The following is a 144,179-nucleotide window of genomic DNA, read 5'->3' as shown; positions in this document are numbered from 1 at the left end:
TGCTGAGTAAATTAATGTCATGGCCTTATTGCAGGTTCTTATTCAATTTTGTATGATAGCAGGTCTGAGAGGAATCCGTCTCTGAGCAAGCAATGCAGGGCAGCAACATATCACATGGATTCCAGTTTCTTGCGGGGTAGCACATAGACAGTTTTTTCCACTGTGCCCCACTTTAATTTATGGGCAAGATTAATAGCTGTGTCATTAGTATATTCCTAAAAACTCATCTCTCCAGGGCAACTTTAACATACGGTTGTAAGTGGATGGCTTCATATGATTGGACTAAGCCTTCTGACCCATGGCTACTTTTAATTTTTCTGATATCCTGTACTCTTGATAATCGTTTGCCCTGTGATTGCCCTGTGATGTTAGTGTCCTATTTAGAGCTTCCAGTGTCTAAAGGGTGTTTTCTGTAGCAATGTATAAATATCTTGACCAGATGGATTTTTTCCTTGAAAGATGGTACACCCCATGGTATTACTTGATTATGTCTTTTTTACAGTAGATGTCCATGTGGTCCAGCACAATTTCTCGGAGAATCAAAGTATGCTGTGTCCCTTTGGGGATGCCAAAAATCTTATTATATGTGGATATGTGGCAATGTTCCAGAGTTTCAGTGAACATGCCTGGAAATGCCAGGTGGCAATAGGTAATAGTAGGTAAGATCTTAGCACGTATCACTCTCAAAATACCCTCTGCCATGGGAGACCTCAGTGGAAATGCCATCCCTAGCACAGGCTTTCGCATTGGGCATGTTTTTGAGTGCCTCCCAGACCTTTGCAACCTGACTTTTCTCTAGAAATTCACACTTTTGTTCCCTCGTAACCTGCAGTAAAGCGAGTGCTCTAAAATACTCCTCCAACCTGGATCCAGTCACTAGGACCTGATTTGGAGTGTGGCGGATGGCATACTCCGTCACAAACCATATTCTGATTCCCATATGACATAATAGGATCATAATGCAGCAGACAGGATATCTGTCACGTTTGTGACAGAGTAGCCCATCTGCCAAACTCAACATAAGGACCTCAGTCTGTTTCCTCATACAAGTTTCAATAGTAATTTACAAAGGTCTTGGTGATCTCATTCCTCTCCTTCATCAAAATGCGTGTCAGGATTCCCAATTGCACAAATTTCCTGCATGTTCATTGAGTTTTGTTGCTCATGAAAGAATTTTGTCAATTTGTTGGCTTTCTTTGTTCGTTTTTTGTTGGTAAGCTCGATGACTGCTGATTTCTTTGATTTTAGCCCATATTAAACAGAAAATTACAGCACACGAAGCAGCACCAAAATTGGCAGTGCCGCGCTATGTCATTTTCACAACACAGGGATGCACCCGTACTTAATTGAATACAGAGCACAATGTGTTGTCCCCTGCGCTGGTGCTAAATTGAGCTGCCTAGCGCCAACTCGGGCATCGTGCAAAGATGTCTGCGTTGTGGGGGAGATTGTTTACGTGTGGGAAGGGACACCTTCCAGCAGATAAACAATAATTTCTGGCATTTGATCTTTCTATGCGTGCTGCAGAATGTAGCACACATAGAAAAAGCAAAAAACAAGGAGGAATAAAAGTATTCCTCCTCGTTGCGCCTTGCTATCGCCACCCTTGGGGTGGTATTAGATTTTGGCACTGCCTCAGGTTTACAAAAGCTCATAAATCTGGGGCAATCTCAAAATGCAATGGATGTTGCTGTGGCACAGCCACAGCAACAACCATTGCAAGCCCCTTCCACGCAAAGTGCTGCATATGAAGGGGCCATATTTACAAGGTGGCGTAAGCCACAAAAAGAAGCTTAACGCCACCTTGTAAATACAGCGCCGGGCATTGCACCACTGGAGCATCACAAAAAGTCACACTCTGGTGATACTAGGGGTTCTTAAATAAGCCCCCTTGATCCACAGCCACCGCCTTGTCCTATCTCTAATCACATCCCTTACTTGCCAGTTAATAGTATTTGACAAATAGAATGCTACTCCCTTCACAGCAGCCCCAGCTGATTAACATAAGCATAAGAGTATATTCTAGGAATAAAAAGCTTTGCATTGGTAACCTTAAAGTGGGTTTCCTTAAAAAAGGTCACTTCAGGTTTAAACATTGATAGCCAATTCATTATGGCGCCATATTTGTGCTTATTTAACATTTCATTAGCGTTACATGTAATGATTTTAATCTCTTGAGCCATATGACTCAGAGAAGCTAACTGACCACCACCCACCTCATTTTTCCCCTTATTACCTGTTTGTTTACTACCAATTGGCTGCATCAAAATAAATATCGTTACGACATTTCTGGGCTCCTTTTCTCTGCTAGTGCCACCCTGAAGCACACCAAGCACAACCCCGCCCAAAAATCTGTAGCCTAGGATGCATCCCTGATCCCTTGCAACACCTGTAAGAGAGGATTGCCCACTTTGCTCCCTATCACCCCTACCCTTGTTACTGGTGCCCCGGTACCGTCTTTCTAGTTACGTTTTTATAAGGCATGAAGGTAAAATGCAACTTTGTTATGAGGACAAAACAACAAGTGAATTACTGTGTGTTGCACACAGCTGTCCTTGAATGCAATTACCTGCTAAAAGGCCAAGTGATGTGCAAATAGTCCTATTTTGAGCAACTTTACATAACAAAAGAAAAGCTTCTCTTGACAGAAAAGGGATGTCTGTACCTGTAAATAGTTCAGTAGTCTGAAGAACTGGTTTGATATTCTCCTTGGCAACAGGAGGAGAGGGTTTAATTGTTTGCTCTTGTGTTTCTCAAAGATTGTCAGTTGGAAGGGATGGACGCTGCAGAGACAAAAGGTTTATGATGGCGTGTGGGACATACACATCTTGATTATATCGATTTCTATTTGCATATTCCCTAAACATATGCCTTATTTTCAATTCGTAAGTCCTCTTTTTTGGTGTTCCCCTTAATGATTTCTGCAATCATGTCCTCAATGTTATATTCTTGACAGGAAATAATATTCCCAACTGCTGTTTCTTTTTTCCTGAGATTAATGTTTGTATCAGCGTGGGTTATTTTGTGTGTGACTTCCTTCCCCGTATCACCTGCATGGATAGTGGCAGTTAAACATTTCATGCTCAAGGTCCCAGGGGTCTACAAACTTTGCATAGTTTCCTTTCTGTTTGATTGGGTGGAATTTAGGAAAAATAAACAAAATTATGGGAAATTCAAATCTGGCATTTTGCTCCATATTTTAGTGTGAGATGTGTCCTTGTATTAATTTTGCATATGAGGACTGCACAATAAAAAAAATAAAGAATGAATCTTGCATGAATCTTGCATTCTAAAGCCTTGATGCTGCTTTTTGTTTTTAAATTTCACCGTGCTATAACTTGTCCTCAGGTTTCACACTGCTTGAATTGAAAGGTAAGCATCCTATGTTATGTGTTTTGGTTTATCAGTCTGCTCTTTCATACATTGATGTTTTCTGAGGGTTAGTTGCAGAAGCAGCTCAGGGAGGTAGAAGGGGCGGGGCAGGGCACAGGGGAGGGGGCAGGGGTATTAAAATAAAATTAAAACTAAAATTAAAACTAAGAATAAAAAAATAAAAACGTACCTTAACTGCCACGCGCTGCTCCACTCCTGCTTCTCCTCGCTCCAGGCACAGTCTCCAAGCTTGCCCTGCAGCCAGTCCTGATGTTGCTCGAAGCAGCGTCAGGATTGGCTGGGAGCACCCAGCCAGAGAACTCCCAGGCAGGCTGGGAGCTTGTGCAGCCTACAGCGCATGGGTGTTTGGCCGGCCCGAGATGGCTGACCAAACACACATGGCGCTCTGAGGGAAGTGCACTCCCCTGAAGTGCTCGTCACCCACGTGGCCTCACCCTTTTACCAAACAACAATAATAAACACAGTTTATTATCATTGTTTCGTAAATGTTTTGCAGCTATCACTGCTGACGAGGGCGGCGCTCCTCCGCCCTCATGGAGGAGCCACCCCATGATGAGAGAAGACTATGATTATTGCACTTTTTATAGGTGTATTCCTGGGGTTTAAATTGATGCAGTAAAGAAGGTCTGTGGATTAGGCAGCCGACAATCCTGTCATTGTAGCCACAATTTAGAAATCGTATCCTGGGGACACTTGTTTGGATTATAGCATGTATGGATCTAAAATATTGCCTGACCACATGTAGTGGTCTTTTCGTTCACTTAGAGCAGATACTTTGCCTCTGTTGTTAGTGATGATGATCTCTGACTTGACACTATGCGATGTATGTATTATTCTTTCCAAAATGCTGATAAAAGTGCTTAAAGTGTTATTTTTTTATTGAAGATCGTAAGAGTTCAACTGTTATAGTTCAATGGAAATTGTTAAACTTGTGAAACTGTATAAGATCATGCTCAAGAAAAAAACGTGACAAGTTGTAAGGAAGTTGCGCTCAATTTGTGCCATTAAGGATTTGAGGATCTGTTGTCTTCTTGGTTCCCATTGCTAGTGCACATTTTGGGAAGGCAGGTGTAACTGCCAAATGTGAATTAGCTATTGGTTGATTTGAATTGTTTACGTTTAGTCACTGTCCGAGTGGGTAGATCTTGTTTTTCAAAGATTTTTCATACAGTTGTCCAACTTCATCATTACACAGGATATTGATGTAAACAGATTCCACATTTGCTTCAAAAGAGCCTTCTGGAGTGCCCCCAATGTCCTGCGATTCTTGTAAGGAATTCAGTGATATGTGGAAAGGTAGTCCTTTGGCAGGAGTTTGAGTTGTTTCTTACCCAGTCAGAGATGTTTCTATTCAGAGTTCCAGAGCCTCGGAAACTGTGTCATCCCGAGGTTTCTGCAAAGATCCACAATGCATATACGAGTTAAACATCAGTATTTTATTGAGTCCAGTAAGTCACCTGCAGCTCACAGTTTTCCAGCCTTCCCCAATGATCCACTTCAAGTATTTCTTCACCACATTCTAAAATCTCACCTACACAGCTAGAATTCTACCACCTCTAAGGTTTACTCTTCATTTTGAGGAGTGTGTAAATGGTTTCAAGTCTTGAGGGTCTGGGGATCATATTAGAGAGTTGTTTAATTTTTAAATCAGGGAATTATTTGATGAGTTCCTTCATTCTTTGTGTATTTGTTTGTTGGGCCTTCCTGTAGTTCTGTGGTCATTTACATATGTGAGTGGTCCCATAAAATTTGGTTAATATGGTAGGATAACTTTCCAAATATTCTGTGGTCTTCCTTGCAAGTGGAGCTAGGTTGTATCTCTGTTTTAGCTTTTAATACAGTTTACCCAGTGTTGCTTTATTATTATGTTCCACACTTTCCCACTTTTAGTCTGGGTCGACCTATGGTTCTGTTCAATTGCCTGTCATTGTTGTTTCCATTTTCATTTAGTGATCTCTTATGGAATATGTATATGACCTGCCGTTATTAAAAAAAATAAAAAACTCTTCCAAATCCTTGCTAAGTTCTGGCTTTGTGGGGTAGAATGTGACCAGTGGTGATATGACAAAGAGTTCAGCTTCATTGGCTGCATTGTTCACAAACTACACAATTCATGTGCATTTTTTTAGATGTATGTGGTAGATACTTTGATTAAACTGTTGAAGTTCTCATGAGAGTTCCCTTTTATATGTTTGTGGAGGTTCTATTTTTGGTGGTGATTAAAAGTAGTAGATGTGTTGTGTAGATGGCTGAAATCCTTCCCATACATCCTCTATCTTTATTCCATGTTGTGTGTTCATTGGGGTAGTGATATCTTCATGACTGTATCTTTTGCGGCTCTGGATAAATCCATTTTGATGACTATACATTCATTCCAAAGTCCCAATACACTACTGTTATATAAACATGCTGTCCTGTGAATAGGTTTGTTTTATTCTCTGTGAGATGTATTTTCATTCTTGACTTTACTGACAAAAAGATTTCACATCATGTTTAGCCTGCTTCTTAATTATCAGTTGTAATAGATATGTTGTGGTATCATCCATGTTTCAAAAGGACCACCAAGACCTTTGCTTTTTCAATGAAAGGGGCTAGATTGCCCTTACACAATGATGAACGTCACGTCACCAACTCTATTGAGCTGAAACATTTCTATTTAATTCTCTGGAAGAGAAGTCGTCAGGATTCGCCAGGTAGACACTAGAATTGGTTGTGCAGTCCATTTTGCCACCCACTGAGAGAGCATATGGACCAAGTAGCACCTTTCTTTGCAAAGAATTACCCCCAAGATAAATTATACTACTCTCCTCTGTGAACTACAAGAGGGAACATAAATGAATGTTTTTGAGAGAACGTAAGGAGGTCCAGCATTATTTTTGCTAAATGACTCATACAGAAGAAGCAAGGATGTTTTTCCTCTTGTTGTTGCTCCCTTTGGCAGTGGAAGCAAAATAAATATGAAACACTTGTTATGTGGAGTGAAGATAAAGAATTAAGGTTTGCAGATGATGAACTCATTGAAGGCTTTCAACGTGTGCTCTTGGAATGTTCTCAATTAAAGTCATATCTTTTTTGTGAATTACCAGAATATGGGTTCTCATCATTAATTCTGCTCAGAAGCCAGAATAGTATCATGGCATAATGCTGGTGTAAATAATTTAATAAAGGAAAAAACAGCTCAGAGGTCTTAGAAGCTATACAATAGCTACAGATTATGCAGAAGACATAAAAACCTCCCTTGAAAGAAGTTTTTTCCAAACTGACCTGGCCTTGAAACCTCCTTGTGAACGCAGCAATTATCATTGCAGAGCTGGGGATAGTGACAAAGCCACAAGGTGTAACCTAGTTGCTGACAGCAAATAAACATTTCCCTAATGTGCAGAGTGTTTTCTCCCTTTGTGTGAATGGCATTTCCCTTCTTAGGATCATCATGCCCAACATAGCATCATTAGGAAAATAAAAAATCTGTGCCTGTTCAAGGGTTTCTGGTGGTGAAAGCAGCTGATGCTCCACCGTCAGATACCTAGTGTTTAACCTAGGTCTTGATGGGCTGGAGGAACCAGGAGTTTGGTGGGGTGGAAGCTCCATCAATAAATTACTTTCTCCCTCCAAAATCAAGATGAGTCCCTAATTGTGCTGTGCATTGAGGCCCGGCTCTATGGAGGGTCAATGATGATTTTAGTAGGCTTCCAGAATGCATTCCAACCACTGATGCGGCAGAAGAACAGTGATTGCACTATTGATCTGCAACATACATGGGGAATGAAATGTGTGATTTGCCTGAGGAGGTGAAGTTAGTAAAGATACAGTCTGGTAAGTTTTGTCTTGATGTGATTTAGAATCTATAATGAAACGTATGGATTTATCATATGGACCCATGCCAAAGATAATTTTTTCCATGGCCAGACAAGTAGTACTTTTAAAACAGGAGAACTAAGGCCCTTATTTATACTTTTTTAGCAACACATTTGCACCGCTTTTTGATGCAAAAATAGCGCAAACTTACAAAATACAATTGTATTTCGCAAGTTTGTGCCACTTTTGCGTAAAAAAATTACGCAAATGCGGCACTAAAAAAGGATAAATATGGGCCTAAGCATCTTTTATTTTCAGTTAAATTAGCAACATTGGAAAATTAATGAATACCATAATGTGAGTTGTTACATCTCTACTCCTACCTAATTGAGAGAAAGGTACATTAGAAACAATGGTTATGTAGATGTCTGTGTATAACTCATCAACCTATTCCATTTTTGAGAAACTATGGGTCTATATAACAGAATATGCACATGGGTATAATCTCTGCTGTGGCAAAGTTGGGTTTAGATGTAAAGGACCAGGCCTATTATATTTTTTCAAGTCTTGCATACAGAGATGCTGGAAGGTAGAAGGGGTTGTTAAGTCATAAATTGTGTAGAGCGTCTAACTATCTAAAAGGTATCCTGGCATTGGAAAGCTGATGCAATCACAAAACTGCAAAGTAAAGTGTCCCAAAAAGCCATAACAAGACACTGTAAAAATCCAATCAGTCCATTCTAAAATAGAGAATGATAGGCACTTTTACGAGGTATACATTTTTGCAGCAGGTGCAGAAAATGCCCTGCCCATATCATTTAGGGGGCAGTAAGAAGCAACACATCCTGGGACCGTAATGAGCGCCCAGATATGTATATGCTGAATTTCATCCTCCAGTAAGATGGACAAGAGTGATAACAGGTGCTACATACTAGGCAGAGGGATTTAAAGATGAACCTTTTCCCACAGGAAGCCAGTGTACCATATTTAAGGCAGAGGAGGCAGAGGCAGACCTAGGCTATCCGAGTGCCGATTTAGCTGCTGTATTTGTTACCGCCATGAAATCGCTGGCAGAGAACGAGGTCGTAATCCCTAGGGCAGTGCTTCCCTGGTGGATTAGGACCGCTGCAACTACCAGACTGCAGAGATCCCCGATCCTGGTGGTGCTGGCGGACCGACCATTGCACGACCGCCGTGGTCATAATGTGGCACTCGGACCAAGTGGCCACCAGATTCGTAGTGACCCCAAATTGTGTTCTAAGAAGAAGCCAAGATTCTTAATTGACTTTACTGGGCTTGCTGGACCAACCAAGAAGGAAGCCAGAAGGTTGAAGGAAAAGCTGTGGCAGGAGCCATATAGGAGATCCAGAGAATCTCAGTTTGCTTCAATTGAACCTCAGTGAGTTAGGTCAGGCAGCGGCCACAGTTATGGAATGTGTCAAAAGACGCCGACCCTGTCTTGCCAATTAAATTATCATCTCTGTATTTTCTGCAGAACTCATGCAGGAGACACCATAAGACTTGACCAAATCATCAAGGAACGACTGTAAATGTTGAACAGGGTCAGGCTAATGGCAGACACTATGCACTAATGTAATGTGCTGTAGGGTCCAAGTGCAGGGCAGCGCAATTATGGAAATGTAATACAACTGCTTCCTCCACTTCCCAGCAAAGCAATGATTTGGTATGCAACTGACAGAATAATCTAATGGAACCTCACACTAATGTCAGTACATTATATTTGGAGAATACCTCTCCAGTTGAGCCATCTTTGCCCACGTAGTACAGGTGTATGCATGACGCCTTACTATAGCGCAAACCTAGAGCACTGCAAAAGAGAACACTGATGCAATAGTAGAAGAAGATCATCAGTAGTCACATGGCCACTGTAGGAAAGTCCTCCTTTTTGCCCTGGTCACCCCCACACTTTTTGGACAGGCACTGGTGGTTACTGACTCCTGGCTGTGCCCTGGGTACTGCTCACCAGTCCCAGGGCCAGTGCTTTGTGTAAAGTGGATATGCAAATTAGGCTAATTATAATTGGCTAACTTAACCTACCTATAAGTCCCTAGTATGTGGTAGGGCATGTAGGTTTAGGGAACACAGCATAGGTAGTGCCCCCATAAGTGCACTGCTGAGGTGCCCAGTGTCATTTTAAAGACAGGCCTGCCTTGCTGGCTGCTTTTAAATTAAAGTTATATGCAAATTCGACTTTGGAATTAAAAGTAGTTCCAAAGTCTTAAACTACCTTATTTGTACATATAAGTCACCCCTAAGGTGTGCCCTATGTGCCCCTAGGGCTGGGTGTCATGTAACTACAAGCAGGGACATTATAAAATTAGTTTTATAAGCCCTGGTGAAGTAAAAACAGCCAAATTCGTCGTCCCCTCATTGTAGTAAATGGCCTTCATAGGCTAGAATGGGGAGACTTTATTTTAATTTTTAAAGTCCCCTTAAATGACAGATACGAAGAGTTTGGTATCAAATTAATTATTATAATAAATCCCACAACTTCCAGTTGTGGGATTTAAACTTTACCTGAAAAGTTGCCAATTTCAGCCCTGCATTGTTTTTGCTGCTGTGCCCTGATTGGCCAGCCTCTGGCACCCTGGCCAGGCTGCCTTGATGAGGTGTGAAGTGGCCTGGCTTCACACAAAGAGATGTGCCTCTGGGAGGGAATTTCCCCTTAGCAGATGGTGAGGCAGGAAGGGGGAGGGCTGCCAAACTGGTCTTCAAAGGCAGAGAAGGACATTTGGAGCAACCCAGCAACACCCCCACATCCTGCAACCCCAGACAACTAGGTGCCCCCTTCATTAGATTAGGATAGGGCAGGAGAGGGGTGTGTTTATGATTTTTACCCACACCAGTGGGTGGGCTCAGCCAGATGTAACCTCCAAAAATCAGATTCAGCCATGATGGATTTTTGAAGAATGTTGCCTCCTGGGATTGATTTTTGCCAGGAAGTGGTCATCACAGGGGGAAGGACCCTGCACCTGATTGGAGAATCAGGATCCCCCTGTTTTTCACCCAGGAGCAAGGATAAAACTGGCAGACATGCACCCACACCTCAGATCCCCATCAGATTCCAACAAGGAAGAACCAAAGGAGAAGAAGGACTGCCCTGCTGGACCCCTGGCCTGCACCTGGAACCTACACTCAGAAGGACTGCACCAGCTGCACACTTGGGCTTCACCACAAGAAGGACTTTGCCTGGCTTCAACTGGTTCAAGGAGGGACCCCCTGTTTGCTACAGGTGAAAAATTGCTAACTAGAGTCCCCTCTACGCCAGAAGGTAAAAATCTCCACCGGTGAAGTGTTCCTGCAGGTCGAATTGGAATGGCAGGTTCGTCTTGCTGAAGAAAATCTTCAGAAAAACGACTAAGTGCGAAGTTAAACTTTTGACCGAGGCCTCCTGCGGCCTGTAGCCGAGCTGGGCTCCATCGCGGTCGGCCTTAAACTTTGACTTTGCCCCGGTTGAGGTGCAACCAGATGACCCGATTGGCGCTTTTTGTTTCTAGGCGTTAAAAAACTATAATTCTTTAAAAATTCATATCTCCGGTTCCCCTTATCCGATTTTATTAGTTTTTGTGTCATTTTAAAGATACAAAAAACTGTTTCCTGTGTTTTATTTAATTACTGTTTTGCAATATTTGAATGCTTTACACTCTGTCTCCTAAGTTAAGCCTTGTCGCTCATTGCCAAGCTACCAAGGGTTGAGCTGGGTTTAATTTACTGAGACCTAACTGGACCTAAGTGGAAGTTAGTGGCCTATTGCTAAGTGTAGGTACCTACCTGCCCTTACCAATAACCCATTTTCCAACAGCCACCACAAACCACATGATTTCCTTCTTCTTTGTTGTTGCGGACCCAGACAGGCAACCTTTACCCTCTTTATAAGGACCTTTACCACCAGAGTAGCATAGAAGAACCTCACTATAAATGGTCAAATGTTATCCTAAAAGTGGTTTTAGAAAGGGGGAGATTGGGTTGCTTATTGGGGGATACTCAGAGGGCATTGTTATGTTTGTACTGGACAAACCAATGCTGTAGGAGAAGTTTGATTTTTCGATAGACAATGTAATGCTTGTTCGGGATGCAAGGTGACATTTGTGAAGAAATTTGATTGTTTAAGGGACTGTCTAGTGATGATTTATTGAGACAATCCCAAGTTTTTTCATACATGTGTCTGCTACGTTTTGAAAGAATCAGATTTTTGGATTCCTCTCATGATAAGTTTGTAAACAGTTATATTTCACTGATTATTTTGGGGCAATCTAATATTTATTTGTGGGAAATGTGGCAATCTAATATTTATTTGTGGAAAAATGTCAGGGTCATTTTATGTCATGCCTGTGTATGTTGGACAGTCTGAAGAGTGTAGTGGACATTTTGAAGCTTATCAATACAGGACAACTTTATGTGACTAGCAAACAATTTCATGAAGATTGTAGAAAGAAAGTTCACCTAATTGTGTAGGCCAGCGACGCATTTCAGTTTACAATTTAATCAGTCATATGAGTATTCACTGAGCTACTTTAGGAGTATCTAATGACTACACCTTTGCTAATTTAATTGGTCAAAATGCAAACACATGTTGAATTTTAAATAATCAGGGGTCACCCTGGTACGTAGATCAAATTTTTAGGTTGAGCGTAGCTGCACGCAAACAAATTTTTTCTGACGTGTTGGTATGTATCTGGGCTTTTAACCACGCCCACCGCACACCCATTACTATCACTCGTTCATGGGCTTGCCTTTCAAAAATCCTTTGTTATCATTGGTAAATGCTTTACATTTGTCCCTCCTTGGGGCGGTTTTGTTATCGCCTTGGCTATCGAACCTGTTACATGGATAATTGCACTTTTGCCAATAACTTTGACTGCAAGCAAACTTCTTTTTCCTTTAGTGTGTCTCCTTCGCGCTCACGTTCATGGCGGCTGTGGCACTTTGAATTGACTCATTTTATTTTCCAAGGGCCCAGCAACTGTAAATTTCTACCGGACTGCTTGTGTCTGCCTTCTTCTACCTGTATACTTTGTTTGTTTATTTTTACTGTACCATACTGAAATGAACAGCAGCCATTTTGCAGCAGTGAAAAAAGATAAAGAAAGTGTGTGGGAGCAACAATGCAAACGAGCATTGACAAAGGCAATAGCTTGGCACTTGTCTTAAAAGTGTGACTTTCCAACTTTGTCAGTGTTATTAAAATGCATGTATGTGCTTAAAGGTGTATGATGTCGCTTTCTGTAATGTAAACTGCATTGTGAACAATTGTCTTGCATCTTTGTACATGAATATCTGCTAGTGCAGGCTTTTCCATTTTGCTACAAGCCGTAGACTCATGTTACACTGCCTTGAGACACAGGCTGCCATTTTGTTTCTTTTCAGGCACAACGTCTCGAGTGAATGAGCAATGGCCAGCACTGAGATCATTAGGTCATGCAGCATTTGGGTGGAACACCCCTAAATGTTTTGTTTACATTCTGTTTAGTCCGCTTATTATCTTTGTTTCTTTATCAACAATGAAACTGTAAACCTATAGAGGGCTTTGAAAAACACCCTTTGACATAGGCTTATCTAAAGATCCATAATGCAACACAGGGGCTTCTGTAGAGTCAATGGGCAAATTATCTATATATTAACAATTAATGAAAATAAATCAAAAGTAATTATGTTAGGTTCAGTGAATCAGTTAGAACAAAATGCTACTGGTTGTAACCACGAAATAAAAAAGTAATCTTTTGACAGCATATTTTAGAAGAGAAAATATGATAAACCGTGCCATAGTGTGTGAATCTGCAAGCTCGATGCTCATATTTAGTGAAAAATTCCATGTACGAAACAAAGCTCCAGTATGGGCACACAATTTCAAATAATAAAAAATTAGATAAATATGTAGTAATTTGCTCCAATTAATGGTAGTACTTAGTGGTTCAAAATCAGCAGTGTTGTGCTTGTTCTTCTTGGGCACCGGTTCTCTTATTTTTGGAAATGGACTTTGCAACATAATTATGGAAATTGGGTCTTATCCCTCTGTCTTAAGTGCCTTTGCTTGTAATTAACTTCAGACTCCCCAACTTTGCCCCCTATCTTTCAGTGTCATTGATGGAATTCTTATACTTTAGGACCCACATGTTCCTGCTGTATCTTGAGAAGTCAAGTATACAAACAGTGAATGGAATGTTTGAATTAATCTCAGCTACTGGTGATTTCTCGGGGCTACAACCTATTCTATCGTTATTTTACACACCATGCCACATCAGTTTGGACTCAGCTATATGTTCAAACGAGTCTTGACCTGTTGCAATGGGAGCTGTCCAGCCTGAACTGCCAAGCGAAGTCCTCCCTGAAAAAAACGATGGATTGGCATGTGTCCCGAGTGACTGAGATTAATTCAAGCATTCCATCCATCACCTCTTTGCCACCTAAACAGCCCTAACTGGGGCAAAACCGGTCCTAGGTTGCTTGTGTTCTGGTTCAGGGAGGACCTGGCCTGGCAGTTCGGACTGGACTGGTCCATGAGGAGTAGGGTCAAGATTGACTTGCATATATGGCAGGTTGCAAACTAAGATAGCATGATGGGCAAAAAAATCAATGCATTGGGACGGGGCTTCGCGCAATTTCCAGTGAATGAGATTAATTCAAGCATCCATCCATCACCTTGTTGGCTTTGCATTTGCTGCCCTAAATACGACAGGTATGCTTAGACGTGGGTCCGATGCTCACTGTGTCACTGGATTCAAGCTAGCTTGGCTAATGAGGGTGATACCCCAAAACCGGTCCTGGGATGCTTGTTTCCAGTCCAGTGAGGATCTGGCCTGGCAATTCGTGCTTGACTGTTCCCGTGAGGAACAGGGTCAAGAATGATTTGCATGTGGCTGTTACGGAACTGGGGTGGTGAGTAAAAAAATGATGGATTAAACCCAGATCTGAGACTGACAGTGAAAGTTTAACAATGTTAAGGATTCCGTATGTTATCTTTTTGTTTTGCTACAGTTGCCCTAAGTGGGAAGGCTATGCCCAGACATAGCTCCTGTGCTCACTAGATTCAAGCTAGCCTGACAGATGGGGGATGATACCTTGAAACCGGTCCCAGGATGCTTGTTTCTGGTTCAATGAGGACCTGGCCTGGCAGTTCAGGCTGGACTCTTCCTAGGGGGAGCAGGACCAAGACGATTTTCATATAGCTGGGTCCAAACAGGTAGCTAGGTACTGCAATCTTGAACATCCCAAGTTCGAAGTACACGATGAATAGGAGACTTCAGCCACTTATTAGATTTTATGCCTCTTGCCAAGATTTCTCTTCTCAGACCTTACTATCAGCAAACTAATGCATAGAATAATGCTCATTTTCTCTAAAAAAACTGAACCTTAAATAGCGATTTCTTAAAATTCGCTATTTAAGAAATGCAAACCGGGAGCTTGATACATCTGGCACTAGATGATTTAAAGTAAGAAAATGGTAACTTTCTAAAAGTAGCCTTTTCAGAATTGCAATATAAAATCCGGCTTAACCTTAGATTGTGAATTTAAATTGTGATTTCAGAGACATCAAACTTTTCGGTCCCATCTATTCCCATTTGGAAATTATACTAATAAAATTTAATAAGGTAATCCCAATGTTAACCTATGATAGAGATAGGCCTTACATTATTGAAAAACAAACTTAGGAGTTTCTCACTAACAGGGCATATCAAACTAAAAGTACATGTCCAACTTTTTGAATACACTGAACCATGGCCTTGGGTCTGTCTACGGTCTACCTTAGTGGTGACTTATATGTATTAAAAAGGAAGGTTTGGGCTTGTCAAGAGAGTTAACTTACCAGGTTGACATGGCAGTTTAAAACTGCACAAACAGGCTCTGCAAAGGCAGGCCTGTGCCATGTTTGATGGGCTTCTGGAGCCGGTGGCACAATCAGTGCTGCAAGCCCACTAGTAGCATTTAATTTACACCCCTTGGGCACAGGTAGTGCTCTTTACTAGGGACTTATAAGTAAATTAAATATGCCAATGTTTAGGGAAAGAACTCTACACTTTAGCACTGGTCACCAATGGTACATTTCCCTGAGTCCTAAAGTCAGCAAAAATGAAGTCAGCAAAACAAGAGATCAGAGGAAACCACACCAAGGAGCCAAACTACAGAACAATATTGTTCTGGTAATGCAAATACTTTAAGGAAAGTTAATTAAGTAAAACTTGTGAAATGTACACAGGAGCTACCTCACGGACATGCATTACCGGTTTCACAGTTGTTTTTGTATCAATGTTGAGAGATCAATCACTGTTTTTTCATGTGATGGATATCAATATATGATCAGATAAGAGCCTGTTACAAAGTCAGTTTTTAATTGTCTGCTAGGTCCGAGACACGAGTGTGTGGTGCTCCAAGGCCCTTACTCAGATGAACCCACCTCACTTAAAACACTGGCAGTACCTTTGTAAAGGCCACAACTTTGAGATGAGTGGTGCTGCTTTGCTTGTTTAAAAGCTGTACCTGTATAAAGGCAGTTGGTGCATGGCTCAATGCAGCTTCACCTGAGTAAATTCTGTATCTCTGCAAAAGTTCATAGAGAAAGCTGGCATTGAGTTTAGTGCTTCTGTGCCTTCGTAAAGCATGTACCCATGTAAAGGCTTCTAATGGCTGGCACACTGCTGCTGTACCTTTGTAAAGGATGTGCCAGTGTGAAAGTATTGTAAAGGCAGCTTGCACCAGGATCCGTGTTCTATGTCAGTGTTAAAGTTGCACTTCTGTTAATGATGAGTAAACGTTGCTTGTGTCGGATATAACCCTAATAGTGGTTCCTGTGTGAAATAGCTGTAAAGATTGTTGCCATCAGGCTCAGTGCTGTTGTGCTGTTGTAAAGGCTGTGTTAAGGCTGATGTTGTGCAAAGGCTGTCCTTGCCAGGCTCGGTGCTGTTGTGCCTTTGCAAGGTCAGTGGCTAGGTAACAACAGCTCACTCTGGGTTCATGCTGTTTCTAGTGATAGTTTAATAGTTCCTCTACACTAGCCTCAGAGTGAAATGGCCGCACAGCTTCAAGACAAAGACAACATACTCCCAATCAAAAATCTTATATGGTGTAGCATACCACCCATATAGGGAAGATCTTCAGCACCCCACACAGGGATAGTAAGTGTTATAGAAATGTTGCAATACAACATAAATATAATGCAATGGCTCTCTCAATACTTGTTTTAAACAGTTGCTTGACATGCTAGAATTAGCTTCTTTTGCATTTTTATTGAACGTCACTGTGAGTGTGTAATGCTCCAAGGCACTTACCCACGCCCTGCTCAGCTTGGGTGCTCAGGCCTGTCTACCCTCACACACAAAGCACAGCAGTCCTCAGTTCTGATGTGCAGGAACTACCAGGCATGTCGGCATGGTAACAATGGTCCTAATTATGCAATATGGCTTTTGTACCTCACATCTCTCACCATAAGGATTTCAAGTGATGTTTTAACACAATTTATTTGCATTTTTAACAAACATACAGTTTATCTAAACAAGCAATCATTTGCACAGATACTTGCAGAGTCCCAATTCCCAAGCACCATCAGGGGTTGAATAGTTCTACTCAGTTCAATATGGTGATTCTTTGTCATTATTGGATCTTTGGGTTTTTTGGGTGAGACACGATCTTGTCAGTCCATAATCTCCATTGGCACGGCTACATCATTTTCTTGATTCTGAGACCAGCTAGTCACCCCAGCAACCCGGTGATGTTAGCTCTTATCGCCCCATCCTTCACAATTTTTTTCAAACTTCCCTTTCGCATACCAACTTTTCCCTTATGTGGCACATGTTTATTTCCCTTCTCCAGTTTTGCAATCATGGGTTAGTAGTGCTCCTCCATTGCAGCTCAATCTCTCTATTTGCCAGCAGGAGGCATTGGTTAACCAGCAATTTTTTAGAAGAGGTGATGTTTGAGTTTCACCTTATTCCCAGCAACACCAGGGGTGCCTGTCTGTCAATGTGTGTCCCTGAGGTGCTTTTCAGCCGTCTAGGAACTCCCTCCCAAAATGTGCAGAGCTTGGGGCTGGCCCATATGGTATGGATGAATGTACCCTCCTGGCCACACAATTGCAGGTATGTATTGTTGCTGGCCCTGCCTATTTTGTGTACGAGTGACTTTGTATAGTAAATTATATGCAATATTTTCAACTGAATCAGGTGAAAACACACTTTTATCACTACCTCAAATGGGAATTAGCATGCATTCCTCCAGTCATCATCATCTAGCTCCCCTACGTCAATTTGCCAGGTTGATCTCAAGTGATAAAGCTCCTTCTGCATGTTATTCATTGACGTGCCATAGGTGAGGGAAATTACCTTCATGGTCATGTGACCACTTAGCAATCTTCTCCCAACCAGTGTCTCCTCCTTAGTTTCCTTCCCCAGTGAGACCCTTGTTTGAAGTGCGTGGTGCAATTTAAATATTTGTGTGGGAGACATTTCATACTCCGTCTGTTGTTGTGCAAAGGGTCAACACCACTTGTATCCCACACATCTTTTAAGGTGGAGAGGCCGATATCATGACATTTATTTGCAGCCTGGTAATGTTGTTGGGTCCATCTTAGTGTCCAACCACAGTGGGGTTTTTGGAGTCAACCTCCTCTCCCACTACATTTTCCAATAGTAATTTGTGCCACATAGATATCACTGTATTGCTCGGGGCAGCAGTCAAGAGCCTGTCAGTGTCTGGAGTTAGCCTTTCCACAGTAGGTCATTTGATCTGTTCTGAAGGCAAGGTCCTCTAGTGGTACATATGCCCATTTGTTTAGGACACTGATCTGGGTGCCTTCATAATATTTACAAATATTAGGTAATACTATGCCCCCTTTATACATGGACCGTTAAAGTGTTTGGAATACTATTCATGGCAGGCCATCCACCAAAAGCAGGCCTCTCAAGAGCATATTTATTGCAAGAAAGAAATTGTACAGTAAAGCGTAAGGGCTGTTCTGCAGTACATATGTGAATCTGGGTAGCGCCATCATTTTAAAAATCGCTACCCTTCCCAGCAGTGATAACATCATTGCTGTCCTGTTTCACATCCTTTTCTATCTTACCAACCAGCAGGACCAGGTTATCTTCATAGTGGGTACCAAGTGGGTTTTGATATCCACTGATCCACGTAATGAAAGTGATGGGTGGCATAATTTAACCCATGGGGCAGCGTTCCCCAGTTTCTCAGCTGCCCATCAGCAATATCGAGGATCTCTCTAAATGTAGCCCTAGGCAGGGTAATTTCCCATAGATAGTGAAGATCTCACCTATCCTCACCAGTTGTCCGGGTCTGCAAGATACAATAGGATATCATCCCCTTAAAGTGATAACTGTTCCTTCTATTTGTGAACCCATCTCCAGATTTGGGCATCAACTCCCATCCATGCCACCAGTGCTTCAATTACTAGGGCAAAATACATTGGTGAGGGGGCCAGCTCTGTCTCATGTCCCTCATAGGAATTCCTGAGCGAGAATAACATTTACTTTTAGCCACACTCTAGGGTTAACATAGAGCAACCAGATCCATTTCATAAATTTGGGACCAAATCCCATTTTCCTCGTAATGCCAAATAAGAAGGACCATTCCACGTTGGCATTCAGGGAGACTATCACCAATGGAGTACCAACTCCTTCCACTGCAGAAATGTTGTTATATAAACACCCAAAGTTAAGTTTGGTTGATATATGCAACATGGACCCATTCTAGTTTGGGAGTTTCAAGTCAAGGATCACCCCTCTCAGTCGGTTTGCCAGTACTTTAGGCAGCACTTTTTTATCTGGGTTTAGGAGAGATATCAGCCAGTAGGAATCCTACTCTTCCACATACTTTGCTGCTTTGGGTGTGAGTACCTTAGTTGATGTGAGCATATCACCAGGGATCACCCCTTTCTGGTATGCCTCAGTGTATAGCTTGTGAAGCAGTATGATCACCATGCTTGCCAATTTCTTGAAGAATTATGTTGGGTGCCTACTTGGATCCAGGGTCTTCCCAGACTGTAGTTAGGAGAGTGCTTTTCTCACTTCTTCCTGTGTGATATCACCTTCAAGCTCCCATGCCCTACAGATGTGCCACTTTCTCTTGGTTCATTAGGCGCCATGCAGCCACCCTCCACTTCCCCCACCTCGGAGCATAGATATTTTGAATGTTATACTCAGCATTGAGTGATGGGACATCGCCCTTGCTTTGTATTCTGCCTCTAAGAATCTATGTAATGTTGTTTGGGGGTCTGAAGATGTAGTCTAGACAAGAGTGAATATAGTTTTCCTTCTGAGTAGGAAGAGTAGCATGTATGTGCCCCATGCAGTGTCTACCATATATCCCCCTTGCCTACAGCCTACATAAAGTTGTTGAGTTTCCTGGCTAAGGGCTGGGGGACCTGTCTAACCTGAGTCCTTTTATGATGGGCATCCAGCACAATGTTAAAATCACCCTGAGGATAGTCATGGCTTGTGGCAGCTCCGTAAGGATGTGCCCTAAGTAGTGTAGTGTGTCAACTTGTGGCCCTGTGGGAACGTAAACATTGATGAGTGCAATTTTTTCCCTCTCCCAGACACCTAACACCTCTGCACACCTCCCTAAATCATCCATCCATGTCCGAGACACATGTAAGGCATTTGCCTTTTTCACCAGTATTGTCACTGTTCTAGAGCCTGAGGTGTACCGTGAGTGGCTCGCTAGTGTATTTTCCTCCCTGTCCAGTATGATGCAGTTGGTGCCTTTCTTGTGTGTTTCTTGAAGAAACACCATATTTGCCATATACCTAGTTAACGCTGTAATCACCAGACCTTGTCTGATTTTGCTCCTCATGCCACTGACATTCCATGTCAACAGCTTAACATCATGCTTTGTCGCCAGCAGGTCCTTATATTCCCTCCACCCCTTCCCTTGCCCTATCAGTGTTGTGCATCTCCCTACTGGGCCCCGTGCATCGTATTATTGCTGCTAACAAAGTGACACATTACCAACTCCTCCCCTCCCTACCCTAATATGCTGTGGTCTCAAAACTGGCCACCGCCCTAATTCATCAAATGTCTGTCACCCAATTATTCTGAGGTTCTGAATTATAAACATCAACAAAGTGTGTTGTCATTGCCGCAGAATGCGGAGTGCGGCTCACAGAGATCCAATTCACCATCATCATCATCATCCTTTATTTCAATTCATTGAATCATAAAAGGTAGAATTAAGAACAGGAGCAAAAACCATCAAAAATTAAAATATAATAGTATACATTCTCCCATTCCCATGTGGTGATTAAAACTTAATAAAATGTAAATATACACATAATATGATTAAAATATGCAAGAATAAATATTCAAAAACACATTTTGAGTCACCTGATTTTAAAAAGTATTCCTTAATACTTGAGGATCCTACTCTAATGTGCCATATTGCTACTAAAAATGTTGCCACAGCACACACCACCATTCCATGAGTGCTTGTCCTGCAGATTCTGAGGGCTGAATGACCGTCTCTAATGCCCAGAAAGTTGCAGAGGGGTTTAATCCAACAGGCCCTCTGCTTGTTATATGCAGGACAATGTTGATATTTTCTTTGGTCTTACACCCCATCGGGCAACAGTCTGTTAGACTAACATTCTGCTTCCATTTAGAAGCAAAATTGCACAGCTGTAAGGATCCAGTTCTGAATCTAATGTAAAGTGCACGTGCTGAAGGCTGGAAATAGTATCAAGATAATGCTCAAATTCATAATAACACTTGACTGCTAAAAAAATATCTGTCATACTGCCAGACAGAGCTGCTGCTAATTCGACCATTTGCACACTCCCCCAATATGCGTCCTTCAGGCTCTGCGGGGCATTTTTTGGAAGATGCAAGGGGTCTAACCAATAAGAGCCCAACCCTTGTTTGAAAAAGCTGCTTTTTACATAACTATGCTATGCAATTTTCTTGCGTGGCCCCTAGAAGCTCTCTTAACCATACCCTCTATGGATCTAAAATATCTGCTTGACCAAATCCTGATCCAATACTGTAGTGGCCTCATGGCAGCGATATCTGTAATGGAATACAGATCCATGTCCTAGCAGATTGTGAGCGTGGGTGAGCTCGAGGGAATCTTTAGCAGGGCCTTTATGAAATGGTTCTCTTCTCTTACCATATCATGCAATTTACCATGGCCCCATAGCTGAGCACCATACAACACTCCCTTCTAGCTTGGCTAGTCGAAATCTGATACTCGTTCAAGAATCTCACCATCTAGCCATGTGGCTTTCTTCACTCTGTGCTTTGTGTCACCAAAAACCATATATTTGGTTTTGGAATTATTTATTTGTAAGCCATGATCCTTGCAGAACCCCAAAACTTTCTCCAAGAGCCTGGATAATCCGGACGTTGTTTGCGATAATAATAAGGTGTCATCAGCAAACAGTAAACACAGTATCTTTGACCCACCCATTTTAGGGGAATCATTTTCACAGTCGTATGAATAAGGGACACAGGCATTTATAAAAAGAAAAAAAAGTGTGGGGGCCAACACACAGCCATGTCTGAAGCCTTTCTGTATGGGAAGCTCTTCTGTAAGTTCCCCATCCATTCCTCATCCTATTCTGGTGAAACTCTCGGAACACAATTCCTGAATCAATGTTAACAAAGGGCCAGGAACTCCAATTTTGCCCAAGATCTCCCATAATTTGTGTTGGGGGACTAAATCAAAGGCGGACATAAGATCTACAAAGGCAACAAACAATCCCCAGCATCCAGGTCAACCGATTTCCTCTTTATTGTGAGTAACCGGAAGATCTGGTCCACTGTGCTCGTCTTCTGCCTAAAGCCCGCCTGTAAGTGACTTAGGGTATCATCCTCCTCTGTCCAATCGTTGATCCTACCCAAAACTTGGTAGGAGAATATTTTATGTAAGTTGTCTAGCAGACTAATCGGTCTGTAGTTGCCCAGGACCGAATTATCCCTTTTTTTGTAAATGGGTGTAATTATTGCACCTTTCCAGGAACGAGGGAAATGGCTACTCGCGTAGATGGCATTGGACACACAATTTATGTAGGAGCTCCAAAGCTTCAAGTCAGATTTGAACAGGTCAGATGGTATCCCATCTATCCCGGGCACCTTTGAGCCACAATGGCCACCTCAGTTTCTCTCATGGTAAACTGAGTGATAACTCCTTCCTGTGCATTGCCCCACTCATTTAAACTCACTTGTCCAATTGAGGAACTAGAGTCCTGTGAAGTGCAGAGTCCAATTTTCAGTGGAAATGTGGCAATCGAGTCTGAAACTCTCATTTCGCCCATTGTGAGAGACCAAGGACCAGAACCACTTAGCATTGTTTTCCTTGGCTGCTATTAATAATTCCTGCCATGTGGCCTCCTCCCACTGTGCCTTGCTAGTCTTTACAGCAGCAGCATACTCACGCCTCACCAATATTATCATTGGTCTATCATTTTGCCTTATTGCTTCTAGGAGTCCACACTTGGCCTTTTTACATTTATTATCAAACCATCTGTTGTGTTTTTTCCAATTTCAACTGCCTGCTTCGTTTGGCATCCCTAGTGAATAAAACTTTCAGGGAAGCAAACAGCTTGGTGTGTTTTGCCATGATCTGATCTGGGGTGTAGGTGTTGGATGTAAGGGCTGGCAATTGGCTGGAAACTAGGTCGTGCATTCTAGCTACTGGAGCACCTGAGTTCCTAAAATTATCCCATTTTAAAGTACATTGGCTTCTTGCTACCACTAAAGGAGGTATGATCTTTTGCTCTTGTGAGTTGTCCCCCTTGCCAGAGAACCACCTCTCCCACTCTACCATTTTGTGGGAATGGTCACTGTTTTGTTGCTCTCCCACCCTAAGATCCTTAATCTCCTGCCAGATTCTTACATCTATAAGCAAATAATAAATGAGGCTACTATAGCTCCCTCTAAAGAAAGTAGGATTAGCTGGGCTGTCTGAGGGGAAGCACCCGTTTCCTGGCCATAGGCCATGCGTCAGCATTAGGTCATGACCTGCAATGCCTTAGTACTGGTCTTGGGCTGCTTCCTCAGCATTGAAAGGGGTGGAATCCCCCATGTAGCATCCTGTGCCTGTGTTAAACCTGAAAAAAAGGAGTTAGGTTCTAAGGAAGCATTAAAATTTCTAACTAATAGTTTTCGTAGTTTGAATAGGGGTACCTGGTCTATTATAGAGATTTACACACAGGAGCAGGGGTCCCTGATTTAACCTAAATGAGACCGCCAGTATGTCAGCTGAATCAATGTAAATTTCCTTCATTGTGCCTCCCTGGGAGATTTTTATCCATGTGATGAGGTCCCCTCCTGCCCTCCCTCCAGAAGATGGACTTTCCTCCTTGCCGAACGTGATATAGCCCATGCTTATGGACATTCGTAGCGGCCCATGCTTCCTAAAATAAACTTACACTAAAACTATCAATAAACAAACCACAGTCTACATCATCAGCCTTGTTTCGTATGCCCGCTACATTCCGTGTGATTAGAGCAGGGTGAAAGGAGCCTGTTCCCACATGCATATTACATAAGTCCCTGGCACTGGGTATTATGTTCAATCTCCTGGTGTTGTCTGCCATGTTGGAACTCCCAAGTTGTCCCTGCCCCCTCAAGCTATTCAATTCAGGGTACCCTTTTGATCCCATTTGAGAGTTGCCACCCTCAGTCAGTGAGTTAGTGTTCGGGGGCTACAGCAGGGCCACCTCTTGCTCACGTGGTTTCATGCAAGCATTGTGATATGTCACCATTGGCTGCACCTAGGACAGAGTTGATTCAGTCTCTGAGACTCTCTCAGCCAATTCCCAGTGATCAGTGTGCAGTGGATTCACCTCCTGCGTCACTGTATCAATTTTGTGTTCAAGCATCGCCTTCATGTCTTTGATTGTGCAAGGATGACTGTTGTGTGTGATTAATGGATCTTATCTCCATGCAAATTATAGTGGGCTGAAGGGCCATGGGGTAGGCCTGGTCACCACTTCCTTGATAGCTCTAGTTCTTCATCCAGAGCAGGTGTTTGGGAGTATTAGGACCCATCACCCCCTTCACTTTGTCTCAACACTCTAGCCTGATTCCGACTAGGCCCCTGGTCCAATGCACTTGAGAGGTGTATGGCGTGGGCTGCTGTCTACCGGTGCCTTGGGTTCTAGTGTCTAGCACTCACCAGTAGAAATGTTAGGCAGGCTCCTCAGCAGTCCCAGTGTGTTCTCCTCCGTGGTGCCGAGCACATCATGGATGGCTCGGAGCCTCCCACTCCACCAGACTGTGGCACAATAGAGGCCCTTCTCCTTTATGTCACCAGCACCAGGCAGCCACGGTTCCCCAGTCCTCACCAAAACAACCAGTCAAATCTGTACCCTAATGCCCCATGGGCCTCCAAGACAGGGCTGATCACTTACGGGGCCCACGGGTCTTCAGTGCTAACACTGGCACTGCTCAGCGGTTCTCCCCAGCTCTCAGCATCAATCTGCTTAGCAGCGCCGCATCCACCATCTTGTGCAGCCATGTCATGGCCCGGGCCACACAGCAGCAGCAGCGTGCTGTCAGATTCCCCTTTCCGGGCTTGCCAGCTCCTGGAGACTTTCGTCTCTCCCAGGCCCTGTGCTATCACTTGCATGGCTCCTGGGCCATCGGGGAGTAGGAGAACCGCTCATGCTGGCCTCAGGTACTGGAGCTCGGCAGCTATACAGCCAACTCCATGTATGCCTAGCCTTAGGTGAACCTTGAAATTACCAGTTCAAAGCACTATACAGGATCGGGTGGTGGTTTTGCTTTTCCCCTCCCACACAGGATACCAAAACTTTACACGGAATGGTGAGTTTTTTTTCTATTCATGAAGTAAACTATTCACTTCCTCGCAATGTGCGAAGGAGGGCACTAGGTCAGTAAAAGCTTTAAAACCGGAACTGCCTATGGTTCTTTGGCTCCCTCCTTCTCTACCAGTGCCTGACCAAACTCCAAACCCAACAACTTCAAGCCACAACTAGGCATGCTCCTCTTTCAGTCTGTGTTTTGATTGGATGAGTTGTATGATTCCACTTCATACTTGAGAGGACACTCTTTTTATGTTGTATTCAGCATCCTATGGGAGTGCATTTCTTTCCTTGTTCTCTCCCTGTGGTTCTTAGTGCTTTCTTTTTAGTCACTCCATTCCTCAATGCTACCCATCCCACTCCTCATTCCATGCCTGTTTTTATTCATTATTTTTTTTAATCACTGTTTATTTGTTTTTTTATGAGAGATCTAGCAGCTGCAGAAGGCTGCCAGGCTGTGTGTTTCCACTGTTTGTTCTTTGTGCACAGTTCTTGTCATTATTTTAATATTTTAATTTACTGTTCTCACATGGCTGCCCATCATGTTAGAACTGTATATTAAAAATGGCCACCATGTGTCACAAAGCATTTGTGCACATCCACAGCCACCCTGGAATGTTTTTTGCTTATTTAAAACCCTTTCCAAGATTGTGGCCAGTGTAGGTATATGTGTCTTAAGGCATACAGTCACATGTCATTGGCAGAATGCATTGGCAAAACCAGTAAGTCTGCATTTTAGAGCCAAACCCTATTGGCTTTGTCAATGCTTGTTTAAAAAGTTGCATAAAAAGCTATACATAGCTTCATTTTACAAGATTACTGGCATCTTTCTAACCATTTTATGTTTGCATGTATAAAATATATAGCAAATAAAAGTCCCTGGAATACTCCATGTCCCCTCTCTAAACTCCAGCTTTTCCTGTGAGGAGCTAGCTGAATATCTATCACCTTATTGGTCATGGACACTTAGCTTGGATATTCATTCATAAGGAGAGGATAAGGCAGGGCCAAAAGGATTCTATCATGTGTATGGAGACACACTCACATGCAAATTAAGGAGCGCCCTGGAAGAAATGGTTAGACATTCAGAGTTCTTCTTTATTGCACACTGCAGAGGCTACTGAGGTATTTTTATCCAAGGGCATACTTGGCATAAAATAGCCCATGAGATTAGGAAGGGGAAACAGTTCTGGAGGGTCCATGGGGAGAGAAGTGAAAATGCACTTCAAGAGTCACAATGAGAGACAGAGAGAAAATTATCCCAGAACGTCATGTTCCAGAAAGTGCACATCTAAGGGTCTCTGAGAGAGGTCAGTCTCACGTGGCAGTAGATATAGAGTGACCATCAGAAAACCCCTGACGTTGCCCCTGACCCCAGTGTGCCACTAAGAGCACCACTGAGAGTGCCTCCAGTGCATGTAACTCTGGAAAGGTGATCATAGGAAGCACTGTACAAAAAGTGATGTCATGATTTGTACCAGAGTGTGTCTCTGGGAAGGAATAACCTTTGAGTGCCCCTGCTCTAAGTGAGTATCTCTTCTTTGGCTTTCGTTCTGAGGGGCTGTCTCACCAATGAAACAATGTCACTCTGTCTGAAAGTGTCCCTCCTCCAAAAGTTTATCAATTCATGAAGAGAGAGAATATTTTTTTTACTCTTCAGATTTAATATTTGCTGTAAGTCCATGACCAGTAAACTCATGCGTGTCTTCCTGCTGTATTACTTTGTATTTTAGGAGAACAAGAACAAAAAAGTGATTGTGCACACAGCTGTAAACACAATGGTCTTGATTCACACACTGCATTTTGTATTACATGTTGTCATACTACAGTACTACTACAAAACTTACTACAATGTGCTATTCACAAATTGCACTTTTGTAATAACTTACACTTTTGAGTAAGTTTACTACTTTTCGGTATTCACAAACTGCACATTTGTAGTAACTTACAGGGGCTGTGGCCAGGTGCCGATGGAGTAAGGCGTGAGGTCTGGTGCTCAGGCCCATCACCCCCATCCAGCACCATCCTAAGTAAGATGCTAGTCCTGGGGGTTCCTGGCATGCTGTGAACATCCTCTCTTGCATTCTGAATACCCTCAGGGGTGCGACTGGCACACAGCTTGGCAAGCTGCAACAAAGAGCCTCGGGCAGCTTGACTGCACAGTCCCGATCTCAAGATGGCAGTCCCTAAACGCCTTCCACAGAGCTGATGATGATGCACTTACTCCAACTGGCCCTGAGCCTGGAACACCTACTTCTTGTCCGCGAGCGGCTGTCCTGCTGCCCATGCAGAGCTGGAGTTGAGAAGTCAATATTGCAGCAGTGACTGCAAGGAGGGCCAGGAGGTAACCGGAGAAGGAGACCTACTCAGCTCTGACCCTGAGTGAGACGGCGGTGTCCATGCCACTCTGAGAGTACATCGAGGGAAGAAGAGTGCCCACACGCATAACAACGGTGCTGATTTCCCTGGTGTGACTGGGGCAGGAGTGTGCGGCTGCTAGGAGGACTGCTGGGGGATTAGATTGCCTTTCCCCTGGTTGGATAGGGGTACCTTTTGCGGGCCCGAGGTGCTGGTGCTGTGCCTGGGACCCTGAGGAGCTTCTGCATCACTCTGTGGATGAACGGAGAGAGGTGGAGCGCCGCAGCCAGGTCTTCTAATACATCATCCTGACTGTAGCAGAGCTGCAGCGGCTCACCCTTGCACTGCTACCTCAGCACCTCCCTTTGATGTGCCCAATGTGGTGCCCTCACCCACAGGGCAAGCCCTTCTGAACTTGTGACACCGGCACACCTGTAGACTGGTGAATATGATGGGCTTTGTATAATACAGGACAGTTGGCCTCCCTTTAACAATGGTAGCCTGAACAGAGCGAGCAGGCTCATTTTTCAATTTGGAGAGTTGCTCTGTGCCACTGAGGAGCATAGAGGAACATACCCCCTGAAAGAGGGATGCCTGATCTCCTCCTCCCTGCGCATTGAGCGCCCCACCACCTTGAACTCTTTGACCCCAGGGTCCCTCTGGAGCTCTATGGAGAGCTAGCCTTTGATTAGCTTGTAGGAATTATTGGATAGTTGAAACCCTACCTGCTCCTGCCCCATATGGGGTCTGTCCATAGTACCAGCGGCAACCACCTCCAATCCATGCTGGACTAAACTGTAGTGCTGGAGGCCACTTTGTTGGGTGTTGCTCACCTGCTTGGATGCTTGTTGCTCTGGGGCATTTCATGGTTTGCAGTGCCCTGAGCCACATGGTGCCCTGCTGATAAGTTCCCATCACCAGATAGCTACTCTCCTTCCCCTTTGGCTTTTCAAAGTGGTATTCCTGCACCCCCACCATAAGGGAGGCATTAACCTGACCTCACTTTAGCCAACTGTGTAGGAGAGATGGGGAAGACCACGCATAAATGAAAAGTTTTCTAGAGTCCAGACACATGGTGAATCAAGGGAGCGCACCCAAGATGAAGGAGTGCCTGCATCCCAAACAGTGATTGCTGGTGGTCCTATCCTCTAGGATATTCTTCAAGCCATCACAGCATCTAGGGTGACCCTCAAAACAAACATTGATTCTTTACTGATTGTTGTGGGGCTCTTGAGAGACAACCACAGGCGGTTGGCAGAGAGTGTCATGGTGACCGAATGTGAACTGAAAGAGGTCCCTCCAACGTTGTTGAGCATGAAAGAGAAATTTGCTGCTATCGAGACCAGACTTTGGACATTGGAGCCCAGAGTAGAAGATGTGGAAAACAGGTAATTTCACAATAACATTTGAGTTACTGTGCTCCCTGAATAGGTGAAAGGGGGCCATATGCTGAACTACCTAGAATATTGGCTACAAGAGGAGGTGGCACGGAGAGCCTCTCCCCCCAGACGCCACAGCAACCATTGGTTGCCAGACTATTGCACTATAAAGACCATGACCACATCCTCACCCAGGACAGATTGAAAGGAGAATTCACAATAGACAACAGCAAAGTTATGTTCTTTCCAGACTTTATCCGGGAGGTCCAAAAGCAATGATCTCCCTTCTTAGAGGCGAAGAGACATCTCAGTCAGCTGGGGATTCCGTAAACCATGATGTTTCCCACCAGGCGACGAGTATCTGCCCTGAATGGCATGCAGTTTTTCTGAACCTCGCAGGAGGCCTGGGACAGGCTCAACTAGCACACATAATCCCCTTTGACCCAGAGTTCACCTCAGAGGAAACCTAAGAGACTCAGGATGAGGAGGGGCATTTGAGGTGAGGGTAGAGCAGTCCCCTTTAGAGTAGAGGCCAACAGAAATTAGAACAAGTGGTGGAGGCGGTGGTAACAGTGAGCAACAACAGCATGAGTCTCCCTCCCATGACAGGTGGGATGGTACCCTTGGTGCTGACTCAGAGGATGGATCATCATCTTCCTCCTCTGAGACCTCAGATGTCAAACTTTCAGTAGTGACTCCAGGGACTGCTGATGATCTTATCTAGAGTGACTGCTTGGTTGGTATTGTACTGTGCCTTACTTGGGGGGACTCTTTCTGGGGATATTTTGAAAACCACTGGGAACACATTCTGACCTCTGGGATGCAGATATCTGTGATTTCTCCATGGCTGGGTGTGGGAGGGCGAGGCATTGGACATCCATTCAGAATTCAGACATACCCCTCCAATAGTTCTTATCAGTGGATTCACCTGCTAATGTTTGACTTTTGTGTGAGAATTTGGAGGGGCGGTTGTTAATTACTTGTCCTGAGGTGTGGGAGTTGGGTTGAATGTTGTTTGTCTCATTGTTGGGGATTATTGAGTCACGCTTCAGGGGCCAGGGATGCTGCCCCTCAATCAGCAGGTAGGCCAATTTATTCATCCTCTGTACTGCATGCCGTTTGTTACCCTATATTTGAAGCTTGTAGCCATTCATTTGATGACCTTGTAAGAAAAATAAATTGTTCATACTGTCCCTTTCAGTTAACATCAGCTCACATGAAGCTCCCAGCCTCTTGTAAATAGGCGTTAAGGTCATAGTGAAGCCAATGCCAGTATTCCATATAACCACATGAGCTTGGACAAAGAATCAGACTCTGCTTGTTGTAGATTTTTTAGCTTAAACTGTCGCTCATTTGTTAAACACCAACAGGACATGTTTAATTTTTTAATCGATCGAAACCCTGATGCCATATTTCTAACAGAAACATGGTTAAATTATACCTCGGGTCCAGATCTTGTAGCTGTTCTCCTGGCTGGCTATCAAATTTCTCATGCTGATCACTCAGATAGAAAGGGAGGTGGAATTACAATCATTCTTAAAGATAAATTTGCATGCAAGACTGAGAAGCTTAATAAGCCAGACTGTGAGGCTCCGCTTTTCTTCATTGCTCTATCGAAGAAATGTACTATGTCAAGAGCTTGAATTTACCATCCTCCTTGAACAGTGGGTAATTGGTGTTCGGCTATTGTTGAATGGCTGGCCCCAGCTATTCTTAAATATCAAACATTACCATTTGTGGAGATTTAAATATACATCTGGAGGATAAAACAAACTATGGTGAGGTCATTAATTGATGATTTTTCAGCCGTAGACATCCCTCACTCACTAACCAGACATCTGTTGGATCCAATATTTACAATTCTGAGAAATGAATAGACAGAGCTGCCTCTACCATTGACATGGTTGGACCACTTCACAGTTCCCTGTTCATTGTTGATAGATTCTAAGTTGCAGTGTCAGGAAAAGTATTCAGTCTCTTCTAGTAGAAATTGGGCAAAATTGGATGTGCCTCCGTGGGATGCTATCCTAGATACTATCCCCCCTCTGCTATGTGACTCGGTAGTGTTAAATACACCCTTGATTGACAATTGGCTTAGATCCTCCATAGACACCCTAGTACATATTACTTCTAAAAGGCACCAAAGAATACTGTCCCCAGCTCAATGTACAACAACTCTTTATACGAAGAGAAAAAACTATGTAAATAGGTAGAAAGGGTATAGCATAAAACTTCTAATACCGAAGATAATGTAAACTACAAGAATGGCTTAAAATTTTACCGAGAAATCTGTTGTGAGGTCAAAGCCATATACTTCAAAAGGAAAATCACTGCAACCCAGAACTGCCCCAAGACCCTTTTCCGGGTAGGGATTGCTTTGTCGGGTCCCACAAAAATTGTACCTGTTACCCCTCTCTCTCAAATTCAGAATGAGGAAATTGATGAATTTCTTATCAAAAAAGTGGATGATATTAAGACTGTCTTCTCCAACACAGCGGAGGTTAACTTTCAAACAAATATCCCTAGATACCATACTGAAAGGGTTCCATCCTTTATGGCCATCCTTGCTTATATTAAATCAGGCTCCCTATTGGACCCCTGCCTCCCCCAGATATAATGGAGAAGCTTTCCCATCAGAGTATGGAGCAGATTACCCAACTACTAAATCAGTCACTGACAGAGGGTGTGGTTAAAAAAAATTGGAAAACTGCTTAGGTCACCTCACTATTAAAAAACCTAATGTAGACCCCCCTTCATAGTCTAACTATAGGCCCACATCTCGGCTGCCCGCCTTTGCCAAAGTGTTAGAAAAACATGTGAATTCTTAACTCACAAGACACATTGAATTGAATGACATACTCCACCCATCACAATCTGGATTTCAAGCGGGCCATAGTACCAAATCAGCGCTCCTCAGGGCCATGGAGTTTTTGAGGCATCAATTGGATGGGGGTGGAGCTGCTCCACTGCTTTTGTTAGATCTCAGCACAGCATGTTAACCATAACATGCCCCTACTAAGTCTAAGGCGAATGGGAATACAGGACACAGTGTTAGCCTGGCTTAAATCCTTCTTGGAGGATCGCACCTTTCAGGTGCATACTAACCAATATAGGTCAAAATCACATTCTTTAGATTCAGGTGTGTTTCATCGTTCCATTTTGAGTCCTGTGCTTTTTAAGCTATATGTCAGACTTTTCGCAGATATACTGGAAAATTGTGGCCTCACACTTTTTTCATATGCAAATGACACCCAAATTGTGGCGTCTCTGTCATCTAAGGACAATCACAACATGATGGCCTTGCTTTCCTGTCTCACCCAAGTTTCAACATGGATGGGTGTAAACTCTCTAAAGTTAAACGGAGATAAGATTGAGGTCTTGTTGGTGGGTAACCCTTCCACCCCTTGGGGCTCACTCTTGTGGCCTGGGATTATGGGTAATCCCCCTAACCCAGTCCTGACCGCAAAGAATTTGGGAGCCTGTTTGGATCATAAAGTCACTATGAGTCAGTAGATTAACGGAGTAGCAGCCACTTGTTTTGTGGGGTCCACATAGCACTTTTGCAGAAAACTTACCTCACAGCCAAAGAGGGTACAGCTCTACAGAGGCGATAGTGGGGACAAGCCTATTACACTATATATTTTACCTATGCCGGGGAAGTGTTAATTTGGATACATCCAGGTGTCCCCTTCCAGCATACTGGGGTTCTGACTGATATAGCTGGCAGGTTTATAGTAGTGATGGGTCGACTTGCTGGCTGCAACATAGCTCTCTTTAATATCTATGTGAAGAATGTCGAACAAGGGGTATTTTTGGATGACCTATCTAGAATATTAGCTCCACACTTGACATATTCAACTATGATGGGTGGAAATTTCAACTGCATGACAGACCCAGTCCTCGACTATTCTCACCCTCCACTGAGGGGCTTATTAAAATGACACATGTATTTTCAACCTGGCACATGGTCCTTACGCATTCCTTGATTCAAGACTACTGCTTCTTTTCTGTTCTTCACCAACTCCATGTAGGGTTAGCCGCATTTCTTTGTATTCCTGATATCCATGGGCTAATAGATGAAAACCTTGCCAGGACTACCTCGGACCACAATCCAATCCTTCTCTATTTGTACACCTACCTGGCAATTGAAACCAGAGTCATTGGAGGATCCGGTTTCCCTGGATAATAATAATAATCCATAATAATCCAGGATTTCTAAAGTGCTGCAAATCACCTGGGAGGGTCTCAAGGCACAGAATTGGAGGCACGGGGAGATTACGTGATTTGCCCAGGATACTATTAGAGATTGTACTCAACAATATTTTCAGGAGAATGCAGGCTCTGCGTCCTCTTTACAAGTGGAGTTGGGCACCTTTAAAACAGTAATCAGAGGGAGGTGCATGGTGGAGGCTTTGGGAGTGTGGCATATGCTGGTGACCGAAGTCCTGACCTTAGAGGCGGAATTCAGGGAGATAGAGTCTCGCAGGCCAAACCACCCAGACTTACAGCATACATTCCTTGACACTAAAGAGCAACTAGATAAACTTTGATGTTATGATTATAAGGAGTATTTAGTCAGAGCACATGCAGAACATGACCAGACTGGTATGCCTTTAACTTGGTGGGCTACCATGCCGAGAAAGGTTTGGTCATTGTAGAATTAGAGAGGGAGCAGGGGCCTAGGCTGTATAGCCTTGCAGCCTAGGCAGATATCAACCAGCATTTCCAAGAGTACTACACTAAACTCTATTCAAGTGACTCTGCTGGCCCTTACCCCTGAGAAGGTGGAGGCATGGGGGGGACATAACATCTCAGGAGATGAAGGGTGCTATAAAAGGTATGCACGGAGGCATGGCAAGGAAAAAAAACACCTGGGACAGATAGTCTAGTGATGGAGTTCTATGCCACTTACGTGGACATTCTGACCCCAAAATTGGTGGATCTCAATAAGGCTGCAAGAGTTGCAGGTCACCTTCCGCCGTTCGCTGGTGAGGTGTAAGTAGGGCCATTATTGAAACCCGACAGACCAGCCCATGAGTGCACAGTGTACAGACTGCTCTACATGCTGAATATCAAATATAAAATGCTTAGTAGGATCCTAGCGACCAGGCTTCTCCCCCACATGACTTAACTTATCCATCCGGATCAGGCAGGATTTATTCCTGAATGTAGTACAGCAATAAACATCAGGAGGCTTCTATACTTACTGGATGCTGACACATATGATCATGATGAAGCAGCTGTAGCTGCTGTAGAAATATAGAAAGCCTTCACAGTTTAGCATGTACCTTCCTATATGGGGTGAGGGACCGCTTCAATTTGGGCTGTGGTTACATTGCTTCAACTGGTCTAATATATACAAATCCCACAGCATGGGTCAAAACCGGGAGAGTCATTTCCAAGAGCTATAAGGTGGGCAAAGGGACCAGGCAGGTGTGCACCTTATCATCCCTGCTTTTTGCTCTGGCGATGGAACCATTTGCCAGTTGGGCCAGATCTGGTCGGCACTGCAGAGGTGTCCCAGCAGGTGGACAACTTCACTACAATGCACTTGTTGGAAATGGACCTTTCTGCAGGGTCACCCCCAAACTTTTTGCCTTCTTTCTCCTGTTCTTCTGACTCATTTTAGCTGACTTTTCGGGTTCTGGGCATTTTACCACTGCTGGCCAGTGCTAAAGTGCAGGTGTTTTGTACTCTAAATATGGTACCATTGGCTTCTCTATAATTGGCATACTTAATTTACTTGTAAGTCCCTAGCGAAATGCGCTATATGTGGCCAGAGCCTGTAAATTAAATGCAGCTAGTGGGCCGGCAGCACTTATAGTGCCACCCACTACAGTAACCCATCAAACATGTCTCAGGCCTGCCACTGCAGAGCTTGTGTGTGCAGTTTTAAACTGCCATTTTGACCTGGAAAGTGTACCCACTTGCCTAGCCCAAACTGTCCCTTTTATTACACGTAAATTACCCCTAATGTAGGCCCTGATTAGTACCAAGGGCAGGATGCAGTGTATTTTAAAACGTTAGATATGTACTTTTAAGTTTAGCATGTTTAGATAGTGAAAAACTCTTACATTTGTTTTTCACTATTTTAAGGCCTGTCTCTCCCATAGGATAACATTAGGGATACCCAGAAACCTCTTTTAAGTGTCATTTCCAAATGGGAAAAGATAGAAATATGGAGTCTGGTGTAGCCTGGACTCATAATGTAAAATCACAACTTATGGTGAAATCAGAATTTAAATTGTATGCCTGAAAACGCCACTTTTAGAAAGTTGGCATTTTCATTTTTTAGCCATTCTGTGTCTCTACCTGTCTCTGAATATATGTCTGGGGTAGTTAGCAGCTGGGCTTTGTGCATTCCTGCTAGACAGTCAGACAATGGAAGCTTAGGTGTGACTTAATGGGCATTATTGGTCCAATAACTGGCTTCATGGGGCATGGACCTTTGCACTACCTTATTTACACCGGGAAAGGGTTCTGCCTTTCCCCCACGAAGGGCTGCATACCCACCTGCAGAGTGTCTGGAGCTAGGGAGGGCAAGGCAGGGACCTTGTGGATGCCTGGAAGTTTCTGAGCCAGGGCCCCAGAGTATAAATACTGGACTCCAAACACTACTAAATCAGATTAAATTGGAACCAAGGCCACTCTACCAGGAAGAAGGACTGCTGTGCTGCCAACAGGGACTGCCACTCTGCAACTGCACTGCTGTGTTGGACTACTGCTGTTGTTGTTGGAGGGACTGCCACTTTGCTACTTGCTGTGCTGTGCCGGCCTACTGATGCTGCTCCAGGAGGGACTGCCACTTTGATGCTTGCTCTGCTGTGTTGGGCTGCTGTTCTGTTCTGCAGTGAGAAGGACTGGATTTGTTCTCTACATTCTTGCAACCAAGAATCTCCAAGGGCTTGTTGACTTGCCTCCTGTTCTTCTGCAGTCTCAGGGACATCAAAGGCTGCTGCAGCTCACCTGCTATAGAACCTGGACTCTGCCATTTGTGAGTATACCCTGCCAAGTGGTGACACCCCAGTCCTGGACCCTTGGAAGCAGGCCTAAGGTGCTGTGCCTTCTGTGATTTTCATCGGAACCGCCACGAATCAAACCAAAGCCTTGCAAAGCAATTCTGCGCAGACCTCACACCAGGATTTAAGGTACTGTGTTCAATGTACCAAACTCTCTCCCTGTAACCAGATCCCGCTCCATCGAGGTCAGCCTGAAGTTGAGACTTTGTCCCAGTCCAGCATGACCAGATAACCACTATGGGCGCCTTGTGCTTTTATGCGCTATTTTCACCTAAATCTCTAAAATTGCATATCTCAGGATCTACTGATTTTTATCAGTTTGGTGTTGTTTTAATCAGATTAATATGTTCTATTTTCCTAATTTAGCGTTGAGTCTTTTTGTGGTATCTTTTACTGTGTTACTGTAATTTAAGTGTTGCACAAATACTTTACACATTGCCATTAAGTTAAGCCTCACTGCTCTGTGTCAAGCTACGAGGGAGTACCAGATTAATTTAGGGAGTGTAACTGGCTTATCCTGACTAGGATTGTGGTCCATACTTCAATGTGTGCAAACCTCTGATCACTAGATACCCAATTTCTAACCGCACTATTGCCAGATGACCTTCTCATGTTTCTCCTTAACTCAAAAGAGGAACTTACCCAGCCCTACGGTTGCTGGAGAACTTTGGTTCATTGTCAGGCCTAAGAGATAATTGGCAGAAATTGAGTCTGTTCCTGATGCTGGTGGCTCGTGTGCCACCTGAGGGTTTGGTGCCACTGCAATGGGAAACCCGTTGTCTGCAGTTCTTTGGGGTTAAGATATTCTATGACAGATTTACTCACTGGAAATGTAGGGAGGGCAGTTCAAGCCTTCAAGGTGTCCACTGCCGCCTGGGCCATGCTTCCAACATTAGTAGCAAGACGTATTGCCCTTCTCAAAATGATAGTGCTCCCTCGCTTATTGTAGTTCTTCTTGACTTAACCTGTGTAGATACCCTGGGCAATTTTCCGAGAACTGTTCTCCTTCATGGTGGACTTTTTATGGGGAACGGGCCACAGAGGAGTGGCTTTCGCAAAACTGTAGCACATGGTGACAAAGGGAGGCTTGGCCCCAAGTTCGAGACTTATTGAATGGCAACAAAGCTGCAGTGGCTCACTCAGTGGCTGGTGTGCAGGACAAACATTGGACTTGACTTGAGTCAATTCATACCGAAGCTCTTGCAGCTCATTTAAGTGATCCTGAAAGTAAGCCTACCCCCAGCTAGGGTCACTACCAAATTTTACGTGCTGCTGAACCAGATGTTTACAGAAGACACAAACACCAGCTCTGTACTCACCAAATATGCCAGTCGGTATATTGCACACATTGGGCCAGATGTATCATCAAGGCTATTTGCGATTCGGAAATATCGATTTTTAAGAAATCGCTATTTCCGACTCGCAAAGTGCCATGTATCACATTTGCGAATCGGTAATAGCGATTTCTTAAAAATCGCAAATGCTATTACCAATTCCCAAATTGCGATACTGGCCCCATTCGCACCTTTGGGCCTGTTGGCCCATATCTGCGAATTTTTTGTATTTCCAAAATTGCGATTTCTGAACCGTAAATCGCAATTTTGAAAATGCAAAACCCCTGGGTGCTGGGGACCTAAGGCCCCCTCTGCTGCACCCCAAAAAAAATTGCGGGACATGTAAGGTGCACACCTGCCAAAAGAGCATGTGTGCTTTACATGTACAATTTAAAAATGCATTTTAAATACATTTTCAAATTTTGCACATGGTTACCACCAAGTTCAACTTGGTGGTAATTAGCGATTCCTAAATGCCAAAATTGCATTTAGGAATTGCTTCATACATGTGCTAAGGAATCGCTAATAAGGAATCCTTATTTGCGATTTCTAATTTAGAGAGTCGCAATTTGCGACTCTCTAAACAGGGTCGCAATTTTAAGGAATCGCTATTTTAGTGATTCCTTAAAATTGCGTTCAGAATGTATTTCATACATTCTGAAATGGCATTTTGCATTCGCAAATGGGCATTCGCACCGTTTGCGAATGCAAAATCCTTTCATACATCTGGCCCATTGTCACATGGGGGGAGTGGTGGGGTCTAGATGAGTGGATAGCGGCAGACATGACATGAGTGGGAGATTTATTTCACTCGGAAGAACTTCTCCCTTTTCAGGAGTTTCACTTGAACTTTGATTTACCACAGGGCCTTTTTTTCTAACGCAGGACGGTTCATGGCAGCAATCAGAAAACACAGGCATGTGGGCTCTTCAGAACAGCTCTTCTTAGAAGCTGCCAATATCTAGTTACATCCTCAGGCATCTTTAAGGTGGTCTCATAGGGCGATGAAGGAAGACATGCTGCAATCACTGGACATATTAAGCACAAAGTGGGAGGAAGATCTGGGGAATCCGATGCCCAAGGGTAACTGGAAGACTCTATTAGACGGGGTTCCCAGGATATCTCAGAATGCCTGCTTAACGTTGGTCAACTATTATGTACTACATAGGGTGTATCTCACCCTGGAAGGGTAAATAGGTATTTTAATCTGACTGGAGTGGCTTGCCCAATATGTGGGACACTTGGAGCTGAATTTCTCAATATGTTCTGGGACCGCCCACTGCTGGAGGCCCTCTGGGAGGAAATCACTACCAACACTGCAGACATCATGCAGATGGAGGTCCATAGAACACCAGTTGACTGCCTGCTCAGCTGATTCCCACACACTGCTATGATCAAAGCGATCAGTAAATTTCAGGATTTAGCCTTTATACTCACTAAATGCGAAATCACAAGAACTGAAAGGCTACCAGGGAACCCCACACCACGATCTGGCACAGAGAGCTTGAGAGTGATAACGCGTCCAGCCCTTATAAATTACCTGTACCTGGACACGCTAGCGGTCGGTCAACCTTTTAGCCGAGTTGGGCTCTCCTCATCCTTGAATAGTCGGGTCACTTAAATCAATAATCAATAACTATTGTAATCGAAATCCAATACTCTATTTCTAGGTCAGAATAACACATTAAGAATCAATAACAGTTGGTATTTCGACATAAAATGACCTTTAAGTCATGAATAACCACACCGGTTTATTAAAAGTTAGTGAATTTATTTCCCTATATTAACAAAGCTAGCACAATGTATATAAGTCTCAAAACTAAATGATATATGTATATGAACATTACTAGCTGTCCATAGCGGCGGAAGAAACGCAATCTATGCAAAATCTGAATAATAATACATTCAGTTATAGCAATACAAATCACTAATATGAGTAATTGAATTTGACTAATTGCATACATCGGTCAGCATGACAAGATTTCAATTCAACATGGTGCGTCATGTGCATACCTCAACTAACCTCTAATTAGCATTGGCATGTGGGGCTTCATGCAAAACGAATTTAGTCAACACAAATTTGGAAAACTTCTAGCTTGGGCCCTATCAAAAATAGCAGTTGGTACCTAAAAGGAAAAACACAATGCATAACACAATTATCCTTTCATAATTAACAATTACAATCAGCATTCAAGAAAGTCTTCGTCCTTCAGGTACCGGTTCGATCCGCATGGGGCAGATTTAAAAGGGGCAAAGTTAAGGGTAAGTTTCCTTGCAGCAGCAAGGAGAATGGGGCAAAGTTACTGCATCGGCAAGACGGGGCAATTTAAAGTTAAAGTCTCTAGGGTGAGAATTCTCAAAGTCTCTTTCTCTGTGATAGAGAAAAGGGCATCAAGATGTCATCTAAGATGGCGTCGGGCATTTGGCTTCAAAGATGGCATCAAGGAAAATGGCTAACTTCTCTTTCTTCAGTGGGTTTAAGTAAGAAACATTCCAAATTCTGCAGGGTCTTCCATTAGAGGGTTCATAGGATGGCTTCAATTTAACCAATGGAAAGTGTCTTTCTCCCAGTACTCATTTATGCATACATTGTCCTTGAAGCCTTGGAACACAAGTTGCAACATGGTTTGCCAATTATTTTGATATCAGTACTCTTATTGTCCGCACCTGCAGAGACTGACCTTGCTTCACAGGGGATGAAACTTGCCTAGCACGAAACCTTGGAGATAAGTATGTCAGTCATCCCTACTGGAAAAATACAACTTTAAAGTAAAATATTCATTTTGTTAGTTCAAGGAAACGCCACACAGTTTGAATTTGAGACCAGGCAACTAGGCCAAAGCCTCTACTAAATTTAAGCTAAGCACAAACAGTTTCAGTAAGAAATCATGGCACACATTTGCAATTGTGACGGATTACTACAATTTTCAATTCTTCATGATTAATAAAGCTCGTTTATAATATTGGCGAACTACTCCGAGGGCACAATTTCCATCGTACATTATTTTCTTTTACTAAAATCACACTACATTATACGATTTTGGTTACATGATATATGAATATATGTTGGTCCTTCTTTTCTGCGTCATCAATCCCTCCTCTGATGATTAATTATGTCATCACATCAAATCTACCCACAAACTTTATTCCATTAAAATTCTGTTTTAGTAATTTGGCATTTCAGTCTACTCCCTCTTCCTTTTTGTTCCCTTTGATTTTTCTCTGTATATTTCTACTATTTTGTTTTCTATTTTCTCTTCTCTTTTCCTTTTGTTCCTTATTTTCAATATTTTAATAGCTTTCCATATTCCCCAAATACCTAATAAACAAATTAATATTATCAATATTCCCTTTACTATTTTCAGTAACAATCCGTTCCAAACGTTGCTGAGCCAATTTCCCACAGAAGCAAATCCTTTTCCAACCTTCTCCCACACTCCTGGTTCTTTCAATTCTTTCAAATCTGTACTTTCGTTAGTTAAATTTGTAAGCATTTTTCTAATTTGCCCACTGCTGTCTGGTATATAAGTACAACAGTGACGTGTACCAAGCATTTTGCAAACGCCGCCATCCTTTGCTAAAAGAATGTCTAAGGCAAGCCGATTTTGAAGAGTCATAGCTCTTTCTGCAGCAAGTTCAGCATCCATCAGGATTATAGCTTATGAGAATTTTGTCAGCATGTTATCCACAATAGTAGACAACTTTCGTATTTTAATTGAATTCAATATGACTCCCACTGAAGGAATCAAGGCTCCAAATATATCTCCTACCACACCAGAAGCTGTCTCCCTCTTCTGAACATGATGTGATTCAGACAGCTTTGGAAATTTCTTTAAGTAGTCCAGTTGATAAACTTTGGGAATATTATTCCCAAATAACATCTCCCATACCATCCTTTAGGAAGACGATAATAGGTGTTAAGTCCACAAATGTAATATACCCCTGGAATAACTGAGTCTTGTCCATTCAGCATGAACGTCCATTTAGGTTGAAACAAAAACGTATGTTTACATTCACTCGTTCTTACAAAGACTGTGTCATAATATGATTCATGTCTATGTATACAGAATCTCCCTACGTGTAATGTATCTAAAGCTATTTTTCCTTGTGTCTTTATCATGGCAAAAGCATAGTTATCTACAGATGTCCTCTTATGTAATTCCCTTTCTAATTTCTCCTTCACCTCTTTCCTCCTATCGTCAGTGTTATCTAAAAAGCTTATCTCCATTGGTGAAAGCAAGCATGTAAGGTTCTCTCTATGTGCGTGAGCTGTATGAAAATGTGACAACGGCTCAAAGAAGCCCCTCATCAATTTTATATAATAATCTCTCGCTACTTTACTCAGGTACTCGATTATGGGGATATATGCAAATGTAACATCCTGATTGGAATAAAAGTAGTGAATATACTCCTAGCCATAAAATCTGGTCATTATTAAACTACATGTAATCCCGTACGTAAGAGGCATGCTATGATATGTCACCCCTTCCACTACTGAGGTAGGTATTTGTGTGCATACATAACAATCTTTCGCATCCATGGTCTCAACATACTCACTCAGCAAGCGATAGAAAACATTGGAAGAAAGTTCCTTTTTATCATGTAGATGTCTTTCGTCTTGTTCGAGTTTCTTTAAAGGTGTTAGTTCAGTAATAGGTTTAGAAGTGGAAGCATCATTCGTCTCTTTCTCATCCTTTCCATGCATTCCAAGAACTATTGCTACAATGATTAGTACACATGCAGTTATTAGACCTATACACACGTATTTACAACACTTCATTTTATGTCCATGTGTAGTGCAGCCTGTCATGATCTATATAGAATCAGAAAGTTGAAGACACTTTATCAAATTGGGTTTGCTGATATCTACAAAGCTGAACAAGTTCAATGTTCACACGGTTTTCTTTAGCAGCTTCGTCTTTTATCGGTTTAGCAGCTTTGTCTCAAAATCGGTTTCAAAGTTAATCAAGTTTAGCAATGTCTTAGCCGGTTTTAAAAGTCAATTAGGTTATCAATGTCTTATTCGGTAAAGTTCATGGAGCTTCACTTCTCAAGTGCCAACGTGAAGTTCTGCCTCTTCGTTCTCAAGACTGAGAGATAGGAATTCGTCTGACCAATCGTTAGCGGCTATGTATGCCCACTCCGGACCAGAATACCTTCTGCTCTGTATTCTTTTCCTTTTCAATTTTGCATCTCCCTTTGATTCTCTTTCGCCGGTGCTTACTTCCTTGGCTGAGTCTTTCTCTTCACTTGATGTTGCTATCTCGACAGACGCTTCTTTTCTTTTCTCTTTCAACTTTGGTCCTTCACTTTCGTTTAATGTTTCTCTGATCCTTAACTTCACTGGCGATATGCTTTGTCTTTGTTTTGCACTATTTTTGACTGATGGACCTGCAACCGCTTCTGGAAGGGTTTGAACAGCTTCACTCTGTCCTGTCTTGTCTTCTCTCTCTAGGAGATCAATCAGATTTTCCTTTTCTTTTCCTGTATCGTCTGCTTCTGGGAAAGCCCTCCTCTGATCAGGCTCTCCTGCTCCTTCACCTGTCTCAGGCCTTTTGTCTCCTTCACTTGTCTCAGGCTCTTTGTCCCCTTCACTTGTCTCAGGCTCTTTGTCGCCTTCAGGACCTTCATCACTTCCTGAGGCTTCTCCTTGGTCTTCCTCAAATGGATTGGTTGTTCTTCCTCAGAAAATATCTCTCCTTCCTCTATTTCTACCTGTTTGCTTCCAGGTTCTTTTTGTTCTGTCTCAGTGCCTGGTACTCTCTTGTCAGACACTGGCGATTTCAGCGCCTCAACTTCCTCTTCTGTGGGGCACGTCACCCTTTTCGTGTGACTGGCGTGAATCCAATTGGGAACTCCCGCACACTTCACAGCAGTAGTAGTTGTCAGAATCACTTGGAAAGGTCCTTTCCAATGGGGTTCCAGACACGACTTCCTCACGTGCTTCTTTATCACGACCCAATCACCTGCTTTCAGGGCGTGTCCTGGACCTTGGATCAGTGGCAAGGTGGTTGCCTCCACCTCGTGAGAAAAGGAGCACACCACATCAGCTAGACCTTTGCAGTAGTCCAACACCATATCATCTGTAATATTCAAAAGAGCATTGGCAGGAACTGCTGGAAGTCTCATGGCTCTGCCCATGAGGATCTCGTGCGGGGACAGTCCAGTTTTCCTATCAGGGGTGTTTCTCATTGACATTAACACCAAGGGCAATGCGTCAGGCCATTTTAAGTTTGTTGAAGCACATATTTTCGCCATCCTTGACTTCAATGTGCCATTCATTTGCTCCACTAAGCCTGAGGCTTCAGGGTGGTAGCTACAATGCAACTTTGGCTCAATGTTCAGCGCTGCACAAAGTAATTTTATTACTTCGTTATTGAAGTGACTTCCCCTATCTGATTCTAAGAAGATCGGGAATCCGAAACGTGGTATTAGTTCTCTCAAGAGTAGTTTTGCAACTGTGAGACTGTCATTTCTCCGTGTAGGGTATGCTTCAATCCAGTGACTAAAAATATACATAATCACCAACACATACTTCAGGCCTCCATCCACAGGCATTTCAATAAAATCCATTTGCATTCTGCTGAATGGACCTCCTGCCCTCCCAATGTGGCTCAGGTTTACTACTGTTCCTTTCCCTGCGTTCATTTGTTGGCAAATGGCGCAACAATGGCAAACTGCTTCAGCAACTTGACGGAATTTGGGGTTAAACCAATCGGTTTTGAATAGTCTAACAATGGCGTCCCTTCCAAGATGGGCTTGTCCATGGTAGAATCTGGCCAATTGCATCAACAGACTGTTTGGCAGAACCAATTTCCCTTCACTTGAAACCCACAAATCATCTAGTTTCTTTAAGCATTGCAATTTGGTCCATGAGAGTTTCTCGTCTTCACTAACATCGTTCTGTAAGGACTTCAATTCATCCATTGTATCTACAACCTTTAGAGCAAAGGCTTCACTTGGTTCAAGTTCTGGCTCATTTATCAAGTTCCATTCATCTCTGAGCAATATACAGTTCAATGCGCAAAACCTTGCGACTTGATCTGCATATCCATTTCCCAAAGAAATGTAATTCTGTGATTTTGAGTGTGCACTGCATTTTACCACTGCTACTTCTCCTGGTAACTGGATGGCATGTAACAATTCTCTTATTCTCTCACCATTTTTCACTGGTGATCCTGAAGAGGTCATAAAGCCTCTCTGTGACCACAACTGTCCAAAGTCATGCACTATTCCAAATCCGTACTGACTGTCAGTGTAAATGGTGACTTTCATCAATGCGGAAAGTTGGCAAGCTCTAGTAAGTGCTACCAGTTCCGCTACCTGTGCAGAGTAAACTCCTTGAAGTCAAGATGCTTCCAGAACACCTGTTATTGTACATACAGCATATCCTGCTTTCAATATTCCCAGTGCATCTCTTAAACATGAACCATCAACAAAAATAACGTGATAATTTTCTTCCAATCGGGTGTCTTTGATATCAGGTCTTGGTTTTGTACAATATTCAGTCACCTGAAGACAGTCGTGCTCGATGTCTTCAGCGTTCTCAATATCGGCATTTTCACTGGGAAACAAGGTTGCTGGATTCAACGTAGTGCCCCTTTTCAGTTGCACATAAGGTGATCCCAGAATTATTGTCTCGTACCTTGTAAGCCTAGCACCAGTCATGTGCTGGGTTCGGGAACGTGTCAAAAGTATCTCAACTGAGTGAAGGACCATGACTGTTAAAGGATGTCCCATCACTATTCCTTCACTCTGATTTAAGCTGATACCAACTGCTGCTACGGCACGCAAGCACCCTGGCAGTGCTGCTGCAACCGGATCTAAAGCAGCTGAAAAATATGCTACTGGTCTGTTTATGCCACCATGGGCTTGAGTCAAGACAGACAAGGAACATGCATCACGTTCATGACAAAACAATGTGAAAGGCTTTGTGTAATCAGGCATACCTAAAGCTGGAGCCCTGCACATGCATTCCTTTAATTCAATAAAAGCATCCATCTCATCTCCTTTCAGCTCTATTTCATCCTGCACATCTTTCTGGGTCAGTTTCAGTGAAGGTTTTGCTAGAGTTGAGAAATTGGGAATCCATTGGCGACAATAGCTCACCATTCCCAAAAACTTTCTCACCTCTCTTCTCGTCTTTGGTGGACTCATTTGAAGTACACTTGTTATTCTTTCTTTCATAATTCTTTGTGACCCTTTCTCTATTTGGTGACCCAAATATTTCACTTTCTTCTGGCAGAATTGTAATTTCGAAGGGGACACTTTGGGGGTGATTCTAACTTTGGCGGGCGGCGGAGGCCGCCCGCCAAAGTTCCGCCGGCAGAATACCGCTACGCGGTCAGAAGACCGCCGCAGTAATTCTGAGTTTCCCGCTGGGCTGGCGGGCGACCGCCAGAAGGCCGCCCGCCAGCCAGGCGGAAAACCCCTTCCCACGAGGATGCCGGCTCCGAATGGAGCCGGCGGAGTGGGAAGGGTGTGACGGGTGCAGTTGCACCCGTCGCGATTTTCAGTGTCTGCATGGTGGGGCCCTGCAGGGTGTCCAGGGGCCCCACGACACCCGTTACCGCCAGCCAGGTTCTGGCGGTCAAAACCGCCAGAACCAGGCTGGCGGTAAGGGGGTCGGAATCCCCATGGCGGCGCTGCCAGCAGCGCTGCCATGGAGGATTCCTCAGGGCAGCGGAAAACCGGCGGGACACCGCCGGTTTTCCGTTTCTGACCGCGGCTGTACCGCCGCGGTCAGAATGCCCTGGGATGCACCGCCAGCCTGTTAGCGGTGCATCCGCAGTCCCCGGCCCTGGCGGTCCATGACCGCCAGGGTTGGAATGACCGCCTTTATGTCCGTTCCTTCCCAAATGGTTCAATAGGGCAATGGTATCAGATGTACAGTAACTTTCTGTCTTAGATGCTATTAGCAAATCATCAATGTACTGCACCAAGGTTGATTCAAATGGTAATTCCAACGATTCCAAATCTTTCTTTAGAATCTGATTGAAAATTGATGGTGACTCCGAAAACCCTTGAGGAATTCGACAGCAACTGTAGACCCTGTCCAGGAATTTGAAACAAAAGAGAAATTGGCTGTCCTCATGAAGAGGCACAGAAAAGAATGCTTGTGACAAGTCGATGACTGAGAACCACTCAGCATCACAGGGAACTTGAAACATTATCACAGCTGGATTTGGTACCACGGGACAACATTTGACTATTATATCATTTATCTTCCTCAAATCCTGAACAATCTGGACCTTTCCACTCGGTTTTATCAGTCCCATAATTGGTGAATTACATGGACTGCTTAACACTTCTTTTAGTACTCCTTGTTTTACAAACTCATCAATGAGTTGGGCGACTTTCATGAGGGTGTCTTGCCCATATGGTATTGTGGGGTCTGGGGAAAAGTTACATTGGGTTTTACAGTCGCTTTCACTGGTTCTACTCCTTTGACCAATCCTACTTCTTTCCCTGTCATATCCCACACTTCTTTTCCGACTGTTTCCTGTAACTCAGCAGGAATATCTGCTTCAGTGAGCATTGGGTAAAGAGTAATCAGGGGATACTCTTCATCAACAGTTTCCACTTCGTCCCCTCCTACACCGTCCTCTTCTTCCCCATCACTGTTTGTCTGGATTTTAATTCCATCATTTGAACACATAATCGAACACCCCAATTTGCACAATAAATCTCTCCCTAATAGTGATATCAGGCTTGAGTCACACACCACAAATTTATGTGACCCTTGATAGTTACCAATTCTGACTTGCACTGGATCTGTGATTGGGTTTGTCAAGTACCTATTTGCCACTCCCACTACCTGAACTGTTCTCCCTGAGAGTGGCAAATTTGGGGGCATATTTATACTCCGTTTGCGCCGAATTTGCGTCGTTTTTTTTTACGCAAATTCGACGCAAAACGAACTCCATATTTATACTTTGGCGTTAGACGCGTCTAGCGCCAAAGTTCATGGAGTTAGCGTCATTTTTGGGCGTGAACACCTTCCTTGCGTTAATGATATGCAAGGTAGGCGTTCCCGTCTTAAAAAATGACTCCCAGGCATGTGCGTGGTATTTATACTCCCGGGCAAAAATCACGCCCGGGAGTGGGCGGGGCAAAAAAACCCGCATTTGCGCCTCTTTTTAATGCCTGGGTCAGGGCAGGCGTTAAGGGACCTGTGGGCTCAGAATGAGCCCAGAGGTGCCCTCCCCTGCCCCCAGGGACACCCCCTGCCACCCTTGCCCACCCCAGGAGGACACCCAAGGATGGAGGGACCCATCCCAGGGAAGAAAAGGTAAGTTGTGGTAAGTATTTTTTTTAAAAATAATTGTGGCATAGGGGGGCCTGATTTGTGCCCTCCTACATGCCACTATGCCCAATGACCATGCCCAGGGGACATAAGTCACCTGGGCATGGCCATTGGGCAAGGGGGCATGACTCCTGTCTTTGCTAAGACAGGAGTCATGTTAATGGCGTCTGGGCGCCCCAAAAAAATGGCGCAAATCGGGTGAAGACGATTTTTTTGCCTCAGCCTGACTTGCCCCATTTTGGGACGCCCAAACGCCATTTTTCCCTACGCCGGTGCTGCCTGGTGTACGTCGTTTTTTTTCACGCACACCTGGCAGCGCCGGTGGGCTAACGCCGGCTAACCCCATTCAATAAATACGGCGCCCGCATGGCGCTTCAGAATGGCGTTAGCCGGCGCTAATTTTTTGGGCGCAAAACTGCGTTAGCGCAGTTTTGCGTCAAAAAGTATAAATATGGCCCTTGGTACTTCGATGCTCCTAACAGTAGAGTGTGTAGCTCCTGTGTCAACCAAGAATGAAACGCGGTGACCCATAACTCTCCCCACCACATACGGACCCTTTTGATCAACTTCCAAAGATGCTGCAAGCATACAATTTCTCTCCTCATCTGAACTTTCACTCTCCCAGACATCGTTTATTCCATTCTCACTGTGTAACGGGAACTGGTGTACTGTGTCACTTTGGTTCATTCCTTGACCTGTGACATGTTGAGGAAGCATTACTTGTTGCTGGTTCATTGGTGCTAAGGGTATTTGCATTTGTTGATTAGGTACCATAGCAAACTGCTGTTGCATTGGCTGCAACTGTGCCATTTGTGCACGGGGCATTTGCACCTTCTGCGGTTTTATGGGTTGTAAACCCTGCATCTGATTCATATTATTCAGAAAATTTGGGTTTGGACCTCTCAATTTTGGTCCTCTCATATTCTGAAATGCATTGACATCATTGTTTTGCTGACCTACACCTTCCTGCACCATCATTGGGCACTCCCGTTTCCAATGCCCGACGATTCCGCACAAGTGACATGGCATCACCTTCTTCATTGCCTGTATACCATTTGGAATCATAACAGTATTTAAGTCAGGACCATTATTCACAAAACCTCCTCGACCTCTGCCTCTCATCTGCGGCTGAAACATAGTATTTCCCTGCTGTTGCTGCTGCGGCATCTGTTGTTGAAAACCTTGCAAACCTTGCAAACCTGTCTGAGCTGCTCTAAGCTGCATCACCATCACCTTTTCTTTCAACCTTTTCTGTTTTGTCTCAATCTCATCACTGCAGTATTTTGCATAGTTCAACACTTCATCGATCGACTTTGACTGCCAACAAATCAAATGCATTTTAATCATCTGACTGACCTCGGGTCTCAACCCTTCCACAAATCTGAACACGAAATGGAGCATGTCCTTTGCTTTAATTGTTTCCGTGCCACTGTAATTTTTAAACGCTTTCAACAATCTCTCATAGTACGCATGTATCAACTCTTTAGCCTCTTGTGCTGTTCTGTCAATCCTCTGCCAATCCACATTTTTCGACGCAACCTTGGTTTTCAAGTGCTCAATCACCTTATGGTATAAACTCATTACCGTAGGCGATGGTGCACCTGTGTCCCTATCTCTTTCTGGTTCACTCGTCGGCCAACCTACAGCCCTTTTACAGTCTTCCCATAAATCTGCCGGAACCACAATTTCAAATAAGGTATTCAGGTCTTCCCAGAGACATTTTGCGAGTTTCACAAATCTATCTGTTTGTTGATACCATTCAATCGTTTTTTCTCTTAATTTAGGGAAATCGTCCGTAAAGGATTGAATATCGCACCTGTGCCATGGTACATGTACACGTTTTCCCCCTGCTGTCTCTCATTGGCAACATGGTTATCAGATCATCATTTTGTTGTGCTTTTTCGTTCCGATCTGTGGTCCTTTCCTTCTTTTTGTCCTTTTTCTTAACCCACCTGCTTTCCCACTTATCTAGACATCTCCAGACCTGCGCGCTCTGCAGTATCTCCTTAAGGTGCGTTTTCATCCCTGCCGATCTCATGTGTTCAAAATCTTTTGTCTCAAAGTCTAGCCTGTAACTTCTGCTCAAATGTTTAGTCTTACCTATATTGATCTCGTTTCTGTCTGCAATTTCTTGTAACTTTTTATGTATGCTGCTCACTTCTCTTGTAATCCTAGGGCACATGTATCTCAGCTCTTCTTCTGTGTATGATTCTAACCTGTTCAGACCCATTGTTCCCCTCACCAGTTCATCTGCCTCCATGCCCAATCTTATTTTATTCAGGTATTCTTCTCCCTTCCCGCTGCATGTACTCTGTGGGGAGTTCAGACTGTTGAACCATTGTGTTAGCTGTTGTGCATTCAGTCCCATCAATGTAGCACTTACATCAACTGCTACTGATGGTTGCTGTAACGTTCCAGTCTTTGAAGTTAACGGTACTAATAGTGGTGGATTTGACCTTACCACAGTCGATGGAGCACAAATTGGAATTGGACTAAATCCCGACAAGGACCCAGATCCATTTGGCAGTGTTGCTATCGGAGTCGTTTCTGGAGTGTTTTCTATGCATCTTCTCCCTGTCTCACTTTGTGTCATTACCCCTTGGTCACATACGTTTGAGTTTGCCTGTATATACAATGGTACTGGCGGACCCACAGTGATAGGCAGAGATATTGCGTCTGGATTCTGTCTGTTCCCCTGATTCTGTGGCATGTTAATCCCCACATTATGGTTCATCATTGCTGGCATTCCTAACTGACCCTCTGTTACTCGAGTGTACCTCGGCACTTCTGGTACCTGCTTTTGAGGCGTCAAAAATTGTGTTGGTTCGGCATGAATCAATGTCGGTCTTTGATAACTCTGTCCTCCCTGGGCCACCAAATCAGAAGTCATTCCCAGGTTATGCTCATCACAGCAGTGCCTTTGAGCCTGCGGCTGATAAGTATCGACAGGTTTCAATTTAGGCACGTCAGGATATATTCTCTGAATTTGTGGTAGTTGCGGTGAAAAAGGCATATCGGAACCGCTCTGCCTTTGTGATATTCTCAAATGAGGTGTTACATTACCCTGTGTTGGTTCTGGAGGGGCAGTACTAATGCTTGAGCCTTTTTCGCTTTCCACATATGGTGGCGGGCGATCATTCAGCAATTGTATAATGAACTCCTCATCGTCTGACTCGTCTGACCTTTTCGAGTTTCTTCTCTCTATCTCTGGACTGACTCCTGTTTGTTTTATAGGTAGCTTTCCTTCCTTCCGTCTCTGCTTCATCAGTAATTGCTGGGAACAATTTAATTCCCTGCAATACATCTGATCTCCAAACCTTTTGTGTGCTATCCCATCTAGCATCCGCTAGTGTCTTTTCTACTTTTCTTATTCTTGTCTCAAATTTCTTTTGTTGTTGGTTTCTAGCTATTAGCTCCCAGATTGCTAGTGCCTCAAACTGTGCTGGCCTTGGAGGTACTTTCATGTCGTATAGCGTGAATCTTAAATTCTCCAAGACTCTTAGATTAAACGACCCATGGATAGGGAACGCTACACTTCCATGCTTCTCTGTAAATTTGCACCATTGCATTAGCCAAAGACATGGTGCTACACCCTTTTCCTCAATCACGATGTAAGCTGGGGTACCCTCAGGCGGTGTTTATTCTCCTACATTTGCTTTAATATAAACATCTCCCATCATGGTACTCTTAAATGCTTTGAAAAATTTCATCTTTATGTCTTTTATTTTTCTAAAAAAAGGAATCAATAAGTGACTTTAATTCCCGGAATACTCTTCCCTTGCCTTTCCCCACCAATTGCGCTTCACGGACTGTGTCCAATCCGTGCGCGACCCTTCTCACCAACCAACCTATCCCAGCGCGGCTCCTAGTGACGTCACACTAACACACTGCGGCTGACAAAGTCCCGCGGCTTGTCCTCCTTCATTCAGCTTCACTCAAACTAATTTCTGCAATATATCGCAAGCACTAACCAAAAAGAAGAAAACAAATCTGTCGGTTTACTACAGGAAGGGTAATACAATCGCTTCAAAAACCTTAGGGATTTTTCACTAGCCTCAGCAGTTATTCCATCTTTCTCGGTTTCCCACTTTCGCAAGCAAAATTTGACCTGCAAACTTTACTCTCAACTGATCAATGAACTATTCTAGCACGCTTTAGAATTCGTCAAATCTCAAAGTCGAAAATTTTCTTTCATGCCTCAATATTCATACCGACTTGTTGACCACGCCCGTTCAACCTACTAAACCGAACAGATTACAACATCAATCCAGTGTCTCATACACTTTTCAACATACTCCGGAGTCTCTTGACCTCGCAGGGCCCGTCTCAACATCAACAACCACGTGGGCAATTTTTCCTGCACAAAGTGCTACACACATGTGAAGTTCGACGACTTCCCTACTCTCACACTTTGGAGTCACACTCCTCTAAAACTTCAACTGGAGTTCGTAACCCCCCCTAAAATCCTCACAAACTTCTCAATTAAACTGCTGCAATAAGCTGTGCAAGCGCAAAACCCTAACTTCACTCATACCGTCACTAGAAACGCCGAAAACATTCTCACACCTCCATGTCCTCCATTCGCAAGCTCCAAGATCCCGGGAAAGTCATTGGGGACTTAGGGCATCATCATCTCTCCAACTTGTTTTATCAAAGAAAAATTCTAACCTAATTCCGTCTATTGCTCGGATGGGGTCCCAAAGGGCGAAACCATCAATCTCTGCTACCATCTACTGATAACGCGTCCAGCCCTGAACCTTTTAGCCGAGTTGGGCTCTCCTCATCCTTGACTAGTCGGGTCACTTAAATCAATAATCAATAACTATTGTAATCGATATCCAATACTCTATTTCTAGGTCAGAATAACACATTAAGAATCAATAACAGTTGGTATTTCGACGCAACATGACCTTTCAGTCATGAATAACCACACCGATTTATTAAAAGTTAGTGAATTTATTTCCCTATATTAACAAAGCTAGCACAAGGTATATAAGTCTCAAAACCAAATGATATATGTATACGAACATTACTAGCTGTCCATAGCGGCGGAAGAAACGCAAAATACGCAAAATCTGAATTATAATACATTCAGTTATAGCAATACAAATCACTAATATGAGTAATTGAATTTGACTAATTGCATACATCGGTCAGCATGACAAGATTTCAATTCAACATGGTGCGTCAAGTGCATACTTCAACTAACCTCTAATTAGCATTGGCATGTGGGGCTTCATGCAAAACGAATTTAGTCAACACAAAATTGGAAAACTTCTAGCTTGGGCCCTATCAAAAATAGTAGTTGGTACCTAAAAGGAAAAACACAATGCATAATACAATTATCCTTTCATAATTACCAATTACAATCAGCATTCAAGAAAGTCTTCGTCCTTCAGGTACCGGTTCGATCAGCATGGGGCAGATTTAAAAGGGGCAAAGTTAAGGGTAAGTTTACTTGCAGCAGCAAGGAGAATGGGGCAAAGTTACTGCATGGGCAAGACAGGGCAATTTAAAGTTAAAGTCTCTAGGGTGAGAATTCTCAAAGTCTCTTTCTCTGTGATAGAGAAAAGGGCATCAAGATGTCGTCTAAGATGGCGTCGGGCATTTGGCTTCAAAGATGGCATCAAGGAAAATGGCTAACTTCTCTTTGTTCAGTGGGTTTAAGTAAGAAACATTCCAAATTCTGCAGGGTCTTCCATTGGAGGGTTCATAGGATGGCTTCAATTTGACCAATGGAAAGTGTCTTTCTCCTAGTGCTCATTTATGCATACATTGTCCTTGGAGCCTTGGAACACAAGTTGCAACATGGTTTGCCAATTATTTCGATATCAGTACTCTTATTGTCCGCACCTGCAGAGACTGACCTTGCTTCAAAGGGTATGAAACTTGCCTAGCACGAAACCTTGGAGATAAGTATGTCAGTCATCCCTACTGGAAAAATACAACTTTAAAGTAAAATATTCATTTTATTAGTTCAAGGAAAAGCCACGCAGTTAGAATTTGAGACCAGGCAACTAGGCAAAAGCCTCTACTAAATTTAAGCTAAGCACAAACAGTTTCAATAAGAAATCATTGCACACATTTGCAATTATGACGGATTACTACAATTTTCAATTCTTCATGATTAATAAATCTCGTTTATAATATTGGCGAACTACTCCGAGGGCACAATTTCCCACGTACATTATTTTCTTTTACTAAAATCACACTACATTATACGATTTTGGTTACATGATATATGAATATATGTTGGTCTTTCTTTTCTGCGTCATCAAGAGATGGGTGAGTTCTGAGGGTGACGTCCTGTTCAGAGAAGCCAGGAGAAGGCGGGCTCACTAGATATGGCCAGGGCCTAGGAAGCACTGGTCTACTGTAATAAAAATCCAGATACCCCTCTCTGATGATATCTGCTGATGGCCAAGAGGCGGTGTCCTGATTGAGTGACTGGCCCAATGCCCTCTTCTGCTTGCTAAGTGCACTACATGAATACCCCTGGCAAGAGGACCAGTGGGTCCCTTCCTGTACCTGGCTATAAAAGTCAATAACCACTGGGAAATGAGGATTAACCCTGCTGATGACAGAGCGCAACTAGGGGAGGGAGGAGGGAGGTTTGGGATAGTGGGTGAATCTAAAAAGGGAATTGTGAAGGTCTTTGCTGCATATTAATTGTTTGCATTATCACAACATCATATGACCTATTGTATTATGTGGCTAGATAACTCTATAAAGTCTATTTTAAAACAAAATGTCGTAACCTACACTTTTGCTGTAACTTACACTTCTGCAATACATCCATAGATCTATTATTTTCTATGGGAGAGTGCAGCAGTGCCAGTGATTTGTCATTTGTAGTGCTGGACTTACTACACAAGTGTGTTACTACAAAAGTGTACGTTATTAGAAAAGTGCAGGTCGTGAATACTGAAAACTAGTAAACGTACTCAAAAGTGTAAGCTTGTTAACAAGTGTAAGTTACCTTTGTGAATCATGGCCTATGTATAGAAAGACTACGCTAACACAATCATCTTGCAGTGTTTTTATTTGGTTTGCAATTTGGTTTGCATCAGTTGATCTTTTTTCACCCTAAAGAAGTCTATTTCATCACACATTTTATGAGCTCTTTAATGTTCTCAAAAGACAAATGTACGACTGTAATCAAATAAATTCACACAATCTTAATGATAAAAGAGGAGTCCACATTACAAAGGCAGCAGATACCTGGGGAGACCTTGCACTACACTAGAGATCCGACAGGCTGGGCACAACGAGCATGCAAATGCAAACCAACAGTCCAGTATTTCACTGAGTGAGTGAGTGCATCGAGTGAGACTAACTATGTCTGGGAGTCAGGTGGAAGAAACAAATAAACTTTTTTTTTATTTTGAATGTAGACAAATGATAATGTTTGCACATATATTTATTATAAAGTTGAAGGTTTTACAGGCATTTCTGAAAAGACAGAACTAAAGTATTCAAATATCTCAGGTTCTGACACGGTAACAATAATTGTTTGCTTTTTATGTGGTGCTTCACATCAAATTTCTGCCATTTCTAAGCACTGTTAATAGCAGGTGCTGCGTCGACCCTATTTAACAGTGCTACTTTTACCAACCTTTGAAAGAATGGAAGGGTGAGTCAGTCTCACCAACTCATAGTTTTCTACGCAAAGCTCTATGTACTACAATTTGTAGACATGGCTTTGCACCAGAAAATAGAACATATTTGTGAATAGTGTTAACTTGCTGAAATGTTTTCATTTCTAGGAACATTTCCCACTTGGCATGAGTGCTGCATTGTACAAAACACATACAAAGTGTGGAATAAAGTTAAACTTTGTCTACGCACAGTATTTTGTTCTGGAAAGAATAATTATGGTGCTCGGACATGTATGATGGCACATGGCAGTTAAAGTGCATCAGCGCAGACAGAGGAAAGAAGTGGCATATCTTAACAGATATGGCGCTGTTCTGCTTGTCCCCATCGAAGCACTGCAGAGGAGCAAATTTGGTTGCTGCGCCGAATTGTGTAAAAAGTCAGTAAATCTCCCCTGTTTTTATTCCACTGGCGAGCGTTCATCTAATTGAACCAACCAACTGGCATAGTACTACACGTAGGAGTACGTAGCAGAAAGGCAACTGAGCACAGCTACTTTCAGAGCTAAAAGGACAGCATGTTGCTGCCCTTGCAGCTTGAAAGAAATCTCTCCCCCTCTGGTTTAAAGTGGATTTTAGCTACAACCCATTAAGGCTAGTTCTGCCTTCATGTAGAACATATTTGTGCTGTTGCTGTTGTTAATGTGGAATTTAATTAACAACTCATTAGCAATGTCATTAAAACGTTTGAAGCTAGTTTGGTAGATTAGTGACTTTTGTTTCATTTCAACATCAACGGTTGAGGAAAAACACGTCCTTGAGACTGAGCACAGCATGCTACAATTTGCACGACCTACATGAGTCTGTAAAACTTTCAAAATATTAGTTTGTGCAAGCTGCATGAATCAACACGAACGGACGTCGAGCATGGACAGAAGTATATCAAACTTGATTTTGAAACAGTTCACATATAATCATCAGGGGACACCATGGACGTCATTTAGAGGATGGCAGGGGCTGCGACCCCTGGCTTGCCCTTTGCAACCCCTGGCACTGCCTTTGCGACCCCTGGCTTCAGAGGTGGCAAATTCAGTGCTAGGAACACAGGGGCAGCTTGTCCTTTGGGACTCGCTCTCTTTGTTTTCTGTCAATTTTTATTACACTAGTAGTGGATAATAACATAATATTCTGAGTGTGAGTGTGCTTGTGTGAGAGAGTGTGAATTTGTGTGCATGTGTAAGTATGTGATGTCACTTCTGCTGCCCCAGGCATTTTGGTGAATTGACGTCCATGGGGACACAGGTCTAAGACTGGAAACTCGGATCGTCCAGTTGAGATCGAATATCCCATTGCATTCTGGTAATCTGGGGTCCTCCCAGGACTGGTCTGCAGTTCCCCCCTTGACACTGGTCGGATTGCGCGCTGCCATAAGGTCATTAGAAAACAATTACATTTTCTAGCATAAATATCCCATTTGCGTTTGCAATGAAATGGAGAAACTTTCATTAACATATTCCAGTCCTCAGCACGACTGATTCCTTCTAAAGCCATTAATAAAAATGAGTTAACGTGTTTAGTCCGTGTTTTTACTTTAAAACTGAAGCATTCAGAGCATTTCAGCATATAACTCTTGCTGTTGACAATCTGATTTTGAACCTGATTTAGAGGTTGGTGGCATGGTCTCCAAGACAAGCAAAGTAAGTGGGCCACCTGACTAGGATGACATTTCTGTCTGTGAGCTTCCCCAGACACTTGTCAACCACCTTCAACAGAGTCTGCATTGACCACATCAAAACTTGTTACCATTTCCATATACACACCATTGTACTTCCACTCCCTGCACTGCATTTTTGCCAGGCAAACCCATAACCCTAAAAAGGCTTACCAAAGACAGTAGGTTTTGCTCTTGTAAAGTGAATGCAAACAATGACATCCCACGCAGGGTCCTATAATCACACACCTGCCCTCACATAGGAAATATCTCTCATACTGCACTCTTACTGGCAGAATTCTCACTCTGAACTCACACTTTACTCACACTTCAACCAGTAGAGCACTCGCCCCACACTTACCAACAACAATATTCATCTTTCATTCACTCAGACACCTCCCTCAAACGGACTCACAAAACATTAAGGCAATCCTGAACTCACACAAGTACAATGCTCACACAGGTATGCCACTCACTAGGAAGGTTTAGAGTTTGGACAGATGGTGGCATGGGAGACAGGTTGAGAATATGTTGCATCTATCTGCTAGTGTAATTCAAAACCCTTGAAGTAAACTACATGGAAGCCCGAATGTTCACTGAGATTAGTTAATCTCTCATGAGCTACTCTTCAATCATCTCTACATTGCTGCAATCTGAGTCTGATTTTTGTGGATTTTTGTTTGGAAGAGCCTTTACATCAAAGAAAAGTCCCACTTACCTTCTTAAAAATAAGGTGGTGATTTCTTTGTAGTGCAAGCATAAACTAAATAAAGAAAAAAAGAAAAACAAAAGATAAAATATGCCAACTGAATGTTGAGGGCATGTGCTTCAATAAAAAAAGAATTAGACAATAAAGCTTCTCACTTGTCTGCCATCTTGGAACAGTAAACAATTATAGAATATGCAGAATACTATTTCAAGATAGTGGCATGTTTTTGAGGTTTGCAGAAGTTATGACAGGCACTCTGCATAAGAAAGCTGTAGTTTAATAGCAATGGCAGTGGGGCTCTTTACTCAATTAGCAGTAGTCTGCATTGCAGGTGAGCTGCTAAGGTATCAACTAAAAGAAATATCATTTGAGGTCAAACTTCTCTGATGCACAGTAACACAAAGTAAGCAGACAAAAAACTGTTACTTAGATTACCTGACATTCTATGCAGAGCCAAACACTGGCAGCAAAGTCAATGGCTGAGGAGGGCTGAGACGCTGCCCAGCTATATGTATGCTGTTCTGATGAGATGAACTAATACATGAATGACACTGTCTGATGAATAACTGAAGTGGGCTTACCTAAAGCCCATTTAACTTGCAGCACAACAAGGTACCCCGGAGGAGAGATCAAGATCACTTAAAAAGTACTGGCGACCTTTATATTTTGGCAAAAACGGCAATACTGTACTTGTGGTCACTTCGAATGTAATATTATATTCCTCTGGGAGCAAAAACTATTTTTTTTTAACTTGCTTTTAAGTGTTCTTAATTGAGTTTTAACCTTTGCTATTTGCACTGTCAAGGGCATGCATGTATAGCTGCTCACACACTTCCTGGTTTGCACTAAGGGATGTCATCTTTGGAGAGGCAGTGATCTAGTGGCTGAAACCAGACAGCAGGAGCAGAAGCTCATCTCAATACGCTCTGCAGTTAAAATCACAGCCGCAGCTCAGTCGTGCTGTGGATGGTGCAGCAAGCAAACCACCAGCATGAAAAAGGAGCGCCAAAGGGAAGCCCATCTGCCCCCGTCCACGTCCCATCTGTGGCCAGCACCAGTGACTATGATGGCTTTACTCCAGACACCATCCAGTGCCTGTGCTACAAAACAGAGGCACTGAAGAAATGTAAACTCTCTCCTGTAAGTCTAACCTATCCTCAAACATAGGCCAAACCTCATTCGTCCATTGCAAACCCTGTCTAAATTTTTAACCCACTGGTGTTAAGAACATCAAAGCTATTACGGGGCACAGACTTTCATGAGAGCCACCGTTCTCAACATCCTTTCTCTACCCAAACACTCTGATGACATTTACAATCTACTTTTAGACTTATAAGTGCATTCTTCATGTTGGAGACTTGGATGAAAGAGGACTTCCCCGAAGACACAGAACATGCTTTCCCAGAAAATATTGCCTGTGTTCACAAGGACAGGATAGGGAAAGCCAGAGGTGGGATAGCTATCGCCTTTAAAAACCACATATGCTGCTCCACTTTCCACACAGAGGACATAAAGAGTGCTGAAGCGCTTGGCTTCTGTCTCTCTCTGGCTGCACAGTCCTCTTTCTCAGGCATTCTTCTCTATCGCTCCCCTGGGCAACACTGGATAATTCATCCATTTGCTATCCTCTGCCCTTGCCCTCTTAGTCATAAAGTACTGTAACTTCACCAATCTTGGTGACCTCAATCTTCACATGGACAATACGGAAGACAAAATGACCAGAACATTTCTGGACACCACCTAGCACTGATTCCCTTGGGCCCACACACAGGGCAGGGCATACCATTCATTTAATTCTGTCAAATTTACCAATTGCCCTAGAGACTCTGGCAGAAGTCACATGGTCTGGCCATTTCTTACTGAAGTTTACTGTGTTTCTCACCGATCAATGGTTGACATACACCCTAATTCCTCAGGCTCCTGCATAAGGCCATGGAAAACAGCCAACATATCTGAGCTCAAGAGAACCTCAAGTATCTTGATACCCACCCTATGGGGAGACATCAATAGGGCTGCAGCCTTACTCAATCAATGGCCCTAGCACGCAGCAGACTGTATTGCCCTCATACAAATTTCGCTCCCAAGAAGCTGAGATCTACCCCCTCAGCACCCTGGTTCTCCTCAGAATTAGGCAAAAAAAAATTAAAAAACTTGGGAGAACCTTGTAGTTCAATCCACAATTCTCTCCAGGCTGGACTAGGTGAATGCCTTGTACCTGGGTCTTCCCGCATAACTAATCTGGTGTCTGCAAGTGGTCCAAAACACAGCAGTGCAAAAGGCACCCCCCTTAACTCTTCCTCACCAAATTGCACTGGCTTCCAGTCAATGAGGATCACCTTTAAAGCACTAACCTTAGCATACCGGGCCCTGCACAATGCCAGACCGGCTATCTGAATAATAAAATCATCGAATACCAGCCAGCAGAATTATGCGTTCCTGTAATGCCCACCTCATAGCAACCCCCCATTTCAGAAAGCCTGACATGGTAGGACACCCTTCCTAGTATGTAATGCCAAAATCCGGAACTGCCTCCTTCTTCAGCTCAGAAGCGTAGAAACTGAATCTGCCTTCTGAAAATCCCTAAAAACCTAATTGTTAAGTCAATAAACCCAGTTTTCTCCTGTTTTTTTTACTCTTGCCTGTTACTTCTTGTGGCAGCACCAGGACACTCAATTTTGAGTAGCTGTTCGTGCTGTACAGATAGCATCATTCATTCATTCCTTAAAAAAATATGTAATTTTTTGAGAAAACATGAGGCTAGTGAAACATTCAAAACTGTTTTTAGTCACACTTAAAGCACACAGAATGGAGAGAGCACAGGGAGCAGGAGCGCAGGGGTTCTTACCTCACATGCATAAGACATACAGCACTGGTCGAGGGCACCACAATCTTTCTTAAAAACTACAGAACAAGTATGGTATGCAGAACTAGTGCAAGTTTTCTTTAAAGAGATGGAACACGAGTGGTACTGCAGTGCCAGCTAGTGCAAGCTTCCTTTAAACATATGGAACATATGTGCCTATGCAGAACTATTTAGTGAAAGCTTCCTTCAAAGTCATATAACAAATCTGGCACTGCAGGACCAGTGCAAGCCTCATTCAAAGACATTGAGCAAGTGTGGCACTGCAGAGTTAATTCAAGCTTGCTTCAAAGACTTAGAACAAGTGTGGCAACAGCACAATTTACCACCTCCCTTGGACACAACAAACAAGCAGCATTTCAGATTTGATACACATGTAAGGAACAGCACTGGGGTGTATGAGTGTCAGCTTGACTTACAAGCATAGTAAGATTCCTGCACACAAAACACGTACAACACCAAGGAGGAATACAACACACACCGACCTGGCCAGTAACAATGACAGCTTCTCTTGCATGCATAGAACAAGGACAGCATCTGCAGCAGCAGCAGTCCAAGCCTGTATGTAAAAACACACACAAAATGTGCAGCATTTGGCACCACTGTACCTACAGATACAAGATGGCCATTAGCAGTGCAAGCCAAGATATCCTCACATACAAAATCAGGTATCACACTGGCAGCAGCATCTAAGCTTGTTTCAGGCACAAAATAGAGGTGGGTGAGACACTGAAGGCTTGAGCCAGATGCTAGGCTCTGGTTTAATTCAAGGTCCTCTTGAGCCACAGCGGCCACAATGAGCTGAGCTTCCTTAAGGCCTCTGTCTGCTCCCTATGCTCTAACCTCATGCATCAAAAATGAACAACATAGGCCCATATTTATACTTTTTGCCGCAAAACTGTACCAATGCAATTTTGCGGCAAAAAGGTTAAAACAGGCTTGTGTCATTTCACAATGCCAACCGGACACCTTAATTATTGACTGGCCAGTGCTAAATTTGGGCCAGGGTCTTAAAAAAAGACGCTAGCCGGGTGGGGGTGGTATTAGGGAAGGAGGGGGTTGTGCGTCAGAAAATGATTCTAGCCTGGTTAGTGGTTACAAAACTGCCTCTAACCAGACTAGCACCATTTCCTGGTGCACAACCACCAAAAACATGACTCCTGTCTTAGGAAAGACAGGAGTCATGCCCCCCACCCCAATGGCCAGCTGAGAGGACAAGTGTCCCCTGGGCATGGGCATTGCACCTTGTGTTATGCAGGGGGCCCCACGTTAGGTCCCCTGATGGTAAAAGAAAATATATATAAAAATAACTTACCTAGACTCAACTGGGATGGGGTCCCCCATCCTCCGGTGTCCCTCTGGTGGGGGTGTTCCTGGGGTTGGGCAGGGCACCTGTGGACCCATTCCATGGTGTTTAACCTTGGAAATGTGTCCACAGGTCCCTTAACGCCTGGTCTGACCCAGGCGTTATATAATGGTGCTAAGCAAGTTTAGCACCATTATTTAGCCCCTCTCCCACCCGTGCATCATTTTAGCACAGGGGGATAAATATGGGGATATGGGGATAGCACCATTTTTTGAATGGGAATGCCTACGTTGCATCTCATTGACGCAAGGTAGGTTCACTTGTTCACAAAAAAGTGCGAACTCCTATATTTTGACGTTAGACGTGACACGACTGACTTGCCCCTTAGTTCACTAGTGGTATTGATATTGGAGTGGGGATTTGGCTGATTGCAGATTCTGTATGAGTTTGTGAAAGCTAACTCTGTTCTGTAGCATTATTTGATCGTTCCCATAAACTGTATAATGCATATGGCAAATTAATTTAAAAATAGCTCTTTTGCGAATTTGGAGTTAATTAAGTTGGTTACGACAGGCCAAGGCTGAACTCTTGTTAGGTTTGCTACAAATAAGTCTTGCCACTGCTTTCTGAAGAGCCTCGATCCATGGAAACAAGTATTCTGCCATGCCTACATACACTGCATTTCCATAGTCCAACCTGCTCACAATCAAGGCTTGGACAATCTTCCTTCTCCATTCCGCTGGGATACATTGAAAATGTTTCATGAGGGTCTTTAATAGATCAAAGCAAATTTTACATACCCTGTTTACTTGTTCTTGCAAGGAAAGGGCATCATCAATTAAAGGCCTAAATTGTTGACCACTTTCTCAGGTTTTGGTGCATGGCCAAGCCTTATTGGCCACCTTGCATGATTCCAGATTTTATCGATACCCTCTAACAACAAAATCTCTGTTTTATCTGCATTCATTTTTAAGCAGTGAGTTTGCAGCCAATCTGCTACCTCTTAAAGGCGGTCAAACATACATAATGATCCCAAACCCAGTTTTTTCATAATGCTTGCAAACGGGGCCAAATAAACATTAAACAAAGCTGGTTTTTCATAATGCTTGCAAATGGTGCCAAATAAACATTAAATAAAGCGGGTCTGAGGGAGGAGTCCTGAGGAACTCCACAACACAGGATTTTAGAAGTAGACCTAAAAGGAAGTAGCTGCACCGATTGGACCTATTATCTAAAAAAAGAATACAATCACTTCAATGTGAGTGTAGCCAGTTTTGTGCAGCCTTTGGATTAATTGTTGCAGACAAGCATAAAAGGATAAATGCTGCTGATTTTCCTTGGTCTGCTAATAACCTAACACTGTCCATCACTGCTAATAAGGTAGTTTTGGTACTGTTTTTTGGCCTAAATCCTGTTTGAGAAGGTTCCATTAAGTTGCTGCTTTCCAAATATTGGATTCATTGAATATTAACCAATCTTTCCAGTACTTTGGTCAAGTAAGCTGTCATCAAAATGGGACGATAGTTTGATAGTATGGAGACATCCTCCCCTTCTTTCTTTGCTAATGGCATTAACAATGCCTGCTTCCAGGCTGCTGGAAACTCTGATGCCTTCAAGGATTTGTTCAGGAGTAGTGTGCCAGTATGGAAGTTAGAAGAGAATAGACAAAGGGAGAACAAGGATCCAGTGTGGACCCAGACTTCACCTTTTCCATCATCCCTTCCACCATTTCCACAGTAAATTATGTGAACATTCCACAATTGGAGGTGGCTTCTGGGTGCAATTTAACATCCTTAAATAGTTCCTTCTCAATAGGTTGAGTAGATGGTCATGATTGTGTTGTGAAAAATGTGACATATTCCTCACTGAAGAATGGAGAAGCTTTTATTGTTTGGTTAAACACTTTTGGCTGAGCCACTTACTTAACTATTTTAAACAGTTCTCTTGATGAGTTACTGTTTTCCTACAATCTTGGCATGTGTTAGTTGTTTGTAAAAGACTTGTGCATATTTAAAATTATTCTATCCTCTAACCTTTTTGTATGCCGCCACTTATGTTCGAGCATTTTACAATTCCTTTTTATTGACCTTTACTCTACTTTACACTACTTCCCAGATCAATGCCTATTTGCCACATTGATTTTTCTTATCAAGGCACAAACATCCAAGGATGCAGATATTGCATTTTCCCATTCTGTTACTGCTTGATCCATGGAACACCATTCCCTTATTATAGGTGGAGTGAAAGAGTCAAGACTAATGGTCCTTCAAGGTCTCCAATTAACCGATGTGGAAACAAAAGGTGAAATTCACTACAAAATGGTCAGACCATGCTGTGGGCTCCACTGATTGAATTGTCACTCAATCAAGATTAGAAAATAGTAAGTTTAACATGTGTCCTGCCTTATGAGGGAGGCCTCTAATCCACTGTTTTACCTGTAGGACCTTCATCTAATTTTCCAACAGTCTGCTCAGACTCTCTGGTCTTCAAAGTGCAGAATAAAGTGCCCCACAGAAGAAAATACCTACATTTCGGTACGGAAGGGGACAGTTTATCCCCCCAAATTTTCCGCAAACAAAGGATTGAAACCAGGAGGTCCATACACAAATGCTCCCCTAAACACTGCCCTTTTAATCATTAGAATTTTAAAAAATGAATATTTAACAATCAGTCACCCTCCAAATCATCATTCACCGAAACACATTCAGGAATATCTTTCTCCACAATTGCAACACCTTCCCCCTCCACTTTTCTCACAATTCTGTTGCATATTAATATTTTATACCTACCTGGTATGACCACAGACATATCCGGCATAGTGATCACATAACCATGATTCAGTGATGAATACCAAATCAGGCTTTATATTATTGATTATGTCCCAGACCTCCAGGCAGTGTTTGGGAATTGATCTTGAATTACAATATAGGTATTTACCATTTACCTGTCACTCTCTTTCTCTTTAGGTTTCCCAAACAGCCAACTTCCCTCTGTGGCTGCTTAGGCAATAAACGTTCTTTGCTCTCTTCATTCTTTCTAATTTGCAATGGAGCACACTGGCCCATCTACAAAGTTCACTTGAAGACGGGCCATATACCTCTCCTGGCATTTGTTTGCAACAGCTAGCCACCACTTGATGTTACACCCCATTGCAAGGAGACACTCACAGGTGTACATAGGCTGACTCTTCTTACTGCTAATGAAATTGACAAGGGTTCTGGCCACCGGCCACTAGCCACGGTCAGGTGTGGATGGGTGCAGACGGGCTTGCCTTAGGTGTGCCAGCAGTGCACCCGCTGCATGTGTCTGCTGTCTGACGTGTGGCACTAGTGTTTAAATGCTTCGTAGTTATCAAAAACTAGACCATGCACTCTCCGCTACCCACAAGATGGCAGCTCCAAAAAGTACAAGCAAAGAGCCCCATGGTAGTGGACACACCACTGGTCCTCTAAAGTGCAAAAAGTGCCCCCAACAATGTTTGGTAAGATCACTGAATTATAACACAGCTTTATAGGTTAAAATTAATAGTAAAATTTAAATCTCATAGAAATCCAGATTCAGAACCAGTTACTAGTTTTAGCAAATCTGTGAATGCACCAAAAAATATGAGTGGATGCGTGGGAACACCCACGCTCCACCCATGGAACGCAGTGCAGAGTAATGCTTGGCAGCAAATTCTGCAGCCTTGCTATACTCCTCATTAACCGTGCCATGTAGAATTAGAGAAGGTGGCTCTGCACAGCATAGTAAATCTGACTGAAGTGCATGCGTCACCTTGCTTGATGCAACGGTGACACAGACCCTTGGAAAATCTGGGCCTGGGTGTCAGCAAATATTTGTCATTGTGCACCACCAGGTAAAATGTATAATTTGTTTTGACCCTATTGTTAGACCTTAGGGAGGTCTTCCTCCCAACGTTTTGCCTACCTCCTCCACTTTTCCAACTTTGTTTGTGCTGGTAATAGGAATCTGCACACTTTAACACTGCTAACTAGTACTAAAGTAATTGTGCTCTCTCCCCTAAAACATGGTAATATTGTTTCATCCCCAATTGGCAAATTTACTTAACTTCCAAGTCCCTAGCAAAGTGCACTACATGTGCCCAGGCCATGCAAATTAAATGCTACTAGTGGGCATGCAGTGCTGACTGTGTGTGCCACCTACTAAAGTAGCCCTCTAGCCGTAGCTCAGGCCCCTTATTGCAGAGCCTGTATGTGCAGTTTTACACTACCATGTTGACCTGGCAAAAAATAATTTTGCCACGCCAAAACCTTCCTTTTTATTAAACATATGTTGGCCTGGGGTAGGCCCTGGACAGCCCAGCATGTACATTTAAGTTTTACATGTCCTGGTAATGAAAAAATCTTAAATTATTTTTTCCACTACAGCAAGGCCTATCTCTACCACTGGATAACATTGGACCAGCCTTATTAAAATTTATAAGAGTAATTACCAAATAGGAAGAGATAATTCTTTCAAGGGCAGTGTCTTTTTCCCTCACTCTTCCCTCTTCCCAGAAGAAAGATAATTAGCCTCGTAAGAAGACGCTCAGAAGGAACGGGAAGGGGGTCTCAGCAGAGTCCTTCACAATTGCCCTTATTAGCAAACCTTGCAAGGAACTTGAAGATGTGGATAGAGGGGTGGAAGACAGATAGCTGGGAGGAAGACCTTTCAGCCTGGCTATTTTTGGTGACTGACATGGTAGCTCCTGTGCAGGAAACCAAACTTGCCGACTTGCCACCTGCCCCTTGGTTTACAGAGTGACTACGGCTTCTCAGACAGGCTTGTTGCTGTCAGGAATGCACCTGGGTGAAACTCTATAGGTAGCAGAAAAGGTCTTTACATAAGACAGCTCTTAGAGACTGCAAAATTGTCATTAGAGAAGAAAAGTTGCTCTACTGTAATAACAAATTTGAGTTGGCCAACTCCCAAAAAAGCACTTTAAATTCATTCATCAACTATCTGTGCCTCTGACCCTTTCAGAAATAGAGGGTTCACAAGAACTCTGTGACAAGCTAGCAAACATCTTTCAGCAAAAAATATTAGATATATCTATAAAAGGAGATTGATGTCTTTAACACAGAAGAAGAGGATTCCCTGCATCCTAGCAGGGAAGGGCAACTGAGTCAGTCAGTATTCACAGAGGATAAGGAGAATCACTGGCTGATGATTACGGGTTTCCCTCCTCTGACACCAGAACTGACAGAGCCGCATCTTCTCAGTATTAAATCAGGACCCCCTCTTGAACCTTGTGCTCCAAGAATTCTGCATCTTGTAGTTGGCATGGTATCTTGACCTCTAACTTGGGTCATGAACACAACCATTATGTCAGAGTTCGATCCTCAACTGCCGAAGTTGGCTATGATGAGGCCATTCCTGAGGAAGCCCAATCTTGATTCCAGTGACTTCAAGAACTATTGCCCTATATCTTTGCTTCCAATCCCATCAAAGATCCTGGAAAAACATCTTAACCATCACCTGATGGGATATATGGAGGAACAAGTCTCCTGGATGGATCGCAGTATGGTTTCTGAAGTAATCATGGAACAACAACAGCTTTGGTGTCTTCTACAGATAGCATTAGATGATTAGTTGATGCAGGCCAGGCCGCAGCTTTTATCCTTTCGGATCTTTCTTGGACCTTTGACATCATTTTCCCAACCATGCCGACCGAACATTTACAAAACTTTGAATTAAAGATAGAGCTCTGAAACAGGTGACCTCTTTTCTTACCGACAGATCTCATAGGTTGACCATTAATTAGCCTCAATTGACCCTTTTTTGCCACATGGGGTGCCACAGGGTTCATCCTTGAAACCTACATTATTAAATCCGTATGTCTCCCCTATCACCAAGCTCATACGCTCCTTTGGGCTGAAAGTTGTATTATACACTGAGGACTCTCAGATAATTGTATCTGTTTCTAAAGACACGGAGGATATCGCAGTCAACTTTAATCACTGTATGGAGCCAGTGGCTATATGGATTGGCAAGAATAATTTGAAGCTAAAGACAGACAAGATGGAGGTGCTTTTCTTTGGATGTCAACCCACTATCTGGAGCAGCATTGGTGGCCAGATGTGTTGGGTACTCTACCTACTCCAACAGATGCAGCAAAGAATCTAGGTGTCATTCTGGATTGTGAGTTGTCACTGGACTGGCAGGACAGTCATGCAGTGACGGCTTGCTTTTGGATTATTAGAATGGTGAGAAAAATATTCCTGTTTATGGCCCTCCAGGCACATAAGAATGTAGCTCTTGCGCTGGTCTCTTCAAGGATAGCCTACAGCAATACGATCTACCTTGAGCCCAACAAGACGACTCAAGCAAAGTTGCCACTTGTGTAGGACACAATGGCAAGGCTTACCTTCAGCATTCCTAAGAAGGAGTCGGTGTCTAACTGACTACTCGATCTGCATTGGCTTCTGTTAAGGAAGCGCATTATGTTCAAAGCACTGTGCAGTGTACATATAGCTCTCTATGTGGTTAGACCAGTTAGAATTAAAGCTCTGTTCCAATGGTATGTTCCTACAATAAATTAAGAAGAAGAGACGGGGAGGTAGTGCTTTCTCATTCACAGCGGTAAGGCTTTGGAAAGCTCTTCAACTTCACCTTACATGTCCAAAGCTGCACTCCTCCTTCAAGAAGGCCTTGAAAATCTGCCTGTTTTCTCTTTAGGGAGTTACAGAATCACTGGAGTCAACTTCTGCCAGCGTCTTGCCGATCGGTGTAGCAGCACAACAGCACCTAGACGCCCAAGGGCATTTGTTTGCTCTTTTATAAATTTTGGTTATCATGTCAAATTTGGTGTCTGTGGGACCCCAATTTAAAATCCTAAATCATAGTGAAGTCAGATTTCAACTTGGAATTCTGAAAATGCCACTTTCACAAAGTAGGCATTTTCTGGCTTTAGCCATTTGGCACCTGCTTCCTTTCTCTGATCACATGTTTAGGTTGGTAAGAGCTGGGCTTTGATTATTCCCTCTAAACAGCCACACACAAAAGGAGCTTAGGTGAGGCTTGATGGTTCTACCTTGCAGGATGGGAGGGAGGAACTGGACCCAGCCTCACTTACACCTGAATAGGCTGTGTCCTGTCCCCACACAAATAGCTGCAGACCCCCTGAGTGAATCTGGAGCCAGGGCAAAAAGGGCACTTCCTCTGTGCAATTCAAAGGCCTGTCATTGATGTTTCCCCCACATCAAAGGCACCACTAGGTATATGGACTTGACCTCAGACATCACCACTTCAGTACAGCCCGGGACCTGTGAATACTCTGCCAGGAAGAAGACTGCTGTGTTGCTGCAGGACTGCATCTCTACTCGCCTGCTCTCTGCTGGACTTCTGCTTTGCTGTGCTGACCTGCTGTCCACTGCCTCTTCCTGAGTTAAAAGGACTGCACCTTTATCACTTCATCCCAGAATCCAGAGTGACTTCAAGGGCTAGTTGGCTTCTGATCTGACATCTTACAGACATAAAACACTTCCAACCACCCTGCTTTATCACCTGTACTCTGCCAGCTGTGAATCTACCCTGCCACGTGGGGCGACCCCAGTTCTGGACCCTTGGAAGTGGGCCGAAGGTGGTTGCCAGCACATCCGATCCATCCTCTGTGCTGAGCAATGCATCCTTGAGCAGAACCAACGAATCGTTGCTCCTTCGTGGAATGGACCCAGTAAGAAAGACTCACATCGCTGTTGCCTCTCCACATCTTGGGTTTGCATGGTTTCAACTTGCTTCAATGAAATGATTCAGAGCTTGGTTCAAATAAAGAGACTGTGGCCCTCATTACAACATTGGCAGTAAGTGCCACTTACTGCCATACTGACTACCACCAACATACCGCAACTGCGGCGGTATACCACTACCCGTATTATGACCCACACATATAAATACGCCACTATACAGACACACACACAAGTCCACCAGACCAAAGGTCAGTGATAAACTGGCGGTACCAAAACCCACACTGTTACGCCAACAGAATTACGCTCACAGCATCATGACCCACGAATCACCGCAGCGGTCATTTAACCGCGGTAAACCATTGGTGGTACAGGCAGCCGCGCTCAAAATACACACACACTAACAAAACAACACCACATTGGACAATTCAAACTACACACACCTGACACACATACACACACCATACCCACACCAATATAAAACACACACACACACTACCCACAACCCTTTACGACCCAAAGATTTTGGGAGAGAGAGAGACAAGTCAGAAGCACCCACTGAATCTGAGACACAAAACACCATCACCAATACACCATCCATGCACCTAACAGCACACATCCCAACACATCACCCCACACACCCTCACACATACCACTCACACTACACCCATGGCACCACAAAGACACCCCAGATTTTCAGAGGAGGAGCTAAGGGACATGGTGGAGGAAATCATCCGGGTATTCGGATCACAGGTGCAGCAGACATCTATTGCAAGGAAGATGGAGCTGTGGCGGAGAGTCGTGGATAGGGTCAACGCCGTGGGACAGCACCCAAGAACAAGGGATGACATCAGGAAGAGGTGGAATGACCTATGGGGGAAGGTGCGTTCCGTGGTTGCAAGACACCAGATAGCTGTACAGAGGATTGGCGGTGGACCCCCTCCTCCTCCTACACAACTAACAACATGGGAGGAGCAAGTCTTGGCGATCATGCATCCTGAGGGCCTGGCAGAAGTAGCAGGAGGACTGGACTCTGGTAAGTCAAATCTTTACTACTTTATCCCCCACCCTACCTGCATGCCTTCACAAACAACACTTAGCCAAACCAATCACAACTCACACAAGCCAAAGCTGCCTTGCTAATAACAACCATAGAGGGAAACATATCCATGCACAAGATGGAACACTCAGAAACAGTAACACTGCATTTACATCCCCACAGGACCCCCACTCAACATCACTGGAGAGGAGGTGCCAGCCACATCCATTCCCCCCCCAGAAGAGGCCCGCCGCTGCAGGAGGGACAGTACCTGCGGATTAGGGAGGACCTGAGGGACATCCACACCACCCAGGTCACCATTGCAGGGGTGCTGGCAGACATGGCCAACACCATGAGGGAGGCAGTGGCACACCAACGGGCCCCTGACACTTGCTAAACCAAAGAACAGCCCTCCACCTTCGCCAACACTAGTGGACAGGAGGACCCGCCACAGGAACAGGACACCAGCACCCCACCCCCTACAGAAGGAGAACCACCACGCAAACGGTCCCTGTGATTCAGACAGAAGCCAGAGAACATTGCCAAGACCCCCGCCAGGAAATAAGATTCTCCTGATTGTCACCCTTGTGTCCCTCTCTGTCACCCTGTCCACCTTGAACTGCCATTGCTCCCCTTCCTATGCCCCCTTGGACATTGCACCTGTGATACAAATGTACTGGACTCTACCCTGGACTTTCCTCCATCAGCAACCTAGCCCATTGCAATATCCCCTCCACTTATTAGCACCTAAATAAACACCCTTGGAACAAAATCAAATATGGAGTCTGTCAACTGTGTGACAAATGTATTAGTTTCACAACTGTAAACATTGCAATTCAAATGTACTGTAACATTTACATAGGTATGTCCTGTAGTGGGCAGCAGTAAACACACAAGGAGCCAGAGTGGGGCACAGAGATCTGAAAATAGAGATGCCAAAGAGGACAGTAAGTGGCCATAGAAATAGGGAATTCAGGCTGCCATGTTCAATGTCCAACACAAAACTGCAATGGAAGGTGAGGTTACAGTGTCTTACCTGTGTGTCACTGGAAGTACTGTTGAATTAGTGTAGTTCTGTTGTCCACATCTTCTTCCTCTGCCCCCTCTTCGTCACTGTCCACAGGCTACACCGCTATCACACGGCCATCCCCAGGCTCATCCTCCTGCAGAAAAGGTACCTGGCGTCTCAAGGCAAGGTTGTGCAACATGCAGCATGCAACAATGATCTGGCACACCTTCTTGGGAGAGTAGTACAGGGATCCTCCTGTCAGATGGAGGCACCGGAATCTGGACTTCAGGAGGCCAAAGGTGTGCTCAATGATCCTTCTTGTTCACCCATGTGCCTCATTGTAACGTTCCCCTGCCCTTGTCCTGGCATTCTTCGCTGGGGTCAGTAGCCTTGAGAGGTTGGGGTAACCAGAATCACCTTCAAATATCGAGGAAACCTGTTAGCCACACACTCACCCTTAGGGCCAAACCCACACCCATATACCTACATCAACTAGGTGGGGATCATGCAAAAAGCCAGGATACTTGTCATTGACATGGGAGATGTACTGGTCCGCCAAACACACCATCTGCACATTCAGAGAGTGAAAGCTTTTTCTATTTCTGAACACTTGTTCATTTCTCTGGGGGGGACAAATGCAATATGCATACCATCAATGGCACCAATGATGTTGGGGATATGTCCCAGTGTATAGAAGTCAGCCTTCACTGTGGCTAAATCCTCCACCTGGGGGAATACGATGTAGCTGCGCATGTGTTTCAGCAGGGCAGACAACACTCTGGTCAGCACGTTCGAGAACATAGTCTGTGACATCCCTGATGCCATGGCCACTCTTGCTTGGAAGGAACCACTTGCCAGGAAATGGAGCACTGACAGGACCTGCACTAGAGGGGGGATACCTGTGGGGTGGCGGATAGTTGAGATCAGGTCTGGCTCCAATTGGGCACACATTTCTTGGATTGTGGCCCTATCAAGTCTGTAGGTCAGGATAATGTGCCTGTCCTCCGTTGTCACCAGGTCCACCAGGGGTCTGTACACAGGGGGTTGTCTCCATCTCCTAGTCATCCTCAGTGGTTGAACTCTAGGGTGAAAAACGGTGAGCAGAAGGTCATATTCACACATATTTCAACATTAATATGCAATTTTTCTTTACAGAAACAGTATGTGAACTCGTAAGTCAGTTGATGTGCCAATGTCTGCTGTGACACAGTTAGGTGCCGTGGCCTGTGCCCCCCTGAAATAGCGGCTGCCTGACCTGTGAGGAGGGACAAGTGGAAATGAGGTAATTCCTCTGGCGTTGTACACCGTTGCAGTCGGCGACCGCAGCACAACACTGCATTGGTTGTCATTGTGCCCTATAGTTTCCAGGAGCCAATGGTGATGTATGCCGGAGGTGACGGTATGTACCGCCACGGACGTGATCACCATTTTCTATCTGTGCACTCACCTGCTACCTGACCTTCAACAGGAGAGGACCTACACTGCAAGTGCTGCTGTGACCTGTGTCTGGAAGCGACAATGGCTTGAGTGTCTGGGGAAAGGTCTCCTGCCTTCACTTCGGAGGAGTTGGAGAGACTGGTGGATGGGGTCCTACCCCAGTACACTTGACTCTATGGTCCTCCAGACAAACAGGTGAGTACACTGTGAGCATGGTGCATGGGCCATGAATGTATGGATTGCTGTGTGTGTAAGCCTCGTGTAGGGGGAGGTCGGAGGGGTCCAGGGCAGAGTGCTGCATGTATGGTGGTCAATGTATGTGCCTGAGGGGATTGGGGGAATATGTTGGGCCATGAGTATAACAGTGCGGACAGTATGACTAATACCTTTTCTGCCGTTTTTTTTCCTGCAGGTCAGCGCCCATCAGAAAAAGGGTATTTGGGGTGCCATCGCCAAGGAGGTGTGGACACTGGGGGTCTTTGACAGGCAGAGCACCCACTGCCGCAAACATTGGTAAGACCTGCGCCGCTGGGCAAGGAAGACGGCGGAGGCCCAGCTGGGCTGGCCTCCCAATGAGGAAGGGGTGCCTGTTATACCCTGACACCCCCTGATGTTCCTCATCCTTGCAGTGGCCTCTCCGGAGTTGGATGGGCGCTTGAAGGCATCACAGCAGCCCAAAGGGGGTGAGTGCAGATTCAGATTCATGACTTTGAGCGCATTAAGGTATTACCTGGGTAGGGGATGTGGGCTGTGGGTGCCCCTAGGCCAGTGCCAATATGGAAGGGTACGTTCAATGATGGGCAAGCTCAGATGCACTCCAACCCCAATAATGTTAGTGGGCATCTAATACTGGGCAGGGTCCTGTCAGTTTCAGGTGTGCAGCTAATGGCATTAGGCATTGTACCCCATGGGCTGGTGACTAGCGTCTCCACTCACACCTACATGCACTACATCCTCATCCACTACCTCCATCACCAGCATGCCTATCACTACACGCCCCTCACTGGCAGTCACCACCCCCACATCCATGCACACGTCCCCTGTGTCCTCTCCCACTGTGTCTGTGACCCCTCCTCCCAAAGTACACAAACGCAAGCACTCAGATACCCAACAGCCATCCACCTCACAAAAGCATCTAGCCCATGCACCTGCATCCAAACACAGCAGACTGACACCTCCTACAACCTCTCCCTCTTTCTCCACACCCAAACCTTCACCCTCTTCCCGCCCCAATCTCCCTAAAAAGCTTTTCCTCGCCAACACTGACCTCTTCCCTACCCCTCCCCCCCGTCCTTCACCTCGGGCCAGGGTGGCCAAAACCCAGCCCAGCACCTCAGCCACCCAGTCCATGGCCACTGTGGTTTCTGCAGCAACTGCAGGTGTGAGAGGCTCCAAGGAGGCCCCCGTCAGCACAGCCAGTGGGCCAGCACCACCTGCCAAGGCCAAGAAGGGGCCGCCACCCAGCAAGGCCAAGAAGGGGACACCAGCCAGCAAGGGGAAGGATGCACCACCAGCCAGCAGGGGAAGAAAAAGACACCAGCTGGCAGAAGCAAGGAGGCACCACCATTTGCCAAGGGCAGGAAGGGGCACACAACACCAGCCATAGCACTTCAGCCGTCAAAGGCTGCAGGTGAAGGCCTGGAGGCTAACACCACCACTGCCAGCACCTGCACTGTGGCCAGCACCGCCACCTGCACCATCACCAGCACCGCCACATGCACCGCTGCCAGCAGCACTACTGGCAGCAGCAGCAGCCCCAGTGGGCAGCCGTCAGAGGCTGCAGGTGAAGGCCTGGAGGCTACCACTGCCACTGCCAGCACCGCCACCTGCACTGCAGCCAGAATTGCCACATGCACCACCGCCAGCAGCACCACTGCCAGCAGCAGCAGCCCCAGACGACAGCCGTCCGAGGCTACCACCACCACTGCCAGCACCGCCACTTGCAGCGTAACTGGTATCCACTGAGCAGCCGTCACCGCCGGCGAGCAGTGTGTAATGGTAACTACATGGGCTGCAGTGCGTCCTGGCCTCTGCAACACCTGTCGGTTTGACACACAGGTGAGAGACTGTGACCTTGCCCCATCCAGGATGAAGCTCACTGGGGACAAGGCCCCCTCCAGAACCAGTGGAAGAAGCCATCCACTCAGCCCGTCCTTGCCAGGATGAAGCACACTGGGCACAAGGCCCCATCCAGAATCAGTGGAAGAAGCCATCCACTCAGCCCCTCCTTGCCAAGCCAGGATGAAGCACACTGGGCACAAGGCCCCCTCCAGAACCAGTGGAAGAAAACATCCACTAGAGAGATTGTGGCTTTGCACTCCCCAGGACCAAGCAGTGGGTAAACCACCCACTAGAGAGACTGTGGCTGTGCACTCCCCAGGAACAAGCAGTGGGCAAACCACCCACTTGAGAGACTGTGGCTTTGCACTCCCAAGGACCAAGCAGTGGGCAAACCACCCACTTAAGAGACTGTGGCTTTGCACTCCCCAGGACCAAGCAGTGGTCAAACCACCCACTAGAGAGACTGTGGCTTTGTACTCCTCAGGACCAAGCAGTAGTCAAACCACCCACTTGAGAGACTGTGGCTTTGCACTTCCCAGGACCAAGCAGTGGGCAAACCACCCACTAGAGAGACTGTGGCTTTGCACTCCCCAGGACCAAGCAGTGGGCATGGAGCCCCACCCAGGCCAGTGGCGTTGTACCATCTTCTGGCTGAGGTGCCCCCCCATTCCCTGTCCCCCAAGGTGCCTGTGTGTTTTTGACCTGTGTCCCTGCTGTGTTCTCTCCATATTGAGGCAAGAGTCAAGTGCGGCCTTGGCCTATGTTTTATGGCCCAGTGGGCCACGGACATTTTGGAGTGGGCATTGTCCCTCCTTTTGTATATTTTGCATATATTGTACATACTGTTTATTGATTTCAGTACGTATTTTTCTAAAACAGTACTATTACACTCATTTAACTCCATTCCTTTGGTCATTGTGTTATTCCTGAGGGTTACGGGTTGTATATGTAATGTTGTTGCATCTGTTTGTGTGTATGGTGTAGGGGGTAGGGGTGGGGGTGTTACGTGTTGCGTGTTGCGTGTCACTCTCTTTTTCTTCCCCCCTCCCATGTGTTCTAGGTGCAGTACTCACCGTGGTCGTCTTCGCCGGCGTTCGTGTTCCTGGTGGATGAGAAGGTACACCAGCATTGGGAAAAAGTGCAGCTCGGGCTCCATGGCATCGTGGTTCTTCCTTGAGTTTCGAGACGTGAGTTGTTTCCCTTCAGTGTTCTGTTTCCGCCGTGCTTTTGATGGCATTGGTACCGCCCCGGAAAAGCTGGCGGATAGGTGTGTTGTAATGCAGTGGGTGGTACATTGTCTTCCGCCTGGCTAGCGGCTGCTACCGCCGCAGTGTTTGTTGCTACCACCGTGGCTGTCAGTGTGTTAAAGTGGCTGTTTGTGTTGGCGGTTTCTGCTGTCGTCATGATTCCAATTTTTTTACTGCCGGCCTGTTAGCGGTGTTACTGCCACTTTATCACCGACCGCCAGGGTTGTAATGAGGGCCTATGTTTGCAATGAGAAATGCCATGTCCTCATTTGAGTGAAGCTTTGAGACATTTTTTCCAAGTAAGATAAATCAAGCATATACAATACATAAGTTAGTACCTTTTTGAGTTGGGTTTGTGTTTTGAATTGATTTATCCCATAGAAACTAGCAACATGGCCAGCACCGTTGTGCAGTCTAGTGCTCCATAACTGATGGTATAGTTCTTTAAAGATCTGGTCCAGTGTTCTTGCTCGGCAGTACTTACCATGACAAACGCTGTTTCTTTGATTGAACCAAGATCCGAGTAATTTCATTGAAGCAAGTTGAAACCATGTAGCTACAATGCATGGTCTGGTGTCTTTTCTAAGTTGTTTACACTCTGTAATGTCAAGCAATATGTAAGAAGTTTGGATTCTTGAGACTTTGCAGGACCAAACCTATGTGAGTAGGTATTACCTCCTCTGTTCACATTGATTAATCAGCCCAAGATTTTGTTTTACTAGTGTCATGGTTTCCCTTGGGAAGAGTGCTAGAGTTAAAAGGTCCAGATTCTCGTTTATTTGGAATTGTTTGTTATTTACCTTTTCTAGTCTGAGTTGAGGTCCAGTTTTTTTGTTTCAGCCTTCATTGACTTCAAGTGAATTTTGGATTGGAAATCTGTAATTCACGTATTAAACAACATTATTAATCCAAGTTTAATCTAAAACTTTGTGAGTATTCAAGCTCTTTGTCTGAGACTAAGATGCTGTAGAAATGTTTTTATGTTTAGGCCTGTATATTAATCTGATGTTTACAGCTAAAATCAGAAGAGTCTCTGTTTAATAAGATTCTAACTTCTTTCACATTACAAAAAGCGGAGTAAGTCTTACTGCCCTTACCATGCACAATTTAATTTCATTACAGCATAGTAAGTCTTACTGCCCTTCCCATGCACAATTTCATTTGCACACTCTATTCTTAATTCACAAGGTTACATTGTTTAATGAGGTGCTTGACCGTGTGTACCATCTGTGAGTCCGCACCTGGTTCTTTCTGTTTTTTTTACTTCAGACTCTTGGTGGTGGAGACTATCTCTATGGATAACAGCCAATGCTTTTGACTAAGTATATATTTTTATTGTTGACTGCAGGTTATAGGGACTTGGTTACAATTTGAAGTTGCATTTCAACACTTATAGAGGGTTGTTTGGTTTTCTTTAACAACCTTGTCCTGAGGAAAGTCTCACTGATAAAGAAGCTTAGAGACAGAAATATTGACAAGCTACCATTCTTTCAGTGGAATCGTTTTGGAAAATTGATCTTTTGTTATGTGAACCTAACATACGATTTGTAAAGTTTCAGAAAGTGGCTATTTGGTATATCAGCATATGTTTTAAAGTGTTCTAAATCATACCTGGCATTGTGTATGTACTGGAAACTCTTCTGTTCTATAACCGCTTTTACCTTGAATTTACTTTTGTCACTTTGTGGTATTTATTGATTAAATGTTGAATTATTTGTGAAGTACAACCGGTTTGAAATATAAGACCTGCAGGCTAGATTTGTTCTGTCTCATAAGTAATTTTGAATGTAGTTGTGGAATCCATTTCAGATGTCAGTAAATTGCATCACTATTTATTTGTAATTCATTGAAATTTCAGTGCAATTAAATCCCTTCTAGGCAGGCTTACCTGTTCATTCACTCCCTATGTCACCTTTGTGAAGCTGTCTTCTCCTTTTATAAAAGAGATTCAAAATGAATAAACCTCTCCCTGTCCCCCAGCTCCCTGTTTCTTTACATGCCCAGGAGGGCTGCTGAAAGGAAGGGAGGGGTGTAAGGAATGGGACGAGTAAGAAAGAATCAGAGTAATGAAGCTCACCAGTAAATAATCCAGACACTACCTCCTTACCTTCCTGTTCTCTTCCCATTCCTCACAAATGGAGTAATGCCCAAGCACTCAAAAACTTTCAGCAGCATCCATAATTTAAAAAATAACACCAGAACAGTAGAAATAGAAGGAAGAAATGTTATTGGCATTCAATCTCATCTATTTGTAATAATGCTTAGAGATAGAAAGGGTAAATACAAGTCTTGAATGTTCATGCATTGTAGCACATTACTCATTTATAGGAACCTGAAGGATCTGAGAACTGAAAGAAAGTTCAGACCATTGAGTAACATTGAGCCTATAGTGAGAGTTAAAGGTGGTAGGGGAAGCCCATGTAGCGACTTTAAGTGAAACTCCAGATCACTCAGCCCAGGATGCCACCATACCTCAGGTAGAGTGAGCCACCCGGCATATCGACATTTGAAGTCGCATGTGCTGAAAAAATAACCGATTAGACCCATCTGGCCAATGTCAAGCAAGACGGTTTCTCTGCCCCTCTTTACAGGACCAAAGTTCATAAACATACTGTCGAACACTCAGCTGAACATTTAAGGTAAATTTTAAGGCCCCTCACAATGTCAAGGAGAGAGACTAAAGAATAAGAAGCAGACGTCTCCTGTGGGAATATGAGTAACACAATTTCCTGGTCATGATGAAAAGAAGAATTTAATTTGGAGAGAAATTGTGGATATAGAGATAACAGAAGTCTCTCATCAAAAATGCTCAAGTATGGGGAGCGGCATACCAGATGACTTAACTCCACAAGCCATCTTGCAGAGGTGATGGCTACCAAAAAGAATACTTTAAAAGTGTGAAATGTGATGGATACCTCCTGCAAAGGCTCAAAAGTTTCCCCTTGTAGGTGGGAAAGAACCAATGTCAGTTCCTAGGAAGAAAAAGCAGAGGCCAAAAGCTCAATGGAAGACACATTTTCCCAAGGAGATCTTAAAGTTTTAATGGAGAACCACTGGAGTTTGAGTGTAGAAATGGGAAAACCTTTGTCAAAACCCTCCTGGAGGAAATGACCTCCTGGAAAATGTCCTCAGTTGGAGCGGAGATAGGGTACAAAGACTCGCAGTGATGTTCATACGCTTTATTGTTGGAAGGTGTCCTAGATGGCTGAAGGAAATGAGATACTGATATTGAGAGCCCATTTTAAGGGATACTCCCTCTCAACCTCCAAACAAAAAGTTTTGATTTAGCCAGGGTCTGTACTAGAAGGACATGCTGACTCAAAGGAGAAGGGGATAGAGGGAACCAAGCATTCCTGGCCCAATGAGAGAGAACCAGAATCACATAGGCAGTTTCTCTCAGGAGTCGGGCCAAAAACCTAGGAATCAGAGTGATGGGAGGGACGGTGTCCAGGAGGCCTGGAGACCATGGATTGGTCAGAACATCAGTCACCCTTGCCCCTTCAGTCTCAAAAATTGTGTTAAAAGAGAGGGTCTTTGACATTCTGGAGAGAGGCAAACTAGCCCACTACTGGAAACCCCTACTTGCTGCAGATCTGAAGAAACACTTGGGGATCTAGGACAAACTAACTCCTCTGATGAAGGAAAGGCACAGCTTAAAAGGTCTGCCTGATAGTTGAGTGCTCTCTGGATGTGAGTCACCTTGAGACTGAGAAGATTGGACTCTGCCCAGGCTCAAGTTAAGAGAGCTAGACTGTTGAGAGAAGAGGAACCGGTGCTGAACTGGCAATTTATGTATGACTTCAATTCATGATTGTCTACCCGAACCAAAACAGCCCAATTCCTCAAATGAGGAGTAAACTGTAACAGTCACCTTCAGCTCCTTCCAATTGGAGGAGTGACTGCTTTCTTTTAGAGTCTAAAGACCCTGAGCCATCACGCTTTCCAGAACTGACCTCTAACCCAGAAACCTCACATAGGTTGTAAGTATCACTGGAGTGAAAGGCAAAAGAGGACTACCCCTCTTCTGAGACCACAACTGGAGTAATAAATGGACTAAAGGAGACACTGGAATCATAGGATCTCATTACAACCCTGGCGGTCGGTGATAAAGCGGCAGTAATATCGTCAACAGGCTGGCGGTAACAAAAATGGAATCATGACCACGGCGGAAACCGCTCAGACAGACAGCCACTTTAACAGACCAACCGCCAGGGCAGAATCAACAAGTACCAATGCGGTAACTGCCAACAGCCAGGTGGAAGACAATGTACTGCCCACTCTATTATGACCGGCCTATCCGCCACCTTTTCCGGGGCGGTGCCATCGAAATCAAAAGCCTGGCAGAAACAGAACTCAGAAGTCAAAGGACTCACCTCTGGAGACTCAGGGAAGAACCACGATGCCATGGAGCCCGAGTTGCAAATTTTTCCCATGTACGCCTACCTTTTGCTACATTATGAACACCAGTGCCGGCAAAGACAACCACGGTGAGTACTTCCGCCTAGCACACAAGGGAGGGGGGAGGAAAAAGAGAGTGACACGCACACACGCAACACACACCCCCCAACACCATAGACACAATCAGAAGCAGCAACATAACATATCTACCCCGTACCCCTCAGGAATAATGCAAGAACAAAATTATTTGAAGAAAGTGAGTGTAATAGGATAAAATACTATAAATAAGTGCATTAAAATCCAAAAGTATATGCATATTTACAAATGTAGGAATAATGCCCAGTCCTCAATGTCCGTGGGCCAGAGGGCCACAACACATAGGCCAAGGCCCAACTTCACTCCTGCAACAACATGGAGAGAACACTGCAGGGGCATCAGGTCAAAAATACACAGGTACCTCAGGGAGACAGGGAATGGGGGGGCACCTCAGCCGGAAGATGGTACAACACCACTGGTCCTGGAGGGGGCAACATCCCCTGTGCACTGTCCTGGGGAGTGCAAGGCCACAGTCTCTCAAGTGGGTGGTTTGCCCACTGCTTAGTCCTGGGGAGTGCAAGGCCACAGTCTCTCTAGTGGATGGCTACTTCCACTGGTTCTGGAAGGGCATTGTGCCCAGTGTGCTTCATCCTGTGGAGGATGGGGTGAATGGATGGCTTCTTCCACTGGTTCTGGAGAGGGCATTGTGCCCAGTGTGCTTCACCCTGTGGAGGATGGTGTGAGTGGATGGCTTCTTCCAATGGTACTGGAGGGGGCATTGTACCCAGTGAGCTTCATCATGTGGAGGATGTGGTGAGTGTATGGCTTCTCCACTGGTTCTGGAGGGGGCATTGTGTCCAGTGTGCTTCATCCTGTGGATAATGGGGTGAGTGGATGGCTTCTTCCACTGGTTCTGGAGGGGCACTGTGCCCTGTGATGCAGATCTTGGTGAGTGCAAAGTCACAGTCTCTCACCTGGGTGTCAGACCCACAGGATTTGCAGGGGCCAGGCCGCACAACAGCCCATGAATACAGGACTACACACTGTCCGCCTGCAGTGACGGCTGCTTAGTGGCGGCAGTGGTGCTGGTGGCGGTGGGGGGAGGCTCCAGCCCTTCCCCTGCAGCCACGGATGGCTGCCCACTGGGTCTGCTGCTGCTGACAGTGGAGCTGGTGGCAGTGCTGGTGACAGTGGGGGGAGACTCCACCCCTTCCCCTGCAGCCTCGGACGGCTCGCACTGGGAATGCTGCTGCTGGCAGTGGTGATGGTGGCAGTGCTGGTGGCGGTGCTGGCAGTGGTGGGGGGAGGCTCCAGCCCTTCCCCTGCAGCCTCGGCGGCTGCCCACTGAGGCTGCTGCTGCTGGCAGTGGTGCTGGTGACAGTGCTGGTTGCGGTGGGGGAGGCTCCAGCCCTTCCCCTGCAGCCTCGGACGGCTGCCCACTGGGGCTGCTGCTGCTGGCAGTGGTTCTGGTGGCAGTGCTGGTGGCGATGCTGGCAGTGGTGGGGGGAGGATGCAGCCCTTCCCCAGCAGCCTCGGACGGCTGAACCACCATGGCTGGTGGTGGGGGCTCTGAATGAGTCCCAGCACCAGGCCTCCTGTCCTTCCTGCCTGCTGGGCCAGGCCCCTTGCCCTTCCTGTCAGCAGCCGGGATTGCTCCTTGCCTTTCCCTGTAGCAGCTGGGGTGCCTCCTTGCCCTTCCCTGTAGCAGCTGGGGGTGCCTCCTTGCCCTTCCCTGTAGCAGCTGGGGGTACCTCCTTGCCCTTCCTTGAAGCAGCTGGGGGTGCCTCCTTGCCCTTCCTTGAAGCAGCTGGGGGTGCCTCCTTTCCCTTCCTTGATGCAGCTGGTGGTGCCTCCTTAGCCTTCCTTGCAGCACCTGGTGCAGGGCCCCTTTCAGTGTGGCTGCCTGGTGCCCGGGATCCTCTCCCACCTGGAGAAGCTGTCGACACTAGTGTGGCCGAAGACTGTGTGGCTGAGGTGCTCGCCTGGGTTCTGACCACCCTGGCCCAATGTGAAGGACCGGGGGAGTGGTAGGGAAGAGGTCAACAGTGGAGAGGAAAAGTTTCTTAGGGACATTGGGGTGGGAAGAGGGTGAAGGTTTGGGAGTGGAGGAAGAGGAAGTGGTTGTAGGGGGTGTCAGTCTGCTGTGTTTGGGTGCAGGTGCATGGGCTGGATGCTGTTGTGAGGTGGGTGGCTGTTGTGTGTCTGAGTGTTTGCGTTTGTGTACTTTGGGAGGAGGGGGCACAGACACTGTGGGAGAGGACACAGGGGGCTTTAATGTGGGGGTGGTGACTGCCAGTGAGGGGTGTGTAGTGATAGGCGTGAGGGTGATGGTGGGAGTGTATGAGGATGTAGTGCATGCAGGTGTGAGTGGAGACATTACTGAGAGGGAGGTGGCCAACGAGGAGGAGAGGGGCACAGTAGAGGTAGTGGATGTTGGTATGTCTGTATCTGGGTGATGTTTGTGTGAGTGCCTGTGGGATGATGTGTGGTGCTTGTGTTTGCCTTAACCACTTCTGTGTGTTGTCTTCTGTGCATGCTGGTCTGCCTGTGTGATTGGGATAGGTTGGGGTTGAGGGGAATGGGATTGGGTAGAGGAAGTTGAAGGAGGGAGGCTAGAAACAGGAACAATGGCTGCCATTAGAGAGGAGGCCAGAGCCTGGATTCATCTCTGTTGGGCCACCATGCCAGTGTGAATGCCCTCCAGGAATGCATTGATCTGTTGCATTTGGGCTGCCAGCCCCTGGATGGCATTCACAATGGTTGACTGCCCAACAGAGATGGATTGCAGGAGGTCAATAGCCTCCACACTCAGGGCAGCAGGGATAATTGGGGCAGGGCCTGAGCTGCCTGGGGCGAAGGAGATGCCTACCCTCCTGGGTGAGCGGGCATGGGAAACTCGCTGAGGGGCTGCTGGGAGGGCGGTGCTGGTATGGGGAGTGGCGGCTGTACCTGTAGTTTGGGTGGGCACAGAGGTGTCCACCACCACTAGGGAGCTTCCATCGGAGGAGGTATCACTCTCCGAACTGTCCACTTCAGTCTCTGCTGGGGTGCTCCCCTCGCCCTCCGTCCCACTGGTGCCCTCACCGTTGGTGCATTCGGCCTCCTGGCCCCTGTGAGATGCAGCTCCCTCCGTTGCCGCTGCCTCTGCTCCTCCGCCAGATGATGCTAATGCACATAAGGACAGGGTGACAAAACAAAAAGGGGGGGAGAGACAAAGAGTACACTTGGTCAATAGCGCCAACAACCCCACCGTTGGCGTACACGACACACACACACACACAGGGAACAGTCCTACGCACTAGACAATGCGCTACCAGTCACAATGCTGGTCACCAGCCCATGGGCATGGACACATATCGCCAATTGCAGCATTCCTGAGACCCACAGACCCCTGCCCAGTAGTGGATGCCTACTAGCTTGGTTGGAGGAAGTTAACATCAGACCCTGCCAAACATGGGACCTACCCTGCAATGTCCGGCCTGGCCCAGGGGGAACCACAGACCCACATCACCCACCCGGATACCACCCCACCACGCCCAAGTAGTATATTGGGGCACTGTACTCACCCCCTTGTGGCTGCTGTGATGCCCCCAATTGAGCATCCAGCTTTAGATAGGCCACTGCCAGTATGCGGGCAATCAGGGGGGTCTGGGTTCGACGGGCACCCCATCCTCATTGGGAGGCCATCCCCAGCTGGGCCTCTGTCGTCTTCCGTGCCCAGCGTCACAGGTCCTCCCACCGTTTCTGACAGTGGGTGCTCCGCCTGCCATAGATCCCCAGCGTCCGAATTTTTCACCGCCGAGACGGGGATCCCAAACATCATTGTCCTCTGAGTGGTATCAAGTGAAAGTGAAACAGAAGGAGTAGCTGATACATCTGCGCAGGTCAAATCGAATAATGGAAGTGGTTTTTTACAGGAACTTTTGAGGATGAGACAAGGTCAACGAGATATGAACAAGCGAAAGGGGGCCATAGGAGGATCAGAAGGGGGAGAAAAAGGAGCGGAGTCAATAGGAAAAATAGGCATGGTGACCACATCCAGGGTGAAGAGAACGTGATATTTAGGGATTCAGCTATTAATATAGTGAATTTATCGGATGTAACATTATCTCCAGATGGTACATCATTGCTGGAGAAGGGTTTAAGTTTTGGCCCTACTAGTAGGGGAGACATTTGTAGAGCCAAATTGGATTTATTTAAGTTTATTAGACTATTAAAATTGAAGAAATATTTTAAGTTAAACCCTACTGGTTCTAAGAGTAAGGAGGTATCAGCGTGTAATGCCGATAATATACCTTCTATTCAAGAGGTGTTTGATACAGCTATGTTGCTTTCTATTACAGAACATGAAGAAGTTCCTATTATATTTTCACAGGTACTAGAGGATTTAGACATTACCTGTAATATTGGTGGAAGGAGTGGCCTTAAGAGTAGGTCAAATGGATTCCCAAGTCATTAGACAATAGAAATTTTGATATTTTTTTTTATTTAGTATACAGGGACTTGGATTTACACAAATCTAAACAGGGTTCACCTAGATCTAAAAGCAATCTAAATCGAGGGGAATTGAGAGCACTTAAGGAGCTAAGGGCTATATGTACGAACACTTTTTCCCATAGTCACAGAATGGGGAAAAACCTTTGCTACATCTGGCCCTAAGTGAGAATGACCAGATTATGATAAGACAAGCCGACAAGGGAGGTAATGTTGTTATAATGAATAGGACAGACTATGTTCAGGAGATACGATCTCAATTGGAGGTTGAACATTGTTATGAAAAGATGTACTTTAATCCAATGCCAAAATTGTGTGGTGACATTAATAAACAATTGGAGATATGGTATCAATCTAATCTACTGAGCAGGGATGAATACTTGTACTTGAAGGTGGTGAAACCTAGATTTCCATGTTTTACACATTACCTAAAATTCACAAAAACTTACCTTTTCCCCCAGGTAGACTATTATTTCAGGTATTGGAGGTCCAACTGAAAAACAATCTGAATTTGTGGATGTATTTTTGAAACCCATTGTTCAAAATGTACCTTCATATATTAAGGATACAACGCACATCTTGAGTATTCTTAATGATGTGGAATGGGAGAAAACTATGTTACTGGTTAGTTTGGATGTGATTTCTTTATATACCTGTATTCAACATAATGTGGGCCTGGAAGCCATAGAGTATTTTTTGAATAAGCAACCTGCAAATTGGTGGCAAAACACTAGGATGTTATTAGATATGATATCTATGATTCTTGATAATAACTTCTTTATCTTTGAACATGATTGGTTCAGACAGAAACAGGTGGTGGCTATGGGCTCCAGATTCTCCCCTTCCTATGCAGGACTCTTTATGGGCCTGTATGAGGAGAGGTGTGTCTGGGGTCCAGGAGCCGCACAATGGCAGACACACATTCTTTACTGGGGTCATTATATAGACGACTGTATCATGTTATGGACAGGAGGTGTTAACCAATTATTGGATTTTGTTAATTATCTAAATTTCAACCATATGAATGTTTGGTTCACATGCCAATATAGTGCGACACGCATAGAGTTTTTGGATGTAGAACTGTATATTGATGAGGGTCGTATAGCGAGCAAATTATATCGGAAATCTACTGCATGTAACTCAGTGTTACATGCGGGAAGTGCACACCCTAGACACCAAATAATGTCAATTCCCTATGGTGAGATAATCAGAGCACGAAGAAATTGCAGTAATGATTTGGAATTTGAAAAATGTATTGAGGAAATGGGGAATCGGTTCATAGTAAGAGGATATCAGCCAGGTATAATTAAAAAGGCACAGGACAGAATAAGGCACGTTCCACAACAGATGACACTTAAATCTAAAAATAAGAATGAACGGAAGTACAATGGAGGAAAAGTGAGACTAATAACGGACTTCACAGTCTGTACTGGGATTTTGAAGAAATATGCCACTAAACATTGGCATGTTCTACTCCAAGATGAAATGATGACGGAGTTTTTGACTAAATAAACCGACTTTTACTTTCCGTAAGGGTAGATCACTAAAAGAAATTCTAAGTCCTAGCTTTCCTAAAACCATTTCCAAGGTTAACTGGCTGTCAGCACAGAGAGTAGACTTTTATAAATGTGGAGATTGTGGACTCTGTAAATGTGCCTGTCATGGGAAGAAAGAATTCTCTAATTCATTAGGTGAAATATTTAATATTAGGTCGAGTATGAATTGCAATACTTCTTTTGTGGTGTATATAATTGTTTGCAAATGTGGGCTGTATTGTGTAGGTAGTACAATTCGACCTTTAAAAGTGAGAATTGGTGAATATGCAAGAGCCCTAGGACAACAAGATACTAACTATCTTTTAGTGGTACATATGATGAACTGTGAGTCTCAGAATTCAAGAACTGGTTTTACATTTTTTGGATGTGAACAGATATTGAAAGACCCGAGAGGGGGGAATAGGGAATTGACATTACGTAGAAGAGAAGCAATGTGGATATTGCGCTTAAGGGCAGTGGAAGACGGGTTGAACTCGGATAGGGAATTGGAATACTTTTTGGGGACTTAAACACTGACACATAAATGGGTTTGACTTTTAGTGTTATGAATCTGATTTTGACACAAATTAAGTTTAAAGATACCCTGTCTTGATCAAAACAACTGTGTTATGGTTGGCATGTGTGGTACCAATGAAAGTATGTGGTGAAATGAATCTACAAGCAAATATAATGTATGTTTTCACAATGTGCTCTTTAATATGGTAAAGGAAGCTCTTGTGTATATGATAGTTCTCATGGGAGAAGAATGATATTAATATCAATACCTCTGTGGGATTTAAATTGTCCTGTATTGACACTGCTTATATGTATTTCTGTATTATATTATACATATTGGGTTGGTTGAATAATTAGGTGTTAGATCTGTTTAATTCTTTATATGGGCAGCATTGCACACATATAACTTCTTGGGTCTTAATTTTATTTTATTTATTTTCTCTATTCTATAATGGGTCTTCTTTCTTTGTTAACATTTATAGCTGTCACGTTATAATTATGGTGGATGGGGATATTCAAGAATTACACTGGGGTAACGAAGGGTAGTTTCTTTTTCTATTTTGTTTATTTATAATGAAGGACGGTGGGTAATTGGTCCATCATTTATTTTGATGATGTGAGTAACTGAGTACTCGAATGTGGGGCATAGTCCCTCTTTTATTTTTAGTGAAGAAGGTCAGGAATCTTGGTCCTTCATCTATTTCTTTGATCACGTAAGATTTAAATAGGCCAGTTACAAGGACGCGCTGCATATAGCGGGTGCGTGTCTCTCATACGGAGGTGATGTTTACTTCGGCAGTGGCCGGAGGCACAACTATTTTCACATAAGGTATTTTTTTTGGGCTGTATGGAGGAGCTACATTATGTAATATTTGGATATTACCAGGTGATGTGCTAATTATAACGTGACAGCACATAAGGGTCACATTATATTCTCATTCGTGCTACTTTACATTTTTTCTATTATACTTCATACTTTTATAAATTATTTTGCATGTACGCTGGGGATTATGGCAGCGTGTGTACGGATTGTCATTACTGTGGGAATGTGCACGGACTAATAGGGTGATTTTCTGAGCTTTTGACTGGGACGTTGGATACTAATTCACTCAACATGTTTTTGTTTTCTGGATTTCACTATGCATTGATGATATATGTCTTGAGTGATTTAATCATGATTTGATTGAAGGTAATTTTGGTTGTTGACGATTTTTGGGATTTAGATATGCAAATATAAGAAGTGACTACATTCCAGCCCTGAAGAAGTCAAACGACGAAACACGTGTCGGCTGAGAGGTCGTTGTAAGGATTATTGGATGTTATGCTTAGATTTAAAATAAATTTGGAGGAACACTCAAGATCAAATATAATGGACTTGGAAGTTAATATGGATTACGATTTGCTCGTTCAGTGAACTTGAGAGACATTGGACTTACACATACCTTTTATGTTGTTTTAGGGACTGTTTTTGGTTTTACTGCTTTTCATTGAGCCGTGTACTATAACAATATTTGCTAAAATAATCATCTGATATATACACTATTTTACCATAAGGGTGAAAGCATGCAACTTTGGAACGATTATATACTTGTTCAACGGGTGCCTCAGTATTCGCATAAGGATAATTGACTGTTCATTTAGTCAATATTTGGGGTTTTAGGGTGTATTCCCCATTGTAGTGCACCGTTGCGGATACGGGTGTAAGACCAATTCAGTATAAGCTAGTACTCCTTGGTGCACCATTTCTCCCAATAAAATACACTCCTTCTGGTAGAGATAACCTAGCTTGTCAGCATTCCATTTCAGGCAGGGCTTTGTGGGTACCAGGAGGGGTGCAGTTGGTGGTGTGTGGCCCCCATCTTGCCTTAGCATCTAGCCATATCACTGGCAGTGCAATGCATAGTGCTTAAGCCTGATCCCTGTTTGTGACGGTGCTGTGTATGACAACTGGGGTGTTGGTTTAGTCATTCACCCAGTTTTTCCTTTGTCTCTCTCCCTCCTTTTTTAGTTCTGTCATCCTGTCCTTGTGTGCATTAGCATTATCTGGTGGAGGAGCAGGGGCACCGGCGACAGAGGGCACTGCATCCCACAGGACACAGGAGGCAGCATCCACGACGCCGAGGGAACCAGTGGGACAGAGGGTGAGGGGAGCACAATGACAGAGGCAGGAGGTGACAACACAGACTCAGATACCTCCTCCGATGGGAGCTCCCTGGTGATGGCGGACACCACTGTGACCACCCCAGCTGCAGGTACAGCCACCATCCCCGTACCAGCATCGCCCTCCCAGTAGCCCCTCAGAGAATTGCCCGTGCCTGCTCACCCAGGAGAGTGGGAATCTCCTTCACCCCAGGCACCTCAGGCCCTGCCTCAGTGAGCCCGGCTGCCCTGATTGAGGAGGCTATTTACCTCCTGAGATCTATCTCTGTAAGGCAATAAACCATTGTGAATGTTATCCAGGGGCTGGCAATCTAGATGCAGCAATGCTATCCATTCCTAGAGGGCATTCACTGTGGATTGGCGGCCCAACAGAGATCGATTCACGCTCTGGCCTCCTCTCTGATGGCAGCCATTGTCCCTGTTTCTACCATCCCCCCTCCAACTACCACTTCCAAGTCCCAGTCTCCTCAACCCCAACCCATCCCATGCACACATACAGACGAGCATGCACACAAGATGACTTCCAAGAGTGGCACAGGCAAACACAGGCACCACACTTCATCCCACAAGCACTCACGCAAACACCTGACAGTTGCAAACACAACAACATCCACTGTCTCCACTGTTCCTCCCTCCTCCTCCTCCTCCTCTAGCTCCCTCCCAGTCAAGTCCTCCACACTCACACCTGCATGCACTGCACCAACATCCACCACCATCATTACCAGACCAAGCAGCACACACACCTCACTAGCAGACACCTCCACAACATCCATGCATGCGACTCCTGTGTCCTCTCCCACCCTGTCAGTCCTCCCAAAGGACACAAACGCAAGCACTCACACACCCAACAGCCAACCACCTCACATCAGCATATAGCCTGTGCACCTGCACCCAAATCCAGCAGACATACACCTCCTACAACCACTCCCTCAACCTCCACTCCCATCAGTCCTCCCTCCTCCCCCAACCGTCCGTAAGAAGCTTTTCCTTGCCCAACTTGACCTCTTCCCTCCCCCTCCCCCTGTCCTGCCCATAAGAGCAGGGTCCCAATGACCCAGCCCAGCACCTCAGCCAAACAGTCCATGCGGCCAGTGGTGGTACCACCTTGTCGTGGTGGGAAGTCAGTGAAGGATCCCACTCCATCAGCCACGAAGGAGAAGGATCCCACACTTCCAGCCAAGAAGAGGAAGGAGCCTGCACCTCCAGGCAAGAAGGTGAAGGAGCCTGCACTTCCAGCAAAGAAGGGGAAGGAGCCTGAACCTTCTGCTTTGAAGGGGAAGAAGCCCTCGACTCCTGCCCGGAAGGCTAAGGAACACGTACAACCTTCCATTAAGGGGAAGAGGACATCAACCCCTGCCAGGAAGGGTAAGGATTCCACACCCCATGTCATGGAGAGGATGAAGCCCTATACTCCGGTGGAGGCAGTCAGGGTGACACCTCTACCACCACCATCGGTCACTGGGCCCCCACCGCCAGCTGAGAAAGTGCAGCCATCAAAACCTGCAGAGGCTGCCCAGAAGGCACCTCCATCTGCCACCACACTGCAGCCATCACCACCTGCAGAGGATGGCCAGGAAGCACCTCCATCTGCCACCACACTGCAGCCATCACCACCTGCAGAGGATTCCCAGGAGGCACCTCCATCTGCCAGCACACTGCAGCCATCACCACCTGCAGGAGCTGCCCAGGAGGCACCTCCATCTGCCGCCACACTGCAGCCATCACCACCTGCAGAGGCTGCCCAGGAGGCACCTCCATCTGCCACCACACTGCAGCCATCACCATCTGCAGGAGCTGCCCAGAAGGCACCTCCATCTGCCCCCACAGTGCGGCCATCACCACCAGCGGAAGACATGTAGGCCACCCTCCAGTGGGTGCTGTACGAGGGTCCCCCTCCTGAACCAGTGGGAAAGTCACCCACTCTAGAGACTGTGGCCTTCCAATCCCCAGGACAGATAAATGGGCATGGAGCCCCCTACAGAACCAGTGGGAAAGTCACCCACTCAAGAGACTGTGGCCTTGCACTCCCCAGGACAGCGAAATGGGCATGGAGCCCCCTTCAGAACCAGTGGGCTTGTTCCCGACTTCTGCTGAGGTGCCCCCCACCCCCATTCCCCTGAGGTGCCTGCCCACTTGCAAACTGATGCCCCTGCAGAGTTCTATCCAGATGGAGTCACGATTCGAGTTGGGCCTTGGACTGTGCACTGTGGCCATGTGGGCCCTTTGAACATTGGACTGGGCAGTGTCCCTGTGTATACATTTGTACATATCTGTTTCACGGACAATTGCTTTATTTATTAGCTGTTGACATTAATACATTCACCTTGGTGCATTCCTGTTAGCCTTGCATTATTCTGCTGTGTATCGGGAGCAAATAGTTTTTTGTGTTCAGCTGGTTGTGTGTATGGTTTGTGTGTGTCGGGTGTGTGTCTTGCATGTGTGTGTCACCCTCATTTTCCTCCCTCCTTCCCTTGTGTGCTAGGCGGCTGTGCTCACCATGGTCGTCTTCATTGGTGGTGGTGTTCCAGGTGGAGCATAACATAGAAGATAATCGGAAAAACTTGCAGTTCAGGTTCCATGGCGACGTTGTTCTTCCCTGTGTCTCTGATGGTGACTCTTTTCTCTTCTGTGATGTGTTTCCGCCAGGCTTTTGATGGTGCTGGTACCACCTCAGAAAACGTGGCAGATTGTAAAGTTTTAATATACGGCACTTTGTCTCCTGCCTGGCTGTTGATGGCGACTGCCGGCGTGCGTGGTGTTAACGCCCTGGTGGATGGTGTGGGACATTGGCTGTCTATTGGAGTTCTCACCGCCATGGTCATAATTTGGCTGTAATTACCGCCAGCCTGTTGGTGGTATTACCGCCACTTTATCACTCACCGCCAGGGTCATATGAGGGCCTAAATCTCAAGGGCAATCAACCATAACTTTTAAGAAATTCAAGAATACTTAGGCCCTCATTACAACTTTTTCCCGCCAAGTTGTAACCGCTGTGCGGCTGCCAATGCGGCCATACTCCCGCGGTGGCCATTAAGACCGCCCCGCTGGGCCGGCGGGCGGAAACCGAGTTTCCGCCCTCCGGCCCAGCAGGGATGTCGGCCCCAACATGGGAGCTGGCTCCAAATGGAGCCAGCGGTGTTGCGGCTGTACGAAGGGTGCAGTTGCACCCGTCGCGCTTTTCACTGTCTGCTGTGCAGACAGTGAAAAGCTGTGTGGGGCTGTGCCAGGGGGCCCGAGACTCCCCTTTACGCCAGCCTTTCCATGGCAGTTCCTACCACCATGAAAAGGCTGGCGGAAAGGGGACTCGTAATCCCCTGGGCAGCGCTGCAAGCAGCACTGTCCTGGTGGATTAAATCCACCGGGACTACTGTGGTGGAAAACCGCTGGTCCCGGTGGTACGACTGCGGCGCTTCCGCCACGGTCGTAATACCCGAGATTGCACCGCCAGCCTGTTGGCGGTGCAACCTCCAAAACAGCCCTGGCGGTCTTTGACCGCAAGGGTTGTAATGAGGGCCTAAGTGTTCACCATATGTCCAGGAGTTCTAGCCAGCCCCATGCTGACACATCTGGTTTCTAGAGCAAGGTCTAAATGAGAGCTGTCAGCCTGGAACACCTGGTCTCTGGAAGAAACACCACCCCCAAGCATGTGTTGAACAGTGCCACAATTTAGTCTACTGTTTAAGATGGAACCAGCAGGTATTTAAGGTGATTGATAAGAAATCTGAATTGTTGCAGAGTTTCCACAGCTTTGGTTGTGCTTTCTGTTGAGAGGGAACATGGATCAACAGATAGTCCAGATAAGAATGGCTAGTGATGCCTTGAGAAAGCACATGATCAATTGCTGGAGCGAGAATCTTGTAAAAATCTGAGGAGAAGACTTGAGAGCAAAGGAAAATATTCAGAACTACCAGTGTTATGGGCCAACCACAAATGTGAGGAACCTCTGTGAAACCCGGTGGAACATGGAGATATTAATCTTGGAGATCTATTGTTGTTAAAAAATCCCCTGGTGAGACTAAAGGAATAACCTGCTGCAAAGTATTCTTTCTGAAGTGAATGGTCTGCATGTACTTGTTCAGGAAACAAAGGTCTATAATCATATGAAAATTCCCAGTGATTTTCTTGACCACAGAGATTTCAGATTAACAACCCAAGCTCCTCACCAGAGAGGGGATTTTGAATATGGCCTTTTTTCTCTAGAAAGGAAATTTTTTTCTCTTTCAGGGTTTTTTACCAACTCCCTGGGCCGCCAGGTTTGGAAACAAATTGAGGTTTGCAAAACTCTGGAGAGACTTGTAGTACAGAACCCTGTGACGCTACCTGTATTACCCAGATGTTGCTAGTCAAGGTCCTCCAATTTTCCTGAACGAAAAGGAGACAACCCCCCCACAGTACAGAGGGAGCTTAGGGTCTAGTCAAGAGGGCTGTTTAGGACTCCCCTTTGAAATCGGTGTATTAGAGGAACCAGAACTCTGAGAAGGCTTGCTCTGAATCTGAGATTTACTTTGCTGAAAATCTGTTCTATGTCTTCTGTACAGATCAGACTTTTTTTCTGCCAGATTCCAAAATCTTTTGTTTTGGTCAAACTGGTAGTACATGCTTCTGGCTCCCAAATGATTTTTTGCGCACCTCCTTTAACTCAGCACCAACTAGTCTGAGCATAGACATCATCAACAGGCAGTTCTTTAGAGCCCCCTGCACCTTCCAATTACATAAATGCAAATGCCACCTTGCCATCACTAAACTTGCTGAAGCCATTGCAGATGCCCTCAAATGATCCAAAGCAATATCTGAAAGGAACTTGACTGGATTTCCATGCGACCCAACAGTTGTGAACAATCCTTACCTTCCTGGATTGATGAACTAATGACTGTGAAGTGCACACCGCATACATTTCAGATTGCTGATTCAGAAAGCGGAGACAAGCATGTGTTGTTTAAGAACTGACTGTACCTTGCTATTAACAGGATCAATTAAGTTAACATCTTCAGTAAGCAAAAAATGCTTCCCAGTGAGACTGGAAAGGAGAGGGTCAAGTGTGGTAATTCAGCATCTCCATATGCCAAGTGATAGGTTTTCCCCATAATCCTAGGTACCAAAACCGTCCTGGGATCTCTCCACTCATGTTTCAACAAACTCTGGATGGAAGGAATTACTGGAACCTTGGGGGGCGGTGGTCTTTGGAATTGCCTGAACCAGTCTCCACTAGTACTGAGCTACTGAACATCCTGAGGAACCTGGAGATAAGATGACAGGTAGGAAATGACAGTTTCCAAGTACTCTTTTAAAATATATTTACAGTTGAAAGAAGAGTCTGAGGGAAAAACAACCTCCTCCTCATCATAATCTGAGGGAGCCCAAAACAAAACAGTTGAGGAGGAGGAGACTGACCAAAGGGATTCCTCTGAAGACTTAGGAGAAACAGGGGAAGAAATGTTGTCATGCTGTTTGTTGTAAGTGTCTGATAATTTCCTCACCATCACTTGAAGATGCATTTTAGACATAGAGGGAGAATTATGTCAATAACTATCCTCACAAATACCAGGATGGAGTAATCAGAACAGACATGTTGTGTCTTTTGTGAGTGCTTGCCCATGGTGATCCCGGCAAAGCCTTCAAGGAGACAGATACTAAGAGAAGAAAGAAGACAAATATACCACAAGGGTTTTGCAAGGGGGGACCACACTATTGTTTGAACAAAAAAATAAAGTAGACTCAGCAGATAAAGGATACTTCAGGAAGAAAGGTATCTAACAGGCAGAGGTATGCAGCCTTGTCCAAATAGGGACCACAATCCTAGTCAGGCTCAGTCACAACACAATCCAAATTATCCTGTGCTCACCCTCCGTTAGCTTGGCACAGAGCAGGCAGGCTTAACTTAGAAGGCAATGTATAATGTATTTGTGCATTAACACATACAGTACCGCAGTGAAAACACCACAAAAAGTACCCCACACCAGTTAAAGAAAATAGATAATATTTATCTGAATAAAATAAAATTAACAACAAAAATCCAGTATGCACATGTCAGGATATCACTTTTTAAAGGTTTAAAAGAGTCTCAATTCATAAGAATCAGAGGTTGTATCCTTCTAACACACAGTACCTGGGATGTGTCAAAAATAACAACGCACACAGAGGGCGCGCAGGAGGAGATGCATTGAAAACTTAGGTGCTCGATTTTCCGATGCGACACAGACAATGCATCATTTTTTTCCACGCTGCAAGGTGATGCGTTGATTTCCAGGAGCGCAGTCTTGGTTCCTCACTGGAATGCAAGGGTATTTCGACACCCAGGAACAATGCGTTCAAAATCCTTGATGGGCTGGTAAGAAGGAGCAGGCACTGCGTTGATCCAGTTGGTGATGTGACAAATTTTCAGCCGCGAGGCAGACACTGCACCGATTTCTGCAGGTGTTGTATTGATTTTCCGACGCACTGGGATTTTCTCCTCTGGGGTGAAGTCTTTATGACCTTGAGACTTCAGAACAGGAGGCAGGCTCAATCCAAGCCCTTGGAGACCACTAGTAGGGAAGGCAGAGTTCTTCCAGCAGAGTCCCAGGCCAGCAGGCAGCTGGGTAACAAGCAGGGCAGGGAAGCAGTCCAGATGAATCCTTTAGGCAGCCAGAAAGTCCCTCTGACAGAGTCTAGGTGTAGATCCTGAAGAGTCTGATTTGGTGGGTTGTCAGAGATCCAGTATATAAACCCAAAAATGCCTTTGAAGTGGGGGAAACTTCAAAGAGTGGTTTTGAAGTGCCCAAGTTCCCCTTTCTGCTCACTCCTATCTGCCAGGATCCCAGGGGGGGTTATCAGTCCTTTGCGTAAGGGCAGGCTACTGCCCTTTGAAGTGTAAGAGAGAGCCCCTCCAGCCTTCCTGCCCAGGGAGACCCACTCAGTATGCAGATGAATACAGATGTGACTGAGTGTCCTGCATTTATGGCTGTCTGGGTGGAACAAGACACAGCACAAACCAGACATAGATTGGAGATAGGCTGTAAGGCAAAGATGGCAGTAAATGCAGAGCAATGCCCACTTTCCAAAAGTGGCATTTCTAAAATAGTAATATTAAATCCAACTTCACCAGTGAGCAGGAATTACTATTACCATTCAGGCCATACTAAACATGACAGGGCTACTTCTTTCAGATCAGTATCTACCACTTAAAATATATAAGGGCAGTTCAAATTCTGGTCTTTGAGAGGAGCAGGCCTCGCAGTAGTGGAAAACTAATTTGTGAGTTTTCCCCTACCAGGACATGTAAAACACATAAGTACATGTCCTGCCTTTTACTTACATAGAGCTCTGCCCTATAGGTTACCTAGGGCCTACCTTAGGGGTGATATATATGTCCAATAAGGCTTGGCAAGTAGTTTTAAAAGCCAAGTCCACACAGGCCTTGCAATGGCAGGCCTGAGACTTGGTTAAGGGGCTACTTATCTGGAATGCACAACCAGTGCTGCAGGCTCACTAAAAGCATTTAACTTATAGGCCCTGGGCACCTGTAGTACACTTTACTGGGGACATACAAGTAAATTAAATATGCCAATTGGGTAGGAACCAATGTAACCATGTTTAGAGGAGAGAGGGCATGCACTTAACACTGGTTAGCAGTGGTAAAGTGCACAGATTCCTAAAATCAGCAAAAACAGGGTCAGGAGAATGGAGGGAGGCAGGCAAAAAGTTGGGGGGTGACCACCCTAAGGCTGTCAAGTCTAACAATAGGACCTTTTTTATGTATGGACATTAGGATGGAACCTCTCAAACTATCTGGAAGGTCATGTGTCATAATACAGTCCTTGAATATAGGGCTTAATATAATAGACCATTCATATATTACAGCTTTAAATATACTGGTAGAAAGGCTATTGGGCCCGGCGCACCAGATGATCAAAATGAAGCAGTTTATGATCTTATATTGTCTGTATTGAAGGTGTTGTCTACCCATTCTTTGGGATTTGCTGAAAGATGTCCAGATTTGGGAGCCATCAATAGCTCCTTGCTCATACCTTCAACCAATGTAACATACAGACTCGACAAGTATTCCATCCACTTCATTGCTGAAATGCAGGGAGCTATGATCTGGTCGGTTCTGTTTGACCAGTTCAGGTTCAGCACCAGCCTGCAAAACCTGATAGAATTTTTTTATTTCAAGGCTTTGTAGAGTTTGATCCACTGTTTTCTTCATCCTGTCTAGTCACTCTCCATAGCTTCACTCTGTAGGCTGTTCTTGCATTCCGAATCTCAGCTGTTTGTGTGGAGTAGTTACTATTGGAACAAGCCATTCTCAACTGCCTGTTGAATTTTTTGCTTGAGGGCTCGTAACTCCTGGGGATGATTAGCCTCCTTTCTGACTTACATGGCTTTTAAACAAATTGGTTGAGTAGCTGCTCATTAAAGATTATCCATTGCTGAGGAGTTGGGAGCTGATCCCTTAACCCTTTTATTAAGAATAACCTAAGTTCCTCTTTTCTTTGGACAGGTATTGTAAAGGACTATTTTATTCTATACAGGCCACATACACCATCCTTATCACCAATTGTTTTAACATGCAGCAGCCTGGGAGCAATCATGGAGAAAAGGCAGGTTAACTTTGTGTGGTCACTGATCACACTGGGGTGCTCTTGAAAGTCGCTCACTTGGCTAAAATTCTGCAAAGAAACCCAGATGTAATCAATTAATGAAGAGCTGGGTTTTGTAATGTACATGCAGGCAGAAGGTTGATCCTCTGCACTTCTGCCCTTTAAGCTACTGGAGTTTAGACAACATTCTCCAAACTTCTTCTGAATTCAAAACTAGGTACACATTCTCTGTTTTGACATCCAGAAGGTTTAGGATAAGAGCAAATGTTTTGCTCTTTTGAATAGACAAGTCAGCCTATACGGCTTGGAAGCTGACCTTCTGCTTTGTGGTAGAAATGAGCTACTGGACTGTTCCATGACACACTTATACAAACAAATAACTCACATAGGCCCTCATTACAACCTTGGCGGGTGGCGGAGGCCGCCCGCCAAGGTTTGACCGCCGAGCGGCCGCCTATGCGGCTGCAATCCCGCCAGCCGCATTACGACATCCCCGCTGGGCCGACGAGCGGGAACAGAGTTTCCGCCCGCCGGCCCAGCAGGGATGTCAGCCGTAACATTGGAGCCGGCTCCTAATGGAGCCGGTGGTGTTGTGGCCGTGCAACGGGTGCAGCTGGGGGCCCCGCGACTCCCCTTCCCGCCAGCCTTTCCATGGTGGTTGTAATCCCCTGGGCAGCGCTGCTTTAAAACCGCTGGGATAACCATGGCGGGAAACCGCTGGTCCCGGCGGTGCGACCGCGGCGCTACCGCCGCCGTCGTAATATGGCAGATTGTACCGCTAGCCTGATGGTGGTACAATCGCCAAAACAGCCCTGGTGGTCTTTGACCGCCAGGGTTGTTATGAGGCCTTTAATGTCTGATGAGAATTTAGGGTGATTTTTATGTGGATCACTTAAAATCCGGTTGAACTAAGAAATGTGATTATTTTCTGCCCGTCGATTAAGGCGTTGATAATCCAAGAACACAGCCCATTAAGCAAAACTTGTACAGGAGTTAATCAATTTTTCACTTATGCATTGCTTGAAAGAATCTGAATAGGCATTTAACTCAATTTGAAAGAGCAATGCAAGATAACTGCAGAAAATGTTGAGAACCCAACTTGAAGACTTGCAGTAAGAAGATTCTAATTGATTGTGTTTGTAAGAGCAGATTGTTGATGCTGAGGAAAGACACCCCCTGTGAGCATAGAGCTGCATTCTCTTAGTTGAAACAGGGACCTCTAGTATTGCCTATTCACATTTCTGTCTCTCCCCTCTATCATACCCTGGTATGAAATAGAGTTTGCCTTAGGAGAAAGTTAGGTTCTCCTTCTTGGAAATTATTACTTATGTCTGCCTGCCTCAACCATTGACTTTCTGACTATCTCTATTGCATAGTGTAAGCCAGACTTTGCACATTCTTTCCCAACTGATCAGTATGAAGCCTGATCCCCTTGCCCTAGAGTGGACATGGTCACAGAATTTCACTTCCTGTCATCATGCAAATGCAGTATGAGATTGGCGGTACCATTCCTGCATCAGCAGAAGCAGTACATGGCCAGAATCAAAGTGTCACCAGCCCTCCCTTTCATCCAGCTGAAACAACACATGGCCAAGAGGGTAGATATAACAATAGGAATTCAATATGTGTAAAATGATTCAATAGGCTGTGGGAACGACAGCTTAGGGACTGACTGCATGTGAATGTAGAGAATCATGGCAAGAGGAATGAACCAGGGTGGCACAAAAGGTCTTCAGAGGTGAAAGAGAAAGACAGGGAGAGGGGCGTTTTATGTGCATGTCTGAGATGAGATGGGGAAAAGAACAACAAAGGGGGAACTCCAGATAGACCACATGAGGGTTTCAATACAAGACATTTAAATTGTTTAAATTGCATTTGTATAGTGCTGACTACCCCTGCCGAGCAGTTGAATAGTTTACGGTGAGCAGCACACTACCTGGGAGCCTAAAGTTAGTGGTCAGTCAATTATTTATTCAAGTTAGTTTTGCATGCTCATTCCATGTATTCAATATAGTTTATTTGTGGTACATTGTTGACATAGATGGGATTATTAGAGGGGACTATGTGAGACACAATCGCTTGCTGGAATAAATAGATATTGTTTTGGTTTCCAAAAGGAGCTTTAAGACAGATAGACATGAGATTTTAGAGTAACTTGTATACAGTACAGCCAGACAGAAGGTAGAAAGAAGCAGAGGTTGATTTAAAAAACATAAGTGATGGAAGATCAATTTTTCATGCAGGATTTTAAAGAATATAACAGGTTGAAAAAATCTGCATGCAATTTGTGGATGTAAACCTGTACAGTTTCAAATTCTGCGCCAAGGGAATGTAGCTTACACAATCTTTCTAGAGGCACTTAAGAGGTGATGCAGATACTTCTCACAGTAAAAGCGGAAGCAATTGCTTGTTGAGACCCTTTTACTTCAAGCAGTGAGACAAATAAGAACCTCTTTTTATATACCCACTATAACATATGTAATACTATAAAGTATTGTTACAGTTTACGCAAATTATGTGCACCATAAACAATACCTATATCATAGCTCCTTTGTGAGTCACTCACAAATTGGAAGGCAGAATGAACAAGGGAGAATGCATGCGAGTAGATGTGAAACAGCACTTTGGTAGAACATATGGCCCTGAGGAATTGTAGTAGATGAATGTCGAGTCAGGACTTTTGACGAGTACACTAAATACAGAGGGGACGGATAAACAAGCCTTTAGGAGACAACAAACATCCTTTGTAAAAGACAACTGTGTGACCACAGTATCAGGACAGGCAGTCAGGAGAAGATAATGAAAGATAAAAACAAAAAGGTGGCATAAACTGCTGGAAATGTAAAAGAAAAAATATAGTGTAGGAATTATTTAAGCTTAAATGCATTTTATTTTAAAAAGATGTTACTATTTATCTCAAGCTATAGAGTAGCTGGTTCTTAACGTGTAAAATTACATTTCAGTGTTGCCTGCATAGTTTCTCAGATTGTCCTTTACAAAAATCTGCTTTTTAAATATGTTCCTGATGCGAAAGAATGAATTTGACGCATCTTAAGTAGCTTGCAACTTCAAAGAATGATTCTTGTTTTACAATTGCCTGAATTGCGATTTTGCCTGCCCCAGGACAACGCTTTAAGCCATTTCTGGCCTTTTGTCCGATGAAGCACTTCTCTTTGGTGCCTCCCAACACAGCTCATTAGTTGTTGTGTCTCAGGGGCGCAGCAAGCTATCCAAGAATACTTGTCTGCATTGCAGAAATAATCATGGTGTTGTAAACATTTCCTAGTTTGATCAAATATAACTTTCAGACAGATGTATGTCATACAATACATTTAACAATACTTCACATATAACAAGTTAAGAAAGGCCAATTCTCTGGAGCTACTATACATCAGGCTGCAGGGTGCTTTATTCACAAAGGGGTTTCACAGAAGAAATCATGCTGACAGGTTACTTGTGAGCAATTCAGCTGGGCAAAGCTCTCATGAACATTTTACATATTTGGAATTGATGTACCTGTTCTCGCCCTGCTCTATTTTTTTGTTGGAGAGAATTGTTATCCTGCCATATCTTTATGCAATTTAAGTTTAAGACGGTTCGGGGCGCATTGACCAAGACTTTGCACAAAGAGGCTCAAAATCTTGGTAGGGTATTTACTTTCCATGAGCTAATTTGGATAAATGTTTTAATTTCTACAAACATTGCACATGTTGCATGTGTGCAGCACTGTACAGCACACATCCACTGTGTGGAATGATAAAGATTTTTTTAAGCGTAGGAATTTTTACTGGAAGTATATTCTTCAAGTACAAATGTTATGCTAGACTTCGCACACACACCTCCTCACCAGGGTGCCATTGTGTGTGGCGCTAGGCAGCCTGTTTGTGCACCAGAGCAAGGAATAAGAGTAGCAGCAGGCCTTTTTATTAATAAATACGGTTCTTTGTTGCGTTCTTCCCCTTGCTCAACATAGTATAGTATTGAGAGAGCATAGTTTAAATATTACACATACTAGATGTGAAATGCTTATATCTAACAATGCTACATACAAAACGATCATAAAATATTGTTGTTAAATGTATTCTTAACATGATTATAAGTGTGAACCTTCCATTGTGCACATAAAACTAATGTCGACTGAAAGAAATAATTGTTTGCATTATAAATTAAATATGTTAAACTCCTACGAAGATTGCATTAGAACCAATAGGCCTTAAATTAGCGTGAGTCGAAGCTTTAGCCGTGTAGCTCTCATATTAAAACTTATTTTTCTGTTTTCCAGTGTGCTGACTTGTAAAGGGCCATGACCCAGCAATTGCTCTCTTCTTCTTCGTTTAATGTATCAATGCTAACTTTTCTCATCCGCATGCTAGCCGCTTTAGTATAAGTTTTATACGTTTTGCAACAATATTAGAAACATTCAAGGACGTTTACCCTGGAAAAGAGAACTTTTGACCTGAGGAATGTGCCAAAGGATGAAGTAACCCCGGATGTGCCACCTACGAAGACACCAATTATGAAGACCAATCAAAACGTTATAAATTATCGTGGGGTGACAATTTGCATTACCTAATGTATAATTTGATAGGCTAAAGATAGTGGGGTATAACGATTATCCAATAGAAATTTGGGGGAATGTATTATGAAAAAGGGATAAAAACTCTTGACACAGAAGGGTCGTTAGAATTAGGTAGGGAATGATATCGATTGCATCCAGAAACTCTGTCACTCTGTTTGGTGATTTGAGACTTAGACAAAACCATAGTCACGCATAGACTGCCCTTTACACTTTTCCTCCTTATGAGGAAAGTGTCCCCTGTCCTTAGATGAAATAGACCGTTGGCGATCTAACTGATGTCCTGAAGACGAAGACTGATCCTGTGTGCTGACTTATTCCGAGGAGGGTAATTATGACAATGCTAATGTAATTTGTCTGTTTGCCTTTCCTTTCTAGGTACCAACTGCTGTATTTTGAATAGAGACCTTAGTTAGATGTTTTCTAAATTTGTGTTCCAAATTATTTTGCATGAAGCCCAACATGCTGATGCTAATTAGTGGTTAGGCTAGGTAATCACTTTGACTGACGCAGATAGATGTGACTGACATCGCGCTATGCTGAACTGAGACGTATATAATATTTTATGCACTCTGATCTATGCAATCTTATGCTGGCACCTTTATGTTTGAAATCCTTGTTTATCATAGCTCTTGTGTTATGACTCTGATCATTTGTTTCATGGTTTTGGGATTGACATTTCTATTATTAGATTGTAGTCAATAGGGAATAAAATTCACAAAACTCCAAATAAAGGTGTGGTTATTCATGGCTGAAAGGTCATGGTTGTGCCGAACAGTTTGATACATGTTTTTATCTAAAGTAAAGTATATTGTGGTGATATATGTTGATAACATCATTGACATATTACTCGGCATATTGATTAGTTATCTTGCCCTACGGGGTCTCACCACTGGGTCAAAAGATTCATCGGCCTAAAACGAGTCCTGATGTATATAAAATTGACATAAAGGGACGCGTTAACAGTATCTTTAGTTGCAGCGCTGTTTTGTGCTAAAGTACAATGTCTGCACTTTTGTGTTCTTAGCATGTAACCACTTCCTCCAAACTCGAAGCTTCTGTCAAAACAAAACACAGTTACTGTAGTTTAGGACAATACTCCCTGTGGTAGTCGTTCCTTGTTACCTTAGGGCATCAGTTGCCTGGTGCTCAAAAGAGGATAGCCACTGTACAATTTTGTATGGTACTGCAAACAGCCTTCATTTTGTAATTTGATTTGATTGTTGGTTGTGTTGAAGCGCTACAGACTGTGATCGAAACTGTACAGAGATTATTGAAACAGATGGGGTTTCAAGACTGTGTGGAACTTAGGTAGAATCAGTTGTGAGTGGCCATTCCAGGCTTGAGCGGTAATCACAGAGAAAGCTTGTCCTCCCAGGCGAGCTCTGAGGGGCTTTGTAACCGAGACCACCAGAGAGGGGAGTGGAATAATACACAAGTCTGGGAGGGTGATACCAAGTAAGAAGCAAAGAGAAATAATTTTCATGTGGGGATGAGTGGACCTTCCTGTGACTAAAACAGAGAGGCTTGAATAAACACCTCTTTGGAATGGGGAGCCAATTCAGCATAATAAGAGGGACAGAGGTGATGGATATATAGGAAAATAATCTAGCTGCCACATTCTGAATGGGTTGCAGTCTGCGAGTCAGATACAGGGGAAGTCCCGCAAACAAGGCATTCCATTAATCCAATCTGCTTAATCTGAGAGATGCTCATCGCCCTCACACCGTAAATGATTTTCTTTTCAGAAAGTCTCAATCCACCTGCCACATGAATAATAATAGAATGAGACTCCTTGACGACAATAAACAGTAGCCCCCCACTGGAGTATTTGCATTCTTATTCACAATGGGCCAGATGTATGTTAAAAAACCAAATAGCATTTCTTAAATAGCGAATTTTAAGAAATCGCTATTTAAGAAATGCAAAATGGTATGTATGATTTTTGCGATTCGGTAATAGCGATTTCTTAAAATTTGCAAATGCTATTACCGAATCGCAAATAGAGAAGCCAACTCCATTTGCACCTATGGGCCTTCTGCGAATGGTTTTGCATTTCCTAAATTGCGAATTCCAGTTAGGAATTCGCAATTTAGGAAATGCAAATCCCAGGTGCTGCACCCCAAATATATTTTTACGGACATGTGAAGCACACACATGCCTTAGGGGCATGTGTGCGCTACATGTCAATTTTAAAAATGCATTTAAAATGCATTTTTAAAATTTGCACATGGTTACCACCAAACTTTTGTTGGTGGTAATTGCATTTCCTAAATGCCCAATTCGCATTTAGGAAATGCTTGATACATGTGCTTAAGAAATCGCAAATAAGGATTCCTTATTTGCGATTTCCTATTTAGAGAATCGCAATTTGCGATTCTCTAAATTGGGTCGCAATTTTAAGGAATCGCTATTTTAGCGATTCCTTAAAATTGCACTGCGAATGCCTTTCATACATTCTGAAAGGCATTTTTGCATTCGCAAACGGCCGAATTTTGCGATTCGCACCGTTTGCGAATGCAAAATCGCTTGATACATCTGGCCCAATGTGCCTTCATTAGGACCCCTGTCCCTTAAAGAGCCATGGGTAAGAATGCCACAAACAGTGACACAGAGTGCGAATGCAACACCAGTGAGTGCATGCAGTGGTCAAGTTCCAATGTCTGCAAACTTCACAAGCAGTGTCTAAGCTGTCCATTTTGATATATAGTTTACGCTTTAAATGGTTGGCACCGGCCAATAACAAGGGCTGCCATTCCATGCTTTGTAATGGTAAAAATAGTCACAAAGTGATTGTACCTTAGTAGTATAAGGGGATACCTTCCATCAAATATTTGACAGGTTCCCCCTCCCTGTGATGACATAGGCAATGACGTAGGCACTGATGTGGCTGCCCCACCCCGTGCTGACGTAGGCACTGACGTAGGTGTAGGTGTGTCACGTGGGTTGTGACATCATGGAGTGATGTGTTAGTCATGTGCCAGGGTCGTAGCCCCTGTGTCTAGGTCTATGGGATGTGTAAAATGAGGGCCCTGCTGGTGTGCAACCTGTTTCAGAGCCTAAGAGGACAAGTCTGGACATGTCAGACATTCAGGACCAAGTGGCTGCTTGGGGGCCACCTGACAGGGCGGAGCATTGGGAGTGTAAGTCCAAACATCCACACTGCTGGCTAATCCAAAAAGAGGGGCTGGGCAAATGCTGCAGAGGTCGTGGCATATGGTTAGCGTTACATGTATTACATGTAACCCCTCAACGTATTAGAGCCATCAAGACGAGTTTGTGACCGCTATGTGTTGTAGAGGTGTACGCCCTTTTGGAACCATTGAATTAATATAAGTAGCAGGTTAGAGCAGCATGTCAAACCGTGAACCATTGCTGAAACAGTTTGTGTTGAAGCAGATATGCTAATTTGAAATTATTAATGAATTTTTATGCATTTTGATTAACAAGAAATTGATAAAGAAATTAAGGGCCAGATGTAGCAAGCAGTTTTGCCCATTCTGTGTCTATGGGAAAATGTGTTCGTACATATGGCCCTAAATGTAGAGAAATTAATGTGCATGTTGAAAATGTGCCCACGGAGAGTGACAGCTAGTTTATATGAACTTGTACTAAAATGATAAAAAATGTGTGAAATAATGAAAAAGAGTAATAATAACGTAGTAATATGTCACGTTAAGATGTATAACCTATGTTTTGCATTATATAGTAGGGTTAACTTAGCCGAAGCTGTGGCCTAGTTGCCAGGCCTCATCCAGAAGCTGAATTTCTAGCACACTGCAGAGAAGCTGGTGCATTGAACTGCCTATGAACTGCATATGTTAATACAATCTGCTTAGCTAGAATTTTCCGCAATGTACCGACAGACAGGAGATGAGGGACTAGAGTATATAACAATTTTGGTGTAAGACAGACTCGATGTACTTTCCCAGGACTTGAACAATAGAAGCACTGACTGGAGAAGAAGATGCAACATTTTCGATATTTGATGTGCCGGATGATGAGGACATCGTACAGTGAACCAATAAATGAACTGAGAACAGTGAAATATTAGAATTCATAGATTTGCAAAATAATATTACTGGATAGAGTCATAACTGGTGATTAATTGACCAATGAGGAATTGGGGGGATGGAGGTAAACCTTAATAAAAAGGCATGACAAAGGGCAAAAAGCTCAGATGATGAGAGGGGAGAACTGATGCAGATACTAGATGTCAGAAGATGCAATTCGATATTCGGTCATTGGGCTCATGCTCTTGAGAGCCTGATGCGTTGCTGATCAATTGATGACCTGAAGATGAAGACTGACTTTGTTGGTGATCCATTCTGTGAATTGGTAGCTATGACAATGTGACTGTTAACTTTTTGTGCTTTTCTTTCTAGGTACCAACTGCGCTGTTTGAATAGGTTATCCTTTTAGCTAGATGTTTTTCAAATTCTTGTTCCAAATTGTTTTTTTCGCATGAAGTCCCACATGCTAATGCTAATCTGGGTTAGGTAAGGTTTCCATGGGTGGCACTGACAGTGACAAATGATTGACGAACTGATTGCTGAACCCTGCTATTAATGTCGATATACTTATCTTTGCTGGCTTATGCGGAATCATTAGATCATATGTTTTTTCAAGTTCTGATTAGATTATGTTATTGGTGGTCATTAATGAACTAATTTTGAGTTGATTGAATAAAGTTTGAATTAACCAATGGACTAGCATTGTAACTAATAGGGAAATAAAATTGATAAAACGTATAATTGAGTTGCTGACTTAGGTTTTGCTTATTGATTATTGTTTGTACAATGATTATTGATGGTCATCGATTACTACATAGCTAGGATACTCCATGCGATCCAAAAGGTTCATCGGCCTATAAGCATCCCCTTGTAGGTTTATTTACTAAGGACAAGCCACGCTAGACGTTGTCAAGGCAATATGAAGAGATACAATCCTCTCACCAGAAAAGCTGACTCCTCAGGGGCCCAGAACACTATCAATAGATATTATCGGACCCTAAAACCGATGGTGTTGGATGAAAATGCACAGCAGGCTGCCCCTAAAGATGAGGGTTCCGACATTACCGGTTTTCAAGAGGAACTTTACCAGCGGCTTGAAAAGCTCAGCCCTCAAGGACTTGCTGCAACTGATATTCCTGATTAACGTTGACGGCAGCGTAGCGTCGAAAGACAAATTAAATGATGCAATCAACTTCAGCGACACTGCAGATGATGAAGAAAGTATAGCACCACTGAATTCACCAGTCTATGAAGACATGGGCTTTCAGGAGAACCCTGATCCAGAGGCAGTTGTTGTACAGCCGGCAAGTGTAAACTCCGAAGCTGCTTAGACACCAATGGACCTATGCGACTTGCAAGATTTCAGAGCAGCCACTGAGTGTAGACAAAATGTTGAGGTTAGTAAAAAACTCTCTAGACAATTATCGTGTATACGCTGATATCAGTCTTTTGCTTTCTGTTTGAACTGTAGAAAACAACTGCAAAAAGAGATGCTCTAGAGGGGTCTACGCCAAAGGTTAACAACATCAATTTTTACTGCTTATGCTGTTCCAGACCGTCTGAAAGTATTACAAGCCAGGACAAAGAGCAGCGTAAGAAATGTTTGCACCTACAATAGCATCGATTTTGAAAAGGAAACTCCAGGTGTACCCAATGACGCCATATGGCCTGTTAAAGGTTTTGCAGCGACTGTTTTGAACATGTGTTAAACGTGACTATTATAACCTGTGGTAGGGGTATAAAACTAACGAGCCACAGCAGGAGGCTCCCGACTGTCTATACAAGTCGTACACTGCAAGAACAATTCAACATATATGTAGCCGGTTAAACCCATGCAAGGTATTTAAGTTGTTAAGGGTGGTGTATAGGTTGTCAGCTGTGAAGAAATGTGTCAAGTCTGATATGATTAAGGGCTTGACAGCAGCGGTCAATGAGATCCTATACGCTTTTGAGCCCTGTTCAAAACTCAAACGTATGCAGGGGCTGTGTACCTATATTGACAAAAGTTTGATAGAAAGTGTCATAGAAAGAGAAATGTGTGATATTTATTGTAAAAATAGAAGAATGAGGTCTTTAGCCCCACGAAAGTTGTTTTAAAAAAAAAAACTACAGAGGTCGTGGAGAACAGACCATAACTGTGTTATTTAACGCTACATACTTACTCACTTTTAGGACGAGAATCAGTGTCGTGGTGCAAGATGTCTGAGTTACACCCAGGATACATCTGTATCGGGAGACTGATATATGTGCTGGTTAAAGAACGAATAGCTGAAGTACACCATGTGACTCTGCATTATCTGAACATTTAAGAACCTCCGACTACGTTGCAGTGTGACAGCCCTGTGTGTATCTCCAACTGGTGTATCAACGCGTGGCAACTGGCAAAGAATAAATACTGGAGCACGTATAAAGACCGGGCGCATGAGTTAAGACTTTCACCATTGACTGGGCTACACTGTGCTTTGGAATTTATGACTGAAGATTATTTCACAAATAAAGGTTTCTGTATTGTCCGACTTAGAACTGTATGAACTGTTGAATGCTGTCAGTATCCTGAGCGCCCAGAGTTATAGACGGGGGAGCGGGAAGTCATATCTAGAGCTTTTGAGTGTATAGCTATAAAAATATAAAAGTTTGTGATGCTGAGACCTAATAAAAGGAACGGCTCTGAATAATATGTGTAACGTGTCGTACTATGTATACGTAGTCAAAAGACATCACAGTATCCAGCAGCGCTGATAGCTATAAACTATGTACTGCAAAATGTCAAGTACAATGTGTTTATGTTGTGCTGACACATTTTTTTTTAATGTTTAACAAAACTACCTTACACAAGAGAAACGTCTTTCATTTCATGGTTCCGGTGTGTGACAGCATGACAGGGGCTGGTTTAAGGAAGCTTTATTACGATACAATAGGGGTTGGAAGCTTCGGAAGCGCCAAAGCTCTTTTAGAAGAGCTTGAGTTGAAAATTAACCTGTAAACTGATCAGGGGTGAAGACTTGGTTATCCGGGGAAGAGACATATTCACTCTACAAACCAGCCTGGAGACGTTTTAAGAGGAGGGCCACAGTTGTTAGCGCGCTGCTAGATTATCAGTGTCAGGCTGACATAATCAGTCTTCAAAATCTAGCAAAGCATAACAATGGCACAATGTATATATTGACAGTCATAGATGTATTGTCCAAGTACGCCTATGCAGAAGCGATAAATGCTAAAAGTGGTACCAACATCACCACTGCCTTTAAAGTCATCTTCGTGGGAGGCCGAGTACCTCAAAAACTACAAACAGACACTGGAAAATAATTTTTAAACAAACCTTTTCAGAAATTATTAAAGCAGCACGCTGTTCAGCGTTTTGTAACACACACCGAGGTAAAAGCAGTGGTTGTAGAGAGTTTTAACAGAACTTTAAAGTCAAAGATGTGGCGATATTTCACAGCCAACAATACCTACAGAAACATGGATGATCTACAGGCTTTTTACAGATGTTTTTAACGCCAGTTACCATAGGAATATCAAAATATCTCCTGTGCAGGTAGCGGCTGACAATTTGTTAATGGTGTGTAGAACTGTGTATGGGAATCGTCTGGCGGCGAAGGTCAAGAAACCTGTTTTAAAAGAAGGGGCTCATGTCAGGGTTTCGAAGTTGAAGGGTGTCTTCACCAAAGGCTACCAACAGACATTTAGCAAAGAGATAGTTATAGTGGAAAGTGCGGAGTTTAAAGAAGCGGTATTTATTTACAAGTTGAAGGACTACGACGGGGAAAAGGTAACGGGTGTCTGTTACAACAAGGAGTTACAAAAGGTGCCCTACGATCCGCACAGGGTGTACAGGGTTGAAAAGGTCCTGAAAAGGAAAGGCAGCGGAGCTAAGAGACAGGCGCTGGTCAAATGACAGGGCTGGCCTGAGAAATTTAACAGTTGGGTTTTGGACAGATCACTGCACGGGGTGTTAGGTCGTGCTGTAAGCGCTGAGATGGAGACCTCACCATTTTATATTACGCTAACATCCACAGCCTTGAAGGACATGTTCCCCGACAATCAGATTTCTAATTATACGGTGAAACTGGCTAAACCGGTGGACCTGAAAGGGTCCTAGGAGGTGGCCCTAATGGAGATACAGTACCCTAGAATGTAGAATACATGTACAAAGCACGAGGCTAAATTTATCATAAAGTGCTCTCAGGACTTCTTGAGCTCCCCCGTAAGATTCCCACACAGCTATTACAACACAGTCGCAGCAGTGGTCGACACCATCAACAGAGCCATAGCCGGCGTTGAAGAGTATGCAAATTTACATCTGGTGTCAGAAAACATTAGAAGAAAAGTGCTTCTTAAAGCCCTGGAGCTCGATACCAGGTTTACCTGTACCGGTAAATTACAAAGGGTTTAAGGGACCGTGCAACATGTGAAAAGACAGGTGGATCCAGAACCTACGTATCCCGATATTAACAGCGGATGTTATACACTCTACGTGTGTAGCGACATCATAGAACCTCAGAGGATAGGTGATAGAAATGGGGTTTCTGGTTGGCTAGGGTATGCACCTAAGCCAGGCAGAACCTACCCACTCTAATCAGGGCAAGGGAGTTACACATCCAAGATAACCCCAGCTCACCCCCTTGGTAGCTTGTCATGAGCAGTCAGGCCTAACCCAGAGGCAATGTGCAAAGCGTTTGCACAACACACACAACACACATGACATATTATGCACACAGCAAAGTAAACACAACACTGAGCTATGTAAAAATAAACTGTATGGCACAAAACATAATTAGACCAAACATTATATGTCGGAAATACCCTGCTACCTTAGCAGTTGTCAGAACGTTACACAGGTTACTAATACGCTGCAAGAATAACAGTAGTCACATTATAACACACAAGTACTCAGGATGGCAGTAAAGAAATAAATGCACTTGTCATAACCATAAAAGGAACCTTAGAGAGCATATGGCAAGTCATAAAACACATATCAGCATGTCATGCCCATAAAAGGAATATCAGCACATATATATGACATCAGAAAAATAGGCAGGGAACTTTTACCCCCCCCCCCACAGTGTCCAGATCAGAATCATGAGGCACAAATATGTCCAAACAGTACCTGTATCCTGATGAAAAGACACTCCTAGTGCCAGGAAGATTGATGTGGGGGCCCCAGGCGCTCCTATGTGCAAAATGTGGGCTGTTTTTTTCAGGGGGAGGGGGATGGCATGCACCCCCTCCGTTTCTCGTATCGGGGCCCCTCCTGGGACCCACCTGCACTGGGTTTCCTCTCCCCGGGCCACTACGTGCCTTTCCACGAAAGGGAGATGGGGGGCAGAACCACACCAGGGGGAAAGAGAGACCTGGTGGTACGGTGTCCTCTGATGAGGCTTTCACCGGCCCGCGATCTCAGTAAACTCAATGACAGGCTCGGTGGGGTGGGAAGCCTCTGTTGAGGCTTCCTTTCCCACCCATCCTTTACTCTTGAAAACAAGCCTGCCCAGGCAGCAGCGGTGTAAGCGCATCCAGGTGAGTGTCTACTCGTTCCCCAGGTGCGCCTTCCTTGGCGCTTCACCCCAGGGGCATTTGGAAAAGTGCACCCACTCCGCCATCACTCCTTTGGGCCCCGGGGGCAACAGGCAAAGCGTGCCTCTGACATGCTCGGACGTGCTGAGAGCCTGTGTTGCGGCAGTGAAATAAACACAGTGTTGCGCTTCCCAAAGCACCTGGGTGAATCCTGTGAAGCCTGGGGCACAGTGGTGAACAGGCACAGCGCTGTGCTTCTGAAAGCATTGGGGGACAAAGGAAAAGCACTCTCTAAGCGCTTTATGAGGAGATGAAGCACTCCTTGTGCTGTAAATGATTACAGGGGTCAGGCGCCACAGCACCCTGCTCCTGGAGACAAGAAAGAGGGGAAGCACAGGACTAGCAGGCCCAGCAACAGGCCATCACAAGGGATGCAGATGGTGGCAGTTCCTCCTAGTGACCAGGCAGGTCACAGGTCAGCACAGCAGCAGCAGTCCAAGGTGGGTCCTGGTGAGGCCATTCAGCAGTGTCCTGTGTCCAGTTTCAAGTAAGTCTATTCAAGTCTTCATGTCTAACTGGTGGGGAAAATTCCATTGTACTTATACTCAGTTTACAGTGTGTTTTCAGTGAGGAGGAGAGGGGGTTTCAACCAGTTACAACTGGTTCTAGGAGTGTCCCCTCTCTCCTCCAGCACAGGGTCAAAACATCAGTTGGAGGTAAATGACCCTCTGGCGTGAGGCCAGGGCACAGCCTTTACAAATGCAGGTGTGCCCCGCCTCTCCCTTCTCTCACCCCAGGAAGACTATTCAGTATGTAGATGCACCTCCGTGACATCTCCACCCTCCCTGTGTACAGGCTGTCTGAAAAGTATGCACAAAGCCCAACTGTCACTCTGCCCAGACGTGGATTGGAGTCAAGCTGCAAAACACCAGAGTCAGAAGCACAGAGAAATGCTCACGTGCTAGAAGTGGCATTTCTGTAATGATAATAAAAAATCCACCTACACCAGTAAGCAGTATATTTCACTACCATTACAACCACACCAAACATGCCTAGGCTACCCCTCATAAATCAGACAATAACCTCTACACTTAAGGCTGGGCATTTCCAATGCAGTCCTATGCGAAGGCAGCACTCACAACAGTGAGAAACCAAATAGGCTGTTTGTCACTACCAGGACAGCCCACATTACTAGGCACATGTCTGGCCCTCTATATATATGGCACCCTGCCCATCGGGCTTGCTAGGGCCTACCTTAGGGGTGACTTACATGTAGTAAAATGGGAGTTCTGGGCCTGGCAAGTAAACTTAGATGTCAGGTCCTGTGGCAGAAAAACTGATAGCAGGCCTGAGATAGGTTTGAAAGGCTACTTCAGTGGGTGGCGCAAGCAGCGCTGCAGGCCCACTAGTAGAATTTAATTTACAGTCCCTGGGTATAGGGATACCACTTTACAAGGGATTTATAGGTAAATAAAGTATGCCAATTAGGTATAAGCCAATCATACCAAGTTTACAAGGGAGAGTACATGCACTTTAGCACTGATTAGCAGTGAAAAAGTGCTCAGAGTCTTAACATCAGCCAAAAAGGGTAAAAACAACTAAGGAGGAAAAAGGCAAAAAGTTTGGGGAATGACCCTGTAAAAGGGCCAGGTCCAACAATAGGGGATAGTTATTCGCTGTCGTTGAAATGGGTCCAGTGAAGGGAGAAAATAACACAATGGTTAATATACAACATCAAAAACCCGACTAAGTAGCAATTTCCCAAAAAATATTTTGACACTATAATCATCATGGTCTACGACGATCAGTCAGAGCTGGTGGCCTTGAAATACGAGAAAGTTATTGTTAACCTTCATTTAAGGCTGTGCTGCGATGGTGACTATTAGGCAGTTGCGATTGTCATTGTGAAAACATAAAGGGATCCCTCTATATACAGGAACTATTATAGAGTTCAGGCCGGCTATGGAGGATCGCCGCCCTACTTTCAAGGGGCCCCTGTTATGTATGGGGCCAGATTTGGGGGCTTCCTTTGGAGTTTGTTTGGATAGCCATGTCTTTTTTGAGAAGAGGGTGTGAAATTTCAAAACCTCACGTTAAAGTGGCTGATACAAACATAGCCCATGATGTCGTGGGCTCTGTAACGCCAGCTGTCCCCGAGCGCATGAACAAACAACCCCAAGAAGGAGCTGGGCTGTTAAAAGGAAGCGAAGAGCTTCAAGGCACAGGGGCCCGCCAATGCCCTATAAAAAACAGAGGACTTCTTCAAAAGGCCCCCACAAAAGAATAGTCGTAAGGTGGAAGAGATCTTCCAAGAAGAAGAAAACATGCTCTACTGCGAATATTTTTTAAATCAGCTATCTTGGCCTTCGTACACTGCGCCTTGGGTGAATGCGCCAAATCTGAGCTTGATTTGTTTTCTCTTAAACCAACACAGACTAGCATTGAGAACAGCTTTTTCATGGAAGTATCGCCTCTAGCCTCTTTGATGCCTCTGGTGCCGATAGAGTTTTAAGTGTCGGGGTCCACGGATTTGTATTGGGATCTCAACAACACTCTGCTACACCTTGTCTGCAAAATAACCAAAGCGAACGGCACCAACATCGAGGCTGATGCTTAAGTGGTGCTGATTGCCTACCCTGTCGCACCCATGTTTAATCGACTCACCACGCAAAGTGATAACGCCTACAGGGCCTACATAGAAAGTATTCTAAATTACAGTCACGAAGCCCTGGACACACAGCTTTCAGCGAGATTCTTCTACAAAAATACTCAAGTGCATTCTGAGGACACAGCGTTGGAAGGGGGCGACAAAGGTTTTTAAAAAAAGAGCCAGCTTTGCCGCTGGCAGTAGACAGTTTGACCTCCTGAGGCACATTCAGATCTTTTCTTCCAAGATAAGCTTCTCTTCAATGGTATAGATCTTAAGATCAAACTCAACTGCAACAAGGATGCGTTCTGTCTCATCAGTGGCGATACAGTATAAATTGGTTATATTGTCTGCAAGCCTGTTTGTAAAGAGAGTGAAAGTGTCACCAAGCATCAGACCGGCCCACGCCGAAGCTTTCCAACTATTGAATGCCAAGTATGCCATTGAAAGAGTGGCTCTGAAGATATTCAGCATCCATGTGGGTACTAGATTAACGAAGCAGCAAAATCTATTTCTGGGGCAACTCCCGAAACTCATCATCATAGGGTTTGTGGACAATACAGCTTTTAGCGGTCTTTATACCTCTATCCCTTTCAACTTCAAGCACTACGACATCAACTATGCCGCTTTGGTCCACGAGGGAGCTGTTTTCCCCGCAAAACCGTTCACCCCGAGTTTTGGAACATCCAATTTTGCCAGGGAATATCTCGGTCTGGTCTTGATAATGGGGAAACATCTGCGTGACTCAGGAATCGTTGTTTCAAGAGAGGGGTAAGGGGCCGGCTACATGCTGTTTGCTTTCGACCTGACTCCTGACATGGAAGACGGTGACCACTACAACTTGATCAAAAATGGAAATCTAAAAGCTGAAATACGCTTTACACAGGTGCTGGCTACTAAAGTGAACATGGTTGTATTCTCTGTATTCAACAGCGTCATTCAAGTCAATCTTGCCCGACAGATTATGGGGGTAATTACAACCCTGCTGTTTTGACGAAAGCACTGCCAACAGGCTGGCGGTGCTTCCTGGGGAATTACGACCGCGGCGGAAGTGTCGAGGTCGCACCGCTGGGACCGGCGGTTTCCCGCCACTTTAGTCCCGGCGGTTTAAATCCCCCAGGATTACGAGCCCCCCTCCCGACAGCCTTTTCATGGCGGTTTGAACCGCCATGAAAAGGCTGGTGGAAAGGGGAGTCGCGGGGCCCCTGCCACGGGCCGTGCAGCTTTTCACTGTCTGCATAGCAGACAGTGAAAAGCGCGATGGGTGCAACTGCACCCGTCGCACAGCCGCAACACCGCTGGCTCCATTGGGAGCTGGCTCCCGTGTTACGGCTGAGATCCCCACTGGGCCGGCAGGTGGAAACCAGGTTTCCGCCCGCCGGCCCAGTGGGGATCTCCAAATAGGCCCCACGGGAGTGCGGCTGCATTGGCGGCCGCCCGGCGGTTTCAACTTGGCGGGCGGCGGTTGCTGCCCGCCAAGGTTGAAATGATGGCCTATGTTTGATTATCATTAAAAGATTGTAAAATGGACGCTGTGCAGATACGTGACTTTTAAGCAGGCATCAATATGCTAAGAAATACGTTTTAGGTGTATTTCCTAGGAATGGGCTACCAGGGGAGATAGGCCCAGAAAGACTCCGCACCCTCGTCTTTAACACCGACCCGCATTACAAAGGTGGTACACATTGGGCGGCCCTGTTTCTAGATGTAGACAAGGTTATAGTGTTTGACAGTTTAGCTGAGTTCCCAGAGCATAACATTTATACAAAACCGATATTCAAATATGTAAAAAAAGCATCGCCCATGGTCGAGTATAACAAGATGCATGTACAAGATCCTCTAGCCATCACATGCGGGAAACATTGTATATATTTTATTAGTAAAATGTCTGAGGGTATGATGTTTAGAATTTTTTTTAATTTGTATTCCGCCGATCTAGTAAACAACAATGGTATTGTTATGAATATCTGAATGAAAAATGCAAAAAGAACGAGTGATGGACGGAATGCTGAACAATGTCAAACATTCACCCCCCATACAGAGATTTAGGCCTAAATCCATCGTTTTTTTGCTGCCCATGCCATTCCAGTTTGGACCCAGCCATATGCAAATCAGTCTTGAACCTGTTCACCATGGGAACAGTCCAGCCCGAACTGCCAGGCCAGGTCTTCCCTGGACTGGAACCAAGCATCCTGGGACCGGTTTTGGGGTTTCACCCCTCATCAGCCAGGCTAGCTTGACTCCAGTGGCATGGGAAGCACGGGACCCATGTCTGGGCATACCCTTCCCACTTGGGGCGACAAATGCAAAAAGAACAAGTGATGGATGGAATGCTGAACAATGTCAAACATTCACCCCCAGTACAGTGATCTGGGCCTAAATCCATCGTTTTTTTGCTGCCCATGCCATTCCAGTTTGGACCCAGCCATATGCAAATCAGTCTTGAACCTGTTCCCCATGGGAACAGTCCAGCCCAAACTGCCAGGCCAGGTCTTCCCTGGACTGGAACCAAGCATCCTGGGACCGGTTTCAGGGTTTCACCTCTCATCAGCCAGGCTAGCTTGAATCCAGTGGCATGGGAAGCATGGGACCCAACGTCTGGGCATACCCTTCCCACTTAGGGCGACAAATGCAAAAAGAACGAGTGAATGAAAACTCAAAGACTATGTTGAGCGTTGTTAAAACAGAATATGGTGTTTGTCAAAAGGGTTAGACCTTGTAATGCCTCCATGTGTACTGATGACTGTCAACAATAAAAACATTTTAAACACAAATTCAGACTATGCATTTTTTATTCACCTGCCACACATTTTAAAACCATTTAAAAAAAGATAACTGACAATTGTTGAAAAGTTAAAAGTGTTTATTATAAACAGTTTTCAGCGCAAACATTTACACGGGTAAAGAAATAAAAGAAGAAAAAAACCTTTAAGGCAAACCTTTAAACAAAACTGTACAACGATTCAAACGTCATGATAACATTAGAGGAGTAGCCAAGTGTTCATTTTGAACAGTCTCTTTTTAGGCTCATACGTAGAGCGGTAATGCTCCTAGACGGTGTTAGCTGGGGAAAGAAAGGCAATGTCGACACGGTGGGACTCATGGTAAAAACACCAAGGGTCGGATCTTTAAAACTTTCAAGTCTTCGCCGGTGGTTGGCGCTTAGGAACTGCTCCCTTCCTCTAGTAGCATTATGTGTCGATAGTGTTTTACTGTGCGTGAGACCTCTGACCAGATCGTACATGTGTGATCCAGCAACCGGTTGTCCCTTGTAAACAAATTCCCCTGGTCATTCCAAGAGGTCAGATCTTTAGTAGCAGTCATTTTACCGAGCAGTATTTGCACTGCCCCTCTCTACCTATGACTTATATTTTTTAAAAGGTCTTTGACAAAGGCGTCCGTGGAGGCCAGGGTCCTGGGTCTTGAGGTGCTACCGGGTCTGCTGATAGCTGTTTTATGTCGGGGGTATATCGTCAATTTGTTTTTTTAAGCTTTCAACTGTTTGTAATACTGTAAAAAGTTTTGAAGGGCTCCCGAGTAAAGCCCTGCTTTGTCATGTGGTTTTAAATATAATCGGTTCAGTTCAAAATGGCTTTGATTTCAGCATCAAGATGCTGCGTCTCATTTCTGCGTATATCCCAAATGTCGGTGGTAGAAGGGCCCAACTGTTCCAGCTATTGGCGAGGCACAAGGTACATTTTTGGGGCATGCTCTATCAGGTCCTCGACAGGAGACCGGTTATTAGGGGTATTTCTATACCCAGCAGTGCCCCTATAAAACCTCCAAACTGTTTGACCAGTTTCTTTTTAGAAAGGAGCGACGCCCTTTTGTTGCTGAGCTTCTTAATGGGGCATTACCTTTTAGGGTGTTTAGGACTATTTCTGAAATGGCCACCACTAAATCGTCCAAAGCTGCGCACAGAATAGCCTTTCTTTTCAGGGAGCTGGCTGTGACCAGGATTTTTAGGAGGTCTAAATTACACCATAGCCATGCAGACATGGGAGCAACCTTATATTGCAAGGTTTAGAGTGTATATGTAATAAAAGTCCTTTAATGGGTCCTTTTATTGGGGTTGGGGACTGTTTTAGGCATGTTAGCGACTGGGAAGTCAGGTGGGAAAATACCAGAGCATAGTCTGTAGTCTTCTAGAGTATTGGGTTTTAAATCTACCAGTAAGTAGCCTTGGGGTTTTGCAGTACCGTTGTTAAACGCTTCCATGATAAATTGCATGTTTCCGGGGTACATCTGTTTAGCTATAATTGATATCTGAAACTTGTCATGGGGGTTTTTAAATAAGACCAGGTATGAGCCATTGAGAGTTATAGGACGACTGCTCTTACCCTTGTAAAACAAGTTCTGCACAATGTGGCATATGCTTAGATCACGATGATGTGAATATTGAGTAAAAGCCCTCTCGATCTCGGGGTGGATCCCGCCTTCGTGCATGAGATCGTCCACAATAACCATGTTTACAAGGTGTTTAGGTAACAAGTCGTCGTCGTAGAGATTACTGGGAATGCCTTCTATAAATTGGATGTGTGGGAACTTTAGGGATAGTTCCGTGTAAAGATCTTGCCAGCAGGAATAAAGCCATACGATGTTGTTAGGGGTCTGAGATAAAACACTGGGAGCGTTTTCTAACAGTTTCTTTATAAAATAACTTTTACCGCTATTTGAGGGACCTGCTAAAATGCAGAATGGGTGTTGCAGCCTGGTGTCCATAGCGGTTGGGGTTCGCCCCTCTAATATCTTTTAATAACCTTACGGCAGTGTTTGTAGTCCTCGGTCAGAACCCAATTATCAAACACTATTCACAGGGTTTTATACAACAGCTGTATTGTAATTTCCCACCTTGTTTTGGACCTGACTATAATAGGGTGATTTACGACTACTGCTTTGTTATTTTCGTGATTGCTCGATGCATAGTGCTTGTGCACCAGACCCTTCAGAACGTCAAAATTTATTTCAACCATATTGCTGACGTTTAAAAGGATACCTTTGACTTTTGTGCAAACCTTGTTGTTAGAGGTTTTGTAACTAAAGGTCTTGGGTCCTGAGGAGGTGTATTCGAGTATGTACTCATCCTTTTTGAGCTCGCTGGTCAAATCCCCTAAATAATCACCTAGCGCAGGATCTTCATCACCGTCTTTACTCAAAAATAACAAGGTCAGTGTTGTGGTACAAACAACGATCCTGAAGCTTATCCAACAACCTGTAAAGCTCTAGACAAACATGAGCAGTTGTGAAGGACGCTATGAAGATGTTTATATTGTTACACATTGTAGGGTTCTCTTTGGCGTATTTCCAGCATAGAACGGCTGTCTCATTGTCAATAAATTCTCAACTGGACACGTCGTAAGATGGGGCAAACAGATACTTAAAAGATAATCTGGATCTGTGATGATGGATATGTTTGACAAATTGGTACGCCGTGCAAATTTTCCCCACAAGGAATTGAGACAGAGCTTAGCTAACTGCCGTCTTGCGGGGTTAACTTTAATGAACTCCGGTCTCAGCGTAATACCCTTGTGAGTTTGGTAATCAGCTATGTACTTTTGCTTCAAGGACTCATCGATGCACCAGTCGGGATACCCTATTGCCTCTTTTTTGTCTCTGAGAAACAAGCTGATATACCCAGAAAAGAGTCAGGTTGTGGTGTGTGGAAATATCAAATTTCCAGTATTTTACTTAGGCAATACCCTTTCTCAAGGGCTGTTTACACCTTGATGGTACACCAAGTCCCCTCCAGCAGCCTTTGCTCATCACTACGTCTACATTCGCTAGTCTGTTTACTTTCAGCGCATGTTCGACATAGGAGGGACATTAGCTTTCCGTCGACTCTGTACGGAAGCACCAGGAAATAAAGCTTCTGCGGAGGGTGGATTTGACAACTACTCGTCTAGGGACTTAAAGTTCCTATATATAATCCTAGGATGCCCCACCAGGTACAACTTCACCTTGTTCACAAACGGATACAGACTGGTGAAGTCACAGTAGTGTATTTTCTCACCCTCACCAGTGACCCAGTACAGCTGTATAGCATTTGTACGACTGCCGAATAAGGCGTTGCAGGGTTCCAACAGTACTGGTAACTGCCGACTCTTAATGAAAGCGCTGAGCCCTGCATCTTTTGTTAGATTTTCTAACCACTCATGTTCCCAGAAGATTCTCAGAACAAAGCCGCTGTTTTCAATATACTGCGAACTTTGCCAGAGTACGACAACGCAGATGTTCAAAGGGGGTGCCCTGCAGTCTATTAAACTTGTGGCGTTTGCAACAATTGGACACCCATGGTAAAGGCAACCGTTGAACTCAAAGACGGTTGGTACCCAATTAATTAACGTATACCCGTCTAGGTAGTAGCGGCCCAAGCGGTATTCGCTGCCCTGCAACGCATGTTGAATGAAGATGTTCTTTTTCTCCGAGACGTACATGAGTCACTGAATAGACGGGGTGGAGTAACATTTCTGTTTATCATTATAGAGGTCAGGCGGTACTAGAGCTAGGGTTTCAGGTTTTAAAAACATGTGCTGATAAATAGACTTGCACATGGAAGCCAGAGTAATGTTCTTAAATGGGTCTAGGTATTGCACGATTTCTTCCTCTTATGGGATTTGGTTTTGATAATCCTGACCCGTTTCGTCATCTCCACCACAACATCTTTGAAAAGGTTGTACGCTTTTCGCAAGATCATTACATCCGCCTGACAGTAAGCTTTCAACTCTGTTTGAAAATGAAAATGATTTTCACGGTTTTCATTGTATCATTGTAGAAAGAGGCATAGGACCGCTGTAATTCTGATTAGCCCTGTGTTAAAAAAGTGAGGGAAATAACCTTTACATCCTTCAAAACCAAAGGCTTTTGGCAACTTGTTCAACTTCATGGGCCGAAAATTCCAGGTGTCTATGAACCTAATTTCAAAAGGCACATCCTTTAACAGCATCAGTTTGGAACCCTGGGTGATGAGCTCCACGTTCAGCGTTTCACGAATCAGGTCCCGGAGAACAAAAGAACAAGGCGTACGCTTTCGAGTTGTGAGCCAGCATTGTATACTCTTAGTATTTCGGCTGCATGAGCGTGTTGAGGAAATCATTCACGCACAAACGGCCTTCAGACTCCCAGTTTTCATTGGCTGTTAGATGATGGGCGTAAATGTAGTTAGGCTGGTGCACACCCGCCTCCTGCGTACACTCTATATTGAATATGATATAGTCTTCTGTTTTTTCATGGGGGAACCCTTCTAGCATGTAACACTTGTGTGCTGTTCCGGCTAAAAAAGTATGCTTTACACCTGGGACATTGCATACCTTTACAATCGTGGTTGGCGGCCTTGTAGCGCCCGCACACCTCACAGTATGATTTACAGATGCACTGTGCAAGGCTGATGTGTACGTTCAAGCAGTCTTGCGACCAAAAAAACATCTTACACGTCGAGCAGTTCACCTTCTGAGAGTCATCGTCGACGCACCCATCCCTCTGACACATTTTACAATGCATTTCACACTGGTGTCTGGTCTGGTTGTTGTATATGTTCGCACAAGTACTTGGCTCCTAGAAAATCCTTCAGGTTCAAGATACTGTAAAAGTGGTTTTCATGATGAAGCACATAAGTGGTCTTGTTTTTCACATGCACATTGGTAGTGAAGTACTTCCAAGAACCACTGTGGTACAGAACTTTTACCGTAACGGCAAAATTGTTCTCAAAAAGGCCTAGGTCCCTAAAACCAACCAGTGTGTCGGGCAGTAGTTGAAGCGCCTCGTGGGCTGCCACCACCATAGACATAATGACGTTGTCTTGGGTAGCTCGGTCCACCAACAACCCTGCGATGCTCACCACCAGACACATATTGGTTGCTCCAGTGTTGAAGTCGAGCAACCATTGATATCTATTGCCAATGATTTTACTGTACATGATGCTCTTTAAGGTTCTGGAAGCACCGCCCTCACGACCCCTAACAACAAGGGTGATGATTCTAAAGGTCCCGTATGCCAGTAGTTCAGCCTTGCTCTGTAAAAGCTTACACAGGTTTTCTAGAAACGTCAGAGCGTCAAACACATCTCGAGACAACCGTCTGGTGAACAGAGGACTGTTGAGACCCTGCCCCTGAAAATGTAGCTGGAAGAAATCGTCAGGCCCCACATCGTGTAACAATCGTTCTATGAGCGTTTGTACAGCCTGGTGTATAGCTATAACACCCTGATTGGAGGAGTTTAGATGGTCTAGGTTAACAAACCTAAACTCCTCATAGTGCTCTGTAGCGTTAAACCTCGCTACACTACTACTATACCTTCTGAAACTTTCTAAAAACACTGGTTCTGAATCCTCAGCAACGAACCTAAACTCCTCATAGTGTTCTGTAGCGTTAAACCTCTCTACACTACGACTATACCTTCTGACGCTTCCTAAAAACACCGGTTCTGAATCCTCAGCTTGAGGATTGCTGCAGGATGGAGGACTCCGTGTGGTATCATTTGGTGGTAGTTGACTACGGATCATTGTTGGGCTATTTTTATGCCACCTTGTAATGCTCAGTCTGGCTTTCTTTAACTTTCTTAATCAAAGCTAACGATTTCTAGCACTACTAGCCTACTTCTGTTTCTTACAAGCTCAGCTGTGTTTAGGCAACTGACCACAGCCTATTTGAACGATAGTTGGAGTATTTACAGGGGGTGTCCTTGCCATTTCACCTAATATGGGTGGGGGTCCTTCAGGATGTTTGGGGTTGAGTCAGCTCTGAACTTTACACCTTGGGGCCCTGAAAATGCCTATATTCTCTCCTAACTTTATATTTTGAGGCCTCATGGGGAGAGTTTTAGGTATTGAGTGTGTTGCATTAGGAGTTTTAAACAGTTGGGGGTTGGCTCTAGCAGATATTTGGTTTTGAGCGCCTGTAAAACACACAGAGCTTTACTGAGTGCATCCTGGGTCTTCTTTTAATATTTAGACCTATGGACACCCTTTTTACAAAAAGCAGATAGTGCACTCCTTAGGGGTACACGGTTGCCTAGTCATGCCAATATATTGTCTATGTCTGTCTTGGCTGATTCACAAGCTACAGCCACCCCTTGCTAACCATAGGATTAACGCTCTCTGGGCTGGTCTGGAGGACGCAGTATTGACCCCGACTTCCCCAGTTTTGAGGTCTTGAGCTTCAGGCATGATTTTAGTTTCCTAGCGGCCTGTTGTATTTCTTTCAGGTATGTGTCCAAAACCCTGTTGGGGTCAGGGTGCCACATTTTGTTCCACTATGTGTGTCATTAACTGTGTGCTGTATATTACCCATGAGCACCCCGGGGGTCTGATCACTGTTAACTGCAATAAGCCCTTTTTCAACAGGTGGGTTGGGACAGGTCAAAAGAGCAGGGCCCCAGTGTGAACACCCTGGTGCTTGGGAGGCCTGATCATCGCTAGATGGTGTTCCAAAACTCTGATTTTGTGAACCGCTACATCCTGTACTGCTATCACGGTATATTGAGGAGGATGGTGAAGACCATTGCACAAAGGCACTTGGTGTCGGACTGGTGGGGTCATATGCTCCAGGGGGTGTAATTGGTGACATCAGACATGGGGATATTAACTGTTGATCATAGTAACTCAAGGCCTCTGATGCATATGAAACTCTGTGGCTGGGTGATTGAGACCCTGGTGATTGCTCCCCGTCAGGGGTAACATTAGAAGGGTCGCAGGGCATTGCTGTGGCTTCAGAACTCTCTACCAGACCTGCTAGTGCATTTAGAAGTCCTATACACCCAGAATATGAATCCTCTATGGGGCTATCTGTTTTCATGCGTGTGTCATGTAAACAGGGAGGGCTAGTTATACAGGCTGCCGGTACTAGGGCGTTGACAGACGTGACTATATTAGACTCCTCAAACGTTGAACATTTAGAACTCGGAGGGCTAGGTGGAACAGTCTGAGCCTTAACAACATTTTTAATGACAGGTCAAGAGGCACGGCGGGTAGCTCAGGGGTCTGCAGCTTCTTCTTGTGGTTCTTTAAGGACAACTGATTTATTTTAGGCTTATTGCACTGGTGAGGGTCCCAACCAGAGATTCTACATGGTACAAGATGGTGTGTGTCTGTGGCTTTAAGCGTTACACTATCACATTGTCCAAACCCTTGTACACAGGTAGTTACTGCAGAAGTGTTTGCAGTACTGGGCATAGCCATTATTACTGTTGATGCGGTGTAGTTAAGAACTGTACCTGGCCATGGCCACTGACTGTAGAGCCGCTGCACGGTTTGTCCTGGTGTCCTGTGGTGTTCACGGACGCGGCTGGTGCCATGGGGTTTTGAAGGGTCACGTTTCTGTCCCTTAAAGATGATGCAGTCCACTTAGTCTGATGGCCGACTCTTCCAGAACTCTTTTGTGCTGACTCTTGGATGTAAAGATAACAAAATGCATATAAGGTGTTGCTATATCCGCCATATCTTGGTGTGAAAGAGGTTTGAGACACACTAAGGATTGAGTTCACCTGGCTCTATGTAAGGGGCCTTTCTTTATAGGTGGACCTTCCTTAGATGCTGGGGATTTCCTTTTGCGGACTGTCTTTTTAATGCCCCCACCACATTCTGGGTCATTACGACAGGAGTCGCTTGTACTGCAGGGTTGCCTGGGGATAAAAAAAAAAAATACATTTACAATATAATACACAGACTATACAAGATTACAAGATCTCTGGGGGTTCCTTCTATGCTGTTTTTATGGGGGCTTTTTAGGTTTTCACAGCGTTTACATAAAGACTCCTTTTATGAACCTGCAAAAGCTTTATCCTGAGACATTGTGCTTAGACCATCTTGATCCTGGAGGATTTGTTGCAGAGCACCAATCGCAAACTGTAGTTCCGCATCATAACCTGTAAAAGCACCCAAAAACAAAGGAAGCCATTAATGGCAAAATAAATTTTTTTTAATCTAGACAGCTTTGTTTAGGAAGCCCAATGACACGGATCTCTAATATACAAATCTCTAGATACATATACCTTGTTGCAAGGCCTCCATTTCCTCTGGGGACAGCGTTGGCTCTTGGGGATCCTACGTACAGAAGAGACAGAGAGGACTTTTAGCCCCTAATGCTTTTTTATGCTAAATTCATAATTGCAAGGTAGCCACGCAAATAAATATTAGTTGAAACGTTACCTATCCTCACGACTGTAAGCCTTATTAATTAACATGGTATACACACACTTTTAGAGGTATATACTAGTACATATGTCACATTCAAGTTTATATATATATACATTTAAAAATAAAATTCATTTTAAGCATTCTTGCTCATGATGATAGCTGTTAAGTATCGTTGCAATCCATACATAGGTTCTCAAAAGTACAAGGCAGAAAAAACATAGGGTGTCATTCCTACATTGGCGGGCGGCGGTCGCTGCCCGCCAAGCGGGGACCGCCACTTGGTCAAAAGACCGCGGAGGCCATTCTGGCTTTCCCGCTGGGCCGGCGGGCGCCCGCCAAGGGAGCGCCCGCCGGCCCAGTGGGAAAGGCCCTGCAACCCAGAAGCCGTCTCCGAATGGAGCCGGCGGTGTTGCAGGGGTGCGACGGGTGCAGCTGCTAAGCAGACAGTGAAAATCATGCTGGGACACCCGTTCCCGCCATCCTGTTCCTGGCGGTAAAAACCGCCAGAAACAGGGTGCGGGAAGGGGGTCGGAATCTCCATGGCGGTGCTGCTTGCAGCGCCGCCATGGAGATTCAGCCCAGACAGGGGAAATCCGGCGGGAAACCGCCGGATCCCCTTTTCTGATTGCGGCTTTACCGCCGCGGTCAGAATGGGCAGGGAAGCACCGCCAGCCTGTTGGCGGTGCTTCCGTCATTTTAGCCCTGGCGGTCGCGGACCGCCAGGGTTAGAATGACCCCCATAATGTTTACATTTCTCAATTACCCTGAGATGTTTATCAAAAAAGACCATGTGGTGGCGCTGATGTATACCACAAGCTATAAGGAACTGGTTCCAGAACGTTCACACCATTATTGACACACATTACTTTGGGGGTCATTACGACCCTGGCGGTCGGTGGTAAAGCGGCGGTAAGACCGCAAACAGGCCGGCGGAAACAATATGGAATTATGACCGCGGCGGTTCTGCCACTTCACCATTCCGACCGCCATGGCGGTGAAGACCGCTGGGCTGGAGATTGCATTTCCAGCCTGGCGGCGTCACTAGACCGCCGACGGTATCAGGACCCTGCATACCGCCATGGATCTCGGGTGGTTGGGAACCGCCATGAGATCCATGGCGGTAGGCACTATCAGTGCCAGAGAATTCCTTCCCTGGCACTGATAGGGGTCTCCCCCATCCCCGCTCCCCCCCACGAATCCTACCCCCACACCCCCCACCCCACAAAGGTGGCACAACCCCCCTCCCCACCCCGACCCTGAACATGCACATATACACACCCCTACACGCACACACCCCCAACATGCACATATACACACCCCTACACGCACACATACACCCCGACAACACATACCTGCACACATACAAACAGACATGCACACTGTCCGACCCGCACACATTTCCCATACACACAACACCCCTGCACGCATACACTCACTCACTCACACCCTCTAAACTCTCACACGCACACCCCCATGCACACACACAACACACAACACCCCCCCACCCCCTTCCCTAACGGACGATCAACTTACCTTGTCCGTTGATCCTCCGGGAGGGGACGAGATCCATGGGGGCAGCTCCGCCACCAGAACACCGTCACCAGAACACCGCCACACCGAATCATGGGACGTGATTCAGTGGGCGGTGTTCTGTTAACGTGGCGGTGGAGGTTGAGCAACCTCCACTTTGCTGCAGTCCGCCAGTATGGCTGCTGGCCGCTTCCCATACGAAAAAGGACGGCGGCTGCCAGCGGTCATAATACGTTGCGCGGAAGACCGCCATCACTGGCAGGCTTCAGCACGGCGGTACCTCGGCAGTCTTGCGAAAAGACCGCCGAGGTCGTAATGACCCCGTATGTCGTTCACAGTCTTGTAATACCACATGATTCAAGTGATTATAAAATATATATATATATATATATATAAGCGACTACATAACATTTTGAAAAATACATCTAATTTATATATATATATATATATATATATATATATATATATGTATTCAAGAAAACTGGTGCATTGTAATCGCACACCAAGGGCTGAACATCATCCAGAATAAGCTTGTAAAATGGTAGAGTCAAAAACCACTTATGAATAATTTCATCGGCTGCTATTTATTGAAAAAGGTTTAAATGCAGGTAAATGCGACCCGCATAAAATGGTAAAAAAGCAAAAAAAGGAAATCAATAATGTGCCCACCATGAACAAACACACGCTGTCCCAACCAGATGTCAACGCGTTTCGGCAGAAGCCTTCAACAGGACATTGGCAGACATTTTTACACCCAACTATTTAAACCATATAGTCCTTCTTTGTTGTTGACTGCATAGGTCGAGGGAAGTGCAAACAGAGCGGCCATTTTGTAACGTAGCAATTCTAAGTTTGAAAGTTAGAGACTAATAATCCTGTGCTTTGATGAGATAAAAACTTCAAGTATAACATTGCATATTTCTTTCATGTTGTACTGCAATATCACATATATGATCTGGTCGCCTGTAAATGCATGAATAATATATAATCACAATTGATAATTGTTAAATGCAGGGAAAGGAAAGCCCCATGTATAAGGTTTTTTCTCTCTTTCTCTTCCTTTTTCCTTTCACTCTTTATATCGACATATTATCCACTTTTTACTTAGTAGTTTTCAAAGCCTGATATATAAATAAATATATAAATATATGTACTATAAATTAATTACAATACAATCAATCTATATACAAGCTATAAATAAATGACTAAAAAAATAGAATAAATCCAATCGATTCTAAAAAAGAGATACCAATAAAAGTTATATCCAAGACGGACAAATATATAAATGGATGTTAATAACCAAAATTCTATACAATTTATATAAATATCTCAATTACTCTTAATAACAATATCAAATTCCATTTTAAATAGATCATAATACAATTCATAAAATTAATCCTGATCCTCTGAATATTAGTATACTCTAGAAAGGAAAAAATTATTATATCCATATCACAGGCAAATCTATCATTGATTTTGAAATTGCAAACACGACCCAACAAATTCAGCAACAGGAATATATATATACACACCGCTAGACCCTCCCCAAGGGCATATATTACAGTACAAAGGTAAATTAGATGAGTGTAACACCCTAAAGTGAATTAATATGTGATAGATAAAATAACAAAATAAACTAAATTTCAATCCGGAAATTTCATTAACCAATAAAGGATCCTAAAAAGCAATATTTTTAAATGTCAAATGAATTTCATGTTTTCTACTGGAAAAAATATATATATAAAAATATATATATATATGTATGAACAGAAATCTAAAATCTCACAAATGGACATGAAGCTCTGCATCCAAATTATGACCCCAGGGGTTTTCTGTGCCTAGAAGTAAAATCATTTTAGACTCAGTTTGTCTCAAATGCGCAGTTCTGTTCCCTCCCCGGGGATGGGCAGCAATGGTTTTAACACCATAAAATGTTAAAGAGCTGCAATTGCCTTCATGTACGTCCCAAAAGTGTTTAGCTAAGGGGTAAGATGGATCATGATTCTTGATAGCTCTGAGATGTTGTAAGAACCTGACTTTCAATTTATGAATGGTACTGCATACATATTTTTTATGACAACCACATTCAATCACATATACGACTTATTCAGTTTCACATGTGATACGATCTGTTATGTCACAGATTCTCCCTTCAAACGTGGTATATGTGTGAGTATTTTGTGCATATAAACAGGATTTGCAATGTCCACATTTCCAAAAACCAAGACTTTTCTTAGCTAGCCAAGACGAATTATATATATATATCTGTATATATATATATTTATATATCTATATCTGTATGTATATATATATATATATATATATATATATATATATAGATATATTATAATAATAATACAGTGGATGCCTGATCCTGGAATCCATTCCAGGTTTTTACCCTCACTCTCCAAGCTCTCAACCATGTGCATTGGGGGTGGGGCTGCATTGCTAGGTAGAAGGGTGGAGCCAGCTGCTGCACAGGCATTCTTCCTCCCAAGGGCATGGAGTTCCTGATGGCCTCCTTAAGCCCTTGGACACCACTAGCCCCCCCCCCCACGTCTGAGGGACCCCATTTGCCCCTCAAACAAAAGGTATGTAAAGGGGCCCCACTGCTGGACCCCCAACGTTATACACTGTTTTTTTTTAATTTTATTTTATTTATTTATTTTACTATTTTATGTTATAAACCCTATACTCATAATGGGGGGCTTCATTGCACCCAAAACAGCGATTCAGGCCCCTGGTGGGGTCTGCATGGGTACTTGGTGACTGGTTTTGGGGTCCCCCTGTTCATGCTTGGCCACGAGGGCCCCGGGTTCTGTGGCCCTGCAATGTGTTTTTTTAATTTTAAAAAAAGCAGACGGGGATCCAGGTTCGCAAACGGCTCAGATCCACCTACAGCCATTACAGGCTGACTTAAGGACAGGGTCTGAGTTCACAGCCCTGCCCTAATGATACTTTTGTTAGAGCAGGGGTTGGGGTCCCTGCACTAGCAATGCTATATTAATGCAGGCCTGGGGACCGGGACCACAAGCGACCTGGGTCCCTTGGCCTGCATTACATGAACGCATTTAGGGCAGGGGCTGGGGTCCCTGCCCTAGCAATACTTTAGTACTGCAGGCCTGGGGACCTGGACAACAAGCTACCAGGTTCCATTGGCCTGCATTACATGTACTCATTTAAGGCAGGGGTTGGGGTCCCTGCCTTAACAATACTTTTGTAAAGCAGGCCTGGGTTCCTGGACAACTCACTTCCAGGGTCCACAGGGCCTGCATTACAGGTGCGCAGTTAGGGCAGGGGTTGGGGTCCCTGCCCTAACAATACTTTTGTAATGCAGAAATAGAGACCAGGACAATGTGCATTGTCCTGGTCCCCAGGCCCTAACAACACACTGGTAATGCAGTCCTGGGGCCCCTGGCCTACATTACCGGTGCGTAGTTAGGGTAAGGGTTGGGGTAACTCGCCCAAGCCTAAAGACAGCCCTTTTAAAAACATACATGGTCTGATAAACCTATTCTATAGGACATCAGGGTAACAAAATTGTACAGGCCTAAACTACAAGGATTACAATATTAGAAAACATTTAATCATCATGGATATTGGTCTGTAAATTTAGACATTTCTATTTTTACCACAACCCCACTACAAATTCAACAGCGGTTTCAACACAATATAAATGTGTGTCTCAAAATAAGCTGTACAAAAACACATGCAGTTTGCTCTGCTAGGTATAGCTAAAAAGGCAGGGGATAACGTCTATGTTAAACGCCAATAAAATATATACAGACAAGACATAGTTACAGATCTTAAGTAGAAGAGGGGTAACACCACCAGTCTGCGCTTTGCCCTTCATATTTTTCTCCTGGAGGGGTTCTGGAATCCCAGGCTCACCGCAAACTTCAAATACGTAGTTCAGAAAAAAAAGAGCCCTGTGAAAGCGGGGGTGTTTTTATATGGCCCTCATTGTGATAATTATGCATAGGTTGTACGGATGGTTAGGCTTAGAAATATACATCTAGGGCTATGTCTGTTTTAGGCCTGTATCGCTTGGCTTCTGTCTATTTCAAAACTTTTTTAAATTGACTGATCACTTTATACCTTGACATATGCTGAACACCTTTGAACCCATATCTGGGAAATCTTAGGGCTACACCTGTTTTAGGCCTGCATTGCTTGTCTTCTTTCTATTTCAAACTTTTTTAAATGGGCTGGTCACTTTATACTTTGACATATGCTGAACACCTTTAAACCCATGTCTGGAACTCTTAGCGCTACATCTGTTTTAGGCTTGCATTGCTTGTCTTCTATCTATTTCAAAACCATTTTTAATTGACTGGTCACTTTATACTGTGACATATGCTGAACACCTTTGAACCCATCTCTGGGAGCTCTCAGGGCTACATATGTTTTAGACTTGCATTTCTAAATTGATTGGCTGGCTCTAACACAAGCAGCATTTGCCCAGACCCTCTTTTTGGATAAGCCAGCAGTGTGGAGGTTTGGCCTTACACTCCCAATGCTCTGCCCTGTGAAGTGGCCCCCAAGCAGCCACTTGTTCCTGAATGTCTGACATGTCCAGACTTGTCCTCTTAGGCTCTGAAACAGGTTGCACACCAGCTGAGACCTCATTTTACACATCCCATAAAACTAGACACAGGGGCTAGGACCCTGGCAGATGACTAACATGTGACCCCATGATGTCACAACCCACGTGACACACCTACACCTACGTCAGCACGGAGCGGGGCAGCCACGTCAGTATCTACGTCATTGCCAATGTCATCAGGGGCGGGGGCACCTGTCAAACGTTTGATGGAAGGTACCCCCTTATACTACTTATCTTCTCTTGCAAACTGTAAGGATGGTGGAATATTCCTTGGCTACTCCCTTTCCTTTGCAACATGCAAATCTTTTCTGTATTTGCCTCCATATCGGTCTGCACTAGACCTCAAAACACACAGAGACAGGTAGAGGGCTTACACAACTGTTGTTTGTTGCTGTTTGGGGAAGTTCAAATTTCGAGGGCCCTCTGACAGCCTATCTTGTTCATCCTCTCTTCTTCTCTTGCACAGTCTCTAGCACTACTTCTAATCCCCACATCAGAGCTAAAATACTGCAATTTATGTTCTCATTCTTCCTGAGAGCACCGATCATTTGATCTATCCAACCCTCCTTAGCGCCTCTATTTTGCCCAATCCTCAAGGCTATATCAACCTCTTCATAAAATACCGCTGAACCTCATTCATTTTGAGGAAATTCCTCACAGCAGGAATATTTCCAGAAAGGGCGGCCTGCTGAGCTGATATATGACCTAAATATAGATAAGCATTTGGGTGAGACCTGACACATTGTAATAACATTAATGGCAGTTAACCTTTTTTTCTCCACTGTTTAGTGTCTGAGTAAATAAAGGTATATCTGAAGGAAGAATATTAAATATATTAGCACAAAGAAGAAGCTGTGGCAGATATATTTACGACTGCCATGGTACATAAGGAAAACAGCTTTCCCGAGGTTAACCCTGTTCCCGAAATCCCAAGATCTCGATTTAATTCTAAGCAACACAATTTGTGTTGAAGGTTTTCTTCAATGTCGGCCTTCCAGGAACTTATAGAGCAACATGTCAAAACAGAACCCAGAAGGGGTGGATACATTTTTAGTATAATCACTGACTATTTAGGTGGGCTTCATTGACACTTATTATAAGTGATTATATTCTCTGTGAATATCTTGAAAAGTAGCACGGAATAGGCCCTCATCAACTATCAAGATGCACCACTTTTCTAAATTGCTGCTTGACTTATTTATTTATCTACCTATCGCCTGGACCATGTCGTGGGCCACACCTCCCCAAAAGAGTTTGTTGTTTGGTGATTTCAGCCTATGGACAGATACTCTCATGATCAATGACCTGCCTCTTTTTCTGCATCATGTTTAAGTTTACTCCTGTCTGTCAATTCATCCTTAAAGATGGTTGAAACTTTTAAGACCTATTGATCTATATATGTATTTGAGGTTATACCCAAGGGACAGGCCATTGTCCTAGATGTGGTGGTGTAAAATACACCTCTAGATATCACTCCAAAACACATTCCAAGAAACAAATCACTTGCAGTTTTAAAGAATATACAGATCCTATTTTGTAGACATTTTCCTGTAAAAGTGACAGCTAATCTGCCCTTTCCTCATACAAAGCTGATCTCAAACATTTCTGTAGTATCCTTTGAATCACACGTTAGGGCCCATATTTATGGGCTTTTTGGTGCAGGGTAGCTCAGCAAGTCACCTTGCTGAGCTGCCCTGCATCTTAGAGAAAAAGGGCAGGAATTTGCTGTATTTATCCAATACTGTGCATTCTTGTCTTTTTCCCCTCACTGGCACCCTTTTGGCTGACTAGTGCCAATGTATGCACCCTTACACCATGGTGCAATGATATCTGTGTTGTTAGTGTGTCTGACCTTAATAAGTAAACTTACAAGGGGACGCAAATAGATCGATGAACATTTTGACTGCCAATTAAGATGTTCCCACCATAACTCCAGTACATGCAGATCAATAATCAATAATTAATCAATATCATCAATGATCAATGATAATCAATACCATTAGTAATCAATTGGAGTCAGTAATTTTCACACACCATGACTTCTCAGTCAATAATAACCACACCTTTAGTAAATGTTAGAATATATATTTCCTATTTTAACAATGCTAATGTCATGTAAGATGATCTCAATTCAAATAATACACATACAGAAACATCACTGGCTGTCCAAAGCAAAAGAAGCGTAATCTAATCAAAGCTTGAGCCACTTCACATTCTAAAGTTACAGTGCAAATTTGATTAACAAGAACTATTGTGCAATCGATATCACATACATTTATATTTCAGCAAAGAAAAGACATCAAAAGTGACTCCGTATAGTGATCTTCATTAGTGAGGAATCCTAACCTAATACCAGATTAGCATTAGCATGTTGGGCTTCATGTAAAATAATTTAGTAAACACAAATTTTGAACGCATCTAGCTATGGCTCTATCAAAACGGCACATATGGTACCTACAAAAAAAAAGCAAATAGTCTTAAGAAACACATCAGTAGTAATATACCTCTCCTCAAATGGATCGGCAAGCTAAGATAGTCTTCCTCATCAGGACATCAGTTCGGTCAGCAAGGCATCAGGATTCAGCATCAAAGTTCAGAAAACGCAAAGTCTTTAAGCATTAAAGTTAAGCACGCCTCTAGTCAAGACACTCAAGAAAGTAATGACCTTTCAGCAAGAAAGAAAATGGGCAAATGCACTGTCTTACATCAGTGCAGTCCGAATTAATTAGATTTCCTAAAACTACTTCCCAAGTCCCTATTGGTCAAGGGATCGCTTGTTCCCACTTTGGCCAATAAAACTAAAACATCAAATCTATACTTTCTACAAGTACTCGGTTCACATGTTGCTGATTGGCTCCTCTTGTAATGTCCTCATCATTCGGCTCGTCAGGTAACAATATTGTTGCAGCTTATAATCCAGTCAGTGTCTCCATTGTTCTCTCCTAAGAAAGTCAGTCTTACACACATTACATTCATAATGTTATATTTAGCAAGAGCAGCACCTTCTAGCAATCAGTTCTCATGAGAAAAGACTTTTCACTACGAGCATATTTCATCAGCATAGTGGAATGTCACAATTTAATTCTCTAAGCAAACATTTTATTAATTGCCTAACAAATGCAGTTTGACATGAGGCCATGCAACTAGGCCAAGAGCTCCGCTAAGTTAAGGCCTACAATTATTAAAGCTAATACATAATGCAGAACCCTTATATGATGTACTACTACATTAACAAACATAAGCTTCATGTTTCATATTAATAAGCCATTAATAAGTATGCTTTGTTAACATTGGCGGCTACTCAAATGTGTGCATTATTTTTCTTTATATTATTACATTTTCCACGCAAATCCGTTACTAAGAATACATGAATACTCATTACTATTTTTATTAAAACACCTGCTTTCGCAGTGTTACGTGCAGGATTGTTTTTGTGTAGGAAGAGACACCTTCCTGCACAAAAACAATCCCCAGATGCATTTTCCTCTTTCTATGTCTGCTACAGAATTCAGCACACATAGAATGAGGCAAAACCAAAGAGAAATAAAGATGTTTCTCCTCGTTGTGCCTATCCTGGGTATGTGTAAGATTTTCGCACATTCCCAGGTTTACAAGTCCTTGTAAATCTGGGAATGCATCAAACTCCATGGGAGTTGCACGGGAATACCCACTGCAGCACCCATGGAACGCATGGGCAGAGTAAGACACCTTTTGTGCTGCATTGACTTACTCCATATTTTTGAAGTGGCTTTGTGTGGCTACAAGAATATGACTTAGTAGTTTGTGCCACACATGTACCACGTAGCGTGGTGCAAGCATGGCACAACCCACTTATAAATATGCCCCTAAGTTACCAATGCTTCTGCTGCTGATGATGATGGTGATGTCATCTAAATAAACTCCCTCCAAAAGGCAGTCTTAAATTTTACCTTTAAGTAATAGCAACTGTATGGTTATGGTGAAGTTTCATTTTACATTGAAAAGGTGTCTTTTGGTTTGCTAATAACTTTGGCACCTTTTGATGAATCAGCATACATGTCTCACTTACAGTTCAAGTTAGTAGTTAAGTCTTGGCATGTCAAGGTTCATGTGAATCTTCCTTGTGCATAAAATGATAGGGGGCTGTCAAATCATTTGCATTGTTGCATCTTAACTCCCATAGCTAAATGTTCTCTGTGCTAATCCAAAAATCAGTGAGTACAATTACACCAAACCCGGCATGAAACAAGACCTTTACTCAGAACAATGCCTTTTCTTGGTTAGTTTACAAATCTGTTTCTAATCTATTTACATTCGAAAGGGGTGTCATTCGGACTTTGAAGAGTTTACAATTGTACTTCTTCCAATATAGGATTCATGGATCCTTTGAGGAGTCCACTATCTGAGTAATCTGATTGGTAAAGTGATCTACGCATTACAATACACTTTGGGGCATACTGTAGGCCATTTGAAGATTATAGTGGACCTGGCACTAGTTGCCCCCCTTCTCAAACTGTGAGCATTATAGACATACTATATGATAAGCACTCTAGACTTTGAGGTGGTCATTGTATAACATGGCCTTCCAATACACATTTTGAGTGTTCTAGGTATCAAAAAGACTATGGAATAAAAAAGGATTTTCTGTCATATTTTGGACATTCTGATGGCCTAGGCATCTCCCCATTGGCTTAATCTGGCATTATAGGCACAATGTTGGTCATTCCTTGCATAACTGTAGTCATAAAATAATTAGGGGGGGTGAAGAATTCCACTCCGCCGGCAGAGTTCACAGACTTTTTCCCACTCCGCATGGAGTGCGGAGTTTCGAACAACTCCACAAAGTGACACAGAGTGGAGTTTTTTATTAATATTGAAAATACAGAGGTAACATTAAGTTGGTGAGCACGAGGAAGAGAAATCTCTAAGTTGGCGAGCGCGAGTGTGATTTCTGAATGCGAAAGGCTGTGGCCGCTTACGATGAGAAGGATGCTGCTCGCATGGTCAGAATCAGCCTCACATTCTAATGTAGGTGGTCATTCTGACCTCGGCGGTAAAAGGCGCCTACCGCCGGTCAGAAATCCTCCATAATCCCGCCGCGGTCGCGGAAACCCGCCACGGTCATTGTGACCCGCAGAAGGCAAACCTCCGAAAAACCGACCGCCACAACAGACCGCCAGACCAGCGGTCGGCGGAAAGGTGGAGGTGACCAAACCTCCACCGCCACGCCACCAGAAATACGCCCATCCCATTACGACCCACGAATCCACGCGGCGGTCATTCAAACGCGGTATTCCATTGGCGGGACACACCGGCGCGGTCAGAATACCCACCAACGAACAAAACTCACCCACATTGGACGATTTGAATCCCACACACCTGATACACATACACACACCACTCCCACACACACAATACAATATAAAACACCCACCCACATCACCCACAAACCCCTACGCTTACAAAATCGTAAAGAAGGCAAGAGCGAGACACCAGCATCCAAAACATAACAGCCACAGCCACTCACCACCATCACCCACACACTATCCACACACAAAACAACACACACCACCACACTCAACTCACTTAAATACACATACTCCACCCCACACATCATACACACCACCCCATGGCACCCCAAAGACAACCCCGCTTCACAGACGAAGAACTCAGGGTTATGGTGGAGGAAATCGTTCGTGTAGAGCCCCAGCTGTTCGGCACACAGGTCCAATACACCAGCATTGCCCGGAGGACGGAGCTATGGCAGAGGATTGTCGACAGGGTGAACGCAGTGGGACAGCACCCCAGAAATCGGGAAGACATCAGGAAGCGATGGAACGACCTACGGGGGAAGGTGCGTTCCATGGTATCCAGGCACAACATCGCCGTGCAGAAGACTGGCGGAGGACCCCCACCTCAACCCCCACAATTCACATCATGGGAGGAGGAAGTCTTGAACATCCTGCATCCTGACGGCCTCGCAGGAGTCGGCGGAGGAATGGATACTGGTAAGTTGAAGCTTCAATACTGCTTCCCCCCCACCTGCATGCCAAATCAGACCCCAACCCTCACCCCCATCCTCGAACCCCACCCTCACCCCCACCCCCATCCTCACCCCCACCCTCACCCCCACCACCATCCTCACCCCCACCCTCACCCCCACCACCATCCTCACCCCCACCACCATCCTCACCCCCACCCCCAGCACACCTATTCCCCGCCAATGTCTCACCATCACAACCCACACATCCCAAAACCTAGGCCTGCATGCGTCCACTAAGCATGGACACCCATCACCAAAGCATGCCCAATGCATATACACATCCCCCCCACAAGCCACCCTCACCAAAGCCCCCACACACGAATGCCAGCACTTGGGGACACGGGAACCCACAGATACACCCATATGCCACACATTGAAACTATAACCATACCTCTATACCCCTGCAGGACCCGACCGTCAACACACCGCGGCGGAGGGGCCAGAATTATCCACACCCCCCACCCAAGAGCCCGTCAGCGATGACAGCAGCTCTGTCGATCTGGACACCGATGACCAGCCCGGACCATCGGGGACCTCTGGACAGTCGGTTCCCCTCACACAGGCACAGGCCACTATAGACCCTAACCCCTCTGGGAACACCAGCACAGCTCCCACCCAGCGGGCCCATGCCTCTGTCTCCAGGGCGCGTCAATCTGCGGTGTGTCTACCACTACAGGGCACCCAGGATAACCCACCACCCCAACAACAACAGGGACCTGGGGGCAGTGGTAGTGGGCACACCGGCCAGGGGGCAGAGGCCCAGGGAAACAGGGCAACTCGGCGGGCAGCTGTGCGACAGGGGGGGGAGGAGAGGCCCAGGGAACCCACTCTCCACGAGGTCCTCACCACCATCATGGGAGCATACAACCGCTCCCAGGAGACGATGGCGACGGTACTGGCCCGGTTCCAGGAGATCCAGGTGCTGCAGGAGGAACACTATCGGGGGTACAGGGAGGACATCCGAGCCATCAACACCACCCTGGTTACCATGGTAGGGCTGCTGCAGGACCTCGTAAACAGCAGGGCGGACACTGAACAACACCCAAGGGCCCCTGCCACTAGCCGGGACCAAGAACAGCCATCCACCTCCGCCGGCGCTAGTGGACAGGAGGCCCCCGCACAGCAGCAGCCCACCAGACCCCCACCTCCTGCAGGAGAAGAACCACCCCGCAAGAGGGCCTTGAGATCTCGCAAGACAGAGTAGGATGTCAAGACCCCCGCCAGCAATGGATACCACCTGATGTCATCCCACTGTCCCACATTGTCACCCTGTCCATCCTCGAACTGCCCATGCTCCATCTCTCCACAGGCCTCTGGACAATGCACCTGTGTGACTGTTACTCTGGACTCTGCCATGGACATTCCTTCACCATAGCCCCCACCCACTTGAAACCACCCATCCCATTTTGAGCACTTCAATAAACACCTATTTTGCACCAAAATATCAGGAGTCTGGCTGTGATTTCAATAGATTGTAATTGACATGACAGTGCAAATATGTCCTTGTACATGGTGAAGTCAACAAACAGCTGCCACAAAGCTGTAGTCCATGGGGAAACGAAGCACAGGACTCGTAGTGGGGACCCCAGATCTGAAATAGGGAGGGAAAAGCCACAACTCAGTCATCATACACTGGGGCAAATAGACAGGCAGCAGAGATGCTGCAGAGTAGTTAACTTTTACTAAATTATCTTTGAAATGTTACCTGTGTCCTATTGGAAGTACTGTTCAATGATTCTGTCCCTGTTGTCTGTTTCAGCCCCGTCGTCTTCCTCCTCGTCACTCTCCTCAGGTTCCACCGCTGCCACAACACCACCGTCTCGACCATCCTCCTGCAGGAAAGGCACCTGGCGGCGCAAAGCCAGGTTGTGAAGCATGCAGCAGGCCACGATGATGTGACACACCTTCTTAGGTGAGTACATTAGGGATCCACCGGTCATATGCAGGCAGCGAAACCTGGCCTTTAGGAGGCCAAAGGTGCGTTCGATCACCCTCCTAGTACGCCCATGGGCCTCATTGTACCGTTCCTCTGCCCTGGTCCGGGGATTCCTTACTGGGGTCAGTAGCCACGACAGGTTGGGGTACCCAGAGTCCCCCACTAGCCATACACGGTGTCTCTGTAGCTGTTCCATCACGTAAGGGATGCTGCTATTCCTGAGGATGTAGGCGTCATGCACTGACCCTGGGAATTTGGCATTTACATGCGAGATGTACTGGTCAGCCAAACACACCACCTGGATGTTCATTGAATGGTAACTTTTTCTGTTCCTGTACACCTGCTCCCTGTCTCTTGGGGGAACCAAAGCCACATGGGTCCCATCAATGGCACCAATTACGTTGGGAATATGTCCAAGGGCGTAGAAATCACCCTTCACTGTAGCCAGTTCGCCCACCTCAGGGAAAATGATGTAGTTCCTCACGGATTTCATCAGGGCAGACAACACTCTGGATAACACCTTTGAAAACATGGGCTGAGACATCCCAGAAGCAATTCCCACGGTTGTCTGAAATGACCCACTTGCCAAGAAATGGAGTACTGACATGACCTGCACCAGAGGGGGAATCCCTGTGGGTTGGCGGATGGGGGACATCAGGTCGGGCTCCAGCCGGGCACACAGTTCATGGATAGTGGCACGGTTAAGACGGTAGGTCAGGATAATGTGGCGTTCTTCCATTGTCGACAGGTCCACCAGCGGTCGGTACACGGGAGGATTCATCCGTCTCCTCGCCCAACCCAGCGGACGGTGCCTAGGAAGGACAACATGGAGCACACAGTCAGGCAACCCACAGGTACGTACTCACAGCTAGCACAGTATACGATTCTCTATGCAGTGAATGGCGTGTATGAGTGGCTATGCAAGGCCTAGGCCTGTGTGACGCAGTTGAAATTGAGCCATGTGGGCCCTGGAAATGGCGGCTGCCTGACCTGTGAAGTGTGACAATGGGATGTGAGGTCAATGCGCTGGCGTGGCACACCGCGGCGGGCGGCGGGCCAAGACCGCGGCGCGAAGCCGCATTGGTTAACATTGAAGCCTATGGGTTTCAGGAGCCAATGGCGAAGGGCGCCGGCGGTGGCGGGACGCACCGCCGCGGTACGCACCGCCGCGGACGTGACCGCCATTTTCTATCTACTTATCCACTTGCGACTTGAACTTTCACAGGAGAGGACCTATACTGCAAGTGTTGCTGTGACCTCGGTCTGGAAGGGACAATGGCTGCTGCGACTGGGGAAAGGGCCCCTGCCTTCACTGGAGAGGAGTTGGAGAAACTTGTGGATGGGGTCCTCCCCCAGTATGCGCTACTCTACGGTCCTCCAGACCAACAAGTGAGTTTAATTCTATCTGGATTTGGGGCCACTGGCTGGCTTGGGGGCCTGGCGGGGATGGGGGGCATGTTGGGGCTGGCGGGGGGCCTGGCGGGGATGGGGTGCATGTTGGGCATGGCGGGGGGCCTGGCGGGGGGCCTGGCGGGGATGGGGGGCATGTTGGGCATGGCGGGGGGCCTGGCGGGGGGCCTGGCGGGGATGGGGGGCATGTTGGGCATGGCGGGGGGCCTGGCGGGGGGCCTGGCGGGGATGGGGGGCATGTTGGCCATGGCGGGGGGCCTGGCGGGGGGCCTGGCGGGGATGGGGTGCATGTTGGGGCTGGCGGGGGGCCTGGCGGGGATGGGGTGCATGTTGGGCATGGCGGGGGGCCTGGCGGGGGGCCTGGCGGGGATGGGGGGCATGTTGGGCATGGCGGGGGGCCTGGCGGGGGGCCTGGCGGGGACGGGGGGCATGTTGGGCATGGCGGGGGGCCTGGCGGGGACGGGGGGCATGTTGGGCATGGCGGGGGGCCTGGCGGGGGGCCTGGCGGGGACGGGGGGCATGTTGGGCATGGCGGGGGGCCTGGCGGGGGGCCTGGCGGGGACGGGGGGCATGTTGGGCATGGCGGGGGGCCTGGCGGGGACGGGGGGCATGTTGGGCATGGCAGGGGGCCTGGCGGGGGGCCTGGCGGGGACGGGGGGCATGTTGGGCATGGCGGGGGGCCTGGCGGGGGGCCTGGCGGGGATGGGGTGCATGTTGGGGCTGGCGGGGGGCCTGGCGGGGATGGGGTGCATGTTGGGCATGGCGGGGGGCCTGGCGGGGGGCCTGGCGGGGATGGGGGGCATGTTGGGCATGGCGGGGGGCCTGGCGGGGGGCCTGGCGGGGACGGGGGGCATGTTGGGCATGGCGGGGGCCTGGCGGGGGGCCTGGCGGGGACGGGGGGCATGTTGGGCATGGCGGGGGCCTGGCGGGGGGCCTGGCGGGGACGGGGGGCATGTTGGGCATGGCGGGGGGCCTGGCGGGGGGCCTGGCGGGGACGGGGGGCATGTTGGGCATGGCGGGGGGCCTGGCGGGGACGGGGGGCATGTTGGGCATGGCGGGGGGCCTGGCGGGGGGCCTGGCGGGGACGGGGGGCATGTTGGGCATGGCGGGGGGCCTGGCGGGGGGCCTGGCGGGGATGGGGGGCGTTGGGCCACTGGAAAGGAAAATGCTGAGTAACTTGAACGTGGTATTTCTCCCTCCCTGTACGTGTCACATAGGTCCGCGCCCATGAGAAGATCGGGATTTGGCGTGCCATCGCCAAGGAAGTCCGGGGCCTGGGGGTCCACCATCGATGGGGCACCCACTGCCGCAAGAGGTGGGAGGACATCCGCCGCGGGACCAAGAAGACCGCCGAGTCTCTGCTGGGGATGGCCTCCCAACGTAGGCGGGGTGCCTGCCGTCAACTGAGCCCCCTGATGTTCCGGATCCTGGCGGTGGCCTACCCTGATTTGGATGGGCGCGTGAGGGCAGCACAGCAGACACAAGGGGGTGAGTACAAGCATCATCTACTCTGTTGTCGTGCAGTGGAGGTGTCTGGGTGGGGGAGAAGGGCTGTGGGTCCCCCTAGGCCAGGGCGATATCTGTAGGCTCGGCACCCCCGTAAGCCCCTGTGTCCCCAGCCACCACCCTCAGTAGTGTGTCAGTACAGCCATCCCTGGGCCGTGTCATCCATGGGTGCAGTTGACAACTCTAGGCGTGTAGGGCATGTTCCACGGAATGCGTAGCGGACCCCAAGTGCGCAACTTAGTGCAGGGGGCATCTGTGTCTGTCATGTCCGCTAACTGTACCGGAGATCCATGTACTCAATATCCCTTTATTTCTCTCTCCCCCCCCCTTTTTGTTTGTCTTTCTGTGCTTGTGTGCATCAGCATCATCAGGCGGAGGAGAAGTGGCATCGGGGCAGGAGGGAGCTGCATCTCACATGGCCCAGGAGGGCCATGCCACAGAGTCAGACTGGACCAGTGAGACGGAGGGCGAGGGGAGCTCCACGACGGGGACGACTGGAGCCTGCAGCGACACGGACACGTCCTCGGAAGGGGGCTCCCTTGCGGGGGTGGCACCATCCGTGCCCCCCGCCATTACAGGTACATCCGCCACCCAGCGCACCATCTCCGCCCTCCCAGCAGCCCCTCCGCGTTCGCCCCGTGCCCGCTCTGCCAGGAAGCCGGGCATCTCCTTCGCCCCAGGCACCTCAGGCCCTGCCCCTGTTACCCCCGCTGCCCTCAGTGAGGAGGTCATTGACCTCCTCCGAACGCTCATTGTTGGGCAGACTACCCTTTTGAATGCCATCCAGGGGGTGGAGAGGGAGGTTCATCGCAGCAATGCGTACCTGGAGGGCATTCATTCGGGTCAGGCTGCCCATCAGCGATCGTTCCAGGCTCTGGCCTCAGCACTGACGGCAGCCATTGTCCCTGTCTCCTGCCTGCCTCTACTAACTCCCTCCTCCCAGTCTCCTGTTCCTCTGCCTGTCCCACCCACACCATCAGACCAGCCTGCACACACCTCAACACCCAAGAGAAGCTCATCCAAACATAAGCACCACAGATCACGCAGACATTCACACACGCAACATTCCGATGCAGACATGCCAACAGTCACTACCACCTCTGTGACCCCCACCTCCTCGTCTCCCTCCTCCCTCCCTGTGACGTCTACACTCACACCTCCATTCACCTCACCATCAGCCAGTGTTTCCATCACCAGCACACCCTCCACTCCAGTCCGCACACGTGCAGTCACCACCCCCACTGCCATTTACACGTCCCCTGTGTCCTCTCCCACTGTGTCTGTCACCCCCTCTTCCACACCACACAAACGCAGCCACCCACCCACCCAACAGCCATCCACCTCACGACAGCCTATCCCGCCTGCACCTGCACCCAAAGACAGCAAACGTGACTCACCTACAACCACATCCTCTCCCTCCACTCCCATTCCCACTGTACCTACCACTCTCCATTGTCCCAAGAAGCTCTTCCTCGCCACTACTAACTTCTTTCCTGACCCTGAGCCCCCCCCTCCTTCTCGTCGGGGTAAGAAGAGCAC

This window comes from Pleurodeles waltl, chromosome 8 (genome assembly GCF_031143425.1).
Source record: "Pleurodeles waltl isolate 20211129_DDA chromosome 8, aPleWal1.hap1.20221129, whole genome shotgun sequence".
NCBI classification, from domain to species: Eukaryota; Metazoa; Chordata; class Amphibia; order Caudata; family Salamandridae; genus Pleurodeles; species Pleurodeles waltl.
Note: the sequence above shows the minus strand (reverse complement) of the source record.